Genomic DNA, 144,179 nt, shown 5'->3' with positions numbered 1-144,179 from the left:
GCCTAGGGTCCGTGCTCCGTAACAAGAGAAGCCACCTCAATGAGAAGCTGGCACCACAACAAAGAGTAGCCCATGCTCACCACAACGAGAGAAAGCCCGCGCGCAGCAATGAACACCCAACACAGACAAAAATAAATAAATTTATTTATGGGAAAAAAAAAGTCTACTTATAAATAGAGCAATGTATTTTTATTTTGAATTCAGAGACTTGTGGACAAAAAATATTGCCAGCTATTTCAGTAAACAAAGAATGTTGCCTGCCATTCCAGTAAACTACAAATGTTGCCCACAATCAAGCCATCAGCCACTGCAGGTGTCTCCAACGGTACACCCTGACGGGAATTCATGATGGAGAAAACAGGATGCCGGCCCTAGATAGTTAAGATGCATATCTAAGGAATGATTTCAGTGAGCTCAGACTTTTGCATCTTCCCATACTTAGAGAAGCACTAAAATCATTAACTTGAAATGTCTGTTTTTTTTAAGATTAGCAACAATCTTTTCATGTTTGACAGCTATTTTTTTTTTCAGCCAGAACTCCTATATATCCTGGTTCCTCCCTTAAGTTTTATGAGCTATTTGAGAGGCTGTCTCCTGGGCTATAGTCCGTAGTAAGATCCCCGAATAAAACATAACCCGCAAATTTTAGGTTGTTCATTTTTCTTCAGTCAACAGGCTTAAAGATGAATAGATTTTTGATATTATAACCTTAAGTGGAGTATTAAATTTTAAAATCAAACTAATCATTGCTAATCTTTTCTAGACACAAAAACTGCCACCAAAAAGCTCACACTGACACAACCCACTATAGTGCCTTGAAGACAAAGAGTATGATGCCATGAAAGAGAGTAATTGAAGGAGTTTAATTTAGATTAGGGGTTCAAGGAAGGCTTCTCTAAGAAAATGTGTTGTGAGCAGAAATCTCAGAAAAAGGGCTTACCAGGGAAAGAACAAGGAGAGGGGAGTTCCAGGTGGGATCCTGGAAAGAGTTTCGTGGAGTGGAGGAACTGAACAAGTCCAGTGTACCTGGAACAAAATGAATCAGAGGGAAAGAAACACAGATGGGGCTGGATGGAGAGGGAGTCTGGGCCTGGTCATACAGACCTTCGGAAGTCATGTTAAGTCATCTATTATACAAATACAAATACTATACAAATTCCTAAATGTAATGGAAAACCACTGAGGATTTTAAAGAGAGGCCATAGGTGCTGAGTATGGGCACTGTACCACTCCATGGGACACTGGTGAAAAAGTCCCTAGTGTGGCACATTGCCTCCCTGAAGGTGACACAGTAAAATTAGGGTTTTTAAAAGAACACTCTGGGTACTGTGTGGAAAAGAATTATAGGGCCAGAGTGGAAGCAGGGAGCTCATTTAAATGACTAATGCAGTCTTCAATCAAGTGGTCTAGCATAATATTTGTGATAAGGAAAATTGGACAGATCATATTTGCTGTTTCCATGGTAGGCAGTAGAAGCTCAGGTAGATTCCTAAATTTGAGAGCAACTTGTTTTAAATGTGCTTTAGAAAAATTAATCTTCCAGCCAGTGGCAGGCCAGAGCTGATCTGTAGCAGCACACACTGGCTCATTAAAGCTAATTGTGTACACTTCTCCTTAATTCCTCATTCAGTGACACCAAGTTAATAGTCTGAAATCTGTCTTGGTTGGGATATTTAAACCATGGAAATTGGCAAGTGCTACAAATGGAGCTTCTTTCTCCAGAGAATTGGTTGTGATACATTTACCAGCACACCACTCCTTCCAGCTCTTTTTGATATTTCAGCACTAGAATACTATTTATAGAATCAGTGCATAAGATATGGTTTGAAGTTATGGAACATTCACAAGGCTGCTATAGTTAAAATGAAAGAGATAATTATGAGAGACACTGGGAAGAAAAAATTCTGTAAGATTTGATGGTTTATAAATGGCAGCAATGGGAAGAGAGGAACAGATTGTGTTTTATCACCTGGAATAAGGAATCATTTCCATATCTGGTGAAGATAACAGAGAGAACATTACACAGTTTGGTTCCCTGTCATATGTATTTTAAATGTTCCTGCTTCAGCTGTCAAGGATTTTAAGTACCTTTTTAAAATTCCACATTATTGTAGCTCAGAGTTCTGAATTCTATCACCATTTACTGGTGGAATTAAATGAATGGAATAATAATTGAATCCCAAACTTTGAGTCACTGAGTGTAACTGTCTTGCCAAAACAAAAGCTCTGCAGAGATCTGGAGAAGAACATTCTTTAAAACTCAAAAACATCTTCCACTTTGTGATGTCGCAGAGTCAAGGCAGCCTGGGTGGAGACAAACCCTGGCTTTAAATAGATGTGTGGAAAGTTCACATAAGGGCTTCTAAAGGGCATCAGCCAAGGAAGTAGAAGGAGATAGTAAGGGATTGCTCCAAACATTTTTTTACATGAAAATAAGTATTCTGTAGAATTGAAAACTTATGTCCCAAGAATAATACTAAACACCCTTTATCATAAACTCGTACATCCAGCATTCCAGAGGTACTAAATGTGTTAACTCCTAATTAATATTAAAAATATAATTACATAAAAACATATAAATATATAAAATACATTAAAAAACAAATTCAAAATGGATTAAAGACTTTAAATGTAAAACCCGAAGCCATAAAACTAAAAGAAAACATAGGCAGTACATTCTTCAGTATCAGTCTTATCAATACTTTTTTGGGGTATGTCTTCTTAGAAAAGGGCAACAAAAGCAAAAATAAACATATGGGACTGCATCAAACTGAAAAGCTTTTACACAGTGAAGGAAGCTATCCACAGAATGAAAAAGCAGCCTACTGAATGGGAGAAGATATTTGCAAATGATATAACTCATAAGGGGGGGTTAATATCTAAAATATATAAAGAACTCATACAACACACCAAAAAAACCAAACAACCCAATTAAAAAATGGGCAAAGGACCTGAAGAGACATTTTTCCAAAGAAGACATACAGATGACCAACAGATGCTCAACATCATTCATCATCAAGGAAATGCAAATCAAAACCACAATGAATATCACCTTATACCTGTAAGAATGGCTATTATCAAAAAGACAACAAATGGGCTTCCCTGGTGGCACAGTGGTTGGGAGTCCGCCTGCCGGTGCAGGGGACGCGGGATCGTGCCCTGGTCCAGGGGGATCCCACGTGCCGCGGAGCGGCTGGGCCCATGAGCCATGGCCGCTGAGCCTGCATGTCTGGAGCCTGTGCTCCGCAACGGGAGAGGCCACAACAGTGAGAGACCCGCGTACCGCAAAAAAAAAAAAAAAAAGACAACAAATAAGTGTTGGTGAGGATGTGGAGAAAAGGAAATCCTCTTACACTGTTGGTAAGAATGTAAATTGGTGCAGCCAGTATGGAAAACATTTGGAGGTTCCTCAAAACATTAAAAATAGAACTACTATACAATCTAGCAATTCCAGTCCTGGGTATTTATCCAAAGAAAATAAAAACACTAATTCTAAAAGATATATGCACCCCTGTGTTCATTGCACAATTATTCACAATAGCCAAGATATGGAAGCAAGCTAACTGCCCATCAACAGATGCATGGTTAAATAAGATGTGATATTTTATACATATATATAATATATATACACATATAATATATACACAAAGGAATATTATTCAGCTATAAAAAAGAATGAAATCTTGTCATTTGGAAAAATAAGGATGGATCTAGGGGATATTATGCTAAGTAAAATAAGTCAGACGGAGAAAGCACATATCATATTATTTCACTTATATGTGGAGTCTACAAAACAAATGAACAGTCATTGATACAGAGAACAAAGAGGTAGTAGCCAGAGGAGAGGGGAATGAGGGGAACTAGGAAATAGGTGAGGGAAATTAAGAGATACAAACTTCCAGTTTCAAAAATGAGTCACAGGGATGAAATGTACAGCATGGGAAATATAGTCAATAATAATGTACTATCTTTGTATGGTGACAGATGGTAACAAGACTTATCACGGTGATCATTTTGTAATGTATAGAAATATCAAATCACTATGTTGTACATCAGGAACTAACAGTGCTGTGGATCAAGTATACTTCAAAAACAAAGAAACAAACTCAGAAAAAGAGATCAAGTTTGTGGTTACCAGAGGTGGGGGTGAGGGGAAATTGGATGAAGGTGGTCAAAAGGTACGAACTTCCAGTTATAAGAGAAATAAGTACTAGGGATATAATGTACAAGGTGATTAATATAATTAACACTGTTGTATGTTATATATGAAAGTTGTTAAGAGAGTAAATCCTGAGTTCCCATCACAAGGAAAAATGTTTTTTTCTTTTATTTTGTATCTATTTTAGTTGATGGATGTTCACTAAACTTATTGTGGTCATCTTTTCATGATGTACGTACGTCAAATCATCATGCTGTACACCTTAAACTTATACAGTACTGTATGTCAATTATATCTCAATAGAACTGGGAAAAAACCAAAATAAAGAAATAAAATAAAGTGATAATGATTTTGTTATTTCTTAATTCTTTCAGCAAAACTTTGTTGAAGGCTTCCATGTGACAAGTAGTTCCCTAGATCCTGGAGATAGGAAAATGAATAATTTGGGCATACTAATTGGGGAAGATAGAGTCATAAACAGACTAGAGTACAATGTGGACAATGAAGGAATTCAGTATTTAGAAGATACTACGGAAACCCAAGCAGTGCACACAACTCAGTGTTGGAAGAACAGAGGCGGCTTCTTGGGGAGATGATGTTAATCTGAATCTTAAACTTCATCTTAACCAGATAAAGTGTGTGTATGGAGTGAGGAAATTCCAGGCAGAGAGGAGAGCATGCCAAAAGACACAGAAGTGAGAAATGACAGAGTGATGCAGCTTTAGGTCCTTACCTGAAAGGCAGATGAAATAAGTGAGGAGGTTGGAGACTTTCAAATTTTCAATGGTATATCAAGGAGAGGGCAACTGGAGTGGTTTGCCCCAGGTGCAGGCAAAAAGGGGGTGCACTATCTGTGGGGTATTTGAAAGCAATAATGATTAAATTGCCAACAATTCTAAACAATAATAAAACACTCCTCTCTTTCAAGGTGGCCACCCCACTGAATGCACCACTGCGTGTTTTTCCTGAAGATCTGGGGCAAGGAAGTGGCATAATCAGCTTCCTGACCCATGCAGATACAGAGATCCTGGTGGCAGTAACATGTCAGTGAGAGAACCTTTTGTTTTATCCCTACTCGCCATCCCAGACAGATGAAGAGCACCTCCAGTGAACATCCTCAGAGCACTAAACACTTTTCCTTAGTAACTTTAGCAGTTTATAATCGTATCTACCAAATGAAGGAGAGAGAAAGAAAATGCAGGAGAAAGGTTTCCAGAAGATACATAGAGTTTGGGATTAGTTGAGTTGTTATTGGCTTGTGGGAGATCAAGAGGAGATATATAGCAACTGGACATAGATTTTGCGCTGGAACTGTAGATTCAGGAGTCATTAACCTAGAGGTGGTGGTTAAATCTTTGGGAGTGGAAGAGGTAACCTGGAAAAACTGAGAGAGACAGTGGGCCAAAGAAGGAACACTGAGAAGCTGAAAATTTCATGGGCAAAAGATGGAACGAAAGTCCAAGAAAGAGACAGTGAAGGGATGCTCAGAGACCTAAGAAGAATCTGGATAGCACAAAACTGTGGCAAGACTTCCCAGGACCAAGGGGAGAGAGAGAATCTAAGATAATTCCAGAGAGTTAAATATCAGTAAGTGTCCTTGAGGAAAGAGGTCAAACTCGCGGTATCTGTATTGGGAGGTGGCTAGAAGGTTGGGAATACAATGGCAAAAACCCTAGAAGCATTTGAGAATTACAGACTCTCATTATATGGCTTAAGTGGATCTATGGTTTCCCTACCCAAGTCCCATATTGAGCCCGGGAGGTGACAAGATCCCAGAGTTTACCCACAGGCCAGGGTGTAAGGGAATAAAGTGGACATGGCCCAGTATGGCTCAGGAGCCCGGTGAGTGTCTCCCTTGCCTTAAAAACAGCATGTGCCCACCAAAGAGACTCACCAGACCAGAAAAGTCAGGATCCTAGGTGGACGGATGACCAAAGACGAGGTGGAATGAGGCACATCTCAGAAGATGCCATTTTTCTAAGAGCTGAGGCCCAGATGTTCCCCACATGTGACTCAACATTACTTCAGCCTGTGCCCCCCACCCTGCCTCCACTTAAATATTATCTCAGAAAAACTCACATTATCTAAGGATAAGTTTTTGTCCCTGGGTGGAATAATAACAAAAAATAAAATTAAGGTCCAAATATAGAAAAATAAAGTCACATTTCTTACATACTTAAGTTTGTGCACTGGAATCCATATGTTTATTATTATAGGAAAAAAAACAGCGTAAACTTTGTAAATCTGAGACTCATTGGCTCTTTTCACTATATGACATTGTGTTCAAAGAAGTACAATCCAAACAGCTAAGAACAATGCAAATGAAATTCTGAGCTTTAGCTTGCACTGCTCAAAAATCTTCTAACCCCCCAGGAACATTCTTCCTCTGTGCTTTTCTCTCTTCCACATTCTCCTCATACCTACAGTTTGCACTGATATTTTGCTTTCTAAATTCCCTAATCTTTCTTTCTTAGTTTTTTAGTAGATCGATTTAACTTCCCTTTCCTTCTTCCCCTCCTCCTCCTCTTTCTCTTTTTCTTCCTTCCTCCCTCCCAAGGTAGAGAAGAATTGTGAATCTACTCGGGCAAAGAGAGCAGCACCTTTATAAGAGGATAGTGGAGAAAGAGAAAACTAGAAAAACTTAAAGGTTAATTTCTTAATCACATCTCTTAAGAAAATATGGATAAGCAAAAGAGGAAACTAAATTACTTGAAATTCTACTACTGTAAACACGTTGATATACTTTCAGACTTTTTCCTATTTATAACACACAAAATATAAATGACAAAAAATAGCTTCGTAATATATATACTTTTGTAGCCCCATTCAAGCAACTTAACTATATTATGAATTTCTTTCTGTCTTACGCTTTATATGCACATCATCAATTTTAAGAGCTACACGACATTCCATTGTTTGAATATGCCATAATTTATGAACTTTGTCTCCACTGTAAGACACTTAGGTTGTTTCCTCTGTTATACAATTATAAACACTGTTGTTGTGCAATTCAGTTGTGCAATTATTTTCATATGATTAATTACTAGGTGTGAATACTCTGGTCAAAGAGCACACATACTACATTAATTTTCTAGGGCTGATGAAACAAAGTATCACATCTGGGTGGTTTAAACAAGAGGAATTTATTGTCTCATAGTTCTGGAGGCCTGAAATCCAAGATGAACCTGTTGGCAGGGTTGATTTCTTCTGGGGACCGTAAGGAGAATCTGCTCCATGCCTCTCTCCTAGCTTCTGGTGGTTTGCTGGCAATCTTTGGCGTTCCTTGCCTTCTGCTGTATCACCCCGATCTCAGCCTTACTCTCCGCATGGCACTCTCCCTGTGTGCCTGTTCAGGTCCAAATTTCCCCTTTTTATAAGGTCACAAGTCATATTGGATTAGGGGGCCACCCTACTCCAGTATGACCTCATCTGTAATGACCCTGTTTCCAAAGAAGGTGACATCGAGGTACTAGATGTGAGAACTCCCACGTACAAATTGAGGGGACACAATTCAACTCATATCATATCTTTAATACTTTTTATATACGTTTAATAAAATTTTAGAGTGCATCTTTGAGAGATGTAAATGAGGTAGCACTGACAGGACTTGGGGTGACTTATTATAATTGGGAAAGGGATCAGAGGAAAGGAATGTATTGGGTGATTTCTGAATACTGTCCATGAGCAACTGAGTAAAATTCAGGAAAAATATACTGGGAGAGTGAATCTGGTTGGTGATGAGTTACGTTTTAGGTAAACTGAATCTGAGGCATTACAGAACCAACAAGTGGAAAGGTCTAATGAATAGCTATATTCAGAGTTTAGGAAAGACACCAGCACTGGTCTGGAGTTTAGGAAAGACACAAATTTGTGAATCATCACTACTTAAGGGGAAGTTGAAAGTCATGAAATCACCCACTAAAGTCACCCAGTAACATGAGATAGAAAGAGGACCAAGGACAGAATCCTAGAAAGAAAGAATGAGTGAACTTAATAAACAGAAAAAGTTGGAGAAGATGGGAGAATGGGCTGCTGTTATTGGAGAAAGGAACATGGATGGGATCTTGGAATTGGATATAATGAATGTTTCAGACAGTGGAGAGTTCATAGAATATTAACAAAATTTTTTATTGAGGTGAAATTCAAATAACATAAAATTCACCATATTAATCATTTTAAAGTTTACAGTTCAATGTCTTTTTTTTTTTTTTTTTTTTTGCGGTACGCAGGCCTCTCACTATTGCGGCCTCTCCCGTTGCGGAGCACAGGCTCCAGACGCGCAGGCTCCAGACGCGCAGGCTCAGCGGCCATGGCTCACGGGCCCAGCCGCTCCGCAGCATGTGGGATCCTCCCGGACCAGGGCATGAACCCGCGTCCCCTGCATCGACAGGCGGACTCCCAACCACTGCGCCACCAGGGAAGCCCAGTTCAATGTCTTTTACTACATTCACAGCATGGCCCAGCACATCCTTCACTTCAACAATAAACATCTCTAGACAAGTGCTGGATTTTGCTTTTTGTCCACACAACTTGAAAACAGAAGTGATGCAGCTTCTAATGAGCCTATTTCTGAAGATCAGAATCATAGGAAAAATGCATCTTTGCTTTCTCCTAAAGTAATTTGGATATTTTCTCTCTTGGCTTCATTCCTATTAAACGATCATTCCAAGCCTCAAATGGAAGATAGAATTATAATTCTTAAGATACTGTCTTACAACTGTAGACTATTTAAATGTGAATCTTAAAAGTAAATTGCTTCCATTTTATTATATTTGTAGGTAGAGTAATTACAGTATTTTTGTTGCTGACACATCCACTAAAATAATCCAGAAACACAGTAAGAATTTTGTCTTCTAAAATAATTTTGATTATATTCTCTTTTAGTTTCATTGCTATTAGTTAACTGATATAAAAGTGCTCAAATGGAAGCATGATAGAAATATTCTCAGGATGTTTTACACACATACATTATATGAATGGGAGTTTTATTAGTAAATTGCTTCCATTTTATTCAATATCTACATATACTATTTTTTGATGTTGCTATTTAACAAGTCTCTTCTATTGGTCGAGCAAAACACAATAATTTTTTTCTCTTAAAGTATTTCTCAGCGTTATCTTCTTTAGTTTTTCTGCTGTAGTTATGTGATTACACAATTGCTCAAATGGAAGATCAATGGAACTGTAATTTTAAAAATAGTGTTTATAAATTTATGTAAAAGTGAATGCCATCTTCTTCTATCTGTAGACAGTATGAAAACAGTATTTCAACTCTTGTTGTTTACTTTAAAGTCCTCAATAACATGAACTGTAGTTGTAGTAAGAGTTTTACATGAGCAATTATAACACATAGAGACATTTGAAATTCAAAGTCTAGTTCTTTATACCAGAGGCTGAATTTACTCTAATTAAAGACTAATGTCTTTATCAAAACAAATTTTAGCTAAAAAAAAAGCTGTGTTAAAATAATTCCCTCTTCTGTATGACTTATAAGAGGCAATCTAGGAAAAAGCTACATTCTCAATTTTCTTATGTCAATCATGCTATATGGATTCTTGGGGATCTGGGTTTTCTTTTACCATTACAACCTTATACCAATTAAAGACAAAATATATCTTTAAAATAAAGAAAAAAGTCTGCCTATAATGTACTTTAGAGACTTACAGAGACAGCAGAAGCAAGAAGAACTTCAATCCTGCATCCTGTGGAACAGAAACCACATTCACAGAAAGATAGACAAGATGAAAAGGCAGAGGGCTATGTACCAGATGAAGGAACAAGATAAAACTCCAGAAAAACAACTAAATGAAGTGGAGATAGGCACCTTCCAGAAAAAGAATTTAGAATAATGATAGTGAAGATGATCCAGGACCTCGGAAAAAGAATGGAGGCAGGGGCTTCCCTGGTGGCGCAGTGGTTGAGAATCCGCCTGCCAATGCAGGGGACACGGGTTCGAGCCCTGGTTTGGGAAGATCCCACATGCCGCGGAGCAGCTAGGCCCGAGAGCCACAACTACTGAGCCTGCGCGTCTGGAGCCTGTGCTTAGCAACGGGAGAGGCCGCTAGGGTGAGACGCCCGTGCACTGTGATGAAGAGTGGCCCCCGCTTGCCACAACTAGAGACAGCCCGTGCACAGAAACGAAGACCCAACACAGCCAAAAATAAATAAATAAATTAAACAAACAAACAAACAAAAAAAGAATGGAGGCAAAGATCGAGAAGATGCAAGAAATGTTTAACAAAGACCTAGAAGAATTAAAAACAAACAGAGATGAACAATACAATAACTGAAATGAAAAATACACTAAAAGGAATCAATAGCAGAATAACTGAGACAGAAGAACGGATAAGTGACCTGGAAGACAGAATGGTGGAATTCACTGCTGCAGAACAGAGTAAAGAAAAAAGAATGAAAAGTAATGGAGACAGCCTAAGATACCACTGGGACAACATTAAACACAACAACATTCACATTATAGGGGTCCCAGAAGGAGAAGAGAGAGAGAAAGGACCTGAGAAAATATTTGAAGAGAATATAGTTGAAAACTTCCCTAACATGGGAAAGGAAATAGCCACCCAAGTCAAGGAAGCTCAGCGAGTCCCAAACAGGAAAAACCCAAGGAGAAACATGCCGAGACACTTAGTAATGAAATTGGCAAAAATTAAAGACAAAGAAAAATTATTGAAAGCAACAAGGGAAAAATGACAACATACAAGCAAGGGAACTCCCATTAGGTTAACGGCTGATTTCTCAACAGAAACTCTACAAGCCAGAAGGGAGTGGCATGATATACTTAAAGTGATGAAAGGTAAGAACCTACAACCAAGATTACTCTACCTGGCAAGGATCTCATTCAGATTTGACAGAGAAATCAAAAGCTTTACAGACAAGCAAAAACTAAGAGAATTCAGCACCACCAAACCAGCTCTACAACAAATGATAAAGGAACTTCTCTAAGGGGGAATCACAAGAGAAGAAAAGGACTTATAAAAACAAACCCAAAACAATTAAGAAAATGGTATTAGGGGTCTTCCCTGGTGGCGCAGTGGTTGAGAGTCTGCCTGCCGATGCAGGGGACACGGTTTCGTGCCCCGGTCCGGGAAGAACTCACACACCGTGGAGCGGCTGGGCCCATGAGCAATGACCGCTGAGCCTGAGCGTCCAGAGCATGTGTTCCGCAACGGGAGAGGCCACAACAGTGAGAGGCCTGCGTACCGCTTAAAAAAAAAAAGAAAAAATAGAAAATGGTCACAGGAACATACATATCGATAATTAGCTTAAACGTGAAAGGATTAAATGCTCCAACCAAAAGACACAGGATTGCTGAATGGATACAAAAACAAGACCCATATATATGTTGTCTACAAGAGACCCACTTCAGACCTAGGGACACATACGGACTGAAAGTGAGGGGATGGAAAAAGATATTGCATGCAAATGGAAATCAAAAGAAAGCTGGAATAGCAATACTCATATCAGGTAAAATAGAATTTAAAATAAAGAATGTTACAAGAGACAAGGAAGGACACTACATAATGATCAAGGGATCAATCCAAGAAGAAGATATTACAATTATAAATATATATGCACCCAACATAAGAGCACCTCAATACATAAGGCAACTGCCAACAGCTATAAAAGAGGAAATCGACAGTAACACAATAATAGTGGGGGACTTTAACACCTCACTTACACCAATGTAAAGATCATCCAAAATTAAAACAAATAAGGAAACAGAAGCTTTAAATGACACAATAGACCAGATAGATTTAATTGATATTTATAGGACATTCCATCCAAAAACAGCAGATTACACTTTCTTCTCAAGTGTGCATGGAACATTCTCCAGGATAGATCACATCTAGGGTCACAAATCAAGCCACAGTAAATTTAAGAAAATTGAAATCATATCAAACATCTTTTCTGACCACAATATTATGAGATTAGAAATGAATTACAGGGAAAACAACGTAAACAACACAAACACATGGAGGCTAAACAATACGTTACTAAATAACCAAGAGATCACTGAAGAAATCAGAGGAAATTAAAGACTACCTAGAGACAAATTACAAAGAAAACACGACGATCCAAAAACCTATGGGATGCAGCAAAAGCAGTTCTAAGAGGGAAGTGTATAGCTATACAAGCCTACCTCAAGAAACAAGAAAAATCTCAAATAAACAATCTAACCTTACACCTAAAGGAACTAGAGAAAGAAGAACAAACAAAACCCAAAGTTAGCAGAAGGAAAGAAATCATAAAGACCAGAGCAAAAATAAAGGAAATAGCAACAAAGAAAACAATAGCAAAGATCAATAAAACTAAAATCTGGTTCTTTGAGAAGATAAACAAAATTGATAAACCATTAGCCAGACTCATCAAGGGAAAGAGGGAGAGGACTCAAATCAATAAAATTAGAAATGAAAAAGGAGAGGTTACAACAGACACCACAGAAATACAAAGCATCCTAAGAGATTACTACAAGCAACTCTATGCCAATAAAATGGACAACCTGGAAGAAATGGACACATTCTTAGATAGGTAGAACCTTCCAAGACTCAACCAGGAAGAAATAGAAAATGGGAACAGACCAATCACAAGTAATGAAATTGAAACTGTGATTAAAAAGCTTCCAACAGGGCTTCCCTGGTGGCTCAGTGGTTGAGAGTCCGCCTGCCGATGCAGGGGACACAGGTTCGTGCCCCAGTCTGGGAAGATCCTACATGCCGCAGAGCGGCTGGGCCCGTGAGCCATGGCCGTTCAGCCTGTGCATCTGGAGCCTGTGCTCCGCAACGGGAGAGGCCACAAGAGTGAGAGGCCCACATACCGCAAAAAAAAAAAAAAAAAAGAAGAAAAACTTCCAACAAACAAAAGTCCAGGACCAGTTGGCTTCACAGGTGAATTCTATCAAACATTTAGAGAAGAGCTAACACCCATCCTTCTCAAACTCTTCCAAAAAATTACAGAGGAAGGAACACTCCCAAACTCATTCTATGAGGCCCCCATCACCCTGATACCAAAACCAGACAAAGATACTACAAAAAAAGAAAATTACAGACCAATATCACTGATGAATATAGATGCAAAAATCTTCAAAATACTAGCAAACAGAATCCAACAACACATTAAAAGAATCACACACCATGATGAAGTGGGATTTATCCCAGGAATGCAAGGATTCTTCAGTATGTGCAAATCAATCAATGTGATACACCATATTAACATATTGAAGAATAAAAACCATATGATAGGGCTTCCCTGGTGGCACAGTGGTTGAGAGTCCGCCTGCTGATGCAGGGGACATGGGTTTGTGCCCCGGTCCGGGATGATCCCACATGCTGCGGAGCGGCTGGGCCCGTGAGCCATGGCCGCTGAACCTGCGTGTCCGGAGCCTGTGCTCCACGGCGGGAGAGACCACAGCAGTGAGAGGCCCGCATGCCGCAAAAACAAAACAAACATAAAAAAAAAAAAAACGCCAAGGGCTTCCCTGGTGGCGCAGTGGTTGAGAGTCCGCCTGCCGATGCGGGGGACACAGGTTCGTGCCCCGGTCCGGGAGGATCCCGCATGCCGCGGAGCGGCTGGGCCCGTGAGCCGTGGCCGCTGGGCCTGCGCGTCCGGAGCCTGTGCACTGCGGCGGGAGAGGCCGCGACAGTGAGAGGCCCGTGTACCGCAAAACAAAAACAAAAACAAAAACAAAAACAAAAAAAAAAAACGCCATATGATCATCTCAATAGATGTAGAAAAAGCTTTTGACAAAATTCAACACCCATTTATGACAAAAACTCTCCAAAAAGTAGGAATAGAGGAAACCTACCTCAACATAATAAAGGCCATATACGACAAACCCACAGCAAACATCATTCTCAATGGTGAAAAACTGAAAGCATTTCCTCTAAGATCAGGAATAAGAAGAATGTCCACTCTCACCACTATTATTCAACATAGTTTTGGAAGTCCTAGTCATGGCAATCAGAGAAGGAAAAGGAATAAAAGGAATACAAATTGGAAAAGAAGTAAAACTGTCACTGTTTACAGATGACATGATACTATACATAGAGAATCCTAAAGATGCCAGCAGAAAACTACTAGAGCTAATCGATGAATTTAGTAAAGTTGCAGGATACAAAATTAATGCACAGAAATCTCTTGCATTCCTATACACTAATGATGAAATATTTGAAAGAGAAATGAAGGAAACGTTCCCATTTACCATTGCAAAAAAAAGTATAAAATATCTAGGAATAAACCTACCTAGGGAGACAAAAGACCTGTATGCAGAAAACTATAAGACACTGGTGTAAGAAATTAAAGATGATACTAACAGGTGGGGAGATATACCATGTTCTTGGATTGGAAGAATCAATATTGGGAAAATGACTCTACTATCCAAAGCAATCTACAGATTCAATTGCAATCACCATCAAATTACCAATGGCATTTTTTTACAGAACTAGAACAAAAATCTTAATATTTGTATGGAGACACAAAAGATCCCGAATAGCCAAAGCAGTCTTGAGGGAAAAAAACCAAGCTGGAGGAATCAAACTCCCTGACTTCAGACTATACTACAAAGCTGCAGTAATCAAGACAATATGGTACTGGCACAAAAACAGAAACTTAGATCAATGGAACAAGATAGAAAGCCCAGAGATAAACCCATGCATCTATGGTTAACTAATCTATGACAAAGGAGGCAAGGATATAAAATGGAGAAAAACAGTCTCTTCAATAAGTGGTGCTGGGAAAACTGGACAGCTAAACGTAAAAGAATGAAATTAGAAGACACCCTAACACCATATACAAAAATAAATTCAAAATGGATTAGAGACCTGAATTTAAGACCAGATACTATAAAACGGTTAGAGGAAAACATAGGAAGAATACCCTTTGACATAAATCACAGCAAGATCTTTTTTGATCCACCTCCTAGAGTAATGGAAATAAAAACAAAAATAAACAAATGGGACCTAATGAAACTTCAAAGCTTTTGCACAACAAAGGAAACCATAAACAAGACGAAAAGACAACTCTCAGAATGGGGGAAAATATTTACAAATGAAGCAACTGACAAAGGATTAATCTCCAAAATATACAAGCAGCTCATGCAGCTCAATATCAAAAAAACAAACAACCCAATCCAAAAATGGGCAGAAGACCTAAATAGACATTTCTCCAAAGCAGATATACAGATTGCTAAGAAACACATGAAAGGGTGTTCAACATCACCTAACATTAGAGAAATACAAATCAAAACTACAGTGAGGGGCTTCCCTGGTGGCGCAGTGGTTGAGAGTCCGCCTGCCTATGCAGGGGACACGGGTTCACGCCCCGGTCTGGGAAGATCCCACGTGCCGCGGAGCGGCTGGGCCCGTGAGCCATGGCCACTGAGCCTGCGCATCTGGAGCCTGTGCTCCACAACGGGAGAGGCCACAACAGTGAGAGGCCCGCATACCGCAAAAAAAAAAAAAAAACTATAGTGAGGTATCACCTCACACTGGTCAGAATGGCCGTCATCAAAATTCTACAAACAATAAATGCTGGAAAGGGTGTGCAGAAAAGGGAACCCTCTTGCACTGTTGGTGGGAAAGTAAATTGATACAGCCACTATGGATAACAGTATGGAGGTCCCTTATAAAACTAAAAATAGAATTACCATATGATACAGCAATCCCACTACGGGGCATATACCCTGAGAAAACCATAATTCAAAAAGACACATGCACCCCAATGTTCATTGCAGCACTATTTACAATGGCCAGGTCATGGAAACAACCTAAATGCCCATCAACAGACGAATTGATAAAGAAGATGTGGTACATACATACAAAGGAATATTACTCAGCTATAAAAAGGAATGAAATTGGGTCATTTGTTGAGACATTTGTGGATCTAGAGATTGTCATACAGAGTGAAGTAAGTCAGAAAGATAAAAACAAATATCGTATATTAATGCATATATGTGGAACCTAGAAAAATGGTACAGATGAACCGGTTCACAGGGCAGAAATTGAGACACAGGTGTAGAGAACAAACGTATGGACACCAAGGCGGGAAAGCCACGGGGGGTTGGGGGTGGTGGTGTGATGAATTGGACAATTGGGATTGACATGTATACACTGATGTGTGTAAAGTTGATGACTAATAAGAACCTGCTGTATAAAAATAAAATAAAATAAAATTAGAAAAAATTTTTTTTTTTTTTTTTTTTTTGTGGTACGCGGGCCTCTCACCGCTGTGGCCTCTTCCGTTGCGGAGCACAGGCTCCGGACGCGCAGGCCCAGTGGCCACGGCTCACGGGCCCAGCCGCTCCGCGGCATGTGGGATCTTCCCGGACCGGGGCAAGAACCTGTGTCCCCTGCATCAGCAGGCGGGGTCTCAACCACTGTGCCACCAGGGAAGCCCTAGAAAATTTTTTAAAAAAGAAAGTATTTACAAAATGCCAAGATTGTCTTGGTAGTATAAGTAAATTCAGTATATAACACTATTGTTATATGAGAAATTAGATATAAAACATAAAAGGAAAAAAAAAAAGACTTACAGTGCACACTAACAATTAAGACTGCAATTTCCCTAGGGAGGAGACGGGAAAAGCAGGTAACAGATGTGTTTACACTCAGATCTCATCTCTCCCATATACTTGCCCTCCTTCAGGGCATTTTTTCTTCCTTCTGCCAGCTGGTAGTTTGTGATACTGCAGGTGCACAACAAATGTTGAGTGAGTTAAATTCCAGTTTGAACCCACAGATACTAATTATAGTTATTTTTTATGATGTTTTAAAGACTAAAGAATACCAACAACTTCATTTTCCCCCACAAATGAATTATGAATGCAATAATAGCACTCTAAGTATTTGGAAGGGGTGTTTAAATTTTTCCTTTTGAGTAGTGTGATTGTAAAAATTTCCATGCCCAAGTTATGGATTATTTCAATTCCAATACAATAAAATTTGGGGAAAGGCAAAGAAACTTTTACAAAATCATAACGAAGATATAATAGTACAGAGAAGTACTGGGAGAGGCAGAATAAAGGGTTAAAAAGGCATACTCTAAAGCTACGTTACCCAGTACAGTAGCCACCAGCCACTTGTGGTTACTGAGCACTTGAAATATGGCTAGTATGAACTGAGATGTGCTCTGAGTATAAAAGATACAATGGATTTCTTTTTTTTTTTCACATCTTTACTGGAGTATAAATGCTTTACAATGTTGTGTTAGTTTCTGCTATACAACAAAGTGAATCAACTATATGTATACATATATCCCCATAATCCCTCCCTCTTGAGCGTCCCTCCCACCCCTCTAGGTGGTCACAAAGCACTGAGCTGACCTCCCTGTGCTATGCAGCAGCTTCCCACTAGCCATCCATTTTACATTTGGTAGTATATATATGTCAATGCTACTCTCTCACTTCATCCCAGCTTCCCCTTCCCCCACCCAGTGCCCTCAAGGCTGTTCTCTACGTCTGCGTCTTTATTCCTGCCCTGCCTCTAGGTTCATCAGTACCATTTTTTTAAATTCCATATATATGCGTTAGTATATGGTGTTTGTTTTTCTCTTTCTGACTTACTTCATTCTGTATGACAGATTCTAGGTCCATCCACCTCACTACAAATAACTCAATTTCATTCCTTTATATGGCAGAGTAATATTCCATTATATATATGTGCCACATCTTCTTTATCCAATCATCTGTTGATGGACGTTTAGTTTGCTTCCATGTCCTGGCTATTGTAAACAATGTTGCGATGAATATTGCGGTACATGTATCTTTTTGAATTATGGCTTTCTCAGGGTATATGCCCAGTAGTGGGATTGCTGGGTCATATGGTAGTTCTATTTTTAGTTTTTTAAGGAACCTCCATACTGTTCTCCACAGTGGCTGTATCAATTTACATTCCCACCAACAGTGCAGGAGGGCTCCCTTTTCTCCACACCCTCTCCAGCATTTATCATTTGTAGACTTTTTGATGATGGCCATTCTTACCTGTGTGAGGTGATACCTCATTGTGGTTTTGATTTGCATTTCTCTAATGATTAGTGATGTTGAGTATCTTTTCATGCATTTGTTGGCCATCTGTATGTCTTCTTTGGAGAAATGAAAAGACACAATGGATTTCAAAGACTTAGTATGAAGAAAAGCAGATGAAATATCTCATTAATTTTTTATATTAATTACCTGTTGAAATTATAATATTTTGGATATATTGGGTTGAATAAAAATTGTATTAAAATGGATATTTCCTGTCTTTACTTGTTTTATGTGACTACTGGAAAATTAAAAATTATACATATGTGGTTCAAATTATGTTTCTATTGGATAATTTTGCTGTGCAGTCAAACTACCTGGGTGCAAATCTTCCACTAACTCCTTGGTATGACTTAAGCACTTCACTATGTCTCGGTTTCCTTATCTGCACAATGGGTGTAATGATAATACTTAACCTGTTAGAGGCATTTCTTAGACATGCTGATATGCGCAGGTGTCAGCGGTTAGTAACTTAATAATAAGGGAACCAGCAGAATGATCAAAGGGTGAGCAGTTCAGAAAACAAAATTTGAAGTGGGATATAACTCAGAAATGGAAGGATCACTGGAGCAGCTTATTGAAACAAACAAACAAAAACCGAAAGCAAACAGGCATCTAATTAAGTAATGTCTGAAGTTCCATTTCTCATGATCATAAAAGCACCATGTCCAAATCAGTTGATACAGAAGACATCTGGAGAGAATAGTACCAGATATCAGATGTGCTGACCATTGATTAGAAATAATAATCAATATGACTAAAAAGCAGTGCTAATGATATGTCTGTGAGTGTTTATTGGAGTCCTAAGTTTGCATTCTCCAGCCTTGTTGAGGGATCAGAAACTGAATTAAACCAAGGTTAAAAGTAGAACATCAAGTAACAAATTGTGCTTTTAAACAGACAGCTGCCCGTGATTTTCTCAAACAATGAGTAAAATGCAGAATATACAGTTTGCTCTTTAGTTTGTTATGAGAATTAAGTGAAGTAATACAACTAAGGTGCTTACATGAATAAACAATAGCTGTTATCATTGTCATTGTTAATTAGCAATATTATTATGGGAAAGTAATGAAGAAAGAAGTTATACTTAGATTCACTATACCAAAAAGGGAATAGTAACTGTGACTCATGTCAAAATCAGAGTTATTCAAATGTAATCAAATTCTGAGGGGGCAATTCTAAGAAGAAAATAATGGAGAGATTTGTGTTAATTTTTTAAAAATATTTAAGAACCATGAACTAATTTGGAACTATTTAATATTTCTTCATATGTTAGTAGCAATGATAGCATAAAATACACTTGCAGGTGGTAGAATTTAAAATTTGTGTAAATCCAGTTTGGCAGGTCCTCAAAAAGTTAAACAATAGAATTACCATATGACCCAGAAATTCCACTTCTAGGCACCTACCCAAATGAATTGAAAATGTATGTCCACACAACTTGTACACAAATGTCTATAGCAGCATTATCTATAATGGTCAAAAAGTGGAAACAACACAAATATCCATCAACTGATGAATGAATAAACAAAATGTGGCATAGTCACACAATAGAACCATAAAAAGGAACAAAATACTAATACAGATGAGAATATGGATGAACCTTTAAAACACTATGATGGGCTTCCCTGGTGGCTAACATGTCGCAGAGCAACTAAGCCCGTGCGCCACAACTACTGAGCCTGCGCTCTAGAGCCCGTGAGCCACAACTACTGAAGCTCGCACGCCTAGATCCCGTGCTCTGCAACAAGGGAAGCCACCGCAATGAGAAGCCCGTGCACGGCAACGAACGGTAGTCCCCGATTGCCGCAACTAGAAAAAGTCAATGCGCAGCAACGAAGACCCAACACAGCCAAAAATAAATAAATAAATAAAATTAAAAAAAACCCCACAACACTATGTTAAGTGAAAGAAGCCAGACGCAAATCCACACACTGTATGATTCCATTTATATTAAATGTCCATTGTAGGCAAACCGGTTGAGACAGAAAGCAAATTAGTGGTTGCCAAGGGCTAGAGGAAGAGGGAAATGGAACACCGAACAAATATTGGATCACTTTGCAGGGTAATGGAAATTTTCGAGGTTAGATAGTGATGACGGTTGTGAATATACTAAAATTCACTGAATTGTACAGTTTAAAATGGTGAATTTTATGGTGTTAAGAAAACGTAAAATAAATATTCGTTCAAACAAAATAAAATAAAATTAGTGTAAATCCAAAGAGCTGAGATATGGATGGAGAGGATGAAAATGAATGATTTGCTTACAGATAAAATGTGACTATTACTAAAGAATAGAGTGGATGAATAAATATTGAATTAACTAGAATGTTAAGAAGAGAAAAAGAATAATATTGAGACCTGTCAGGAAGAGAATTAACACCCTTAACTATCAGTATAGAAGATACTTCAGGAGTGGCTGTTTGACCTACAGGGAGGCCTTCTTCCCTGAGAACCCTCCCCAGTAGCCAAGGCAGGCTTAGGCAGAACCTGATGCCATTGAAGGAGTTGACTGGTGCAGAGACAGACATGTCACCTAAGTTACGCCACCACAAGATCTGATCCCAGGATTTGGGGATTTGAAGTTGAGTGATACAGAGACTGGGAGTCAGAGTCATATTAATAGCAGTACTCTAATGATAAGGTCTGTGGATTTATTGTGAAGGATCTTAAACTTGTCTTGGTACCTGGTTCAGCAACATTTAATTAATACCCTCTGTCAGGTACTGTGCTCTTGTAATACTTCCCTTCTTCCCCACCCCAGTCCCCACTTTTTAACACAAGCTAGCCTGATTAAGTTTCTGTTAGTTAACACCATAAATAATATTTCAAAACAAATCACTTGAGGTAATACTTATACAGCATCAAGAAAAAAATGTATCACTTTGATGTTATCAATGAAATTTTAAATACTAAATGTAAATTCTCTATGAAATTTATTTCACTACGAATAATGAAGCTCTGGAAATTCCAGGAAGGATAAACACAGACCTGAGAGAAGTAATAAAAGCTATCAATGAAAAAGAACATGATTTTTCCATTTGGCTTTATGAAAATGCACTACGTGATCTTTATATTTCTAATTTTGAAAGTGAAAGGTTGATGGAAACCATGACACAAATAGGTCCATAAGCTGTTGTTTGAGAACTATTGAATTAAAACCTAGAGTTTTTTTTTTTTTTTTGGTACGCGGGCCTCTCACTGTTGTGGCCTCTCCCGTTTCGGAACACAGGCTCCGGACGCGCAGGCTCAGCAGCCATGGCTCACGGGCCCAGCCGCTCCGCGGCATGTGGGATCCTCCTGGACCGGGGCACGAACCCGTGTCCCCTGCATCGGCAGGCAGACTCTCAACCACTGCGCCACCAGGGAAGCCCTTAATGATTTTTTTTGATGTGGACCAGTATTTTTTAAAGTCTTTATTGAATTTGTTACAATATTGCTTCTGTTTTCTGTTTTTTCGGCCTCGAGGGATGTGGGATCTTAGCTCCCCGACCAGGGATCAAACCTGCACCCCCTACATTGGAAGGCAAAGTCTTAACCACTGGACTGCCAGGGAAGTCCCCTAGATATATATTTTTAAAATAACTATACTTATTTATTTATATTTGGCTGCATTGGGTTTTCGCTGCTGCACGCGGGCTTTCTCTAGTTGGAGTGAGCGGGGGCTACTCTTCGCTGTGGTGCACAGGCTTCTCATTGCAGTGGCTTCTCTTGTTGCAGAGCATGGGCTCTAGGCACGCGGGCTTCAGTAGTTGTGGCACATGGGTTCAGTAGTTGTGGCTTGCGGGCTCTACATGCAGGCTCAGTAGTTGTGGTGCACAGGCTTAGTTGCTCCGTGGCATGAGGGATCTTCCTGGACCAGGGCTTGAACCCGTATCCCCTGCATTGGCAGGCAGCTTCTTAACCACTGTGCCACCAGGGAAGCCCTAGAGATTTAAAATATAGAATTTAAAAGCATCTTTTGGTTATTCGATTAGCTCATTTTTATAAACAGGTATTGAGGTCAGGGGAAATTGATTACCTCAAAGTCAGGATAATTTTAGGCAAGCCTGCCTCTAGAACCCCATCTAATGCTTTTTGGACATTAACACATTGCTAAAGAAATGTTTCCTGACAATTAGAAGTATAATGAATAAAACAATGGTAAACTATTCATTACAGATAGCTTATTGGTGATCAAAACTTGCTTTGTCACATTGTAAATGTTTAGATTCTAACAGTCTAGACATTTCATTAATATTTATTGAAGTTGGGAGACATTAATTTATCCACTTATGAGTCACTGTGGATATAAAAAACAAATAAATGAAATTGCCCTCATAATGTGCAATACTGCAACATAATAACAATTTGATGTTCTTGTTTACGATTTCAAATTGAATGTTGATTAGGTTGCAGTATATCATACTAAATTTTTCATCTCAGAAATAGTTCATTAGTCTAGAATGTGTGGGTAGGGACATTTGTAATTATTTCTCACATGATTAAGAAGATATTGTCTCCTATGCACATGACTTTGGATATAAACCAGAAGCACAGGTTTTACAGTTAACACTCTGCATGTGTAACTGCCTGCAGGGATAGTGTACTGTATATCTAGAATTTTTTTTAAGAGGATAGATCCCATGTTATGTTCTAAATCCAATTTAAAAAATTAAGCCTATTTTTAATATATATATATGTGTATATGTTTTGTTTATATATGTATGTGTGTAGAGATATATATATATATATATATACACACTCTGTTTTCAAAATGAAAAATTTAAAAATCCCTTTTTTCTTAATTTTAAAAGTAATACAGAGACTTCCTGTTCCGGGATGAGGCAGAGTAGTTGCATTTCTCCCCATTCCTTCTGCCAAGTACAGCTAAAAACCCTGGATGCTATAAAACAAATATAAGAAGACTGAAAGGTAGAGAGAAGGCAGATTGTCTAGTTACCTGGAAAAACAAGGGAGTGAGTTCTCTAGTTACCTGGAAAGACAAGGCAGTGAGTTCTCTGAGTTTTCTTTTTACTTCATAGTTGGGGTGCTAGAGATACTGACAACCTGGAAATGTCAGTGGGCTCAGACAAAAGCCTGTTCTCTCTAGACAAAGAACCAGGAAAGCCACAGCCTAGCAAGGGAGAAAACATTTAGTTAATAACCACTTGTGCAGAAAGGAGTCAACGTGGGAGGCCTGAGCCTGTTGTCGCCAGAAAGTCCTGTTTGCAAGGTTGGCCCTTGGCTGGCATCTGGGAACTTCACTGATATTTTTCTGCACTAATATTAAACCTTCCCTAAATGAGAAGAGTGTCTCACTGTGCCTAGATTGTTCATGGAAACCACGTGGTTTATGCTGCTCACCTGCTTTCCTTTTGGGAGTGTGAAATTGATATTAGCAAGTGAGTACCTACATGACCAGACCTCCAAAAACCTTGGGTAAAGAATCTCTAAAGAGCTTCCCAGGAGAAAACCCTTCATATGTGTTGTCACAATTCACTGATTGAAAAACTGAGCACACCATGGGCCATTCCACTTAGAGAGAACTCTTAGAATCTTGTGCTTTGTTTCCTCTAGGCTTCATTCCTTGAAACTTTTCCCTTTGCTGATTTTGCTTTGTAACCTTCTGCTGTAAATCTCAACTGTGAATACAACAATAAATTGAGTCCTGTGAATCCTCCTGGTGAATCATTGAACAAAGGAGTGTTCTTGGAGACCACTGACACATTGCCATACTCCAACCAAATATCACAAGAAAAAGTGGTGGTTCCACCACCTCTGTCAGCAGTAGCCCAGTGGGAAGTCTAGCCTTTCACCCTTGCCAGGCTATAATGAGGTACTCCAACTCCCTTCCAGGATGGTGTCAGAGAAGACTGAGTGGGAAGCCAGAACTTTTACTATCTTCCAGTGGAGGTCATGTGGGGTGTAGTGATGAAGCACCCCTCTACCTCCCAACTTGGGTGGTATCACTGGAGGCTCGTGGAGAACCTGAACCCTCACCCCTGTACAAGAGTAATGGGGTGCCCTTTCCTGTCCACATGGGGTGTCAAAGGAGGCCTAATGAGGAGCTTGGATTTCTACCACAACCACGAAAAGTATGTGAAGAAATAATGTCTAAAAATTCCCAAACTGGCAAAAGACATAAACATATAGAATAAAAATGTTGAGTGAATCTCAAATAGAATAAACCTAAATAAATCTCCACCAAGACACAGCATAGTCAAACTTCTGAAAGCTAAAGACAAAGACAAAAATTCTTGAAAGCAGCAAGAAAGAAACAATAGCTTATAAACAGCAGGAAAAACATTTTTTTTTTTTGGCGGTACGCGAGCCTCTCGCTGTTGTGGCCTCTCCCGTTGTGGAGCACAGGATCCGGACGCGCAGGCTCAGCGGCCATGGCTCACGAGCCTAGCCGCTCCGTGGCATGTGGTATCTTCCCAGACTGGGGCACGAACCCGTGTCCCCCGCATCAGCAGGTGGACTCTCAACCACTGCGCCACCAGGGAAGCCCAGGAAAAAGCAATTTTATTGACAGATTTCCCTTCTAAAACTATGGAGGCCAGAAAGAAGTCGCACAGTTTTCAAGTGCCAAAAGAAAAGAACTGTCAATCCAGATTCTATAAGCAGTGAGAATATGCTTTAGTAATAAAGGAGAAGTCAAGACATTCTCAAATGAAGCAAGCCTGAAAGAATTTGTTGCTAGCAAACCTATCCTAAGAGAATGACTAAAAGAAATTCTCTAAACAAAAAGGAATCTTGGGACATAAGGAAGAAAGAACAATGGAAAGAATAAAAATATAGGTAAATACAACACTTTCCCTCTTGAAATTTCTAGGTTGTATCTGATGATTGAAGCAAAAATTATAACGTTGTTCAATACGGTTCTCAATGTACGTAGAGGAAATATTTAAGACAATTATAAACTAGAGACAGGAAAGGAACTTAATTAGCGGTGAAGATGTTTATACGTCACTGGAACTAGTAAAATATTACCACCAGTAGACTGCTAAGTTATGTATATATAATAGAGCAATCACTAAAAATTTATACAAAGAGATACACTTTAAAACAATACAGACAAATCAAAATGGAATTCTTAACTCATCTTTGAGTAACCAACAGAAAGACAGGAAAAAGAAAATAGAAAAACCAAAACCAGAAAACAATAAAGTGGCCGACTGAAGCCTTAAAATATCAATAATTGCATTACATACAAATGGTCTATTTTATTTGTAAAAGCCAAAAAGTGGAAACAGGGCTTCCCTGGTGGCGCGGTGGTTGCGAGTCCACCTGCCAATGCAGGGGACATGGGTTCGTGCCCCGGTCCGGGAGGATCCCACATGCCACGGAGTGGCTGGGCCCGTGAGCCATGGCCGCTGAGCCTGCACGTCTGGAGCCTGTGCTCCGCAACGGGAGAGGCCGCGGCAGTGAGAGGCCCGCGTACCGCAAAAAAAAAAAAAAAAAAAAAAAAAGTGGAAACAACCACAATGTCCAAAAGGTGGTTAGACAAACTGTGATAAATCCATACCAGGGAATCCTTCTCAGCCATAAGAGGAAATGGACTACTGATACACACAATAGCTTGAATAAATCTCACAGGCCTTATTCTGAGTGAAAAAGGCCAATCTCAAAAGGCATATACCATATATTTCCGTTTACATAACATCTGGAAATGACGAAATCATAGAGATGGAAACCAGATTAGTGACAAAGGGTTAGGAATGGTGAGAGAAATGGGGGTGGGCTTGAGTATAAAGAGGGAGCACAAGGTGTATCTTTGTGGTGATGGAAGAAGTCTGTACCTTGATTGCAGTGGTAGCTATATGAATCTACATGTGATAAAATGGCATACAATTATATGCACACACATTGTACCAATGTCAATATCCTGGTTTTGATATTGTACTATAATGACATGAGATCATTAGAAAAAAGTGAGTGTACACATAATCTCTTTTTGCAACCTCCTGTGTATACATAATTATTTTAAAATATGTATAAACTGTATACACGTGTATATATCTAAAGCACAGAAAAGATTTTCAAGGATAGGCCTAAAAATTAATACTGGTAAGGATATGTTTATACTATTTTTGTTGTTGTTGTTTTTGGCCATGCCACAGAGCATGTGGGATTTTAGTTCCCCGATCACGGATTGAACCTGTGCCCTCTGCAATGGAAGCAAGGAGTCTTAACCACTGGATCACCAGGGAAGTCTTGTACTATTTTTTTTAAGTTATTATTATTTTTTGGCTGTGTTGGGTCTTTGTTGCTGTGCACGGGCTTTCTCTAGTTGCGGCGAGCGAGGGCTACCCTTTGTTGTGCTGCATGGGCTTCTCATTGTGGTGGCTTCTCTTGTTGCGGAGCACAGGCTCTAGGTGCGCGGGCTTCAGTAGTTGTGGCACGTGTGCTCAGTAGTTGTGGCTCACAGGCTCTAGAGTGCAGGCTCAGGAGTTGTGGCACATAGGCTTAGTTGCTCTGCGGCATGTGGGATCTTCCCGGACCAGGGCTCGAACCCGTGTCCCCTGCATTGGCAGGCGGATTCTTAACCACTGCACCACCAGGGAAGCCGCCTTGTACTATTTTTAAAAAAAGAGAAAAAGAATGCAAAATTATTGTAAAAAATTCAAATACAGAAAAATATAAACAAGGTGAAACTCACCTGCTCTATGATGCCATCGAGAGATAATTTCTTTCATCCATTTAACAAATACTTACTGAGTGCATCCTATGGTGCCATGAACTGTTAACATTTGCTGTGTATTTCAGAAATTTCCCGCACATCCAGAGTCAATTACAAATTGTAATCATTATAAATCACCGATGTTATTATATGTATAATATGTATTATTATATAATCTCTCTATTCTCTACATTCTATTCATCCATTATTCATCCATTTGCAAATATGTATTGAGTACCTGCTTTAGCCAACATCATGCTATGCTCTGAGGATACAGTGGTGAATAGAGCAGACATGGTCTGTTTCCTCACAAAGCTTACAGTATAGTAAAAGATTGTCACTAAACAAATTGTCTGAAATAGACAATTACCGATTATGTCAAGTTTAGACAAATGCAAACAATGCTTTGAAATGCCCAACTGTGAAAGAAAGGATAGTAGTTATGACGGCAAGATACTGTAGCATGTTTATCATTGATGGAAATGAGCCTGTAGAGAGAAAGAGGTTAAAAATACAAGAGCAAGAGAGAGGGATACTGCATTTATACAAAGTTTCCTGAGAGGGAAGGAGCCAGAGCACAAATATAAGGGTTGACTTTGGGTAGAAGGAAATTGCCGCATTGAAACAAGCAAAAGAAGTGAGGACAAGTGCAGATATAACTTAGTTTGTAGATTTGGAGGTCTGAAGTTCAGGCAATTCCTCTTTGAGACTTTCTATTTTCTTAACAAAATATGAGACAATGTCATCTGCCAAAAGCAAGGATGTAAACTGGAAGATCTGAGGTTGGAAGAGAGTTGACGTTTTAAGTAGTCGTTTGGGAAAGCAAGATGAATAGAGAAAAGCAGTAGTTCACTGGCCAGGGTGAGTTAAGGGCCTGCAGAGTCTGTTCTATGGGGTAGATTCTAAACATTTTTAGTTAATTGCAGTCAGGGAAAAAAACAAGGGTATAAACATTAAAAGAGAGAAACAAAGTGCTGTAGTGCACTAAATAAAAAAAAAAAGAAATTAGAAAGAGGATTGTTTTTCAACTGGAAGGACAGGAAGAAAACGGCCTGAGAAAGGGAATGAAGTAAAGAAGTCAGGGGAAGATGAAGATACATGCAGAGGGGTAGTAGCTTTCTGTCTGGGGTGCAGGAATGTCCTTTTGTCTTCCAATCCAAACATGGGCACAGTGGTATCAGCAGTTTACCATCTGATTTATTTATTTATTTATTTATTTTTGCGGTACGCGGGCCTCTTACTGTTGTGGTCTCTCCCGTTGCGGAGCACAGGCTCCGGACGCGCAGGCTCAGCGGCCATGGCTCACGGGCCCGGCCGCTCTGCGGCATGTGGGATCATCCCGGACCGGGGCACGAACCCGTGTCCCCCCCATCGGCAGGCGGACTCTCAACCACTGTGCCACCAGGGAAGCCCATGCCATCTGATTTTTTGAAATTGTTCCACATTTCTTTTAATCACTTAGACGTGACAACCTATCAAAACCCTATGCAGGAATTCCCAGGCACCTTTAGTTGCTGCAGAGAAGTATGAGTGAAGCACAAGTATATCATCCTCCACACATTAGAAAAAGGCTCTAGTGAGCAACAGGAGGCAGACGTTTAATTTTTCTCTTATTGGAAGTTGTGAGTGGCTGTGAGCCCCTTTTTAGGTCCACTTTATATACATTCCTAGTTACCACGAGTCCAGTTCTTTTATTTAATGTTATCTTTCAATCCACTCCAAGTGTTTTCTTAACATTATTTTTGATTTAATGAATGTTTAGTTAAATATAAATGGAGTTGGAGGAACTGAAATATAGGCATAAGATAACTTAAAATCATCTGGTAAATGGACCAAGTCTAGAAATGGACTTGGAGGAACTGAGATTTGGGCATAACTTAAAATCATCTGGTAAGTCTCTGCTACCATTATTCTCTGAGAAATACTACTGTTCAACACTTGGCTAGATAATTTGTAATTATTAAATTATTTACACTCTAGTAATACCAGACTTATCATCAGACTCTTTGTACAATGGCTATTCCATGATTAAAAGGAATCTCCTTATGTATCCTGTTGTTTAGAATTAGTGAAGCTTAAAAATGTTTTAGTTCACCGTTCTGTTAACAAAAACAAGTTTCTCTAACCACAACAGCAAGAATATAAAGTCGCCAAGAAGCTATTTGGCACGTGAACAAAGCAAAAAAGATTGGTTTGAAAGAAAATTCATTCTGGAGTCCAGTCCCTTGTCTTTTGGCCATCTCTTTGGCTAGACTGCTAATGTGTGACTTTTGTACAAATTCTTTTAACTTTGGGTTTTCCGTTTCCCATTTTTTGAAGGATAGCGGGAATACTTGTTACTGAAAATACGTTTCATTTTTAAAAATGAGCAGATACTCATACATTACTAGCGCAATAAAAATTACCAAAAGAGGGAAGGAAAACGTAAAATAGTTTGTGTGTCTTAACTAAAAAACTGTTAAGACACAAAACTTGGCTCTTTGCTTCCATTCCATGACAGCCAAAAGGGAAACATGGATCAGTAACACTGCTGTCAAGTAGAAGGAAAAATACAAGTAATTCAAGGACCTAGTGCATACTTGGGGCCAATATTATTTTCTCCCTTTCCCTTCCTTTTCAAAACCTAAGTTTTGTTTGCCGCCACATACAACAATCTAGTGGGCAATTATTAACTTCTTTTTCTTGCCTATCATAAAGTGATGCACGTTGGGAATTCGCTGTACCAGACAGCGGCTGCTCCGAATTTCCATTAAACCCTGGAATTCTTTTGTCAGGGTTTGTAATTGGCTTTCTTAGCATTCTGCAGGAAGATGGAATGGACCTGGGAACGGGCGGGTGGAGACTAATTCGATACAAGACTACAGTAATCTCGATGCAGCTCTCATGAGATTTGCTTCCTTGGTTCTCTGAGACTTGGGCTTGCCCCTTCCCTGACGATCCTGTTTCCTCTTCCATTGGGTAAAACGGGTAGAATTCTAAACTCCTGAATTGGTGGCCCCTGGTGCCAGGTAGAGTTCTCAAGTCTCAAGTCTCAAGACCTCAAATATCACCTTTCAGGCCTCATTCGGAACATGAAAAAGCCACACAAGTTTTAGGCCCGAGTCCCAGGAAGATCTCAGCACACCTAGCTCCGACTTTGGAGAAACAATACCAGAGACGTCACACCCCCGGCAGGGCCTACCCAACTCAAAAACCCGCCAGCGGACGCATGCGCAGAACGGGCGAGGGACGGAAGCCATCCAAGACTCGCAGGCATCCGTACAGCGGTCACATTCTCGGAAAGGCCTCGTTCCCTCGTCGCGGTGAGGAAGTCCCTGGCAACGTCTATGTAACATCGTTGCCCGGAGAGAAACAAGGGAAGCGACCTTCCGCTCTCTGGCGCGCTTCCGTTTCAAACCCTAACTTCCGGTTCGTTAGCCGGTTCCGGTCCCCGCCTCTCACTTCCGGTCGCCTTGGATTCCGCTGCGCTCGGTTCCTGCGTCCGCTCCTGCCGGTTCCGCCGCGCTCCAGGTGAGGGGACGCGGGGCACCCCGACGCGCCGTGGGGCTGGGGAACCACAGCTTTGCTGTCTCGAGACCCGGCCTCCACTGTGGCCGGGCGGGCGGGCTGGTGGCTGCTCGTGGGGGCCCCGCCCGCGGCTGCCCAGGTTCGCGGCCCAGGCCTCCGGCCCCGGCCGGCTCTTCACAGGGGCCGACGCCCTCCCATCCAGCCTCGTCGCCTAGGTGGAGGGCTTCCGGCGCCTCAGTGGATTTTGCGTCCCCAAACCTTTATTCCTCCCTCTTCTGGGGTTTGTCCGTCTCTCCCTCCTCCCTGTTGAACGGATTCCGGCCCTCTCGGGTTTTGGGGTCTCTGCCTGCCTTCTGTGCTGTCTCATACCAATCACTTCCCACAGCTCTTTCCTCTGCACTCCCTCGCAGTTGCTGCTGCCCTGCTCTCCCGAGGAGGAGTTGACAGTACTTCAACAGTTACCCTTTACTGGGCGTGTTTAAATTTAACTCCCTCCCCTCAATTCCCAAGGTGTTAACTTTTGCTGCTGTTACTTTCAAATTAACCGCCTTTGCTACTTTTTAGTTGTGTGGTCTCGGGCAATTTGTTTTTCCTCTTTTTCAATTTTCTGGTCTGTATAATGAAGACAGTAGTTGTCAGTTTAGGATTGTGAAGATTAAATGAGATTATTCAATTAAGTTGTTGAGCATGTTATTATTTTCCTATCTTCACCACCATTCGTATTGCTTTTTATAGTATACAAAGTGATGTCACGGCTGTTATCGCAGGGATTAACACTATTCTTGTCAAGTAAACATTCCTGCCCTGACTAGGCAAGTCACCACTGTATGTTAGGGAGAAGAATTTACCCAAACAGCCGTTCTTGACTGTAGTTTCACCATAAAGGTGTGCTCCTTGCTTACTTGTTCGGGTTTGATTGCCACATTTACCCCTAAAATCATTTTTCAGTTTATAAATCTGATAGGGTCCGCAGTGATACAAAACATTAAAATTGTGTAAGAAAGAAGGCTAAATGTGAAAACATAAAATGACTCATGCATTTGCATTGCATTGCTCCATTGTTGTTAATGATCTGAATATTGAAGGAATGAAGTTCAGTAACTGAAAAACAGTTTTAAGGACTTTATGCGGTAAAATTTTTTATGGTGTTTGTTTTGTTGTGCTTGGTCCTTTAGAGCAATTGTCAACTTGGAGATCCCACTTGTGGCATGGGTGATGATATTTGTATACTGCTTTACTAAGCATATAGAGCCCATGCCATCTGGCACATTTTTTTTTTAAGGCTGAGAAAATTGAAGAGCCTAGAGCGCTGGCTCTCAAACTTTAGGATGCCTCAGAGATGGGGGGAGGGGGAGACAGAGATTGTTAAAACCCAAATTGCTAGGTCTCTTCTCTCCAGACCCAGTTACATTCCCAACAAGTTACCAAGTGGGGTCAATGCTGTTGGATGGTCTGGGGACCACACTTTGAGAACACTGGTCTAGAGGTGCAGTGACTTGTCCATGCTTACCTAGAGTTCAGGTGATCTCACTTCACATGTTCTGCTCTGCCCAGCACAGTATGCTGTATTAGTGCTATTTGCATTCCTAGCTCTTGTAAATTTTCAGTTTTATTTCCACTTCTCTCAGAAAAATAATATTTAAATGATATTTCAGTTTGACTCAAAAGGGCCATTTGGCTTTTTATTGAGGATTATAAGGTTTGTTAGAGCAAGTTCTCTCCAAATAGAATACATTGCCCTAAAGTAACACACCTTCTTTAAAGTTTTAGTAGAGCAGGTTGTAAACATAGAATAAATGTAAGTGAATTTACGGTGCTCTTTTCTAATGGGCATGTTGAAGACATCTTAAATTTTCAAATTACGTTTGCATGTTAAGATTTATAATTTGCCTTCTTTCTTGCAGTTGGTTGTAATACTTGAAGAGTGAAGTCAAATGTTGTATTAAATATATGACAGCATTTGGAAATACCACTACTTTGAGATTAGAAAATCTAGTTCTCTGACCTGTTGGGGGAACCAACTTATGAAAACTGGTAGAAAGCTTTATGGGGGGAGGAGACCTACATGCTATTGTTGATGAGTGACAGCTGCTATATAACCTTTGTGTACTTATATCTGTGCCTGTAGGTTTTGTATTTACTGATATTTGGTGCCTTAACTCCTGTAGGTGCAATTCAAGAGAGACAGTTGTGTAAGGGAAGAAAATGAGATTTAGTCAGAAGACTTGTTCTGTTATCAGCTATGTGCCAATGAGCAGATTACATAACCTCTCTGACTATTTCCTTAATTGTAAAAGAGGGACAGTTCTTATCAAACAACCTTGTTAAAGGAGATTGAGTAAAAACTGTCCAGTGTATTAAATATGAAACAAATAATGGCCATTTACTATTTAGCGCAGTTCCTGGAACACTTCAGTTCTAGTTTTTAGAACAACTTATGTAACCAGTACTTACTTGTTTAGAGCTTACTATGTGCCAGGTAGTATGTGACTTACAAAAATTAATTTATTCCTCTTAAGAACCCTGAGAATTAGGCAGTATTAGCATCCCTGTTTTACAGATGAGGAAACCTAGGCACTAAGAGTCAGTTAGCTTTCCAAGGTTAAATAGCTAATAAGAGGGAGAGCTGACCTCTGAACCCAGGTAATCTGTCTCTAGAGTTTATGCTCTTAACAACTCATTGTCCTACCTTGCAAATGGTAAATGAACATGGACGGTCCATCATGGAGGAACTTGCCAGTAGCATAAACCTGATCAGAGAGGGAGGAATAGTTAGCTCATTTATTGCAGCTTTCCACTTGAACCATGAGAATCTGATAGAATATTAGGAAGTTGTAACTTTAAGCCAAAAATTGAGAGGGTGGGAGAATTTTAACTTTGACTCCCGATAACTTTTGGCATTCTGATAACATTTCTGTAAGTAGAAAATCCTGTTTCTCTATCATCAAGTTGTAAAATAGGACTCAAATGACAGTTTATAAAACTTAAAGTTGCAAGTTTACATACATCTTTGATATATCTGTTTTAACTTGTGTATGCCTTTCTTTCTAGGTATCTTTCTGAACAAAAGCTGCCTCATCGTATGTTTCAAGGATGGCTCTTCCTATCATTGTAAAGTGGGGTGGACAGGAATATTCAGTGACCACACTTTCAGAAGATGATACTGTGCTAGATCTCAAACAGTTTCTCAAGACCCTTACGGGAGTACTACCAGAACGCCAGAAGTTACTTGGACTCAAAGTTAAAGGTAATTTTCTCCCTTCTTCAAATTTATTGCATTGATATATTTATGAATCTTTATATTAGCTATTATCTGTTCACTTTAATAAGTCTTTCCCCTTGGAGATTTCTTTGATAGGGATATCCCTAAATTTTTTTTGATGGTACAAGTAAGAATATTTAAGGATACCTGAAAATACCACCACTATTAAGATTACTTTTGATTTCCTCTGACAGTTGATGTTTGCTTGTTAAACCTGTGACACGGAAGTCCCAGGTAAACAGTGTAATTTCTTTCTTTCTTTCTTTTTTTTAAGACTTATGTATTATTTATTTATTTAAATTTTTTTTGGCTGCGTCGGGGTCTGGTCTTAGTTGCGGCACTCGGGATCTTCGTTGAGGCATGCGGGATCTTTCTTTGTGGTGTGTGGGCTTCTTTCTAGCTTTGGTGTGCGGGTTTTCTTTAGTTGTGGCGCACAGACTCCAGAGTGCATGGGCTCTGTAGTTTGTAGCATGCGGGCTCTAGTTGAGGCGCACGAGCTCAGTCGTTGTGGCGCGCGGGCTTAGTTGCCCTGCGGCATGTGGGATCTTAGTTCCCTGACCAGGGATCGAACCCTCATCCCCTGCATTGTAAGGCGGATTCTTTACCACTGGACCACCAGGGAAGCCCCCAGTGTAATTTCTAGTATCTGTCTTCTAGCACAGCCTTTTCATTACAGTTTGGGCCTTTTATTCTCCCCAAATTATCTTTTCTGTTTCAAAAGTAATAATGATTTGTAAATTATAGGCAGTGTTCACATTCAGTTAAAAGGCATTTTCACGGTGTTTGTCTTATCATTGAATGTTGAGTTCTGAGTAGCAGTAAATGTACAGTTATCTCAGGCACTCAATTTTCAGGACTTTCTGGAAAACAGTCATCTTCATCTTGAACAACAGAATAAAACATGAATTTATTTTGTTTAGTTAGTTGAATTAAAGGTGTTCCTCTAAGAGTTGGGGAAAAATTCCAACCTTGTGTTAATTACTACTTCTTAGTGTGTTAGAAATTGCTAATTCAGCAGTAACAGTTTGTTAATTTAAGGAAAAAAACTTGCTGTGGAATCTGTACCAAACCTTTTAATGTTAGGGTTTTGTGTAATGGGATAGTGAAACCAGCACCTGAACTTTAGTGAGAAAACAGTCATTTGCTTGTATTGTAGGCAAACCTGCAGAAAATGATGTTAAGCTTGGAGCTCTCAAACTGAAACCAAATACTAAAATCATGATGATGGGAACTCGTGAGGAGAGCTTGGTAAATGTTTACTTTTGTTACCATTTGTCCCTTTGAAGATATTATGGTTTATATCACACTGTTGTATCATAGTTTTAATTGTGGTAAAATTGTCAGTTTAGCAGTCGGTGAAAAGTAAAAGCTGCACAATGAATGTGTTATTAACTCAGCAGAAACCAAATACTGGGAAATTTGTTAGTGTATAGCTAGATGTAAGTGTAGTAGTAGTGCTAATGGTCAAATTTAACATGGTAAATCTGCCCAGTGAACATATATAACGAAATATAAAATGTGGAAGTTTTCCCGTAGTGTGTGCTTGCAAGACTCTTGGACTCAAATCGTACCTCTTATTTGTTTTTTATGCTATGAATGTATTTGTTATGTTAATGATAATATGGCCAAACAAAACTATTTTTCATCTTAATAGGAAGATGTCTTAGGTCCACCTCCTGACAATGATGATGTTATTAACGACTTTGATATTGAAGATGAAGTAGTTGAAGTAGAAAATAGGTGAGTACTTTTCATCATCAAAGGAAATTGGTTGTAATTTGAGAAAAAGTGAATATTTCATCTGATCTTATTTTTCGTTAGGGAGGAAAACCTACTGAAAATTTCCCGCAGAGTAAAAGAGTACAAAGTGGAAGTTTTGAATCCTCCTAGGGAAGGGAAAAAACTTTTGGTACTAGATGTTGATTATACGTTATTTGGTAAGTCACCTAAAACTGTGCTCCATCTCTGTTATCCACAATGGCATTTTCCCCTTTTATTTGTTTGTTTTTCCCTTGCAATATGAAATATTTGAAAGCTTTTCTTTTTATTTTAAAAGTAAATCATTTTATTGTAAGGGAAAAAAGAAGTCATCCGTAATCCCAAGATCCAAAGATGACCACTCATATTTTTATGTGCATCTTCCAGGGTGTTTGTATGTATGTCCGTTTTATGTTTACTTAATGATATATTGAACATCACAGTCATTTAACATTCATTGTGAGTTAAATATATGTATTTTTTTGGTCAGGCGCTTTTCTAGTTTATGAATGTGTGATAATTTAATCAAGTGATTCCCTATTGATTAACACTTAACATTTTATGATTATTTAAAAATCATTTTTGATATTTTATTCCTGGTTTTCTATTTAATTATGTTCAAGGCAGATTCTTTTCTTTTTTTTTTTTGCGGTACGTGGGCCTCTCACTGTTGTGGCCTCTCCTGTTGTGGAGCACAGGCTCCGGACGCGCAGGCTCAGTGGCCATGGCTCGGGCCTAGCCGCTCCGCGGCATGTGGGATCTTCCCGGACCAGGGCACGAACCCGTGTCCCCTGCATCAGCAGGCGGACTCTCAACCGCTGCGCCACCAGGGAAGCCCCGAGGCAGATTCTTGAATTTAAAATTTCATGTCAACAAAAAAAGCAATTTGTTCTTTCATCCTCTAATATTGCCAGAAATGATTAGTTAACTCCTGATATTAGAATGGATTTATTTACCTCTAATCCTTAACTTTAAGTACATGTCATAAGTAAGCGTAAATTTTAAAAAAAATTTGATTATTAAGTTAATCAAACCTGTTATTTTGGTGAAATATGATTATATTTGGTAGGTAAATGGCTAAAAAGTGAGTATATGTGGCCCTAGTTTGTTTTTCATATCCTAAAATAACATCTACGTTTTAGAGATTAGATGAGAAAAAAATTTACTGTTTATTATATAAGCCTGAATTCTGGATATTGGTCTTTGCAAATTGAACAGAATTGATCAATTAAAATTGGATTGCAAGAATATTGAATTGTGTGTTTTTTTTGTTTTTTGTTTTTTTTTTTGAATTGTGTGTTTTGAAGACATCCCTTTGTCAGCTGATGTAAGTTAGTCTGAAGTAGTTTGCATTTGAGTGTTTATATTACATTTCAGAAGTTTAATTGATATTGGGTACTTGTCCATGATAATAAACTAATCATCATCTCTAACTGATTTTCTTTTAGACCATAGGTCTTGTGCAGAGACTGGGGTAGAATTAATGCGGCCATATCTTCATGAATTCCTAACATCTGCATATGAGGATTATGACATTGTTATTTGGTGTAAGCTATATTTCTTGTTTAGATTTCCATGAAAATAAGTTGTTCCTTATATTACTCTGCTGTATAAAATGTGACTTAAATTTTATATTTTGCAAATTTCTGATGAAGCATGTTTGACTTTCTTGCATCACAATATAAACTTATGTGCATTTGCCAAATACCGCTGAAATAATTAAATATAGGAAGAGAGTAGATTATGGTGTGAAAAAAAAATGGCCTTATTTTCACAAGACCCCACCTTGATTAGGATCTTTTCTTTCTGATCTTTGCTGTAGAATCTTTGATGCTTTAGTATATTGTTGCTTTCTCCTTTCTTCATCACTCTAGTCTCAAAACACTTGGAGAAAGATATGTATTTAAAAAAATTTTACCGTGATGTAGTTCAGAAATAAAGGCAATATGAATTTACTCAAGGAAAATTAATAAAATTTTTATTAAATTTTATTTATTTAATAAATAAAGCAGTGTTACTTTAGCAGGGCTAAAGCAGTGTTACTCAACTTGTGGTCTGCCATTCCAGGAACTTACAGGTCTGTGGTAACAGTGAGTTTGCTCCAAAAAGTAAATTTACTACATTACTGAACGCACTGTTTAGTTCAGGTGACAATCTTTTTGTGGTACGACCTTCTGAAAAGGGAAGGGGAGTGTATTGATTTACATCTCACCTTCCCACAGACATTTAAAGTTACGTCTTGGCAATGTCATAAGCAGAAAAGAGCTATCCTAATTGTGAATTAAATAAAATCCCTAAAGATGGTAATCGTACTAGGTTTTTGATGAGAGGCCACATAGTTGTTCTGCAGTTTGCAAATTTCCTTTGTATTTTCTTTTATTATCAGAGTATCTCAATAGTTTAGTGTTATTATGAGTACATAGCCATTATAATTCAATACATAGTTAAATACATAATTTTCTGGTTTTTAAGATACAGAGGAGAAAGCTTTCTGGGAAATAGGTTTTTGTTCAGCAACTCTGACATCTGAGATGACATTTGAGAAAAAAGTTTATCCTCTAAATGTTATTAGAGTAGACTTAGGGACTTTGAGGACATTTTACAATCATATGCTTAAAATAAATTTTTTTTTAAAATAAATTTCATGGTAGTACGTTGAGAAGGGCACCTCATTTTGGAGCTAAATAGACTAGGGTTTTAATCCTGGCTCTGACCTTACTTTGTGACACTAGGCAGGTCAGTTAATTGCTCTGAGACTTAGCTTCCTCATCTGAGAAATGAAGATAAATAAATCTACATTACAGGGTAGTTGTAAGAATAAAATATTGGTATAGCAACTAGTAACATGTCTGACATGTAATAGTTTCTTAATAATTAGAAACTCTTTTTATTAGCTGTAAATCTTTCTGTTTTTCATCTGGGGATTATAGTCCCAAAATATATATTGAATTAAAAAAATTGTTTTTCCCTGTCGCCTGATTGTTGTCATTGTAGATACATCACTCTCTAAAATTTTAGTTCAACTGACCAGTTTTGCATGTAAGGTGATTTTGGTTCTTGTATGTGTGCTAAAGATTTTTATTTTGAGGACTCAGCTCCCTCTTTGCCCTTAAAATAATATACACACACTCATATACACACTTTAAATAATTGAACTCCTTTTTCCATTTTTAAACATTTTACTTTGTAATACCTATATAGTTTAGTCCAATAACTTGAGATGAGTAGGGCACATAAAACTGAAGTTTGAATTTTTATCAGTGTTCTCAGAAGTGGTTGGTGTGTGACAGTGAGCAGGAACGTGACATAGATAGGGTTTGTGAATTTAGTTGCCTCAGACTTCTTGTTAAAAGCTGCTGGACTCAATGAGCACTAAGTTTGCTGAGCCTGGCAAAATGCTAATTTTCTTTAGCATTTTTCGACAGTCTTCAGCCTAGCAGTCTTCAACATAAACTTTTGACACATAACATTAATCTGCTTATATTGACATATATACCTGTGTGTTGCCTGGCAGTAGGAACGCAGAAGAAAATGGAGATCCAGGCACCCTAAATTCAAGCTTAGAACTGATAGAGAACAGTATTAGGGCTGTTTTTAAAAGGGTGGTTAGGTCTTGATTTATGAATTCCTAGGTTCAGAGTTCTTTTGAGCATTGGTTACCTTATCTTTTAGATAAAAGTTGTTTAAATGTTATTGTCTTGAAGACACACTAAAATAAGTTTATTTTTATAAACAGTTAAAAGGAATTTACCATAAATATGCTAGGGATTATTTGTGATGTATTTGAACTTATAGTCTTGCTTAGAAAACTTAACTAATTTATACAGAAGAAAGATTTTTTAAATGAAATTCAAGCTTTTCATACATATTGTGTTATCATTCCTCATGTTTTAGCTGCAACAAATATGAAGTGGATTGAAGCTAAAATGAAAGTAAGTGTTAGAAAACAGTCCATTTAAGAACGTTTTGAAACTGCATTTGTCTTTTTAGAAAGTTCCGAATTGAATTAATTTCATTGTCATTGGAGGGCATTTAGTAGCAAAACAAATGCCAGTATCAGGAGTTAGAGGTGTGTTTAAAGTCTGCTTAATGGTGGTTTGCATTGATTACCTATGTCTTTTTCAAGAAAAAGTACAGCAAAGCTTCCTCTCCTCTTTCTCCCATTTTACACTAATACTTTCTTTTCCTTCTTTTCTCTGGTGTGTGATACTTAAAGGAGTGATGCTCTTCTAAAATATTAAATTGGAAAGTAACCTGTTTCTGGTAGTACATTGAAAAGGGCCCCTCATTTTAGAGCTAAATAGACTAGGGTTCTTTGGACTATCATTTATCAATTTTGCTTCGTGAAACTAAAATGTTGCTAGTTGTTGAGCAAGGTGTGGTAGCCAGGGGGTAGAAAGTTGGCATTATGGGAAATTATAGCTGGACTTTTCATAAAGCCTGGGATTTTCCACATTATTATATTTTAACCACATGAATATTTGTATTTATAGGAGCTGGGAGTGAGTACAAATGCAAATTACAAGATTACCTTCATGTTGGACAGTGCTGCTATGATAACAGTGCATACTCCAAGGAGAGGATTAATAGATGTAAGAAGTCATTTTACTTTTTATTTAAAGACTTGCTTGTTTTCTGGTGTACTTTTATATTTATATTGATGGAATAAACTACACAGAGTTTAGAAATACATCTGAGTGGATAATAAAGTATCAGTTGAGTTTTGACATAAGATGTATTTCAGGTTAACAGATATGAATTTTAGTGACAAAGTTAAGGATCTTGAGGAAGGACTGTCAAGAAAGGTCATGGTTAATTGTCCCGTGATGATAACAGCACAGTGTTGCTAAAGACAGAGTAGGTGTGAAAAAATACTGAATGTTGTCAAGGAAGATACTAGAAACAGACCAGGACACACTTGCCCTGCCCTCTATGAAACTGATAAATAAAAGCAGGTATATCATGATGCATGTACTTTGGGGTTATGTACGTGAAGCCCTAGAGAAAGCAATAAGAACCATCAAGAAAGAGTTGGGCTAAAAAGATTAAGGTTCTTCACTTTGTTTACGTGTCAAGTAACTAGTCATATTATGAACTTCTGCGATCTGCAAGGCCCTGTAATGGGCACTGTTGGGAATAAAGAGATGAGGAGACATGGTCCGTACCTTTTGGAAACACAGACTAATAGGAATTGGGGAGAACTTAGCAAACTAGGAAAGCTTAGGGAAGACAGTATTAAAATTGTCAAAGTCATAAAAGTCATGAATAGAATTATGTGTGTGTAGAGTTTTCAATAAAGGAAATACTGCGTACATCAAGGAAAAGTATAATTTATTACCTACTAAAGTGGTACATGTACAAAGTCTAAACAGTAAAAAGAAGTTTGGGAAGTGTTAAACAGGAGTGTTTATAATAATGAAAAATTAAAGGAATAAAAAGAAATCCTCAATAACAAATCCCTACAACAGTAGGGAGTTGGTTGTACACATTTTTGTTCGTCCATTTAATGGAATGCAGCTAATTATTATTATTAATTAATTTATTTATTTTTAGCTGTGTTGGGTCTTTGTTTCTGTGCGAGGGCTTTCTCTAGTTGCGGCGAGCGGGGGCCACTCTTCATTGCGGTGCGCGGCCTCTCACTATCGCGGCCTCTCTTGTTGCGGAGCACAGGCTCCAGACGCGCAGGCTCAGTAGTTGTGGCTCACAGGCCCAGTTGCTCCGCAGCATGTGGAATCTTCCCAGACCAGGGCGCGAACCCGTGTCCCCTGCATTGGCAGGCAGATTCTCAACCACTGCACCACCAGGGAAGCCCCGCAGCTAATTATTTGATGCAGTATTTAGTGCTTCAGAAATTTTTCATGATACGTTATTAAAGTTAAAGAAGTATTTTAGCAGTATTTGCAAACTGTTAGAAAGTAGTTTTTAACCGTTGTTTGGTTCAGGGGTTCCCTTAGCTTTACAAAAGATCTGTGAACTCTTTGAGGTTGCGGCTGTTTATCAGAAAGACTGGAGAAATATATCAGAATATCTAGTTGCATTCTTTGGTACTAACTGGATTATAGGTAATTAAATATTTCCCTTTGTGCTTTTTTGTGTTTTCAGATTTTTTTCTACAGTCAGCAATATTACTTCTCTAATAGAAAACAAGGTAGCTCATGTTTTGGAGAACATATGGTGCTTGACCTAATTGCAAAATGACAGCACTATTTAAGAAGATGTAGGATTTCTAACCCTGGGTGTCATAAAGCTCTTATATTTTTTGAGGCTTTATGTTGGCTAAGAAAACCAAGAATCTGGTTTATTGTGTCAGTTTCTGTATATTTGGCTTCAAGTATTTGGGGGGTTTGTTTCAGTAGTAAACAAATAGTGCAAACAAATACAGCAAATAAAATTTTAGTGAAATTAAAATATTTGAATAACATTTTTTGCAGTAATGAGGACACTAAGAAAAAGGCTTTCTCCGTATTAAAAGAAATTATAGAGGAGAAAAAACATTTTAAAATTAATGACAACGCTTGTCACCATTTATTTCCTACCATTTAATCTCATATAATTATTATTATCATCATATAATCTCACATTACCGTCAACGAGACTACTGCCTTCAGCAAAATGTACTTTTTCTTCTAAAAGTTAATGTATTTAAAATATTTTTGTGAGTGTGTAAAATATATTCACATGATTCACAAATAAAGTGTATAGTGGAAAGTATTCCTCCCTCCTAGACCCTCCAGCCACTTAACTTCCTTTCCTTCAAGCAATCACTATTATTTCTTGTGTGATCTTGCAGAGAATTTATGCAAGTATCAATAGATATGAATAACTGAGAAATTACCTTTTTGGAGGCTCATTTTAAGAATTCAGAAATAAAAGCAAGAATTTACAAATTACGGTGTTTTGAAGTGAAATAATCAGATGCCCTAGAAATTGTGCACCTATACCACTGAACTAAGGAGAAAGTCCATTTTTCCTTTACAAAATATTTAAATATTGTAATAAAAGAACCAAGTACATTGTCATTAAGGTTTTCTAGTTTTGAAAACAGACCCCATGTGAAACCTCAAGCCCTGAGGGGACATGTGAATGCTCAGCAGACATCTAAACAAATACTAGATTTTTAAAAAATTAAATACTTTTTTTGATCCCGAATCTTCATATTAAAATTATAGGAAGTCTTATAATGGGCTTAGTTCCATTAGACACGAACAGACCTTTCAGAAGTTGACATTGAGAGATATGTTGTGCCTTACAGTGTGTTGCATCTTGATTCTGTTCTGTTCACAAAGCCAGCCATCACTGACTGCCTCATGGTAAAGGAACGCTCTGGCATAGTTGTGCAGGGCATCTTGCAGTATTTCTGCTTTTAAGAAAGGATGAACTATTAATGAAACTTGAGTTAAATCTAAACTTTTATTCTAAGGTAAAGCCTCTTGGTGTTATATGGGGAAAGTTTTCGGAGTTTTACAGCAAAAAAAACACCATCATGTTTGACGACATAGGAAGAAATTTTCTAATGAACCCACAGAATGGACTAAAGGTAAGACATAATTTTACTTGCTATTCTCACATATGCTGGATTATGTAGTAGAACATTAGTACTATTGAATTTCATAAATTTTTGGAAGTAGTGTATTATCCTGTCAAGAAAAGCTTAAGTGTTTAGAAAAATTCATATAAAATTGAGCATTCTCTCTTTTTGCTTGGTATCTCCTTAGTTAACCAACTCATCCAGATGATTTGTTTTTCTAATTTTTTTTTTACATAAATTTATTTTATTTATTTATTTTTGGCTGTGTTGGGCGTTTGTTGCTGCGTGTGGGCTTTCTCTAGTTGTGGCAAGCGGGGGCTTCTCGTTGTGGAGCACCAGCTCTAGGTGCACAGGCTTTAGTAGTTGTGGCATATGGGCTCCATAGTTGTGGCTCGTGGGCTCTAGAGCTCAGGCTTAGTAGTTGTGGCACATGGGCTTTGTTGCTCCGTGGCATGCAGGATCTTCCCGGACCAGGGCTCGAACCCGTGTACCTTGCATTGGCAGGCAGATTAACCACTGCACCACCAGGGAAGCCCCCATCCAGATGTTTTATTTTCAGTTAGCTCTGTGGAGCAACATGAGCTTACTGACATTGACTTTTAGCATCAAAAGTGAAAGCATCAGACATTCTATTAGGGATACAAATCTTGAATTTCTGATGTTCTAGTTAGCTGGAAAGCTGGCAATAAGGGTATTTTTCCTTTTTTTTTTTTTTTTTTTTGCCGTACGCGGGCCTCTCACTGTTGTGGCCTCTCCCGTTGCGGAGCACAGGCTCCGGACGCGCAGGCCCAGCGGCCATGGCTCACGGGCCCAGCTGCTCCGCGGCATGTGGGATCTTCCCGGACTGGGGCACGAACCCGCGTCCCCTGCATCGGCAGGCGGACTCTCAACCACTGCGCCACCAGGGAAGCCCTGATTTTCCTTTTTAAACTGAAACTAATAAAAGGTTTTTGAAAATTCATATAGTGTAAGTGGAGAGCTTAGAATTATGAAATGCTAGAGCTAGAAGGAACCTCAGTCATCTTTTATAGAAACAATCTGAGGATCAGAAAGTTCATGACTTGCCCAAGGTCATGATTGTACCTGGTTAATGATAGAATTTGAGTTAGAACCCAAGTAACTTGGTTTCTAGGCCAGTGTTGATCTTAGCATTAAGTCATATGCAATCTTATGTAGGCATCATAGTGATACTTAACCCTGGTAGCAGCGTAAAATTGGTAAGAGAGAAATTTGAAACTTAAAATTTCTGGTACCTGTGGTTGCCTATGTGTAAATACATTATGAAAATGGAAAAGATAGCTCTATATTATGGTACAATGCAAATGGAGTCTCCATTTGAAGTGTAAATCCTGATACTAAGATACTTTTAATTTCAGTCCTGAACTTTTCCACCAGCTGAATTCTTTTTTTTATGTTTTTTTTTAATTAATTAATTTATTTATTTTGGCTGCGTTGGGTCTTCGTTGCTGAGCGCGGGCTTTCTCTAGTTGCAGTGAGCGGGGGCTACTCTTTGTTGCGGTGCGTGGGCTTCTTATCGCGGTGGCTTCTCGTTGCAGAGCACGGGCTCTAGGTGCATGGGCGTCAGTAGTTGTGGCACGTGGGCTCAGTAGTTGTGGCTCGCAGGCCCAAGAGCACAGGCTCAGTAGTTGCGGCACACGGGCCTAGTTGCTCCACGGCACGTGGGATCTTCCCGGACCAGGGCTCGAACCTGTGTCACCTGCATTGGCAGGCAGATTCTTAACCACTCTGCCACCAGGGAAGTCACTACCAGCTGAATTCTTGATAACTTTAAAAGACGAGAGAAAAACTTGAAGAAGGTAGATTTTTGAAGCTCTCCATACAGACTGTTGATGTCGTCTTTAGTGTACAATGAGGATAGTTTAGGGACTGAATATTAATCTAGGTAGTGAATTGTCACAAATATAAGAGCTGTTGACTTGGAAGAAAAGTACTTGGGGTAGACTGGTGATTATTCTATCCTTTAAAAATGATTTCTGTTTGAGGCTTTAGGAGAAGTGCTTTTCCTGTGTGTAGTTTACGAGGTATAAGGTACAAAAGTATGTTCTTCAGTCTTGAGGAAAGATTCAATTGATCTAAGCCAAATTTTGTATGAAAGTAGTGGTGTCTGTACTGGAAAGGAGGTAAAGTCATGGTATTTAAGGAATGATTAATTTTTTTTTAACTGAGGTATAATATTAGTTTCAGGTATACAACATAATTTGTGATTTGATATTTGTTTATATTGTGAAATGATCACCACAGTAAGTCTAGTTAACTAACATCTGTCACCATACATAGTTACAGAATTTTTTCTTCGGATGAGCACGTTTAAGATCTGCTCTCTTAGCAACTTTCAAATATGCAATATGGTATTGTTAACTATAGTTGCTGTGCTATACCTTACATCCCCATGACTTACTTATTTTATAACTGGAGGTATGTACCTTTTGACTCCCTTTACCCATTTCTCCCACCCACCCATCTCTGGCAACCACCAGTATGTTCTTTCTGTTCTCTGTATGTATGAGCTTGGCTTTATGTATGTGTTTTGTTCTTGTTTTTGTTTTTAGATTCTACATATAAGTGAGACAGGGAATGATTTTTGAGAAGAGCTTTAACTTAAAAAAAAAATTATTACTTTCATGTGTGTTTTTAGAAGAAACATTATTTTCCCAGCCAACATTTGGGCCCTCCTCATCTCTGGATGCAGACAGATGATGATATAAACTTCTAGTTCTTCATGTTACTTTAGAGCAAGTTGTTTGTTTGTTTGTTTTTTAGCAGAGTACTCAGTAGAATCATTGAAGGAATTCCTAAAAATATGTACGTTTCTGCCTCCAAAAATTCTAATTCAGGAGAGGTATTTTTAAGCATTCTACAGGTAATCTCTCGCATGTCTCCTTTTGAAAGCCTCTTTTAAGAAGGTAGTAATTAATGATCTGCCCACATTGACATAGAAGTGGTTTTGAAATTGTGAAATATTCTAAATTCTGTTTTGTTATCACAGTTCCATAATGTTTCTGGTAGAAATCTCAGAGATTTCACAGAGATCTTAAAGACTGCTTATTTTTAAAGTAGTTAACTTCTAATATAAGCTTGCTAATCATAAGGTTTGAAATATATAACATAGGAGGCTTTGTCAATTATGAATATAGTACTGAACTAAAGGAACTTGAATTTTGGTCATGGATTAATCAGTAGTTACTCTGAACTTCACTTTTATTATCTATATAGGGAAATGGTGATTTAAGAGAATGCAGATAATCTAAACATTCTTAATTTCCTAAAAATGTTTTTTGATATGAGACAGAGATGGTAATATATGTTGCCTGCCCTTCTAGTGATCACTTAGATCATTCTTGAAGAATGGAACAGTGATTATACTGAAACAATTGAAGTCAGTTAGGTGAATTTTTCCCACTTAACTAGTTTAACTTTTAGATCCAGAATCTTTGGGGTATTTTAGTTTTGTTATTTAATAGTGCTTAAGACCAAATGTTTAGAAAGTAAAAGTAACTTAGCAGGGCCTTGGGTTGAAAATCTTATTTACCAGCCACTGACTCTGTACTTTCTCTTTCAGTCTAATCCCTTCTGCTTCTATACTTGGAATCACTTTGGTACATTGTATATTAATAGTTTAGAAGTCAATATGTTGCCTTTACAATCTTTTTAAATGAGGGAGTACTTTAAAACATTACAATATTGCCCAGGATTATGCTGAAACTCATTTCACTACATTCTGATATCATGCCTATTTACACCTAGCTGTAGGGCTTAAGCAGGTCCCTGCAGAGAGTTTTCTTGATCTCCTGCAGTCACTGCTGCTGCTGTGAAGCAGCACTGCCCGCACTGCCTGTTTGGAATTAGGATCTCCTACAAGAGTTTGCTTCTGTGCAGACTCTGACAGCTCTTATTGGTGCCCTTCAGCCAGAGCTCAACTGACTAACAGCTGTGGAGGTCCTTGGCCTTAAACTGTTCTGATGTGAATAGAACCTGGAACGTATGGGAAACTTTTCTTCTGTCCGTTTCAAGCTGGTGGTGTGTTTTTCCAATGACAGAGAAGTAAATAAAAAAATATTTAAAACCTCTGCTCTTGATAGATACGGTAACGACTCCTATGGGCTCATTGTTCTCAACAGGTGACAATGATTAAATGTCATCTGTTTTTAAATGTCACTATGTAAAAGTGACCAGTTTGCATTTTCTCCCAATCACAATAAGGATATATTAATGCTTTATTAAAATGATTTATTCAGTACTTACAGGCATATGTGTGATTTTTAAAAGATATATTTTTTTTATAATGGAAAAGTTCAAACATAAAAAGAACTACATTGAATTGTATAAACTAACCCCCATTGTATGCATTATCCTGTTTAAACAACTTGTTAATTCATGGATGTTTGCTCTATACCTTACCTACTTCCCTCTCTTTGATGTTTTGAAGCAAATCCCAGATACATTATTTCATCTAAAATTAGTTAAAAGTTTTTGAAATGCTGTCTTGAGTGCTATATAGATGAGCTGGTGTCTTTAAAAAAGTAGAACTCTTTATTGGAAGTGTAACATAAAGAAAAGTGCATAAAATGTGCAGTTTAACAAATTGTTTTACATAGAACATATGTAACTACCATTCAAGTCAAGATGTAAAAGCCCTTACTAATTACAGTCTTCAACCCTGTCCACCATCCTGACTTTCATGCTTTTGAAATGAATACTTTTTATCATAAAATACATTGAACTTAAAAATTTAGAAAATATGGCTGATTTTTATGGGAAAACTCATATAATTAAAAATATTTTAATGGAGACTTTACTGATAAAAATGCTTATGATAAAATGTGAGTGAAAGTAGGTTATACAAATGTGTAATATTATAGCTATATAAAAATTTCATAGAAAATACTGATGTAAAATCATCAGTGTTAAAATTTATCTCACTCCTCTGTAGATCCAGCATGTATTGGGTACCTTTTTATGAATGAAGTGATGTGAATGAGATTATTTAATTAGTAAGAAGCAACTGGATTGATAGAAGGGGGAAAAGTCTAAGCAGTTTTGCAAAGTAGAGAAGCCACATAAGGTTCAAGTGCTATAAGACAGCTGGTGTTGTGAGGTTCAGACTGAAAAGATAACAGAAGGTAAATTAAGTGGAAGAACTTCTACTGTAAACATACCATGACTGTCAGTGAGATAATGTAAAAGTAATTCTTAGTATTGACAGCCTTGGTGATATTTTAATCTCATTAACTGTAATTTAAGTGATAAAATAGTGTAGATTTGTACTAGTTTTCTTACTACAGTGTGAAGTGTTGGATAACGTTTGTTTTCTAATAGATAAGACCTTTTATGAAAGCACACCTAAATCGAGATAAAGACAAAGAACTTTTAAAATTAACCCAGTACCTCAAGGAAATAGCAAAATTAGATGACTTTTTGGACCTAAATCACAAATATTGGGAAAGGTAAGTGCTAATTGCTTATTCATTTCTTCTTTACATTAATGAATGAAAAATTGTCTGGCAGCTCTGGTATACACATAACTCTTATTTTTTGTTTAAAATGGGTGAATTCTAAAGCTATTTTCTAATCCAGTGACATCTACCCTGGAAGTATTTTTCCCTTTCTCTTAACCTCTAACTTGTTCATAAACCCACATCTCTTAAGATCTTTAATACTTCTCTACTAGAGAGGATTTAAGAGACTAGTACATGTTTGTGATACTACCTGTTAATTATTTTGTGACATTAAATGGGTCACTCTTTTATGAATCTGTTCTCATACTGTAAAATAATGTCAGGATAAAATAAAATATACTAAAAAGTTTTCTGTTAAAAATTACAAGTAACCTCTGTGTAGCAGAAAAAATAGAAAATTTATTCCTTTAGGGAAACAGTTACTTGTGATTATGAAAGATAACCACTGTTACCAGCTTGGTGTCTTGTCTTCTAGTCTTTTTTTCTGAGCACAAACATAAGTACAAATCTACATATGGACTGCATGTAAACGTCAAGATTTTGAGGCAGGAAAGACCTCTGGAGAAGTGAACAGGATTATTATGTACTGCAAGTACTTTTTTGGAAGTAAATCTTTGAAGAGCTGATTTCACCAATACAGCAACAAAAGAAACTTCATGTAATATAACACTTTGGCTTTTCAAATTACACTTTTGGCTTTTCAGATCACTCATATACTTATGTACTTATATACCTACATAATACTTATTTATATACTTCTTATTAGAGTCTCATAATCCTATTAGGAGGGTAAGGCTGGCATTTTTTTTTTTTTTTTTTTTTTTGCGGTACGCGGGCCTCTCACTGTTGTGGCCTCTCCCGTTGCAGAGCACAGGCTCCGGATGTGCAGGCTCAGTGGCCATGGTTCACGGGCCCAGCTGCTCCGTAGCACGTGGGATCTTCCTGGACTGGGGCACGAGCCTGTGTCCCCTGCATTGACAGGCGGACTCTCAATCACTGCACCACCAGGGAAGCCCAAGGCTGGCATTTTTATCCACATTTCCTGTAGATGGTGTAACTAAGTCATAGAGATAGTAAATGCCACAGTTTGAGCAAGTTTTACCATCAAAACTTGTCCAGGTCTCCTGATTTTAAGAACTCTTTCCCCACCCCCATAGCTCTGAGTGTATAGTAATTCATAAATGTGAGAAATAGAGATGTAAAAATTTTAATTTGTTGGTAGACTCCTATAAAATAATATGAAGAAAAATTTGCTTAGTGAATTAACATCTTTGCATCTTTACACTCTTGATCAGAGTTCTTTAGCAGCTTTGGCTCACTACCTTTATGCAAGAAGATCTTCAAATGGACTTTTAGTTTTGGGGGGAAATTATAATACTAGTTAATATATTGCTTTCACATTTGGAAGTAAGGCAGTGTGGAGTGATAGTGTGTAGCCTCCAGAGCCTTGTTTTCAATCTGAACTCTGCCACTTTCTTGCTGTATGAACTTGGGCAAACTGCTTAACCTCTCTGTGACTGTAAAATAGAAATAAGTTCTCACTGAACACTCAGAACTGTTGTGAGGACTAAATGAATTAATGCATGTACTTAGAACAGTGCTTGGCACATAAACAACACATGTTAGTGATTATTAACAGTTATTACTAACCTTGAAAAGTTTTGTTATTAAAATAAACAACTTTCTTTAGGGAGGAGAGTTAGATTGTTAAGTTAAATTTAGTGTGATACAGCTTAGACATCTTATTTTATTTCTTGCAGGTATCTCTCAAAGAAGCAAGGACAGTAGTTACAAGCTATACTGGCAGTTATTGAAGATACTTGAGATCCATGAACTTCTTTTTGCTTTTATGCTAAAGATCATTATGATAGTGCTGGACACTGCAGCAAATATCAGACTGCTTATACTTGGTCTTCCAGTTTTTTGTAAATTTAATTTTATATTTTTTGAAGATCATAGCAATACGCCAAAAAAAAAACAAAAAAACCCCACCTTTTTCCCCCGTAGGAATATACTGTAACTCTTGAAAAATATTTTCTCCAACATAGAGTACTGAGTTTTATTCCCACACACACACACAAAAGTGGACAAAAATGTATGCTTAACAATGTCATTTTGTGACTTTGGAAATAAGTATGTCTTGTGTGTTTGTCTCACTGTGTTGTTGTCTAAGCCCAAACCCACCTTGAAACTACTGTTTTTAAAACCAAAAAAAGAAAAGTTTTTAGTAAGGAACCTAGTTTAGTATGCTTAAAACCACTGAGAGTTTTTCTTATTCCTTTGTCATAAACACAATTTCTCTTATTACTCCACTACCTACATCTCTAAATTCTGAGCTGTCTCAGTTTGGTGTGTATGTGTGTTCTTTGAGTAAAACTGGAAAACGTCTGCTCTGATACAGATATGTCATAGTGTGACAAATAGAAAACATGAGACTGAGGAATGAAACTAAGGAACAAGAGTGTGTTTCTTTGTGGTGGCCAAGTAGAAGCACTCCTGCCTAAAACCGTTGTCCTAAAAGCAGTTAAAGGCAGTACATTTTAAAATGGGACGTATCACTGGTTCAGTCCTAAAAAGCATGAACAAAAAGTTTTTGTTCTGTTCCAGCTCTGTCTTCTCTAAGTGCAAACACTGTGTTGCAGTGAAAATATCTAGCCATAAGATTAACGAAATTTATTTGCAATGCTTTTGCCTGCAGATATGTATTGTGACCACTGTTTTGTGTTGACAGTATTGCTTTATACAGTTCTTCTATTTGAAAGGAATCTGGTTCTTTCAAATAAACATGGTATGTATTGTTCTTACGGGGGACTATTTCAGTGGTGTAAATAATAAATTCCTTTTCTTAAAACATCAGTTATCTGCTCTGTATTATCCCAAATATTTTGCCTCTTTGTTGAATCATGAAACAAACACTAGGTTCAGGTAGGCATCTCTTGAAAAAAATTAAATGTGTATGGTTTTAAAAGTTTGGGAACCCCTAATTAAGATGATTCAATGAAAACGTCTTAATTATGAGGCTCAATTTAAATATTTAAGGATCGAATAGAATTTTTTAAAGCATTTCATTGGCACATTTTCCCAGTGTGAAAAGTAGTTTATTATTCCAAGGTAAGGAAGGCTTTATCCTTTTTAAAAAACTGAACACTTAAAACTATTTATATAGGTTGATAAAGAGCAAACATTTTCTAAATCAGTATAAACTGGACTGCAAAAATTAGCAAGCCTCAGGAAGCAAAGCAAAGTAGGTTCTAAAAAAAATATATTTTCTGCCATTAGGTGGTGCCCAAACCAAAGTTTATTAGCAGGTATGCTAAATTAAGCAGTCCTAGGAGAACATTGTCAGCTTATTGAAATCACATGTCTTTGTGTGGTTAATACATTCATAGAGTGTGAGAATTTTAGTGTGTCTTATGTGTCTCATAATTTATTGAACAGATCTATCTCTGTATTTCTATGTATGTGGCGTACACAGCAGAATGAGGAGATGACTTAATTCAGATGCATGTTTTAGTGAAATAGCAAATTAATTTTATGATGTATATGTTCCAGACTTGCAAACAATTAGTGCCTAATAAAGTATATTTAATCTAAAAACTGCAGAACATCATTAAATCTTTGATTTAGAAGGCAGTTTGAGACCTGGTAGCCCCTCAGGTCCTTTATGAAAATCAAGTTACTGGATTAATGAAAGCTGTAGGATTTACTCAGTTTTAAAGGTAAAGAATAGATAAGCAGGTCATTACAGTAAGGAACTGCAACATGATCTTCATTCATAGAAAGGAAAATGGTTGTCTTTTGGGAGGAGGTGGAGCTGTGTGGGAATAGGGATTGGTAAGGAAGGGTATGCAAAACAACAACAACACATGGGAAAATGCAAATTATATAGGGTTTTTCTTGGTTTTTTAATGAGTTAGTTGCCAAGAATAGTAATAAAATATGTGAATAGTGAATAAACTGGCTGAGCATTTTTCTCATCCCAAGCAATCAACAGAACTCTCTCAAGGAACAGATTGTTAGTTTTCCCTAAAGTATTGATATATCAAAATTTATTAATCTGGGCTTACTTGGTGGCACAGTGGTTAAGAATCTGCCTGCCAACGCAGGGGACACGGGTTCAAGCCCTGGTCCGGGAAGATCCCACGGAGCAAATAAGCCACGGAGCAAATAAGCCGCAGAGCAAATAAGCCCGTGCACCACAGCTACTGAGCCCGTGTGCCACAACTACTGAAGCCCATGCACCTAGAGCCCGTGCTCTGCAACAAGAGAAGCCACCGCAGTTAGAAGCCCGTGCACCGCAACAAAGAGTAGCCCCCACTCACTGCAACTAGAGAAAGCCCGCGTGCAGCAACGAAGACCCAATGCAGCCCCAAATAAATAAAACTAAAAAAAAAATTATTAATCTTATTAGCTGGAATAGCAGCCCAAGTGGTGTCTCTAGAGATTAAGTGCTTAGATATTTATGTAAGGATATGCTGGGTTTAATTTTATTTTTGGCTGCGTTGGGTCTTCGTTGCTACGCTCAGGCTTTCTCTAGTTGCGGAGAGCGGGGGCTACTCTTCCTTGTGGTGCGCGGGCTTCTCATTGCAGTGGCTTCTCTTGTTGTGGAACATGGCCTCTAGGCGCACGGGCTTCAGTAGTTGCGGCACACGGGTTCAGTAGTTGTGGTGCACGGGCTTAGTTGCTCCGTGGCATCTTCCCGGACCAGGGCTCAAACCCGTGTCCCCTGCATTGGCAGGTGGATTTTTAACCATTGCGCCACCAGGGAAGCCCGATATACTGGTTTTTAGAATTGCCTTGGAAAAGCTGTGTGGGGCTGTGTGGGAATGCTAAGTATATAGAGCTTAAGGAGAAATCCTTGAAGATTAGTTGGATAGATTTATCAGAGACCTCTGAGAAACTAATGCATCTTAACAATTGAAACAGAAATCAGTATCAGGCATCCCGTAGATTTAGAAAAGGGTGTCAATCATTTAATGTCAGCGAGGTTCCACGTAGAACGTAAAATCTTAAAAACCTCCCATGCTAATGATTTTTTAAAACTCTGGATGTAAGCAAGCACTTCTTAAATGCTAGTATAAGGATATTTCCTGATACACAGTGTTACTTATTAAAACACTGATTTCCTTCTGAAAAGCTTTAAAAGTTGAACCTGTAGTTTGTATTGATAAAAACTATGGGAAACCAGTCTTTAAAAATACCAAAAACAAAGATATTTCCATAAGTCAATATTGCCACAACAAACACAGATTAGATTGTGTATAATTTGTGATGCTAAAGGCCAAATTGATGACTTTTCAGGAATATATAGATTATCAAAATGAAGTTATTTTTGATTGAATGCCAATCACTTAATTCTATTTACAGTTCTTTTTTATGTTTCACTCATTATAATGCCTTTGAGATTTTTTTATTTGAAGTAGAGTTGCTGTACAATATTTTATGAGTTACAGGTATACAATATAGTGATTCACAATTTTTAAAGGTTATACCCCATTTATAGTTATGAAATGTTGGCTATCTTCCCTGTGTTGTATAATATATCGTTATAGCTTATTTTATACCTAATTGTTTGTAACTCTTACTCCCCTACCCTTATATTGCCCTCCCCCCTTCCCTCTCCCTACTGGTAACCACTAGTTTGTTCTCTGTATCTCTGAGTCTGCTTTTTTTGTTGTTATATTTACTAGTTTGTTGTATTTCTTAGATTACACATATAAGTGATATCATAAACTATTTGTCTTTTTCTGTCTGACTTGTTTCACTTAGCATAATGCCCTCCAAGCCCATCCATGTCGTTGCAAATGGCAAAATTTCCTTCTTTTTAATGACTGAGTAGTATTGCATTGTATATCCATTCATCATTCATTGTATATTCCATCTTTATCCATTCATCTGTCGATGGACACTTTGGTTGCTTCGAAAAGATATGTGCACCCCTGTGTTCATAGTTGCATTATTTACTATTCCCAGTTCTTAATTCCCTGGAGTACTTTAGATTGCTATCACTTCTTGTTGTATAATTTGTAAGGAGAACAGTGATGATTTCCGAGATGAGGCCTTAAGAGGAAGGGGCAAGCGATTTGTCAGAAAAACACTTGGGGAGAATCCCTCCTTATGAGTGGTGGTACCTTGGGCAAGTGTCTCTAACTCTTTGAACTTTTCCTTCTTCACAAAAGTGCTAATGCTATAACCCATAGGCTGTTGCAAAGGTCAAATGAGACAATGTTTAAGCACTTTGAAGCAGCAAAGTCTTGTGTGAATTAGATGTTATTAAAAGTAGTTTAGAGCATGTGGCTATGATTGAACTATATCATTGAAATTATAATTAACAGGAGTGTAGTATTAAAAGGAAAACTTTGCTTAAGTATATTTTTTACAAATATTACCTTGGCTTTCTAAGAGTTCTAAACAATCAAGGAAAGTAGAATGAGGAAACTCTTATGATCTAGATGTTTTTGTAAATATCCAAATGCTTTTAAGTCTGCAAATGCCACTTAATAATGGTCTGGATGGAAGATCTGCTGCCACCCCCCTGCCCCATAGGGGTGTATATGTTTGAAAATTTCACAGTGTTGTAATACGTCTTGTATAGTGGAATATTAACATTATTTTAATCTGTTCACTGAAATTAGAAGCTTGCTAATTTTGCCATGCTATGTAAAAAATAACAAATCGTTCCAAAGCAATGCATTTTTTAAAACATCTTTTTTTCTTAGAAAGATACACTAAGGTAAATACTAGTTTTTTCCCCGACAGCCTTGGCAGAATAAACTGTCTATGCAGGAACCAGGCAATCAACATTTAACTTGTATTTGTTAGTACCTACTGTGTGTTTCAGTCATGTTCTTCAGAGGTAAGCAACAAGATTCTCTACTCTCAAAGAGTGTATATTCCAATAAGGAAAACAATTAAAAAAATTTTTTTCAAAGAGTGAGAAGTGCTATAAATAGTAATATGATAGAAAGTGTGAGGGGTGGTGGAGTTGTAGAGTGGTGATTGACAATAGCGTGTGCTAACATGGGACAACCTGAACGGTAAGAGGCATCGCTCACAATATGATGAAGAAGAGTATCGGACAAAGCTAAGAGCAAGTGCGAGACCTTAAGGCAGGAACAAGATGGGCAGATTCAGGGACTAGTGGGAGGCAAGCGGTGATGAGAGCTGAGAATGGAGAGGGTGGCAGAGCCCATGGGATAGGTAGGATTCTGTAGGTCATTGTAAGTAACCTGGTGAATTCTGAGTGACTAAGTGAAATGGGAACAAGTGAAAGGTTTTAAGGAAATGACAATTTTTAAACAATCTAATTGAGATATAATTTACGTACTCTTAAGATTCATCCATTTGAATTCAATGTGCAGTTCAGTGGTTTCTAACATTTACGGAGTTGTGCAACAATCACCATGATCTAATTTTAGAACCTGATTTGGTGTTTAAAAGATCATCCTGGCTCTTGTGTGGAGAATGGATTATAGAGGAGTGAAAGTATAAAGGACAAGATCAGGAGGCTACTGATGTTAACCCAGGTGAGAGATTTTCAAAGTGACCGAAGGAAAGTTGGCATTTTTTCACTCCTTCATTGCCTCATTTCCCAACTACCTGTTGAGCCCCTGTTTTGTGCTGAGCCCTATGGCAGGAACCAGGTCTCCAGTGATGAAGATGATGTTAGCCGTGATCCCCCCCGCCCTGTGGAGTATGCAGCAGTGCATGGACTGTGTCTCCTCGCAGGTTTGATGAGGCTGCTTATCTCACCACACTTGCAGGGAGAGTCTCTGAGTGCAGCCTGCTAAAACAGACTTGTCTTATGTGACATGTAATCACGGCAGTGACACCCCACCACGTTTGCCGTGTTCTGTCAGAGTCAAGTGACAGGTCCCTCCCACACTCAGGGGAGGAGATTACACAAATGTGTGAACACCAGGAGGCAGAATCATTGAGTTATTTTATGGTCTCTCTGCCACAGTCCCTGAGCCTAATCTGTAAAGTTGGTATAAAAATAACCTATTTCACAGGGTGGTTATGTGGATTCAGAATGAGGTGTATAGCAAACTCAGCCCTTTGGGCTTCACCACTTGCTAAGAGATTTCATTTGAAGAATAGAGAACTCACATATCAAAGTCAACATATAAAGAGCCTTTCTCACTTCACCCGCCACCCACAGTGAAAAAGCCCTCTGTGCTGTGCAGAAGTGGACCCAGGATGGAGTGTCCAGCATGAGTGTGAGTGGCCTGTGACAGTGTCGGGAGAGTGCTCAGGAAGATAGATCAGTGGCCCCGCCCCTTCTGTTTCTCTGGGGAGTCGCAGTGAGAACATCCCCTTCTAGCCATTTAATACACAGGCAGCCAAGAAAATCATTTACAGAGTATTTTGCTTTCGTGCTCAATATACTGCCACGTCTTCCCAGTATCTAATGGGGTTACAGTGTGTGCCCTAAATCTGTGGCTGACTTCTGCCAGATATTTCCTTAACTCCCAATCCCTTGAACCCCTTCCTCCGGCCTTCTGGGGGCTCATATCCTGCAAACTGATTCAAAGGTGCTGTGTTACAATCAGATCTTTCAGAACATGCACTTCTATAAAGTTTTTGACATTTTAGTCAAAGCAAAAACAAAAAATAAGCCTGAACTTATTCCCCTCTACTGGGGGGATTAATGAAGGAACACTATTGTATGTATCACTCAACTTTAAAAGACATTTTTTTTGGTCTACTTTATTGGTTTTTTTGTTTTTTTTCCCCTTGGCAGTGAGAGTGCGAAGTCCTAACCACTGGACCTCCAGGGAATTCCCAAGACATCTTTTTTTAAAAAAAGAATATGAGACTGTTAATATTCTTTCTTTTCCCCTAAATGGTTCTTTGCTCAGAGAGGAATGGATATGCATCATTGTTTTGGAGGATTTGTTTAGTTAACGTTAGACCGAGTGGTTAATTTTTTTTTTTTTTTTTTTTTGGCCTTGAGGCTTGTCGGATCTTAGTTCCCAGACCAGGGATTGAACCACGTCAGTGAAAGCGCTGAGTCCTAACCACTGGACCACCAGGGAATTCCCTAGACCTAGTGGTTTAAAAGATCTTTAATAGCTATGCATGATTATTTTTATTTTTAAGGGCTATTTTATTTAGGAAATAAATGTAATTTTTAAAGATTATATAAAATCTCACCACCTAAAGATAGCCACGATTAACATTGTGATGTACTTCTAAGCTTTTCTCTATGTTCATGTGTGCTGGTGAAATACATGTAAAAGAATGGCAAGATATTGCCTCTGTGGCTCTCTGTGCTTGAATTAGCCCATGTGGTTATTTTCAGATCCATATAGTTAGAAAGCCTCTGGAAGCAGAGACCATATTTCTTTTTCTTTTGAATTCTTTCCAGGTACATAGTAGGCCTCTGTTCTTGGTGGATATATGACAAATGTGAGTTAAACTGGTGAATGTGTAAACAAGCTATAAACTATGCACTTACATAATGTCATTATTTTAAACATTTGCTTCTTTAAATGCTTCCAACTGTAACAAGACTCATGACAATACAAGATATGTATTATTTCCCTTTTCTTTTTGCATCCCTGCATATTGATTTTTTCCATCTACCTTTATAGGAGGATATATTGAAATAAGGAAAATATTTTCATGAAAGCTTAGTGTAAAGAAGAAATTTGTAAATTCTAGTTACTGATGTGATGTTGGATGGTTGAACTGCTATAGTTTTATGGCTCATGATATACGAGAGAGAGTTTCATTTGTTTCTTAGGTACATTGTTTAGTGTAGTAGTAACCTGATTCATGTAGTTTACAAATGCTTTCACCAGGCAATAATAGAAGTGCACACAGTACCATATCTAAATGCCATAATCCTTTCTCATAAATTGATAGGGAATTCTGGGAGCTCAAGACTAGGTGATTGTTCTGATTAGGAGTACACTGATAGGTATCATACTAATGCCACTGAGCAGCAAATCATCAAAAGCAAAGTGCCACAGTATGCCTGCTGCCGTCCAGTTCACTGAGTAACTAACTAAGCATCCCCACATCCAGCCCCACTGTGGGACCAAGGGAATGTGCATGGGAGCCCATGTCTCTAGGAAGTCCTTCCAGGGCCACTAATCACTGACACTTATCAAACAGGGCCCAAGATGGGCCCGTATTATCATTGCTCCATCACGCAGCTGTAGCCTGCATGAGAAGGTAGTGAGGTCTGCTAGGTGATCCAAGACAGGGAAGGTCCTTTGGTCTGAGTGATTAGAGGAACTCAGCTGAGTCATGTGTTGGAGTGCAAGCTTGGATCTGAAACAATCTTTTTTTTTTCCCCGTGTTGGTTATCTATTTTATTTTAAATATTACATTTTTATTTTCTCATGGAATACAAAGGTGACCTTTATTCAAATGGTGAAGAAGAATGACTTCTAGATGATGTCCAAAGGTGATACAATTTTTTTTTAACATCTTTATTGGAGTATAATTGCTTTACAATGTTGTGTTAGTTTCTGCTGTATAACAAAGTGAATCAGCTATACGTATACGTATATCTCCATATCCCCTCCCTCTGGCATCTCCCTCCCACCTTCCCTATCCCACCCCTCTAAGTGGTCAGAAAGCACTGAGCTGATCTCCCTGTGCTATGTGGCTGCTTCCCACTAGCTATCTGTTTTACATTTAGTAGTGTATATATGTCCATGCCACTTTCTCACTTCATCCCAGCTTACCCTTCCCCCTCCCCGTGTTCTCAAGTCCATTCTCTTCGTCTGCATCTTTATTCCTGTCCTGCCCCTAGGTTCTTCAGAACCTTTTTTTTTTTTTAATTCCATATATATGTGTTGGCATATGGTATTTATTTTTCTCACTTACTTCACTCTGTATGACAGACTCTAGGTCCATCCACCTTACTACAAATAACTCAATTTCGTTTCTTTTTATGGCTGAGTAATATTCAATTGTATATATGTGCCACATCTTCTTTATCCATTCATCTGTCGCTGGACACTTAGGTTGCTTCCATGTCCGGGCTATTGTAAATAGAGCTGCAATGAACATTATGGTACATGACTCTTTTTAAGTTATGGTTTTCTCAGGGTATATGCCCAGTTGTGGGGTTGCTGGGTCGTATGTATGGTAGTTCTATTTGTAGTTTTTTAAGGAACCTCCATACTGTTCTCCATAGTAGCTGTATCAATTTACATTCCCACCAACAGTGTAAGAGGGTTCCCTTTTCTCCACACCCTCTCTAGCATTTGTTGTTTGTAGATTTTCTGATGATCCCCATTCTTGGATCTGAAACAATCTTGAAAGCACCACGTAGATGGAGCAGGGCAGGGCTTGGCCCTGACGAACATGGGAGTCGACAGACCCAAGTAGGATATCCAGTCCCACAACTTATGTGGGGTCTAAGGTAAGAAACTTAACCTCTCTGTATTTATTTCCTATTGCTGCATAACAAATTACCGCAAACTTAGTGGCTTAAAACCACACACGTTTAGTCCCTCATGATGTTAGGAGTCTGAGCGTGGCTTAGTTGGATCCTCTCTGTTCAGGGTCTCACGAAGCTGCCACAAGGTATCTGCCAGGCTGGATTTTATTTGGAAGCTTACTGGGGAAGAATCTGCTTCCAAATTCATTCAGGTTGTTGTCAGAATTCATTTCCTTGAGGCTGTATGACTGAATATATGACTGAAGTCCCCCACTTTTTGGTGCTTGTCAACTGCCCTCAGGTTCTAGAGGCTTTCCGAAATTCTTTGCCACATGAGCTTCTCCCATATGGCTGCTTACCTCATCAAACCTGCAGGGAGAGTCTCTGAGTGCAGCCTGCTAAAACAGACTTGTCTTATGTGACATGAGGTAATCACGGCAGTGACACCCCACCACATTTGCCATGTTCTGTTAGAGCCAAGTGACAGGTCCCTCCCACACTCAGGGGAGGAGATTACACAAATGTGTGAACACCAGGAGGTAGAATCATTGAATTATTTTATGGTCTCTCTGCCACAGTCCCTGAGCCTAATCTGTAAAGTGGTATAAAAATAAGGGTGGTTATGTGGATTCAAAATGAGATAACATATAGCAGGTGTTTGCATGGGTGCCTGACACATAGTAAGCATTCAGTAAATGTCAGTGATGATGATGCTGACAATCATTGGTGATAACCAATGGCTATCGTGATAAATGCTTACAGTCTTCCTAAATCATGGGGACACTTGTAAGAACTCATGAGACTATACAGAATTTCAAGTTTTGAACTTGTGTTTTTCAAAGGAGAGCGTCAAGTCAGTTGTCTATGTGATATGGGGAGGATGGTGATGGCATTGATTATCTAAGGCAGTACAAAATTCAGGAATAATATCTAACTTGACTTTGAAATAAATTGTAAGTTTTTTTTTTTCTTTCTGATTATTTTTGCTTAGGCAAATTATTCCATATTACAGAGGAACTCTAATTACTCTAATTTACTTCATTCCTTCCCTATTGATGGACATTTAGTTTGAATCTATATTGTTACCAACAGTGCTGCAGTCAACAGCCTTCTATGTATATTCTGTACATTTGTGTGTTCCTGTAGGAAAAAGTTATTCAACCATTAATTGACAGCTTGTTATGTATCATATCAGACATTGTGCTAAGTGCTGAGTAAATAAGACAGATATGCTACCTTCCCTCATGGTCCTTATAGTCAATTAAAGATTACAGGCATTAAACAGGCATTAAATAATTCCAAGTATGGGGTGTGTGTTATAGGAGGACCTAATATAGTAGGGAGGAGGGTGAGTATGTTGCAGGACAAGGGGAGCAAGAGAACGGTCATGTCCCTGGTCTTGGGTGAGTCCCTAGAATGGGTGCCATGTGAGGGTCCTTGGCTTTGCCCAGGAAAGAATTCAAGAGCAAGCCAAAGCAAAGTGGAAGCAAGTTTATTTAGAGAGATACACATTCCATAGGCAGAATGTGGTCTGTCTCAGAAGGCGAGAGCAGCCCTGGGATATGGGGTTGTTAGTTTTTATGAGCTGGGTAATTTCATATGCTAACGAGAGGGAGGAATATCCTAATTATTTGAGGGAAGGGGTGGGGATTTCCACCCCTTCCCTCAAATAATTGGGCCACTGCCCACTTTTTTGCCTTTTATGGTCAGCCTCAGAACTGTCATGACTCTGGTGGGTGTGTCATTTAGCATGCTAATGTATTACAATGAGCATATAATGAGACTCAAAAGCTACTGGAAGTCACATCTTCTGCTGTCTTGGGCCTAGTTAGTTCTAACCAGTTTTTGCTGTATCCTGTTTTTCTCAATAGCTCTGTCATTCTTTTAATGGTTGCACCCTTCTCCCTCCCTTTTCCTCTCAAGGTGAGGTCAGATGCAAGGACATGAAGGTAGCAAAATTTGGAGCGGCCAGAGAAAACAGATAGGCCATCTCCAGAAAAGGGATAAAATCTTGTGATCCAGGGAATGAGGATTTTGACAACATTCCTGGGACATGGGATTAAGATGGGGAGGGGTCTGGTCTTTGGTTGTCACTTAGCCACACTGGTATCTGCTAAAGTCTCTGAAATCTACTCTGGACCTTGGTCACTGGTCCACATGGGTCATTGCCACCTCAACCCTTGTTCCAAGTCAGGTCCAGGGATGTTCACTGTTATGCTCCGTATTTCTGCTGAATGCACAGAATTTCTGCGTTTCCTCAGCCTTGAATCACTCTGTGAAGCTAAAAGCCTGTGCTATCCCAGAGCCACTCTCAGCAGACTTCATAATTTCAGCCTTCTCCCTTCACAGAAGAGGAAGCTGAGCCTCTGGGAGGCTGTCTAGATTCTCTCTGCCTAGGCACACCACATGGACATTTCTTCTCTGAGATCATGGTACCTCTAGTGGGCACTACCTAAGAAGTGAGGCATGCCTTCACTTTGCTCTCTGATCTCATGAACCTTCATGGATAATTCTCCATGTTCCCCTCCTGGGCTCATTTTTCCTCATACACTCCCTCGTCCTCAGTTCCAAAGAACCTAATCTTCTTGGGAGGAAGCTTTGATCTAATTCATCACCTATGTTCCCAAATTTGTTGCATGGCTTTTGAGATTCAAAAGCCCAAAGCCAATTACTTTGTTCTCTCCTCTTCTCTGAGGTATCCATTCCCCAAGGCAATGAATGCCTGAATGAGGGAGAAGAGCAAGAAGTGCAAAGAAATACAGGGAAAAAAATGTTTAATATTTCAAATTTATCAATCCATCATAAACGGTATGTTGCATCCGGTAGCCATGCAATAAATATGTGTGTTTGAATCTGTTAAAGGATCAAACAGTTTTCGGAGGGACTTTCTTGATGCCTTTAAATCAGGCTGTTAGGGAATATTTTCCTTGGGAAAAGATGATTTATGAGTGGCAATCACTGATAAAGCAAATATTGTTTAATACTCACTTTCCTTGGATGCGTCTAAGCCCTAAAGCAAGAATTACTTAAGTTTAAAATGAGGTACATGAATATTCATAGCAGCATTACTCATAAATAGCCAAAAAGTGGAAACAACCCAAATGTCCATCAGCTGATGAATAGATAAATATAATGTGGCATATCAATGCAATGCAATAAAAAGAATCCATACTGATACATGCTATAACACGTTTGAACCTTGAAGACATTATGCTAAGGAAAAGAAGGAAGTCACAAAAACTGCTTATCATATAATTCCATTTATATGAAATGGAATAAGCAAACCCACAGAGGCAAAAAGTAGATTAGTAGTAGCCTAGGGCTGCCAGGGGAGGAGAGAAATGTTGGGATTGGGGATGATGGCTAAGCGGTGCTGGGTTTCTTTTTGGAGTATTGGAAATATTCTAAAATTGATTATGGTGATGGATGCATAACTCTGTGAATATACTAAAAGCCATTGAATTGTATGCTTTAAGTGGTCAGTTACATAGTGTGTAAATTGTACTCATTATAGCTGTTAAAAAAACGATATTTAAATTGTAGTAGCTTCAGTTTAGAGTTAGAAAAGTGAAGCCTAATATGAGAGTTTGTTTCTATGTATTTGAATAACTTTTTCATTATTTAAAAGTGAAATGTTTTCCTTTTTGTAGATCTAGGGCTGAATGTAAACTCACAATTTCCTTATTGGTATATATTAGCCTTTTGGGGGTCAGTACTCAGTATTTCTCTTACCCAATGAAGTTTTATTACCGAACACTAGTTTGTGTGCCTGACACGCAGTGAGGCCAAACAAACTGAAATGCCACAGTTTGGGGCAGAGAAAGTGTTACTGAGTCCAAGTTCACTCTGGTCACCACACGACAGACCAATAAATTGGGAGATGAGGTGTTGAGGCAAGGAATAGCGACTTTATTCAGAAAGCCAGCAGACCGAGAAGATGGTGGACTAGTGTACCCAAAAAACCATCTTACTGGGGTCTGGATGCCCATTTCTTTTATAGAACAGAGAGGGGGAGGAGGTGAGGAAGTAAAGTAAAAAGGCCATTTATCTTGCAAAATATCTCCTCACTTGGCCCTCATTGGGGAGGGGATGTATTAATTTCTTCTTTTCTGCAGCCATTCGCAGGTGGGCAGGGTCAGAATGTCTCTCTGTGAGCTGAACAAAGGCCTTTTAGTTTAACAGTCAGGCAGAGGGACAGGGTTCCCTGTGGCAGGCCATTATGTATGCTTATGGCTATAGACAGTGATTATAATAACAAAAGCAACGAAAAGCAAAGGTTAAAGTAAAAGAAACAGAACCAACACGGAGTCAGAATTTGCTCTTCCCTGTTACAAAAGGTTTATTGCATGGCCAAGCAAGGAGAACCAGTGGCTCACACTCAAAAAATCCGAACTCCCCAGTGGTTTTCAGGGAGAAGATTTTATAGGCAAAATTTGGGGTGAGGGCTGGAGGGTGTGTAACTGTTTTCTGATTGGTTGGTGGTGAGGTAATAGGGGGTGTTACAGGATTGTCAATCATCAGCTTTCTGGTTTCAACCAGTCTGGAGTCTCAGCATGTATAGTTACCATCCTGCACCTGGTTGGAGGCCTTAGTTACTGCAGAAGAATTCAAAGATACTGTTATGTATATCCCTTGAGGAGGAACCAGGACCCTGCTTTAATAGCTGCACTACTGTTTCTTGATTGCTCCTCCTTTGTTTCTGCATTCCCTCACTTTCCCCGTTTAGCAACTGTTTGAATCTGCTCTTTGGAACTAAGGGAAAGTCTAGGAGGCTGAATGAAGCCTATTTCCTACAAACGAGAAATGGAGGACACACAAAGGATTTGTACCTGAGAGGGTCCCACAGGGTCCTGCTCGGTTTCAGTTTCAAAATTTACAAAATTGGGGCTTCCCTGGTAGCTCAGTGGTTAAGAATTCGCCTGCCAATGCAGGGAACACGGGTTCGAGCCCTGGTCCGGGAAGATCCCACAGGCCACGGAGCAACTAAGCCCATGCACCACAACTACTGAGGCTGCACTTTAGAGCTCGCGAGCCACAACTACTGAAGCCCGTGCACCTAGAGCCCATGCTCTGCAACCGGAGAAGCCACTGCAATGAGAAGCCCGCGCACCGCAACTAGAGAAAGCCCGCGTGCAGCAACGAAGACCCAACACAGCCAAAAGTAATAAACAAATAAAACAAATAAATTTATTTTTAAAAATTTACAAAATTGAAATTATTCAGATTTAATTTTCAGAATTTATTTATGTACAGAAAATATACAAACCAAAAGCATTTGAAGGCAATAGTGAATTTTTCTGACAAGTGATACAACATTTGTAGTTTTCATGTCATGATCCAGTTAAATCCATTTTGTTTTATTACTGAACCAGATTTAGGTCTGCTTGCCTGCTCAGTAAAGCCAATCTACTGACACCAGGTTGTGAAGGAAAGTGCTGTGTTTATTGCAGGGTGCCAAGCAAGGAGTCCAGGGCAGCTAGTGATCTAAACTCCATGGGTTTCAGCAAAGCATTTTTAAAGGCAGGGTGAAGGAGGGGTGTCCCAGGGTATGTGATCAGCTTGTACACAATTCTCTGACTAGCTGATGGTGAGGTAACAGGATGGTGTCACAGGGGTTAACATTATCAATCCTTAGGCTCCAGTAGGTCTGGGGGCTACATGGTCATCAAGTAGTTAATTTCTTTCATTTGGTGGGGTTTTAACATCTATAAAACAACTCAGTGAATATGATAGGGACAGAGTAAAGGGACAAAGTAGGTGATTAAATAGTTAGTCCCACTAAGGGATTGTAATTAAAGAAAAAAGTATGGGAGACCCCTGTAAATTAATGATTACTGAAGAAAGCTTAACCACAAAACCAAGCAGTCTTGCTTAGCAACAAAACCATGCAACAGAAGTATGAGACATGCCCCAAAAGAATAAAACAATGGTGGCATGAGACCCACATCCTGCCCAGTGAGCTAGTAAGTTAACGATTCCTAGAACATGCTCCTCTGCGCACACCAAAAATAAATATAAGGAAAAGGTGACAATATACTAAAACCTGAGATGACTTGCCATTTTTAACGTATGTTGTTGCCTTTTTGCTTATTTCAATTGTGCCATGACAGTCCCAGCTTGACCATGTAAGGACAAGAAAACTCCCCTGCCTGATGTGGAGGAGGAGCTGATGATGGAAGCGTGACATCTACCCAAGAATGAGGAAGAAGGTGGCCTTCTCCCTACGTTTCCTTTGATTATAAAACTGTAGCCCACTAAGTTCTCAGGGCATGGCACCCTCTCACCCTCCCACTTGTAAAAGGTGTCCTATTCTATTTATTTATTTTTTTGGCTGAGTTGGGTTTTCATTGCTGCGCGTGGGCTTTCTCTAGTTGTGGCAAGTGGGGGCTACTCTTCGTTGCGGTGTGCAGGCTTCTCATTGCAGTGGCTTCTCTTGTTGCAGAGCATGGGCTCTAGGTGTGCGGGTTTAAGTAGTTGTGGCACACGGGCTTAGTTGTTCCACGGCATGTGGGATCTCCCCGGACCAGGGCTCGAACCCGTGTCCCCTGCATTGGCAGGCGGATTCTTAACCACTGCATCACCAGGGGAGCCCCAAAGCATCCTATTCTAATAAATCACTTCTTACCTATCACTTTGCCTCTCACTGAATTCTTTCTGCACTGAGACATAAAGGACCAGAGTTTCTTTGAGCCCCCTAAATGCCACCTAGCGATTTCAAATGTGCATCAGATACTGTTATCTAAGTACTTCAGAGAGGAGCTAAAGCAGAGGATATGGGGGAAGGCCCCATAGGGTCCTGCTTGGTTACACTTTTTTCCCCTGCTCCATCTTCTCTTATTATCCATTGTTCCGGTAGAAAGAGCAGGCTGTCTAAGTACAAGTGGCTGGGGTGAGAGTTGGTAGCAATATAATTCAGTTGCTGGGCCAGGCAAGCATGTTTTGAAGTCTGACCTCTTCAATACAATAACATTTTTGCATGATTAAGTCTGCACTGTTTGTTCCAAAACATTACCTTGCAAAGCAGGATGGTCTGTGCCTAGACAGCATCTCAAGCTTGGTCCTTGTGGTTTGTGAACAAGGATCTGAATACTGAAGGCTTGTATGGAGTTGACCATGGACTGGATCAAGCACAAATGGCCACACCAGGGATGCGCACAGGGAAGTGGGACAGCCATGCCTCACATTTCCTATGATATTAGCGCTAGCAGGTTCTGCCTCTAAGGACCCAGGGCTTATAGGCCAGGGCACATCAATGCATTTGCAGACTCTAGAATCACCATTAGAAAGTCATGTCCTCCAAGGCTTATGGAGAGGCTGCCTGTCCCTCACAGAGCTTGTGTGGACAGAGGATGGACTTCAGTTTTAGATTATGGCTAATTGGAAAATTTTTTACTTTCTGGACTTTTTGAGCAGGGTAATCACTCCTCCTCCAAGCCCCTAAGCGGCCCCCTTTAACTCCACTGATAACAACTGCATGAAAGTGTCTTTTAATTTTTAAATACATGTTCGAAAAATACAGAGAAGTCGAAAGAAGGGTATTTTTTAAAAAAACATACTAAGATATACCCACTGTTTTCACTTTAGTATATATTAGTGCTGTCCAACAAAAAGAGAAGATGAACTAGAAATATGAGCTGTGCTTGTAATTTTAAAATTTCTAGTACCACATTAAAAAAGGTTAAAAGAAACAGGTGAAATGAATTTAAATAGTACTTTAACTTAATATATACAAAATATCACATCAACAGATGATCAACATTAAAATTAATGGGATATTTTACATTCTTTCATACCATATTTGAAGCCTAGTGTGTATTTTGCATGTATAGTATATCTCACCACATTCCAAGTGCTCAGTAGCCACGTGTGGTCAGTGCCTGTAACATTGAACAGTTCAAGGCTGTGCGTGTGTGTGTGTGTGTGTGTGTGTGTGCGTGCACACACACGTGCGCACTGTGAACCTTCACTCAAATTTGGTTCCAATGTTGTACCAAAGGAGGGAGCACTCAGCCTCTCTTACCAGCGTGCCCAGGTGTGCGTGTGGGGCAGAGATAAGAGGGAGAGGCGACGCTTAAAAGCTGTCGGTTGTCAATCAACAAAAAAAGGACCTCTCTCTATGTGTGTGTGTGTGTATATATATATTAATATCTGTCTATCTATCTATCTAGTTATATAAAGTATTCTTCCAGATGAGGAAAGATATTCAAAACTACATGTTAAAAAAATTAAGTGGGGGGTAAATTGGAAGGCACAAAAAGCTTAAGACTTAGCAGAAGAAGACTGTTTTATATATAGCAAAAATGGACCAGTTTGGGGATGGACACACAACAACCACTCCCACTAGCAAATGCGGCCCAATCATGGCTCCTAAGACAGAACTGAAACCTGGGGCACTTACTTGCTGCTCCTTTTCCTGGAACGTTCTCCATCCCCCTACCCCGGGCTTCTCCCTCACTTCTTTCCGTCTCTGTCAAGTCTTACCTCCTCTACCTCATCTGAGAGGTCATCCTGTTCGTTGACACCATCTGAATAGAGGTTCCCTTCCCCCTGTTATTCTCTCTTCCCTCTTGGCTTCATGTTTCTTTGAAGCAGCCACCACTTACAGGATTTGTTATTTTGTTTGTAGTTGATCTCCCCCATGAAACTGGAAGCTCTGTAGGGCAGGGGTTCAGGTTTTTTATTCACCACTTTGGTCCCAGCACTTAGAGAAGAGGCTGGCACACGGTAGGTTCTCAGCGTGTGGTTGTTGAATGAATGCCTGATTGATTAGGAGAAGGAAAGTTTGTGGGTACTTGGAAAGAGGAGCCAGCAGGCCCCACCATTGGTGCTAATGTTTTCATAAAAGACAAAGTCATGATTTTTCTTTTTTTAAGAAAAGCAATTTTGTTTTCAAGTACCTAGAATGATATTAGGCTAACTAAGGATTTCTGGAATGCTTTGGGATTTCTTTTAATGAATAGATGAAAATTATATCTAATTAGCATTAATTTTTATGTGTAAATGGGTACATCCAAATTGTATGAAAGCAGTTCTCTTGAATAATTTAAACATCCTCTTCACCCTACAAAGCATTTAGCACACTCTTCCCTCAAAGATTTTATTAATGGGAACTGAAATCATGAGGTCGAAATGCAAAATAAAAGATTTTTTTTCTTTATGCAGGCACGCAACTGAATACCTCAGAAGTGGGTAGACCCAAGAATCAGATTATAGGGATCCTGGGAAGTTAACTCAATGGCCTCTGATAACCTCAAATTTATTTAAAAAAATATAGGAAGAAGGGAAAGCCTTCTTTGTTGTAGAATTCAAATTAATATATAAAGAATGATGGAAATAGAAAATCACCATTAGGCAAAACTATTGCTGCAGGCAGATGTCATCACTGTATGCTAAAATTAGTGGGTGAAAGTATGATGAGAAAGAGGATATTAACACAGCCTCAGAGTATCTCTCCACAAGATAGCTATATTAATTCTCAAGGGAAAAACAGAACCTTCACAGTGGAGAATCATGGGAGACACCACCTACACCAGGTGATCGAAGTTAACATCACCAGTCCTGAGGATCTGTGCATTAACTCTGAGGACCACCTGATGTGATTCACTGAGAAGGCACAATATCACTGCGTGGGATCCTTGGCAAAAATGCAGAATCCACATTTTTTTTTTTTGACCATGCCCCACAACATGTGGGAGCTTAGTTCCCCAAGCAGGGATTGAACTCATGCCCCCTGCATTGGAAGCGTGGAGTCTTAACCACTGGACCGCCAGGGAAGTCCAAGAATCCACATTTAATCATGAGGAAATATCAGGCAAACCCAAACTGAGGGACATTTTACAAAATAACTGGTAGCTGCTCTTCAAAAATGTACTGATAACGAATGATTAAGGAAGATCAAGGAATTTGGATTTGAGGTGATGATGGGGACATGAAATTATATGCCATGTTGGATCCTGGTTTAGATCCTGGGCCAGAAAAAGGACATCGGTGGGACAATTAGCAAAATTTGCATAACATCTATGGATTAGTTAATAGTCTTGTATCAACGTTAATTTCCTGGTTTAAATACTTGTACTAAGATTATGGATGATGCTAACATTAGGAGAAGGTGGGTCATAGTTATAAGGCAACTCTTATACTATTTTTGCAATTTTTTTCTATGTCTGAAATGAATTCAAAATAAAAACTCAAAAAAAGATAGGTGTATTTACTTGGTAATCTGAACTAAGCATAGTAATAATGTTAACAGTAGTAATACTAGCTGTTATGGGTTGCATTTTGTCCCTCATTCCAGTTCACAGGTTGAAGTTCTAATACTCTCAGGAATGTCACCTTATTTAGAAATAGGGTCACTGCAGATGTAATTAAGTTAAGGTGAGGTCATACTGGAGTCGGGTGTCCCCCTAATCCAATATGTCCTTACAAAAGGGAGAAATTTGGACACAGGCAGGAACACAGGGAGAACACCATGTGGAGATTAAGGCAGAGATTGGGGTGAGGTAGCAGAAGTCAAGGAACGCCAAAGATTGCCAGCAAACAACCAAAAGCTAGGAGAGAGGCATGGAACAGAGTCTCCCTTGCAGCCCCTAGAAGAAATCAATCTTGCCGACAGCTTCATCTTGGACTTTGAGCCTCTAGAACTGTGAGGCAGTAAATTTCTGCTGTTTAAGCCACCTGGTTTGTGGTACTTTGTTACATCAGCCCTAACAAACTAGTACACTAGTTAGCATTTATTGAGAACTTCGAACGTTGAGCTCTTCACATGCATTATCTCATTTTATCTTCACCCCATCCCTTTGCAGAAGGCGTTATTATTGCTTCCAATTTATAGCTGAGAGGATTGATGCATAGAGTGGGTAAGTAACTTGCCCTGGCTCACACAGCTAGCAAATGGCGGGGTGAGTTAAAACCTCTATAGTCTGACACCAGCATATTCCTATCCACTGCACACACTTCTGGATTCCAATGACAAAGATTTCTTATGGGATGTGAAATGGTTACCTTTGATTAATTTCTCTCTGTACATCATATATAAATTCCAGAGATGAAAAATAGTCAAGTGCACACGTGGGTACCCTATCCTTTTCCTTACCACCCATTCCTCCACAACCACCCCAGCCTGGTGGAATCAAATGTCTGCCTCCTTGGAAACACTGAACTTCCTATGTCTTAGTTCTCCCAAGAAAGGAGTGTTAGTCATTAAGGAGAGATTCCATTTTGAATGTGAGCAACTAATTTAAGCGAATATTTGGGATTAAACTCAGTCATTCAGATACATGGGAGACTGCACTCTGGGGCAGTGGAGCTACTTAAAAAAAAGTGGAGAGCAAACATTTCCTCTATTTTAAAGCAAAGAATCTGAGAGAGAATTGCCCACTGGGTTTCATTTGTTTGCCTTCTTGAGTCATTCCTTCATTCAATTAACGTTTATTGAGCACCCCTGGGCTTCTTGGCGCCAGGCTCAGCCAGCATAAACTGACAAAGAAGACAGTCCTAGCTTTCAGTTAGTCTCTCATTCAGGGTTGGTCCCAAGGCAAAAAAGCTGGAGGTGAAAGCTTTTGAAAACAAATCCCCGTTTCTCAATTCGTAACCCATCTCCTCATAGGCATTGTTTTCTGAACGACTGAAGCTAATTTTCTTCTATTACATGCTGGTGATTCCCAGCTCCCTATCTCCAGCCAAATTTCACTTACAGGCTCCAGATCCATATATCCAAAGTTTATTGGATGCTCCAATTGGTTGTCCCATATATATGTCCACAGATGGAACGTGGAAGTCATCATCTTTATTCCCTAATCTTTGTACCTTCCCCATCCTCCTCCTCCCCTCTCAGTGAATGGTACCAACAGTGACCAAATTGATCAAGTCAGAAACCTCTCAGTTCCGTGTAAGTAAGGACTGTTTGTTTATGCTGAGGCAACATTCTGTGTCTAGCTCAGTCTTGGACCGTGTACTGTGGAAGATACTAATAACGACGTGATGAGCGAATGAATGAATGGGCTTCATTCTTGCATCCTTGATTCTTCTCTCTTAGCACTCATGTCCAACCCATAGGCCCTGTCAGTTCTCTCCATCATTTCTTTCAAAGTAGTCCTCTCATCTCCATCCCTTACCAGCATTTTCCCAGTCCAAACTGTCACAATCTCTCACCTGGACCACTACTGTGACCTTTACCTGGTCCTCTTGGCTTCTCTCTTGCCACCACCCAATCTGTTCTCCATGTAGCAACTTGAGTGAACTGGTAGAAACAGAAATCTGACCCCATCACTTCTCTGCCTAAAACCCTTCAATGACTTTCTGTTGTCATCGTGATGAAGCCCAAGCTTGATATTTGAGGACCCACTTAATTTAGTTCCTACTTATCTCCCTATCCTTATTTTTCATCTTTCTCCTTTCCTTCTCCTCCTCCCCTACTTTGCTTCAGCTAAAATGAATTTTCTGCTGGTTTCCAAACATATCTTTCCCTCTTCCAGACTTGTGCTCATGTTAGTTGCTTCACCTGGCAATTCCTCTTAATTCTTAAAGCCACAGCCTGGGTACTTTGGGATCTTGTTTTAGTTTGCTGCAACAAATGGCCTATATTTAGCTGCTTGCAGTAATACCCATTTATTATCTTGCAGATCTGAAGGTCACAGGTCTAGGTAGCTTTGGCTGGGTTCTCTGCTTAGTGTCTCACAAGGGCAGGGCTGCATTCCTTTGTGGAAGCTCTGGGGAACAATCTGCTTACAAACTCTTTCAGGTTTTTGGCAGAATTTAGTTCCTTGTGGTTGTAGCAGTGAGGTTCCCATTTCCTGGAAATGTGACCCCTCCATATTTAAGCCAGCAATGGCAGGTCAAACCCTTCTCATTCTTCAAAAGTCTGTGACTTCTCCCTCTAGTGCCATCTTTTTGACTTTTAAGGGCTCATGTGATTACACTTGTTCCACCTGGATAATTTGGGATAATCTCATCGTAGCCACAGGTGCTAAGGACTAGGGCATGGACATCTTGGGGGAGGCATTATTTTGCCTATCACAGATGCCCACCTTCAAATCTAGGTTCTGTGTCCCTCCCTTTTGCTCCAGTGGCAGGCACTGCTGGTTGCCTCATGAATAACTATTTCCCACTCTCAGCTACTTTCCTGCTATCAGAGCCTGCCTCTCACTTTAGAGGGTGAAAATGCCAGGTTTTTGCTTTCCCAGACTCTCTTTTAGGTAGGGCATGTGCACATCTGCCAGAGGACTCTGGGAAAGATGTCTTCTCTGATTAAAAAAAAAAACTTAGAGGAGAATGGCCTTTCTGATCTTCAGCCGTGGTACTATGAGGACATGATGTTGGGGGCTGCAGAAGCCATCTCGAGGGGCACACGTGAGGACAAAAGCCAGCACACTGGAGCTAGTGGAGAAGAGAGTTGAGAAGAGTCCGAGTTCTTGATGACATCATTGAATTACTGAGTTACATCCCACCACAACTTACCTCCAGGCTTTTTCTTAGGTTGCCCTAATTGTTCGTTATTGCTCAAGCCACTTTTTAGTGGCTCAAGCCACTTTTTAGTTGACCTGCCCACCTTGCTCATGTACTCTCTCCTGCACCTATGTACCTGGCACAGTAAACACCTAGCAATTATTGGCTGAATGAATGAATGAGTGAAAGCTCTCCCTCTCCTTCAATTTCCTCTACTCCAGGTACTCTCACTATGACAAGGGCTGCCATGTATGGTTGGGCAGGCTGTGTCCTGCACAAGGGTCCCTGGTCTAGGGGGCAAATAAGGACTGAAATCTAGCCTGTTCTCCACTTGGTAAGCCAGCAACCTGGCATGGGGCCATGCCTGTCCAGGGGAAAGGACACTTTTTTCTTATTAGCAGTAAAGTACTCTAGGCTAGTAGCAGTACTGTGGCAGCCTAAATTCTGACTTTTCTTTTCTGATAGGGTGCATGCCCTTGCCATTTGTTTTCCACTCTCCCAAGGAGTGAAGCAGAGGTTCCTCTTTGGGTCCTGAACACCATGTTCCAATGAGCGCAGTGACTATTTTGAGAAACTGATTAGTACTAAAGTGCTTGTGGAGCTCCTAGGTTTTAATGTGCAGCCCTTCTCTGGCAATAGGCTGGTCATTTTAACACCAGTCTTCTGGAAATTATAACTTAATATAACAGGAACTGCCAAAATGGGAGTCAGGAGACCCAAATTCAAGCGTCAGCTCTGGCATTAATCAGGCTCTGAGTGCTTGGGTAAGGCAGCAACATTCTCTGGCTTTCAGTTTCCTTACCTATAAAACTAGAGGTTCTGGGCTTCCCTGGTGGCGCAGTGGTTGAGAGTCCGCCTGCCGATGTAGGGGACATGGGTTCGTGCCCTGGTCCGGGAAGATCCCACATGCCGTGGAGCAGCTAGGCCCGTGAGCCATGGCCGCTGAGCCTGCGCGTCCGGAGCCTGTGTTCCGCAATGGAAGAGGCCACAACAGTGAGAGGCCCGCGTACCACACACACACACACACACACACACACACACACACACACACACACACACACACACACAAACCTAGAGGTTCTCAAACTGTGTCCTGCAGAGTTTAGGGATGTTGAGGTGCCACCCCAGGGCTCTCAATGGTGAATAGGGAGGTGGGACTGAGTGGGTGGGAAGCTTCAGTCAGAGCAGTTCTGCTTTTGTTTGCTTTACATGTAGGACTTTATAAAAAATTAATTTTTAATTATGCAGGAAATCTACTAATATATCCTTCCGGTAAGGAATTAGAACATTGTAGACACAATTAAAGCCCCTTTGGTACCCATCCTCCCCAGTCCCCTTATATGTTGGAAATTCATCTAAGATTTCCATTTGAACAAAGGGATCCTGGCTCAAACAAGTTAGAGAACCACTGGTCTGGTTAGCCTCTAAGGACCCCAAAAGTGCAAAAAAGGGGGATTTCAGAGAAAAGGGCAAGCCACTGCTGGAGAATGTTCCACAAGGTTGAGTGGAAACCCATGCAATGGTTTGCTGAAATGCAGTGTTGCTCTGGGTGCTGTAATTTGGGGGCAATGTCACTGCTGTGTACTGGCAGTGTACCCAGGAGAGGGCTGGGGGGTGGGAGGACATAGATTTATGAGTTAGAATGGAAAGGCTTGTGTACATGTCCCAAACCTGCCCTCATTTCCATGGGGAGGGAAGATGAGGTGGCATTAGGACTGCTTCTTTTGGGCCTGACTTCAGAAAAACAGCAAAAGCAACTAACGTTTGTTGTATACTTGCTGGGTGCTGGGTGCTCCGAGCCTGGTCTCAGGTAGCCCTCACAGCATCCCTGGGAGGTGATGGCACTGCCAGCATACTTGTTTTAGAGGTGAGGACACTGAGGCAGAAAGAGGTTAAGGAATTGCCTAGGGGCACATCACTGGTTAGTAGGGTGTGGGGACTTGAGCCCAGGGCCAGATGCACCCCACCCCCACCACTCTGCGCTACTACGTCCAGGCACTGCCTGCTGCCATCTTACCTCCATCCCACCTGTTTGAGTGCTGGGTGTGGGAAGGGCAGAGCTGACTGGACACTGTGGTTTGTCTAAGATTTATCCCCCTGACTTTCCCTCTCCCTCAAACTCCAGGGCCATGGGCAGAATGCTCAGTTCCCTGGAGCTCCCCTCGCTCAGGTTAGCAAGCAGCCAGGGAAGACGCCAGGTGGGCTCGAGTGAGGGGCAGTGGAGAGCTGGTTTGTGCTCCTTATGAAAGGAGATGGGAGATTAGCAAGAAGCTGCAGAGCCCTGCGGCCCATCCTGCACGGGCACCCACCAGGTGAGAGGATGAGCACGACTGCAGGCCCCGGGATCCAGGCCTGCGTGGAGGAAAGTGCAAATCAATTCTGCTTCCTGCAGAAGGAGGCTTTTCAGTATGCGTACCTGGTCTCCTCCCCCTTTGGCCTGAATGCTGATTTTATTTTTGCATTTTATGAGCTTGAGAGAGGGAATTCATTTCCTTGGTATAATATGAGCCTCTGGAGTAATCTTGTCCAAATACATTTTGCTCACAGATTCTGTCCTGGAAGAGGGGTTATACTGAAATGAAATGGAAAGAGATGATTAAGACCTGATTTATAGGTAAGGTGAATTGGAAGGTTTACGCCAAATTATTGCATCCAGGAAGGTGAAAGGGAATGACAGCCTCTTCCTAGGAGCTGGAAACCTTTATAAAAAGAAATCTTTAGGGTGCACGTACTCTTATGCCAGCCAGGCTATATTTTAATATATTCCACCATGTTTGTCCCCTTTTTCTCTCTCTCTAGACTGTACAATCCCCGAAGGCAAGAACTGGGTTCATTGCATCTTGGGCAATTTTATTTATAAGAAAGGGATTCTACACTGCAGAGGCTTTTTAATCTCAAGGGACTGAGCTGTCTCTTTCTTCCCCCTTGGCTGATTAATACTTCCTCCATCCCAACCTAGTTCTTAGAGGCATTGGGGCCTCCTAACAATGATTCCTCCATCTCCCCACCCTCCAAAAGCACAGGGTCTAGAGTTATGCTTTTTTCAGGTGATAAGCAGTATGGTAAGAATATTAACACCAAGCTTTTATTGAGTACTTCCATGGGTCAGGTATTTTTAAAAAACTAATTTATTTATTTGTTTTTATCTTTGGCTCTGTAGGGTCTTCGTTGCTGTGCTCAGGCTCTTTCTAGTTGCGGCGAGCAGGGGCTACTCTTCCTTGCGGTGTGCATGCTTCTCATTTTCGTGGCTTCTCTTGTTGCAGAGCACGGGCTCTAGGCGCACGGGCTTCAGTAGCTGTGGCTCGCGGGCTCTAGAGCGCAGGCTCAGTAGTTGTGGCGCACGGGCTTAGTTGCTCCACGGCATGTGGGATCTTCCAGGACCAGGGCTGGAACCTGTGTCCCCTGCACTGGCAGGTGGATTCTTAACCACTGCGCCACCAGGGAAGCCCTGGATCAGGTATTTTTCTAAGCATTTTCTAAGTGTTATTTCATTTAATCCTCACAACTACCCTGTTAGATAGGGACTGTTATTATCCCATTTTACACATGAGGAAACTGGGGGCTTGGGTTGCTCAAAATCACAGAGCTAGTCAGTGGAAATAACTACCATTTTCTGGGTACTTACTATGGACCAGGAATTGTGCCAATCACATTAAACCGGTGATCTCATTTCATAGTGCTCTTAACCCTCAGGAAGTGGCCTCCAGTGCTTAGAATTTAAAGCTTAAGCCTTTGGAAACCACGTGGGGGCAAGGTCTTTTTCACTCCTGTATCCAGAAAGTGGAGGATGGTGCCAGGGGCAGAGTGATGAACAATGTTTGTGGAGTGAATGAAGGAACAGCAAAGGTGTCTGTCCTATGGGAGCTACTTGCCCAGACCACCCCTCAACACACACACACCAACACATGTGAATCCTCCTGACACTCAGGTTGCCCTTGCAGCAGGCTTCCTGACCATGGCTACCTCTCTGCAGGCAGGTAGGGTATCACCAGGACCCAACCTGGCATCGTTGGAAATCAAGTACTCCAGGCCTTCCCCAAGGTCGCACCAGCTGTAAGGGGCAGAACCAGATTTTCTGATGTCAGTCCCTTCCTGTGCTGGCCTGGCTCCTTTTTCTGACTTGGCCAACAGCCTCTCATAGATGAGGATCTGAATGTTTAAGAGGATGTCTTTATTCAATTTTCAGTTTATTCATTTTCTATTTTAAAAACAGAGAGTTGTTTAATGGGTACAGAGTCTGGGAAGAAGAGTAAGTTCTGGAGATGGATGGTGGTGGTGGTTGTACAACAATGTGGCTGTACTTAATATCACTGAGCTCTACACCTAAAAATGGTTAAAATGGTAAATTTTATGTTGTGTGTATTTTACCACAATTAAAAAACCACAAATATGGGTCTGCTTTTCTAACACAACAAGACGGCTGGGGTAGGTACTCACAGGGGTTGGTTCAGTTCCTTGATGATATCACTAGGGTCCCAGAGTCTTTTTATCTTTCCTCTCTTAGCATGATGGCTTCTATCCTGGGTGCAAGGCATCCTCTGAGACTTCTTAAATTTCATCTGCTGAAGAGAGGAAGAAGGAGGGGAAGGGTGATGTAAGCCATAGCTCTGTCTTTTAACAGAAAAACCCCCAGAAGAATTTTCTTACATCTCATGAGCCAGAACTGGGTCTCATGACCTCGCTGGGCAGCAAGAGCAACTGGAAAAGTGATTACTTAGCTTCCCAACCTTTGAGCTGAGGAGGGACATCAGGGAAGAAGGCAGTTGGGAGTGAGAACTGATTGTGTCCAGTGACCTGCCGAAGGTTGCATGGTCACATAGCAGGGCTGGGTAGGCCCAGGGCCCAGGCTCCCGGTGCCCCGTCCTGAGCTCTTTTGCTAGGACATTTGATGCATTTGTAGTGGCTAGTTTCCCAGTAGAAAGGACTGTCCTGGAGAATATTTTTCAAAGAGAAAAACCTCCATTGCTTACATGTAACTGAAATTAATCAACTGCTAAGAGGCTGTGTTAGGAAAGCACTGGGCATTGGTGGAGCCAGGGCACCTGAGCGGTGCCCCAGGCTTGCCAGAAGTTTTGGGAAATGTCCCCAGGTCTCTGTGCTTATGAAATGCGATTATGTTTTTCTTGTTTACTGTTGTTCATTAAGTGCCCAGTAAGCATTTTGGTATCTCTAGATGAAAGGCCCTTAGAAGAATGCATAGTTGTTACTAACCACCCATGTGCTATCAAGTGTGGGTTTACTAACACAAGATGATATGTTTCAAATGTTGGATTCGAATGATAGAAATTTTACACTATCCCTCCAGGCCAGGAGTAGAGTGCAATAAGGGGTCCAGGTGACACTTAAAATAAGGAATGTAAACAAACATCCCTATTATAATTACCTTGCCATTGCAAGGAAGCCAGATGTGTGCACTTGGCTTTTGAAGATAGCAGAGAATGGACACCATTCTCTCTGATCCCACCACTTGTTCTTTTCGTGGCCAGGGCCTGCCAGTTCCGAGGAACTGGCAGACCCTGGCCATCCTTTGAGCCCAAAGTGGGCACCTCCCCTTCTCTGTCGAGTCTTCCTGGGTGACTCCAGGTTATACTGATCCTTCTTCATTTTTACCCCAGGGCACCATATACACCATGTACACTGAATATTTTCACATTTCGTGGTATTGAAGTTAACTTTTCATCCCAGTCTTATAGGCTTTGCCAGGAGTGGGCACTGTTTCAGGGTGGCAAACCCAAAGTGTTTTGGAACTCCTCAACCCCAGGGCCTAGCCATTGGCCAGACAGATGGCAAACCCTCCATAAACACTGGAGTTGGACCTATGGGATGGGCTGCCCATGGCTCTATCAGGTGGGAAATTTGTTTCATGATGCTTTGGAAACCAGTAGAGTTGACTCCAGGTTAGAAGGTGACAGAAGCAAGAGTATCCAACCCCTGAAGGGGCATAATGCAGTTTAGTGCCCTTGCAGAGTCCCCCGTGGTCAGATCACAGGGACATTTCCTGAGCTTGGCAAGACACTGACTTTCCTATAAAGGGAAAGGGCCCATTGTGCAAAACCAGAAATGAAATTGCTTCATGGTGGGGCAGTCCTTCAATGGTAAGGGAAAAATAACACAGCCCTGGTAAGCGTGGGAACAGGATACCCAGTAAACTGAGAAAGCCCAAAATATTATTGCAAAGAAGAGTTATATTTTTATTCACCATCAGAATATAAAAATAAATAAGTAAACAGAAAATAAATGGAATCATTTTACAAAAAGCACATTCATTACTTAAAAGTAGCATTTTAATGGCTCGGAACTTTCTAGTCATATCCGCTTGTCGTGTTCCCTCATGCTAACAAGTAAGAGATTCATGGCTGTTTTCTCCGCATCTGTCTGCTTCTTTGTGTGCCTATTAAGGAACAACTGGCAATTCTGACAATTTTGTCCTTAGCCATAACTACACTTGTCTTCTCTCTTGAATCATAAGATCTTTTTACTTTCCAGACACTTACGATATCTCCACGTCATTCTCCTTCGTCTTACAGATAGAAGGGGGCAGGGGCTGCCAGGAAGGGTGAAGCTGAATTTCAATTCCAATCATCATTTTTAGCTCTTTCTAATTTCAGGCATCCAAAGACTAAACTTGTTTAGAGGTGCAAACAGCTCTGAATTATCACCACTACTTCAAGGAAGTCTTCGTGGACACGGGAACTAATATCTGCTCTCCAGGACCTCCTCAAAGAGTTTGTATCTCCATGTCTATTTAACTATCTCTTGTGTTCTAATCCATTACAAATATATTATGGCGCTGGCATCAGAACACTGTGTTCTTACTGGTTGCCATAAAACTGATGCACTTGCAGCCTCGATTGAAAAGTTGTCAGTATAAATAACACATAAATTCACATTTTGCATAATAGGGCCCATTCCTTATAAATCAGGTCATGAGTATATGAAACATATATCTTGGCACACAAATGTTAAATAACAGTAATAAATTAATAAATACATAAATTACTTAAATAGGTAAATAACATAAAAGTCAGCTGTGACCTGCTAGCTGTAAACTGTATAAATAAATTAGCTGATTGTTTCGGTGGGCATTTAGCATTTAAATATAAAAATACAGCAAAGATATCTTTATAATCGTAAAAAAAAAAAAAGCAAATTGGTAGAAAATATCTTTAGGGGGAGGGTCCTGTTCCATTGCACCTTTTAAAAATTTAGCATAATGTCTTCCACTTTTCTTCCAAAGTTTCATCCTGAGGTTAAAACCTGAAAAAGAATGGCGAGTGTCTATGAGGATTTGAAATTCAGTAGCAAACCCTTCTTATTTCACACAACACATTATCTGGGGCAGTTGGATTTTGGGGGTTCCTCGTCAGAAGGGTCCAGCCCGTTCTTATGTGGCCTAGGATTTTGCTGATACCATGCTTACCAGAGGCTATCTTGAGAGTTTTCTTTTCTTTCTTTTTTTTTTTTTTGGCCGTGCATTGAGGCATGTGGGATCGTAGTTCCCCAACCAGGGATCGAACCCGTACCCCCTGCATTGGGAGCACGGAGTCTCAACCGTTGGACCACCAGGGAAGTCTCGAGAGTTTTCTTATTTATTTATTTATTTTTTTGTGGTACGCGGGCCTCTCTCTGCTGCGGCCTCTCCCGTCGCGGAGCACAGGCTCCGGACGCGCAGGCTCAGCGGCCATGGCTCACGAGCCCAGCCGCTCCGCGGCATGTGGGATCTTCCCTGACTGGGGCACGAACCCGTGTCCCCTGCATCGGCAGGCGGACTCTCAACCACTGCGCCACCAGGGAAGCCCTCGAGAGTTTTCTTAAAAGAATATCTGATCATGTCATTTCCTTGCTTAAAGCCCTTCAGTGGCCCCCAGTGGTCTCCAGATAAGATTCTAATTCCTGGAAACAGCTTGCAGGACACCTATGCTCTGACTCTTGGCTACTTCTCTCTCCCACAGCCTTCCCTTCCGGAAGGGCAGGACCTGTGCCTGCTTTCTTTACTGCAGTGTCCCCGTGCCCAGCATACTGCTTGGAATACTATGGGCATCAATAAGTATCTGTTAATGAACAAATGTATGTTTCTGCCTCTGGTGACTGCGTGTTGGGCATCCCATCCCCTCTTTCCTGTCCCACACAGACCCCACCATTGTCCTGCACCTGGGTACAACTGAGTGTGCAGGGCTGGGCTGGGCTTCGCAGGCTTGCTCACCTAACTGCAGGATACAGATGCCCATTCGCTCCAGTATGAGCTGTAGTAGCGGTCCCGGGCTTGCACGCGGACGTTGGCATATTTGTGGCACATGACCTTGGCTGAGGTTTTGTCCGTGAAGAGTTTATCTTTCTGCAAAGAAGAGGGAAATTTTTGGCAACGCAATCACAAGGTGGGCTGGGCATATTTTGGCAAAGTACAATCTCCCAAAACAGCCACACCTTGGTCTCAGGGCACCACACTCGCAGTTCATAGGGGTGTGTGTAGAACTTGTGCCACCTACTGACAGCAGCTCTCAACACAGATGCGGCTTTTCTACTTTATAAGTCCAAAGCCCTGAGGGAGAAATTGTTTGGTCCAGTTTTCATCTTTCTAGCACAGTTGCCTTGCATGAAGGCCCCATGTGCACTCACCGCAGTACTAGGTCAGTGGTGGGACTGAGACAGATTTGCTGTCCCCTGGATATTCTGAAATTCCATATCCTGATCCTTTTATCAGAATAAAATCTGTGTTCAAGCCCAGGCATTGCTATTTATTAGCTATGTGGACACAGGAGAATATCTTAGACTCTCTGTTTCTCAAGTCCTCATTTGTAAGAGAGGGATAATAATACTTACTCCCTCATAGAGTTGTAAAAGTTCAAGTAGCAAGGTATTTAACCATGCAGAAAGTGCTCTATAAATACTACCTATTAATAATATAGATCTTATATTGGGAAGTACATATCAAGATTTTAAATAATTTTTAGGTAAAATCTACTCCAGAATAGCCCTTCCCTTCCACAAAAAAAATTCTCAGGGAGTACCTGAATCACTGAATTTCTACCACGTGCTAAACACTGTGCCGAATAAGGCCTTTGTTTAGTGATTTCTAAAACTGGCATCCAAGGAGTCTCAGGCTCTATAAGAGGGCCTCTAGAACCTTGGGATTATGATGCTCAGGCAAGAAAGTTTGAAAGCCATTGTCTTAGCCAACATTCTGTTCAATAAGATAATTCCACAATATATGGAACAGCCGGGAATTATCTATTTTGGATGAGACACAGCATGAATGTTCTATCACCCATTATATTTGTCAATTTGAAACATTTTTAGGCTCCTAGAGCCCAGATTTCCTATATCAGGACCAATTCTGAGAGCAAGATAATGTTCAACCATACTGGTGGCAGTAGGGTGTTAGGTGCATGGCCTTTGTGTCCTGGTTGTGCCACTTTCTAGCTGGGTGACCTTGGGCAAGTCACTTAACTTCTCTGAGCTTCAAAATCTTCACTAGTGAAGTGGTACGAGTAACACTGCCTGCCTTTCTAGGGTTACTGTGAGAATTAAGTGAGATACGCAGGGAAAACCCTTAGCACTGTTTCAGGCACATAGAAAGTGCCAAATAAACATTCGCTGCTATTATCATCATTAATCTCCTTGATGTGGGCCTACATAAACCTGACTACAGAATAGACAGCACCTGAATCACATCTTACCCTTTCTCTCTTGTTCTTGCCCTGGACCTGAACACAAAATGTCAGGGAGAAGTAGGAATGTGGGGTGCTCCAGGTGTCAGGGTACTCCCAGCTGACCTCCACATGCTGGGAATTCTTTAATGGCTTCAGCTGCAGGTTCTTGGGTGGGTCTGGTTTGACTGTGGAAGAGAAAGAAACACCCTTTATTTTGCTAATGGGGCTTTGGGGTAACGTAGTTCTGGCTTCTGGTCCCACTTTCGCCTTTGACCAGCTCTGAGTCCATATCATAGTTACTTAACTTCTCTGAGCACCTGGTTGGCAGACGTGAGACACCCCTGCGGCTGGCGCTCACGCTGGTGCCTGTACAAGGCAGCCGTCACCAACTGCTGCCTCCTCTATCGCTGAACCTGAGAGAGGCTCAGAATCCTTCTCATCCCTGCGCAGTCACAGGGGCCCTGGTGGTGGAACCACCTCTGCGTGGTGCTCAGAGGAAAGTTCTTAGAGACAAGACACTCACGTCTGGGCTTGCAGTGAAGGACCACCCTCTCTGTAATCAATCCCCCTCTGCACCAAACTCGGAATTGGGCTGAGCCTCTTGCTGGGGACCAGATGAGAGATTTTCCACTTAGTGCTCTTTCTTTAGCCCTTTCGTGGAATCTGACACCGACTTGTCCTGTGGCAGTTACAGCCAAATTGTCTCTATGCTCGGTCACTCATTCATTCAATAAAAAGCCCCCATTATGTGACAGCCACTGGACTGTGCATGGAAAGCACAACAGTGAGTGTCAGAAAAACTCTGTCCTCGAGTAGTGTACATTTTTCTAGGAGGGGAGGGGGAGGGGAGAGAGTCCATGGAATGGGCTTGGGCTCTCTGGATCTAGCTCTCCAGAGCTAGATCTCCACACAAAGACCAAGACTCCTAGCAGATGCTCCACAAATATTCTTTCCTCTTCTCAACACACTGGCATTTTCTTTCCTTTAGGACTCAGCTAAATGCCACCTCCTCATAGAGACCTTCCTTGGTACCCTATGTGAACAAGACCCCACCCTCTCCTTTCCACCAAAGGCAATCTCCCCACAAATGCTAGAGCAGGTTCTGTGATTCTATCACTTTTTATTTCATGATGCATGTTCACTGGATAAATGGTAAAGGAAATGACAAATGGCAAAAATCTCCATCTTCCAACGGAAAAAAACAGACATCCATTTTGGAGGGGTTTATATTCCAATAAAGAAATCTCTTTTTCAAATTCTACAGAAAGATTGGTTGGGAATAATTGCAGTTAGTAGGGGAAGCTCTGGTTCTGCATATGAATGTTATGCTTGAGGGGCTGCTCTTGAATTCATCATGGAAGGTGCCTGAGCAGCAGAATAGAAGTGTAGCCAAGAGCCTGCTTTTTCTAGCGGGGCAGATCCAGGTCTGAATTGCTATATGTGAGTTCTGGGGCAAGTTGTTTAACCTAGCTAGGACTCAATTTCCTCTTCCTTAAAATGCAGACAATTGTATCTACATTATAATTATTTTTCGGGGCGGGATGCAGAATAAAAGAGAGAATGCGTATAAACCCCTAACCCCAGTGCACGGAGCATTGTTAACATGTGATGAACCAGCATCTATCTTTATTAAGCACATATAATCAAGCAAACTCACTGATGTCCCTGATGAAGAAGCTGCTGGTGTAGTTTTCATACTTGAGCTTATGAACAGCTTCCACCACGACCTCAATGGGCAGGCTCTCCTCGGCGGCTGGGCAGGCGCTGCCCTCCTGACACCCCACTGTGTACTTCTTATACTCCCTGTGGTCCACTCTGACCCTCTCTGCTGAGAGCGTCGCTGCTCCACACGTCACCCCTCGGGGGTCAGAGGAGCTGAAATCAAAGACAGATATTATCCTGTGGCACATGATTGCAGGCACGTCCCTAGCTGTTGTAACCAGACAGCTGTCTGAGGACAAAATTTCTCCAACTGGTTTGATTTCTCTCAAGGGGGTAAGAAGCTGCCCTCCCCATGAGAACAAGCGTTGCTTTGAGAGGTAATAATTGGGTTGGCCAAAAAGTTCGTTCAGGTTTTTCCATAAGATCTTATAGAAAAACCCTAATGAACTTTTTGGCCAACCCAATACAAATGTTTGCCTCTGGCTTAAATGAAGCTGAAAACTTTTAGATCCAAAGCTCCTGGTTAAATCTCCTTATTAAAATTTTTAACTCATTTTCTGGATTTTAATGACAAAATCAATACATACCAATTTTAAAAAATTAAAAAGATAAAGATGGTGTGTAAATGAAATGTGTATGTCTCTTTTAACCCTAATCCCCTTTTTAACCCTAATGTCACTCCTTAGATATAAATACTATTCCTGGCTTGTTGTATCCCTCCAGACATTATTCTGTGAATATTCAAAGCAATCATATATCCACATGTATCAATATATATGCATACACACATATTTATCTATATATACACACATAGATTTTATTTTTATGAAATAATATCAAATTTTATATATATATATATATATACACATATATATATATATATATATATAATTTGGTGTACATAATTCTGCAACCATCTTTCCCCCTTCTGAACATATTATGGGGAGTGCTCCATGACAGACCACATGGATTGTGTTATTCATTTTGAGGACCGCACATTAAGCTGGGGTATAATGTACCACACTTTACTTAACATTTGCCCTGCTGATCACCAAGAACACCACAATGAACTCTTGCATCTATGTCTCTGTGCACTTGTATAAGCATTTCTTTAGTAAGCATTTTCATGTTAAAGATGGAATAGTAAGACCCCAAAGGTTAATTTACTCAGTTAAATAGTGGCCAGGTCAGGATGATCACCTAGGGTTTACTCTGTTATCCTACACTGTTTGGGAACTTTGATGAGAGGGAAGGAAGTCACACAGCGGGTTAATGTAGGTTCTGTACTAAGGGAATTGGTTTCTCGGGGTAAACCCAGCTACATAGGACAAACAGTGAACTTCAGATTGGTGGAGTCAGTAGAAGAAAAAGGAATTGAAGTGGCCCTGGGAAAATTTCTAGAGGCCTCACAGAGTTTTGGAGTCAGCCTCAGGGCTTGCAAGATCTATGCCTAGAGCTCTTGTTTCTATTTTCGACTGGAGGTGCAATTTCGGCAAGTCCTTCACAGCTTCAATTTCCCCTTTTATCACCGCCATCCCCACCCCTGCCGTGGTGCTATGAGCCTTAATGAGGCATTGCCAGGCAATTTGGATGAGTGGGTTCAAACACAGCAGAGGCTCTTCCCAGGCCCCAATAATATCCTGTTCTAATGCATACATTTGTTCAGGCAATTAGCTTAAATCTCCATGTTCTTTCCCTAATTTAGGCAAGGGTGTGTGTGTGTGGATGGGGGGTTAAAAATATAGGATTGGCTTTATTTTCTCCCTTATCATTAACTGATGGGCCATTGCTAGGTTGCCCTTATTTTCTTATTGAGAAAGTTCTAGCAAAATGCTGAGAAACCCGAGTGGTTTCACTTACCCTGTGCTGCTTTGGACACTGAATTTCAAATCAGTACTGATTGCTGTCAGCCACCAGCAGGTGAAATGTCCGGAATAATTCTTTGCCTCACATTTTATAAAGCTCTTATTTTTGGGCTCTGGATTTGAAAAGAACAAGAATTCAATATTTAGGGGTTTTCTTTCTTTTAAATTGCAAAGATTTTTATTGCGATGAATCACAGGCCACCAAATGGTACAAGAGTGAAGATCTTCCATTTATTTCCTTGGAAAATCTGCTGTTCCCCAGGCAGACAGTCAGCGAGGACTGGGAATGTCCCAATAGGATGCTGATTCTGTATGCCACACACCCAACATATCGGAGGGGGGTATTAATATTTTTCAAGGCTATCAGCCCAGTGCTGAGTTACACACTATGCACATTAACTAACTCCCATTAGCCATCCAATAATATCACTGTTATTTAAAAAGAACCTCAGGAAAAGCATCTAGACTTCCCATGAAACTCTCTCAACAGGAGATTTTGATGGTTGATAACCCAAAGTGTACAGCAAAGGAAAATGTAGGTTTCGGGTGGTTTCAGTAAGACACTTGGTATCACTTCATTAACTATACTAACCATGTCTTGCCTTTTAAATTTTTAATTTTTTTATCTCTTATGGAGCAAAAGAGAAAATTGATGCTACCCAAGGGAATGGAATTACCTTTCTGGTCCTTTAAGATATCAGTGGACCAGATTCCGTCTTCCTTTTTGTGAAGCAGCAGGAGCGAATGGCTCAGAACCTCGCCTCCTTTGTGACAGGTGTACTGCCCAGCATCTCCAAACTCTTTGATTTGGATGGTCAAGGTTTTGCCAGAACCCAAGACCTCATCGCTCTGGTCTGAGGTCCAGGTGATGCCATCTTCTTCAGGGGTATCGCAGGTGAGAACCACCATTTCTCCAGGGGCGTCAGGATACCAATCCAATTCTACAACATAAACTGGAGAGCACAGGGATTGGAGAACCAGACTGTGATTTTTGGATTACTCGGTATCTGGATGGCTAAAGCAGCACAACCTTGCTCATAACAGCAAATGCTTGGTAAGATGATCTCAGGTTTTTGGGCACCACTTGAGTTCAAGGTTGTGGAAGAGAGAAGCAAAGAGTTTAATAGCTGCCATAAGCTCATTAACTGCCAGGCTGCCGTGAATAATTAACCTCTGATTAGCTGGCAGATGAGGAAAACCTTGATATACTGAAAAATGCAAACAGCACAATATTCTTTCCCGAAGGCCTGGTGGATGTAAGAAACTTCCAGCACAGTTCACATTCAGAGAGAATAAGTGTTGAGAAAGACTGACCAGGACTGAGATCCTGTCCCCAATAGCTGGCTGGGGAATTTGGAGAAAGGTACTTAATTACCATGAGCCTCAGTTTCTTGGTCTGTAAAATGACAATAATAATAGTATCTGCCTTGTAGGTTTGGCTGTGAGGATTAAATGAAAAAAGCGTGTAAAACACTTAGCACAGAACCTATCACTCAGCATTGGTTGTTATTGTTATTCACACACCAAAGGTCAGACAACTGCATGAGAAAATGCCTTCCAATTTTCCACGGGGATTGAAGGATTTATTTCCAACTGCGTGAAACTCACCAATGGAGATTTTCATTCTCTCTGTGTTTTTAAAAGCTATTTTACCTTCTTAGAGGCAGTTCAGTAGATCTTAATCTTTCCATTTTATAGAGAAGGGTACTGAGACCAAGAGGTTAAGCAAGGTTACATCAAGTGAGAAGCACAAGAGTTATATCTCAGAACTTCTGTCTCTGCAGCTTTGCATTGGATCTTTTTTTTTGGCTGCACCGTGCAGCATGCAGGATCTTAGTTCCCTGACCAGGGATCGAACCCCGGCCCTTGCTAGTGAGAGTGCAGAGTCCTAACCACTGGACCACCAGGGAATTCCCTGCATTGAACCTTTAATACCAGTATCTAAACTGGCACTTGAGGAATGGCCTAATATAGTATTTCAAAGAGTATTTCACATCAAATCTTCATTCATTCATTCATGCATCAATTATTAATTAAATAGAATTGTTTAATGCAGTACTTCTCAAAGCATGATCATCCAACTACTACCAGCAGCACGTGAGACTCTGTTAGCATTGCAAATTCTCAGTCGCTGAATCGAGAACTTTGAGACGGGCCCAGTGACCTGTTTTTAACCTCTCCAGAAGATTCTGAAACCCACTCTAGTTTGAGAGCCACAGCGGTGAAAAGCCTGGATGTTGGAACCACACAGGTCTGAGTTAGGATTCAGCTCTGTCTCTTACACTGGCCTGTGGCCTTGGGCAAGGCATTCAATTACTCTAAGCTTCAGGGTCATTATCTTTAAAATAAGCAACATATTAGTACTTGATCCAGAAGGTGGAGATGTGGATCACATAAGCTAATTTATATAAGAGCTTGACACTGCCCTTAAATGAGCTGTAACTGCTGGCTCTTGTGATTGGCGTCCAAATGTAAAGCTGTTGTGTAATATAAACTTCCCACTTGACATCAAAGGGCTTTAAAACTACTGAATGGGTAACAGAGACAAGAGGTAAAAAGCATCTGGGCCCCAACTCTTGGAAAATGGTCAGCTGTGCTGACATAAAACCATGTGGCACCTTTGGCTTTCTCTGGTTTCTCTGTGTACCACTGGTGACTGACCAGCAAGGCTATTTTCCTGTCACAACTAAGATTCAGAAGCCGAAGACCCTTGCCCAAGGGCAGGGGAAACAGCTGCAGGCGGCAGCCTGATGAGGCACATCTAGAACCTAATGCTTAGCTGCATCTCATCTTGTCTCCAAAGCTGCACGCCCTCTCAGTGTTTCTCACATTGACTTTCTGGAATTTCTGTGGTTTACTAAATCAGAAGTAACTAAGGGTGTACTATGAAAGGGCCAAAGGTCCTGAGCTCACTAAAAATCCCAGGGTTGGAAGGAATCTGGCATAATCATCTGGCTCAGGGCTTTGTCCTTATTCAAGGGAGGGTCTAAAACACTCAGAACCTCCTGGGGCAGAGCAGGGATGGCTGGACTGTCATCTTCCAGAAATTCTTAAGAATGGAGGAAGAGCCCCAAATTTCTTTCAGGGACCCAGTTTAGTGTTGTATTCTCCTCACTATTGAAAGATCATTTCTCATCATCAGCTGCAATGTCTTCATTTTAAATGTATGCCTATTTCCTCCTGCTCAGCTGTCCAAGGACAGAGGAAACAATTGCTCATGTCATTCTGGTAAAACCTTCTTCAAATACTTAAGTTCATAAGCGTTGAAGTGAGACAGAATTGGGATCAAGTTCCTGTTCTACCCTTACCAGGTATGTGAAATTGGGTAAGTTAGTTAGTCTCTGTGGCCTCTATTTTTAATATCTGTAAAATGGGGTACACACAGTCCCTATCTCTTATGGTTGTGGTGAGAATTAAATGAGATGCTGGCCTCAATAAATATCAACTATTATTATTATTTTATTATTAAAGACAGTAATTGCCAACATTATTATGTTGGCTTCAATGAGAAATATCTGAGCGTCTTCCAGGAACAACTAACAATCAGTTAATGCATACTTACCGTGTGTGAGATACTCGAAGGATAGAGGGAGCACCTTATTCTAATAATACCTATCTATTATTCTACTAATAATTTTTATTGATCACTGGGAAAGTCAACAGGTTCTCCTGAATCACCAGAGACATTATTTTAAATAACCAAAACAATAATACTAATTAACATTTACTATCACTTCATTATCTGTTGTCTTCTGCATTCACTAGTACATTGAATAATCTATGTAGTAGATATCACTTCGTAATCCTCAGTTTACAGTCGAGGGAACTCAGGCTCAGAGGTGACCCAGCTCAAGGTCATATAACCAATAAGTGGCAGAATCAGCCTTGAACCCAAGTCAGTGTGGGTCTAAATCCCATGCTTTCCCCAAAGTGCTTGGTCAGAGGTAAGTCATCTCGGTGCCAACTGAGGGGGTAATATTGCGTGGTGGAGTGGAAGATGTTAGAACATAGTTCTTATACTTTTCTAATCTTTCACTTTGGAATCTTAATCATATGATACAGCTGGTTTTTAGTAATACTGGCAAAATCCATATCTCTTTTCCCACCATAGTCCGTAAAAATCTTCTCTGGCATCTAACATGAAAGCCAAACAGTATAGATACCCTCAAGCCATACAATAATAGATACCCTCAAAGGTAGAACAAGGACATAGGGCCCGTGTTATCCCAGAGTGATGGCTTTCACTAGGAAGACCCAAGGCCTGCCCATTTCAGTCTGATTTCCCAGCAGGGGCTGCCTGACAGTCCTGTCTTAGATCCTGGGGCCTTCACAGAGAATCAGGAAAGGCTGGTTACCATTTTTCTCCAGTTCCCATATAGCCATGATGGGAGATGCCAGCAAAACCAGGGAAAACCAGGAGACAACCAACTGCTGAGGGTACATCTGCAGGAGGGGGAGAAACAGAGGAGGAGACAGAGGAAAAGAGAAAGAAGAGGAGGGATAAGAGAAGAGAGAATGTCAGTAGTTATGCAATCACCTTTGGAAACCATATTCACATTCTATGTACATTGTCTTTAATCTTTATCTTCCTCTTTCTTCTCTACACTGTCAGGTTAATACTCAGTGAATTCCAGGAGCCCTCTGCCAGTCTCTGGGTAAGAACATCTCCAAATAGAGAACCACAGACGATCTGCAGCTGAAAGACCTTATGGCCAGCTATCTGATATGATGCTCTTATTTTTAAGATGAGAAACCTAAGGCTCAGAGAAGGAATGTGACTTGTCTAGATCAACATTCAGTCATTATTTACTTGGTACTTTCTGTGTAAAGGGCACTGAGCTAGAGCAGCTGAGAGTGAAAAATGATTTTTACCTGGACCCCGACTTCTAGGAGCAAATACTTTCATTCAACAAATATTTCTTAAGTCAGTGTGTTAAATGCCTACCCTCCAGTAGGGGAGATGAGCTACATACCCGTATTACAGCAGCACAAGGCAGTATGTGCGGTGACACCCAGGACTAAAGGACTTGGGTTGGGGGGCATAGGGAGTAATACTGAAGTGATCTTTCAAGTTCTGGCAGTGAGTCCAGCCCTTGTTGGTGAGGTTTCCTTTCTCTCCCTGCTTAGGACTGTAACTGTTCCAAACACAAAGATTATTTCCTCCTACATAAGGTAACCAGTAGTTCTCAAACTTGAGCATATGTCAGAATAACCTGGAAGCCTTGCTAAAGCACAGATTGCTGGCCCCCATTCCCACCCTGACCCTAGAATGTCTGATTCAGCAGGTCTGGTGGGGCCTGAGAGTCTGCATTCCTGTACGTTTCCAGGGGAAGCTGATATTGCTGGTCTGAGGACTACTCTTTCAGATCCATTGGTTTAATCCATGTTCAAGGTTCAGAGCCCCTGCAAATCAGGATGTTCTTTGGAAGAACACCATAGAATATTGATATATTCAACATGAAAATGAAATGCATACTTTTGTGCTAAATCAGTTTCACTTATAATGAAACTCAGTCTAGATTAGTATCCAGTGTTTATGAAAATCTTCAGACTGACAATTACACCCCACCTGTGAATTAGGTGGAGATGATTATTATTTATTTTCAGTCTGATTCACCTCCTTCCATCTTGGAGAACATCGACGTTCTGTAGGAACATGGTTTCAGAAACCACTGGGCTATATGAAGAACAAGAATCTTTTCACAGTTTTCTGTGAAATACCTTAAAAATAAGCACCCCTTGGTTGGGGTAACAGAATATTGACAAATCATGGCTTTGTCAGAACTGCTGCTAATCCTAGGGGAACTTTGCCACGTATTTTATTCCCTTATATCATAAAGGTTGTGAGTGGCAGAGTCAGGAGCAGAAGTCAGGCCTTCCCGTACACTCTTGTCAGCACTCTTGTCACTGCAGCACGCAACTTTCAAGGGCACATCTATCAGTTTAGTCCAAGTTATGACTGTAGCAAAGTTCTAGTTGCCATGGAGCACCAGTTAGTACATTTGTAGGCTTGGAGTCCAGCAGCATGGACCTGAATTCTGGTTGCACCACTCATTAGTTGTGTGAGATCAGCCAAATTACTCTCTGAGCCTCAGTCTCCTCATCTACAAAATGGGTATAATACCCATCTCAAAGGGTTGTTGGGAGAATGCAATGAGATGACATATTATAGAAGCCAACCAAATGTGTTAGCTTGTACCCAGCAGAAGAGATAAAGGAAAAATTTGATTTCTCTCTGTGTTGTCTGTGATGGATAAACAAAAAAATCATGCCTGGCTGTAGTGAAATGCCCACAGAGGTACTGCAATTGCACAGGCCTATACAACTCAGATGTCAGCACTCTGGGAATGGAAATGGTAGAGATTCCTGGTACCTCCTGGTGAATCCTTTATGCTCTCTTAACACTGGGATTTTCCCTTTGGCTAAGTGCCCAGCACTTCCCCTCTGGGCCTCAGATGCATCTGAGAATTTCAGGTGAACAACACTTTAGGGTCAAGGGAGCCCTGGTGATGGTTCTAAGAAACAGCTCCCATTTTTGTATCACCTACATTTTAAACCACAGGACACTGGCAGAAGGTAGAGATGGTGGTGGGTCACTTTCTTAATCAAACCCAGGGGAAACCAAAAAGGGGCAGCATGCAGTTACCCTGCTGTTTTCTAGATCATCTGATACCAAGGGCTTGGATTCCGGTTTGACCACTCACTAATCATATGATAATGGCCAAATTACTTTCTAAGCCTCAGTCTCCTCAGCTGTAAAATGGACATAATACCCATCTCAAAGGGTTGTTCGGTTGTATCCCACAGATCACATTTTCTTGGCCTGCTAAATTTGAGAGTTTTAAGGATTAAACGTTTTAAAATGTAATTTCATAGGTTTTCTAAACTCTTGAAACCCTTGTATGAGGGACGCAGGGACCCCAGGTCCTGTGGTATGTTAAGGCTCCCTAACTCTGGTGCCAACATGGGCATGCCAGTGACACTTGACTAGGCATCTCTTTTTTAAGTTTTATTTTGTTCATTTCTTTTTAATTAGAAAAGAGAATTATTATTTTAAAATAAAAAGACATAGTCACAGAAGGCTTGTGTAGCATATGCAAAGGGTCCCATTTCTAGAGACAGGCAGCGCTGTGTTGGCATCCCAGCTCTGCCACTTGTTAGGTGTGTGACTCTGGACAAGTCACTTGATGTCTTTGAGCCTCATACTCTTAATCTGTAAAATGGGAACCCTGCTGTGATGAAGAGGTAATGAAAGAATTCACATAAAGTATCCAGCATGGTGCCCTGATGAAGTCAGGACTCCTGGCTGTTTCCTCTCAAAGCCCCATTCCTCCTTTGACAGCGCTTACATAACACAATTGCAATCATATAGTTACTTCTTTCATGTTTGTCTTCCCCACCACACTGAGCTCTCTGATGGCAGTGATTATGTCTGTCTTATTCCACACTATGTCCCTGGAGTCTAGCAGGGAGAGTCTAGCTCAGAGGGATTTCATTAATTATTAGAAGAATGAATGGACAGAAATAGTAAAATTTCAGACTCCAGTAAAATGAACTCTAAGAGGCTGCCCAAATTCTTTCTAATAACTTGAAATTCCTTATTTGAAAAAAGTGGGCCATCAGCTCAGGTTTAGTAATCTCTTTGTTAAAGTGATATTTTAAACTGATCATTATATTTATTTATTTTTTTTATTTTTTTTTGATCATTATTTTTTTAACCTGAAAATTATTGCACACGATTTACCTAGGCAACTATAAGACACAGTAAAGATTATCTTTTTTTTTTCCTTCTCACAGATTTTAAACTTCAGAAAGTAGTTTTAAACATTGGTGTTGCTTTCCATTTTTTAAGTGATTAGTTAATCCAAAAGATCTGGATAACTTAACTGTCAATCCAGTTGACTGTCACAAGCCCACGACAAATATGGGACCAACTATGCTTATAACATTCAATTATGAGGTATAAGAATGAATTCATTTACTTATTGGATTCATTATTACTTACTGAATAAAAGGCTTTTAAAAAGTTTACAATAATAAGGGAAGCACCACTCACTTTATACAATCCTTTAACTTATGAGCATTAACATTGAGGAACACACTTTTATATACATACCACTTTAAAACAAGACAAACCTTTCTATAAAATGTGCATTTGTTCACAGACCTTAATATACAATTATTACTAGTTGACTTTTAAAATGAATACTTTGTATGTTAATCCCCAAAGCACCGACTTTTCACTAGTGTCCCAGCAGGTAAGTCACCAGGAATGCTTCTAGGAATTCACCCACTCCACAATGCCTGGTACAGGGGTAGCGCATGAATGGTGTCTACCCTTGGACAGCCTGTGGGCCTGTGGAAGGGGTGGCAGGCCTTGGGCAAGTGCTTACCTTGCTTCTGGTCAGGCTGCAGTGTTCCCTGGGTCTGAAACCGTTTGTTTCTTCTGCTGCTGCTGCTACTATTGGAGCTTATATACGCTACTCCTACCAAGCTTTCTGATGGAAACTTAAACTAGAAACTGACTTGTTCCAAGTTGCAACACTGAAAACAACTCTCACAACCTTCTGGGGAATTTCAAGAAGTTCCTTTTTTTTTTTCTCTGTGTGTATCAATAAGGCAGAGGGAACACAGGCATCAAAATCCTGGGTAATGAACTAAGAGGAAATGACTTTTGGGTGGGGAAAAAGGAAGGAGATGGGATGGTCACTTCTTTGGGTTGACATCATGGCCAAGGTGGTTAGAGACAGTAACAGGCAGCCTCCCTGGGCTCCACAGACTAGAGGAGAAAGAAGGCCAAGGAGAGGTCACACAGGAGGATGAGTTCAGGACAGGATCCAGCAGCTGTATGCTAGAGGGTCCAAAAGCAAAATCTGTGGTTCTCCTGAGGTTAAAGAGGATGAGATGAAGTGCAAAAGATTTAGTATGTCCGGAGCATCCTCCCCCCACATTACTCCTGTAACATCTGGATTTCAGAAACACACTTTTACCACCCCTTGTGCTTCATGCGCCACACACACACATGCACATTCATACAGACACAGCCTTCGGAAGATGATAAATGTGTGTATTACTAATAACACTCAAATCTGTAGGAATACTGCCTATGCTCATAGGTACTCACTCACAGATGGATGGGAGCAGAAAGTGAAATATCCACAGGCATATATACAACTGATGCCACACTCAAGGCACACCACTTTGGGCACCCAGACTATATCTTCACACTCATTTTCACACAAATCTATGTCCCTAGGAGCTCTACACAGATGCACAGAGTTAGCAGAACTATCTAGAAATTTCCAGCTGAATTTGACATTGCTAAGAGGAGTGCAAAGGCGTACACCGGCGTTAGACACCCCGACGCCCATCTGCACACGAACAGGAACATTAACACGAACACCTACACCAAGTACTACAGGCAGAAAGATGCGGGCCGTACTCAAATACGTACGCTGCCGACAGAGGGCGCTTCAGCGAGGCGGTCCCCGCGTGGCGACCCGGGTCCGGGAGCGCGCCCTCTGGTGACTTCTCCATCCCGGCCTTTGGTCCCAGCGGCGGGGGAAGTTCCTGGGACCGGCCGGGTTTAAGGTGGGTGCAGATTTCCGCACTAACTTTCCTCGCAGTCTCAGTCGGGGAAAACGGGGAACCCGGGCGAGAGCGGCGGAGCTTCCCAGCTGCACACTTCCTCCCTCCCGCCATTTGTCCGGGCCGTGGGAGGGCGGGGGCCCGCTTAGCTGGCAGTCCCACTGGTTATCCGGCCTTGAGCTCTGGCTTGGGCGGAGACGTTACCTCCAGCTCAGAGGGCCTTCTCCTGTCTCCTCTGCCCTCTAGGCTTGAAGGGGGAACGGAAGTTCTTCTCAAGTTAAACAACAAAGCAAATGTCATATATCTAAGATATATGGTTATGTGAACAAAGTAGGTTGCATTGCATGTTGGTGGTATGATCCTGTGTGTGTGTGTGTGTGTGTGTGTGTGTGTGTGTGTGTGTGTGAGAGAGAGAGAGAGAGAGAGAGAGAGCGCGCGCGCGTGAGCGAGCAAGCGCATGCGCTTTTTACAGTGGACGTCCCTGAGGAGTATAGCTAGGAGGTGATGGGACCTTTTCACAGTTTGACTTTTTGTTGTTGCTGTTGTTGTTATATGATACACAGACTATTAAATATGTATTAAAATATGTACCAAGTTGGGGGGGTTCTTTCTGTAAAAATGCTTTCATTTCCCCCTGCAAATCATCAACGGTTACTGAACAGAAAATTTTAAATGAATTTGACATGAAATAGTTCCACTAATTCATTTACAATGGTAGCACCACTCCAGATGAGCCCTTTTGTGACCCTCCGTAAATATATACATATGTAAAATAAGACAAAACATTTAAAAAATGTGCTCATAAAAGCATCTTCAAAATTTTAAAAAATTGATCTGAAACATAAAATCTAAGTGAAAATAGCATGCTAGTTATGCAAAAAAAACTTCAAGGTTAGCCTTGGCCCCCGCTTTTCCACTGAGATTGCAGCCCCAGGGTGAGTCTTATATGAAAAGTGTGGGACCACCATTGTTCACCAATGCCAAGTAGGCAAGTAGTAGGTGTTTAAGAACATATGCTTTGGAATTAGAGACCTGGATTCCAGCACCTGCTCTAAAAATTACCTAACTTCTCTATGCCTCAGTTCCAACATCTGTAAAGTGTGATTAATAATAGTACCTGGTCTTAGGTTTGTTGTGAAGATTAAATGAGGTACGATGCAATGCACTTAGCACAGCATCTGGCTGAGTGATTAATAAAGCACTGCTCTTACTCATTTATTCATTTACCCTGCTTGTCCCAGGTAACTCACTAGGGGACATCGAAGATGGCAAGAGGAACGAAAGAAGTCAGGGAATTCACGTGAGGAACGAGGATTAGGGCTCCTAATCGTCCTCATGCCGTGAAACCACATGACTACAGTTGGGCCATTACTTTGGCTCTGAGCATCCAGGTAGCCAGGATGAGGAAGAAGAACCTGTACTTGCGCCACCTCTGCCCCAGAGGACTGACTACCTATTCTGATGAGGCCACTTCACCCTCTGAGGAAAGTAGTTCTCATACTTTATCTACAGATAAGAAAAAAATTCAGCTTTGGGGGACCCACCCTCAGAGATGGTGACTCAGTAGATCTGGAGTGGGGTGCAGGAATTTGCATTTTAACAAGTTTGCAGGTGATTCTGACATGGGGACTGTGGTCCACACTTTGAGACATGTTACACAACCCTCGTGCTGTAGTGCCTGGAGATACATCCCATGCATTACTCATCTCTGGATACCCTACAAGGCCAGCCAGCACTCTGGTGATGTTAGCCAAATGCCCGTGTCCTGATTTCATAGAAGAGGTTTATCGCCCTGTCCCACTTCACCATTCAGACACTGACCCCAGGCAAACTGAACCAAAGCTCATGATCTCCCTGTGGCTTTTCCTGTGGGAAAGGAAGCTCTGCTGACAAACAGCAGGAGTGCTGAGCTGTAAGATAGAGAGGATCCCCCTAGAAACTGAAAATAACTTGAAGAATTTTTTGACCACAAACCTTTTTTTTCCTAGAAGAATGCTCTGAACTTCTAAAGTTTCAAATAAAGGGGAAGCCACATATACTCTTTAAAATTGAAATATTTTTAGAAAATTACACAAGCAATACATGTATGCATGTTATTGTAAAAACTTCAAACCATACAAATAAAGGTAGAATAAAAAGTTGAGGCCCTGATTCATGTGGCTCCCAGAGGTCACCAGTGCCAACACTTTGGTGTATATTACTCCAGAGTCTACTCTTGGTTCTTTTCTATGCCTTTCTTTCCTCTTCCTCCCTCCCTCCCTCCCGCCCTTCCTTCCTTATCTAAATGGGATCATACTGTACATATTCTTCAGCAAATTGCTCTTTCCTTGTGACAGTCTGTTTTGTGTCCGGCGGCCTCCTATGTCTTCCTACAGGTCATCTAGAATATTCTATCGCTTCAGGCTTTGTTCCCCAGCCGGCTTCTCTCAGGCTCCTAAAATGGCTCTTCAATTCCAGGCATTAATCCACACAGGACAGCATCTGGGATAATAAAAGACTGTCTTTTCTGGTGTGTCTCTCTTAGGAGCAAAGAATTTGTCCCAGAAGCTCCCATGGCCTTCTCCTTGTCTGCTTGGTCCCCTTGAGTCAATCATTGAGAAAGAGGATGGGCGTACAATGGGCGTACAATGGGCGTACAATGAAAGTGTTAGCCAAGTCAGGTTTGCCCCTGAGCTGTTAAAGGATCCAGATCCCACAGGAGTGGATACTCCAGTGAGGTGGAAATGGCAGTGCAGCAAGAGTCAAATGTGTCTCATAGGTGAGCCCGACTGGTTAGTGCTGCCAATGAAGTGAAGAAATATGGCCATTTTGTGGCTCATGAGGACCAAGTCTTCTTCCCCCAAATGGTCAGCTGCTTTTGAAGGGACACTTGGAGTTTAAAGGCATTGTCAGTAATTCCCACCTGCCATCTCAGAAATGTGTGCTCTTGCAGAAAAAAGACTGGAAGATTTTATAGACAAAAATTTAACCGTATATTTATATATCTGAGTGGTAACAACTGTATGTGATTTTTGTCTTCTTCTTTGTGATTTCCTAAATATGCCAATATGTCCACAATGAACTTGTATTACTTTTCTAGTTGGAAAAATGTCATTGAAAAAAGAGATGAATGAAATATACAAAAAAGGCAGAATGTTTAGTGGTTAGGAATTTGCCTTCTACAGCCAGACAGACCTGGGTTAGAACATGATCCGTATGTCAAATATAATTGAATGTGCTCCTGGATTATAACCTTCTCCTGGGATGAAATTTGCCAAGTCACTGTGAAGTGCTATGCTTTATGGGTAGTGATGGAGAGGCATCTGTCCTAGGTATGATGCTTCCTAGAGGCAGAAGACTGCCTGAAGTAATCTCATTCAATTATTTCAAGTGTCCTTCAAATGCCTATTTTTTGTTTTAGTGCTTTGTAAAAGATCCCTAAAGTCAGCTTCCTTTTTACAGAGACTAAGATGTCTTCACCAGCCACCTCCCCTTCAGCAATGACTCTGATCACATTTCTATAGTGTCATCCTTCTCTCCCTGGCCTGTGCTTTGAAGGCAGCAGGTGTCAGATGTAGTTACTTCTGAAGTTCATCATCCAAGTGGGCATCTTTGACCTGCTCTACTGGACTGACTGCAAAGTAAGTCAAATATTCCACTCTGAAATTGATTTTTCAATTTGAATATGGAAATCTTTTTCTCTTCCTCTCTAAGTGCAATCTTATGTTAATCCCAGTGAAAGGAATGGGTGTGTGGACAACTGGAAGGAAGTAGGTGTGTCCTGGGCTGTAGAATTGCTGAGGTGTTTAAATGCTTATGCTAGAAAGGTGTGGGGACAGTTGGTCTGCTCTTGCAGTTATCAGAGACAGGTAGAACAAGGCAAAATGGGACAAAGGTGGAGAGGGCAGGCATCTGGGGCAAAGCCCTACCATCTACTGTCTGATGGTTCCTTTCTACATCAACTCAAACCAAAAGACAATTATTGCATATCAGCTGGCCACCCCTGCATTTGTAGGATGAATTGTTAAACCACCATTTAATAAAGCATATTCCTGTTGCTACTCATCCTGGTGCACACAGAATCCTCTAACCAAGAAGTAACATGACTAAAAATCGGGGCCTGTGATTTGGTGCATCTTCCATTGTGACTGTTGATTTGAAATTCCCATTTGAGGCTACATTCATTTCTCTATTCATAGGAATTTGTATTCTTCTAGGCTGTTATTATATCTTGCTCTGGAAGTCTGCTCAGGAAGATAACTATTGACCCTAGTCTCTTGCCCTGTCATTTTCTCGCCAATGTTTGGGTTTAAAAATTCTATTTATCTATCTTTATTTTTGATGGTGCTTTAAAAAAATAACTCATGCTTCTGGTTTAAAAAAATCAAATAGTACAAAGGTTATTAAATGTGTTTACTTTCTTGAGGTGCCTCCTGGACTCCCCAGTGTGAAATTGTTTATACCACAGCCAAGTGAGGCTGTGCTAAACTTACCCTTCACATTTGGGGATAGTCTCTTAGTCATTGTACTTGAATATGTAACAAACAAATAGACAGAAACTTAATTTTATTTATGTTTTTTTTACCAGGTGAAACATGTTCTGTTAGGCCTTGGGAGATAGAATTGTAAGACTTGGGCACTGCCACCAACAAGTTATGCTCATGTTGGGTAGACTTCATAAGGCATGAAAGTTATATGATGCCAAGACAAAAATGTGGCAAGGCACTGAGTGGGTGATTAGTAAGCAAATGAATTTATGCATAAGGCATTATCATGTTTGTGGTGTAAGCACCAGTGGTGATGAAACACCACTCCCTAGGCATTGAGAGGCCAGAGAAATTTAGCAAAAAGGAAAAACAGCATCCTCAAGTATAGCAAGAAGCAGCACAGCAAACAGACCCTGGAGTTGAACAGTCTTGTGTTTTGGCCTCAGCTCTGTTCTACTAGCTGGATGATCTTGGGCAAATTCCTTCAACTCTCTAAGCCTCTGTGTCCTCATCTGAGGAAGATGGCAATGCTCATAGTACCTACCTCAGAGGAGCTATCAGGATGGAATTATGTTTTGCGTACAAGGTGGATCAATAGATGGTAACTCTTTTTTTAACATCTTTATTGGGGTATAATTGCTTTACAATGGTGTGTTAGTTTCTGCTTTATAACAAAGTGAATCAGTTATACATATACATATGTTCCCATATCTCTTCCCGATTGCGTCTCCCTCCCTCCCACCCTCCCTATCCCACCCCTCCAGGAGGTCACAAAGCACCAAGCTGATATCCCTGTACTATGCGGCTGCTTCCCACTAGCTATCTATTTTACATTTGGTAGTGTATATATGTCCATGCCTCTCTCTTGCTTTGTCACACCTCACCCTTCCCCCTCCCCATATCCTCAAGTCCGTTCTCCAGTAGGTCTGTGTCTTTATTCCTGTCTTACCCCTAGGTTCTTCATGACATTTTTTTCCCTTAAATTCCATATATATGTGTTAGCATACGGTATTTGTCTTTCTCTTTCTGACTTACTTCACTCTGTATGACAGACTCTAGGTCTGTCCACCTCATTACAAATAGCTCAATTTCGTTTCTTTTTATGGCTGAGTAATATTCCATTGTATATATGTGCCACATCTTCTTTATCCATTCATCTGTCAATGGACATTAGGTTTCTTCCATGTCCTGGCTATTGTAAATAGAGCTGCAGTGAACACTGTGGTACATGACTCTTTTTGAATTATGCTTTTCTCAGGGTATATGCCCAGTAGTGGGATTGCTGGGTCATATGGTAGTTCTATCTTTAGCTTTTTAAGGAACCTCTATACTGTTCTCCATAGTGGCTGTACCAATTCACATTCCCACCAGCAGTGCAGGAGTGTTCCCTTTTCTTCACACCCTCTCCAGCATTTATTGTTTCTAGATTTTTTGATGATGGCCATTCTGACTGGTATGAGATGATATCTCATTGTAGTTTTGATTTGCATTTCTCTAATGATTAATGATGCTGAACATTCTTTCATGTGTTTGTTGGCACTCTGTATATCTTCTTTGGCGAAATGTCTATTTAGGTCTTCTGCCCATTTATGGATTGGGTTGTTTGTACTTTTGATATTGAGCTGCATGAGCTGCTTGTAAATTTTGGAGATTAATCCTTTGTCAGTTGCTTCAGTTGCAAATATTTTCTCCCATTCTGAAGGTTGTCTTTTGGTTTTGTTTATCGTTTCCTTTGCTGTGCAAAAGCTTTTAAGTTTCATTAGATCCCATTTGTTTATTTTTGTTTTTATTTCCATTTCTCTAGGAGGTGGGTCAAAAATGATCTTGCTGTGATTTATGTCATAGAGTGTTCTGCCTATGTTTTCCTCTAAGAGTTTGATAGTTTCTGGCCTTACATTTAGGTGTTTAATCCATTTTGAGCTTATTTTTGTGTATGGTGTTAGGGAGTGTTCTAATCTCATACTTTTACATGTACCTGTCCAGTTTTCCCAGCACCACTTATTGAAGAGGCTGTCCTTTCTCCACTGTACATTCCTGCCTCCTTTATCGAAGATAAGGTGACCATATGTGCGTGGGTTTATCTCTGGGCTTTCTATCCTGTTCCATTGATCTTTCTGTTTTTGTGCCAGTACCATACTGTCTTGATTACTGTAGCTTTGTAGTGTAGTCTGAAGTCAGGGAGCCTGATTCCTCCAGCTCTGTTTTTCGTTCTCAAGATTGCTTTGGCTATTCGGGGTCTTTTGTGTTTCCATACAAATTGTGAAATTTTTTGTTCTAGTTCTGTGAAAAATGCCAGTGGTAGTTTGATAGGGAGTGCACTGAATCTGTAGATTGCTTTGGGTAGTAGAGTCATTTTCACAATGTTGATTCTTCCAATCCAAGAACATGGTATATCTCTCCATCTATTTGTATCATCTTTAATTTCTTTCATCAGTGTCTTATAATTTTCTGCATACAGGTCTTTTGTCTCCTTAGGTAGGTTTATTCCTAGATATTTTATTCTTTTTGTTGCAATGGTAAATGGGAGTGTTTTCTTGATTTCACTTTCAAATTTTTCATCATTAGTGTATAGGAATGCCAGAGATTTCTGTGCATTAATTTTGTATCCTGCTACTTTACCAGATTCATTGATTAGCTCTAGTAGTTTTTCTGGTAGCATCTTTAGGATTCTCTATGTATAGTATCATGTCATCTGCAAACAGTGACAGCTTTACTTCTTCTTTTCCTATTTGGATTCCTTTTATTTCCTTTTCTTCTCTGATTGCCATGGCTAAAACTTCCAAAACTATGTTGAATAAGAGTGGTGAGAGTGGGCAACCTTGTCTTGTTCCTGATCTTAGTGGAAATGCTTTCAGTTTTTCACCATTGAGGACGATATTGGCTGTGGGTTTGTCATATATGGCCTTTATTATGTTGAGGAAAGTTCCCTCTATGCCACTTTCTGCAGGGTTTTTATCATAAATGGGTGTTGAATTTTGTCGAAAGCTTTCTCTGCATCTATTGGGATGATCGTATGGTTTTTCTCCTTCAATTTGTTAATATGGTGTATTACATCGATTGATTTGCATATATTGAAGAATCCTTGCATTCCTGGAATAAACCCTGCCTGATCATGGTGTATGATCCTCTTAATGTGCTGTTGCATTCTGTTTGCTAGTTTTTGTTGAGAATTTTTCATCTATGTTCATCAGTGATATTGGCCTGTAGTTTTCTTTCTTTGTGACATCCTGGTATGGTTTTGGTATCAGGGTGATGGTGGCCTCATAGAATGAGTTTGGGAGTGTTCCTCCCTCTGCTATATTTTGGAAGAGTTTGAGAAGGATAGGTGTTAGCTCTTCTCTAAATGTTTGATAGAATTTGCCTGTGAAGCCATCTGGTCCTGGGCTTTTGTTTGTTGGAATATATATATATATATTTTTTTCTGTACGCGGGCCTCTCACTGCTGTGGCCTCTCCCGCTGTGGAGCACAGGCTCCGGACGCGCAGGCCCAGCGGCCATGGCCCACGAGCCCAGCCGCTCCGCGGCATGCGGGATCCTCCCGGACCGGGGCACGAACCCGCGTCCCCTGCATCGGCAGGCGGACTCTCAACCACTGCGCCACCAGGGAAGCCCTGTTGGAATATTTTTAATCACAGTTTCAATTTCAGTGCTTGTGATGGGTCTGTTCATATTTTCTATTTCTTCCTAATTCAGTCTTGGCAGGTTGTGCATTTCTAAGAATATGTCCATTTCTTCCAGGTTGTCCATTTTATTGGCATAGAGTTGCTTGTAGTAATCTCTCATGATCCTTTGTATTTCTGCAGTGTCAGTTGTTACTTCTCCTTTTTCATTTCTAATTCTATTGATTTGAGTCTTCTCCCTTTTTTTCTTGATGAGTCTGGCTAATGGTTTATGAATTTTGTTTATCTTCTCAAAGAACCAGCTTTTAGTTTTATTGATTTTTGCTATGTTTTCCTTCATTTCTTTTTCATTTATTTCTGATCTGACCTTTATGATTTCTTTCCTTCTGCTAACTTTGGAGCTTTTTTGTTCTTCTTTCTCTAATTGCTTTAGGTGCAAGGTTAGGTTGTTTATTCGAGATGTTTCCTGTTTCTTAAGGTAGGATTGTATTGCTATAAACTTCCCTCTTAGAACTGCTTTTGCTGCATCCCATAGGTTTTGGGTCATCGTGTCTCCATTGTCATTTGTTTCTAGGTATTTTTTGACTTCCCCTTTGATTTCTTCAGTGATCCCTTCGTTATTAAGTAGTGTATTGTTTAGCCTCCATGTGTTTGTATTTTTTACAGATCGTTTCCTGTAATTGATATCTAGTCTCATAGCATTGTGGTCGGAAAAGATACTTGATACAATTTCAATTTTCTTAAATTTACCCAGGCTTGATTTGTGACCCAAGATATGATCTGTGCTGGAAAATGTTCCATGAGCACTTGAGAAAAATGTGTATTCTGTTGTTTTTGGATGGAATGTCCTATAAATATCAATTAAGTCCCTCTTGTTTAATGTATCATTTAAAGCTTGTGTTTCCTTATTTGTTTTCATTTTGGATGATCTGTTCATTGGTGAAAGTGGGGTGTTAAAGTCCCCTACTATGAATGTGTTACTGTCCATTTCCCCTTTTATGGCTGTTAGCATTTGCCTTATGTATTGAGGTGCTCCTATGTTGGGTGCATAAATATTTACAATTGTTATATCTTCTTCTTGGATCAATCCCTTGATCATTATGTAGTGTCCTTCTTTGTCTCTTCTAATAGTCTTTATTTTAAAGTCTGTTTTGTCTGATATGAGAATTGCTACTCCAGCTTTCTTTTGGTTTCCATTTGCATGGAGTATCTTTTTCCATCCCTTAACTTTCAGTCTGTATGTGTCTCTAGGTCTGAAGTGGGTCTCTTGTAGACAGCATATATATGGGTCTTGTTTTTGTATCCATTCAGCCAGTCTGTGTCTTTTGGTGGGAGCATTTAATCCATTTACATTTAAGGTAATTATCGGTATGTATGTTCCTATTCCCATTTTCTTAATTGTTTTGGGTTTGTTATTGTAGGTCTTTTCCTTCTCCTGTGTTTCTTGCCTAGAGAAGGTCCTTTAGCATTTGTTGTAAAGCTGGTTTGGTGGTGCTGAACTCTCTCAGCTTTTGCTTGTCTGTAAAGGTTTTAATTTCTCCATCAAATCTGAATGAGATCCTTGCTGGGTTGAGTAATCTTTTTTTTTTTTTTTGCGGTACGCGGGCCTCTCACTGTTGTGGCCTCTCCCGCTGCGGAGCACAGGCTCTGGATGTGCAGGCTCAGCGGCCATGGCTCATGGGCCCAGCCGCTCCACGGCATGTGGGATCTTCCCGGACCAGGGCACGAACCCGCGTCCCCTGCATCGGCAGGCGGACTCTCAACCACTGCGCCACCAGGGAAGCCCGGGTTGAGTAATCTTGGTTGTAGATTTTTCTCCTTCATCACTTTAAATATGTCCTGCCACTCCCTTCTGGCTTGCAGAGTTTCTGCTGAAAGATCAGCTGTTAACCTTATGGGGATTCCCTTGTGTGTTATTTGTTGTTTTTCCCTTGCTGCTTTTAATATGTTTTCTTTGTATTTAATTTTTGACAGTTTGATTAATATGTGTCTTGGCGTGTTTCTCCTTGGATTTACCCTGTATGGGACTCTCTGTGCTTCCTGGACTTGATTAACTATTTCCTTTCCCATATTAGGGAAGTTTTCAACTATAATCTCTTCAAATATTTTCTCAGTCCCTTTCTTTTTCTCTTCTTCTTCTGGAACCCCTATAATTCGAATGTTGGTGTGTTTAATGTTGTCCCAGAGGTCTCTGAGACTGTCCTCAGTTCTTTTCATTCTTTTTTCTTTATTCTGCTCTGCAGTAGTTATTTCCACTATTTTATCTTCCAGGTCACTTATCCGTTCTTCTGCCTCAGTTATTCTGCTATTGATCCCTTTTAGAGTATGTTTAATTTCATTTATTGTGTTGTTCATCATTGCTTGTTTCATCTTTAGTTCTTCTAGGTCCTTGTTAAATGTTTCTTGCATTTTGTCTATTCTGTTTCCAAGATTTTGGATTGTCTTTACTATCATTATTCTGAATTATTTTTCAGGTAGACTGCCTATTTCCTCTTCATTTGTGAGGTCTGGTGGGTTTTTATCTTGCTGCTTCATCTGCTGTGTGTTTTTCTGTCTTCTCATTTTGCTTATCTTACTATGTTTGGGGTCTCCTTTTTGCAGGCTGCATGTTCGTAGTTCCCATTGTTTTTGGTGTCTGTCCCCAGTGGCTAAAGTTGGTTCAGTGGGTTGTGTAGGCTTCCTGGTGGAGGGGACTAGTGCCTGTGTTCTGGTGGATGAGGCTGGATCTTGTCTTTCTGGTGGGCATGTCCATGTTTGGTGGTGTGTTTTGGGGTGTCTGTGGACTTACTATGATTTTAGGCAGCCTCTCCGCTAATGGGTGGGGTTGTGTTCCTGTTTTGCTAGTTGTTTGGCATAGGTTTTCCAGCACTGTGGCTTGCTGGTCGTTGAGTGAAGCTGGGTGCTGGTGTTAAGATGGAGGTCTCTGGGAGATTTTCACCGTTTGATACTATGTGGAGCTGGGAGGTCTCTTGTGGACCAGTGTCCTGAAGTTGGCTCTCCCACCTCAGAGGCACAGCACTGACTCCTGGCTGCAGCACCAAGAGCCTTTCATACACACGGCTCAGAATAAAAGGGAGAAAAAGTAGAAATATAGAAAGAGGATAAAATAAAATAAAGTAACATAAAGTAAAGTAATTAAAATAAAAAATAATTATTAATAAAAAAATTTTTTTAAAAAGTAAAAAAAAAAAAAAAAAAGGACGGATAGAACCCTTGGATAAACGGTGAAAGCAAAGCTATACAGACAAAATCTCACACAGAAGCATACACATACACACTCACAAAAAGAGGAAAAGGGGAAAAAATAATAAATCTTGCTCTCAAAGTCCACCTCCTCAATTTGGAATGATTGTTGTCTATTCAAGTATTCCACAGATGCAGGGTACCTCAAGTTGATTGTGGAGATTTAATCCGCTGCTTCTGAGGCTGCTGGGAGAGATTTCCCCTTCTCTTCTTTGTTTGCATAGCTCCCGGGGCTCAGTTTTGGATTTGGCCCTGCCTCTGCGTGTAGGTCGCCGGAGGGCGTCTGTTCTTCAGACAGGACGGGGTTAAAGGAGCCGCTGCTTGAGGGGCTCTGGCTCACTGAGGCTGAGGGGAGGGAGGGGCACGGAGTGCGGGGCGAGCCTGCGGCGGCAGAGGCCGGCGTGACGTGACGTTGCATCAGCCTGAGGCGCGCTGTGCGTTCTCCCGGGGAAATTGTCCCTGGATTACGGGACCCTGGCAGTGGCGGGCTGCACAGGCTCCCCGGAAGGGAGGTGTGGAGAGTGACCTGTGCTCGCACACAGGCTTCTTGGTGGCGGCAGCAGCAGCCTTAGCGTCTCATGCCCGTCTCTGGGGTCCGCGTTGTTAGCCGCTGCTCGCGCCCGTCTCTGGAGCTCCTTTAAGCAGCGCTCTTAATACCCTCTCCTCGCGCACCAGGAAACAAAGAGGGAAGAAAAAGTCTCTTGGTTCTTCAGCAGGTCCAGACTTTTCCCCGGACTCCCTCCCGGCTAGCCGTGGTGCACAAACCCCCTGCAGGCTGTGTTCACGCCGCCAACCCCAGTCCTCTCCCTGCGCTCCGACCGAAGCCCGAGCCTCAGCTCGCAGCCCCGCCCGCCCCGGCGGGTGAGCAGACAAGCCTCTCGGACCGGTGAGTGCCGGTCGGCACCGATCCTCTGTGCGGGAATCTCCCCGCTTTGCCCTCCGCACCCGTTGCTGTGCTCTCCTCCGCAGCTTCGAAGCTCCCCCCTCCGCTTCCCGCAGACTCCGCCCGCGAAGGGGCTTCTAGTGTGTGGAAAGCTTTCCTCCTTCACAGCTCCCTCCCACTGGTGCAGGTGCCGTCCCTATTCTTTTGTCTCTGTTTTTTCTTTTGCCCTACCCAGGTACGTGGGCAGTTTCTTTCCTTTTGGGAGGTCTGAGGTCTTCTGCCAGCATTCAGTAGGTGTTCTGTAGGAATTGTTCCACGTGTAGATGTATTTCTGATGTATCTGTGGGGAGGAAGGTGAACTCCGCCTCTTACTTTTCCGCCATTTTCCCCGCCGTCCCCACTACACCTTTTTATGTCCACAGCGATTTCTTGAATGACAGTTACGTGCTAAGTCACTGTGCTAAGTTCAGTGGACACAGCTGTGAGCAGACACACTGTGTCCCCACAGAGGTAAACATGTATATGTAGAGGATAAAATCATATGAGGGAAATGAACTGTGGGTGAGACAGGATAACAGGGAGACCTCATTGTAATAGGTCAGGGGAGGCTTGTGGTCCAGTGTTTAAGACTCCGTGCTTCAAATCTTGGGGGCACGGGTTCAATCCCGTATTAGGGAACTAGGATCCCACATGCCGCACAGTGTGGCCAAAAAAAAAAAAAAAAAAAAAAAAGGTCAGGGGAGGCCTTTCTGATGAGGTGGAATTTAAGATGGGACCTGAGAGTAAACCAGGATAAGAGGCAGCAAGACGTGCCAGCAAGACGTCTCCATCATGGGAACGGGCTTGCTGTGTGTGAGGAACTGAAAGGAGGTCAATGTGAGCAGAGCATGGAGGACAGAGAGGAGGGACGCCCAGCAAGGCTGAGACAACCCCGGGCTAGATGCTATATCACAAAGACCTTGTGTACTGGCACCTTGAGCAACAAAAGGTAGAAAAGCCACTGAACTGAAGCAGCCCCAGCGTCCAAACCAAGATCAGGTACAAATGAGGTCCCTGAGAGCTGCAAAGCATTATTGACTGGACCAGAGGTTTCCAAACCGTCTCAGTTTATGGAGCCCTTAGTACCCCAGTGATTTTTTTCATGGTGCCCTTAGGCCAAAAGAAATACATAATGGTTCCATTTATTAAGTAGTTAGTTCCAAACAATGTAATGTCTTTATGTCCTAGCAACTTTTTAGCAGTCATTTGAAAAAATGATACTCATAAATTGAAAGAAAATAATCCTATTTTTATTGCATTGTTAAATCACCTGGTTACTAATGGGATGCACATGCCTGTTGGGCACTGGACAACAACTCAAACTTTGGAATTAGATTGGACGCTGCCACCTTCATTTCCTGTTCCACAGACTTCCTTATGGGACTTGTTTTTTTTTTTTTTTATCACAGTTACTGCAGAAAACATGATTTTGCAAAGCTATGCCATCATTGAAAGGAATGCAGCATGATGTAATGTTGACATTGAACAACCCTAAATTGGTGCAGTGTTCAACAGATGCTGAGTATTTCACGTTTCCCTTAGGGAATTTCAGGTAGCTCCTAGCACTTCCGTGAATTTATATGGTGCCTTGGGGTGACTTGGTATACAGTTGGGGGACCACAGAAATAGACATATTACTTTCAGACTATGGAACTAAGATATTCCTTTGCCACTAAATCCTTTCTCAAATCCATATTTGAGCACATAGTAACATTATGTGTGAGAATTCCAGGAAGGAAAATCACCACCTTTCTGGAAATTGTGTCCTATTTGCGCATAAATCAATAGGGGTGGCCCCAGAGTGCTAAGCCAGCCTGGCTGCTTTGGATAGAGGAGAGGAGGGGAAAGGTGAGAAATGAGTACAGATCTTCAGCAACAGCATGAAAGCATGTGCTGTTGAACAGAGGAAATGAGTATGCAATGTGCAATAGAGATTTGGGAGCCCCTGATGAAGCAATGAATGCCAGGATTCTGAAGGGTTGGTTGTTGTCAGAACCCGCAGTTAAACTGGCTAAGCCTTGGGGCGTTGCCCCTCGTAATCAGGAACATCCGGCCAGAAGATGATTATAGAACATGCAGAAAAGGAATTCAACACCTAGCTCTACCAACACATTCCTTTGGTTGCTCTCATCTGTTTCTTTTTTTTTTTTTTTCCGGTACGCGGGCCTCCCACTGCTGCGGCCTCTCCAGTTGCGGAGCACAGGCTCCGGATGCGCAGGCTCAGCGGCCATGGCTCACGGGCCTAGCCGCTCCGCGGCATGTGGGATCCTCCCACCGGGGCACGAGCCCGCGCCCCCTGCATCGGCAGGCGGACTCTCAACCACTGCGCCACCAGAGAAACCCTCATCTGTTTCTTTAGATGGATGCCATTCTTGGTGACTGAAAGTGTGAGGATTAGTGAGCAGATGAGCAGACCTGTATTTGGCATGCTCCAGAACCTTGATGCAGTATAAGCACCGTGTTGTTTCAATGAATGAACAGTAGCCAGTAGAACCAGTTGACTTTAAGGCAGTTTAACTTTCTCTTTCTGCATGACATCATTTATGCAAATTTTCCAGGCTGGTTGAGACACTGATGAAACCAGTTTGCATGGAGATAACCTTATATCATCCTTGTGATGGCTGGACCCAGGAAATCAGCTGGAGAATCCACAGTATCACTCAGAGGTGAAATGTGTCCTCATTGGTCAACACTTTAGGCATGAGAAAATCCACTCTGAATGAAGAAGCGCTCTTAGGTTGGCTTAGGCCATCTCCTTCTATCTGGTAGATGATCAGAGAGAGAGAGAGAGAGATACTTCCCTGGGGGAAATCCCTAGCCTTGGAAATTTTGCACTTGTTGGCATATTGAAGGGTCCAAGTTCTCTTTGCAAGGCGTAGTCATCTGGGTTCCCTCCTGGATCCACTGACTTATTACGGTTTGCCACATGGAGAGTGGTTCCAGTGGTCAATTAACAAAATTAAAAAAGCATGGCTTTATTTGAGGCTGGGAGTGGGGATGGAAAATAGCAATACATCCCTTCGAACATGGATGACCTGGACTGGAGGCACCTTTCCTCACTACATATTACATTTAAAGTAAGCTCGTGCTACCTTTTGAGGTGGAATATAGGGCATAGTTAAACGTAATGGTCTCTAAGAGCCCAGAAGCTTAAACACCGACTACCATTTATTGTTTATGGTGTTGGGAAGGGTACTCGATCTTTCTGTGCTGTACTTTCCTCATGTTACAATGGGGATGGTTTTTCTAGTACCTACCACAAAGGGCTGTTGTGAAGATTGGAGGAGATACTGAACAAAGAGGATTCATATGCTCTATGAACAGGACCTGGCTTACAACAGACATTCAGTACTTGTTTTTTTTTGAGACTCTTGTCATCCAGGACTAGATAAATAGATTATAAGGTTCTTTGAGTCAAGAAGCCTATTTTCTCTTTCTCTTGTAAGTCCTTCAATCTTTAGAACAATGTTGAGCACAGAATTGGTGCTGTTGATTAATAACTTATAAAAATATTTCCCAGTGAATACTCAGGCACTTCTGAAAGTTGCAAGAGCTCTCAGGGTACTTGGTCATAAAACTAACAAACACACCATGATAGTCCTTGATTACAGTTCCAGATGCTCATATCTCATTTTCTTCAATATCCACTTGAATATTGTATTTATTTATTTTAAAATATTTATTTATTTTTTGTCTGAGTCGGGTCTTAGTTGCCCCACGCAAGATCATTCGTTGCGGTGCGTGGGCTCTTCATTGTGGTGTGTGGGCTTCTCTCTAGTTGTGGCACATGGGCTCCAGAGTGCGCAGGCTCAGTAGTTTGAGTGCGCAGGCTTAGTTGCTCCGCGGCATGTGGGATCTTATTTCCCAGACCAGGGATCGAACCGGCATCCCCTGCATTGCAGGACCGATTCTTAACCATTGGACCACCAGGGAAGTCCTGAATATTGTATTCTGTCTTTGTTGAGATGATCTCATTGTTCTATTGGAAATTTTTGGAGTTAAGGCTTGAAGTAAAGACCCCTTATTAGCCTAAACTTGCAGGATGACAAAATCTAGGGCTTTTAGGAGCCAGGTAGAAAAGGTAAACAGGGCTTCCCTGGTGGTGCAGTGGTTGAGAGTCCGCCTGCCGATGCAGGGGACATGGGTTCGTGCCCCGGTCCGGGAAGATCCCACATGCCACGGAACAGCTGGACCTGTGAGCCATGGCCGCTGAGCCTGCGTGTCCGGAGCCTGTGCTCCGCAACGGGAGAGGCCACAACAGTGAGAGGCCCGCGTACCGCAAAAAAAAAAAAAAAAAAAACAAACCGGTAAACAAGTGAAGGATGCCGTGTATATGGTTCTGGATGGTCCTGGAGACATCAGAATACTAGGACAGTCATGTCCCATCTAAATGCATTCAAATTCAATTTTTCAAAATTTAGACTTCATTTTTAATATCAGTTTAAGGTTTACAGCAAAATTGAGGGGAAGGTACAGAGATTTCACATAAACCCCCTGCCCCCCACACATGCACAGCTTCCCCCATTATCAGCATCCCCATCAGAGTGGTACCTTTGTTAAAACTGATGAACCTGCGTTGACATGTCATTATCATTCAGAGCCCATAATTTACATTAGAGTTCACTCTTGGCGTTGTACGTTCTGTCGGTTTAGACAAATCTGTAATAACATGTATCCATCATTGTGGTATCATGTGGAGTGTTTTCACTGTCCTAAAAATCCTCTGCACTCTACCTATTCATCCCTCCCCTCCTCAACTCCTGGCAGCCACTGATCTTTTTACTGTCTTCATAATTTTGCTTTTACCAGAATGTTATGTAGTTGAAATCACACAGTATGTAGCCTTTTCAGGCTGGCTTCTTTCACTTTGTAAATATGCATTTAAAGTTCCTTTGTGTCTTTTCATGATTTGATAGTTCATTGCTTTTTAGTGCTGAATAATATTCCATTGTCTGGATATACCATAGTTTATCTATTAATCTACTGAAAGACATCTTTGGCAACTATGAATAAAGCTGCTATAAACTTTATAAAAACCATGTGCAGGTTTTTGTGTGGATAAGTTTTCAACTCCTTTGGGTAGATACCAAGGAGCATGATTGCTGGCTTGTATAGTAAGAGTATGTTTATTTATATTCTATTTTTGGCTGTGTTGGGTCTTCGCCGCTGCGTGCAGGCTTCCTCTAGTTGTGGAGAGCAGGAGCTACTCTTTTTTTTTTTAATTAATTAATTAATTTATATTTTATTTTTGGCTGCGTTGGGTCTTTGTTTCTGTGCGAGGGCTTTCTCCAGTTGTGGCGAGCGGGGGCCACTCTTCATCACGGTGCGCGGGCCTCTCACTATCGTGGCCTCTCTTGTTGCGGAGCACAGGCTCCAGACGCGCAGGCTCAGTACTTGTGGCTCACGGGCCTAGTTGCTCCGCGGCATGTGGGATCTTCCCAGACCAGGGCTCGAACCCGCGTCCCCTGCATTGGCAGGCAGATTCTCAACCACTGCGCCACCAGGGAAGCCCAAGAGTATGTTTAGTTTTATGAGAAACTGTCAAACTGTCTTCCAAAGTGGCTATACCTCAATTCAGTTTTAAAAACAATATTGTAATCAGTACAACAAACATGTGTACGGGTGGAATTTGACTGTACTGACTGATTGTAACCTCTGGAAAGGGTGCATAAAACTTGCCGAGGTATAATACAGCTCAGAATTCTACACTAGGAATCATAGTGAATACAACTTCTCTTGATATCTCCTTGGTCCACATGAAACATACGATGAATGAACAATTATCTCCTCTTCAAAATGCTCAGGACAAAAGTGTTTTCTATGCAATGCAGGTACCAAACACATCCAGGAAGCTAGGGATCCTCTCCAAGGAAACACGAAAACAAGTGCATTTATTTATTTATTTATTTATTCAGCCATTCCTTCATCCATCAAACTTTTATTGAATTCCTAGTGTATTGTTTGGTTGAAAGTAAATCCCTTTTCTTTTTCTTTTTAAAAAAATATTTATTTATTTATTTATTTGGTTGTGCTGGGTCTTAGTTGCGGCAGGTGAGCTCCTTAGTTGCGGCTAACTGGCTCCTTAGTTGTGGCATGTGAACTCTTAGTTGTGGCATGCACGTGAGATCTAGTTCCGTGACCAGGGATCAAACCCTGGCCAGCCTCCTGCATTGGGATCACGGAGTCTTAACCACTGCACCACCAGGGAAGTCCCTAATCCCTTTTCATAAGGAGTTTACAGTTTAGTGGTGGAAATAAGCCAAGGGCTCAGATGTCTATTAAACAGGACAGGATGAGAGAAGGATCACAGTCCAAATGAACTGCTAGGGGAACAAAAAAGGGTGGAGAGAACACGCCCACTTGGGAGGTTGAAGGCAAGATTACATGAAGGAGGAGGAGTCACAGTAGATTTGAAGGAGAGGCTGTACTGTTACAGGAGAAGAGGGTCAGTCGGGGAGGGCTAGGAAAATGCAGGGGCCCAGTGTCCAGGAGACACCCATTTGTTCTACCCTGGAGTTTAGTGTCCACAGGAGGAAAAGTGAAACAATGAAGCTGGAAAGATGACGGCAGACAGGTATGCAAATAATTGACAAGAACAGTTGAGCACTATGAGCAAAGCCCAATTTAGGACCAGACAGAGAAGTAAAATTCTTGCTCTTCACTGAACGTGGGCTGTTTACCCTAAACTCTCTGTGCCTTGGTTTCCTCACCTGTAAAATGCGGATAATACTAACACATTATTATTTACTTCTTGTAATGTTCTTACAAGAACTAATGCTACTTACTGAGTAAAAACCATGTGTCATGCTTTATGTGCATTAATTTATTTTATTGTTACAACAACCTTATGAGGAAGATACATTATAATCCCCACTGATGTCTGAGGAAAATGAGGCATAGAGAGAAAAAGTAACTTGACAGATGTCACAGAGATAGAAAATGGCAGGGCAGGGATAATGAGATACTGTCTAGTGTATGATTTGGTCAAGATCAAACATGTGGGTGGGAGGGAGGGAGACGCAAGCGGGAAGAGATATGGGAACATACGTATATATATAACTGATTCATTTTGTTGTGAAGCTGAAACTAACATACCATTGTAAAGCAATTATACTCCAATAAAGATGTTAAAAAAAAAAAAAAGAGGAGAAAGTAAAAAAAAAAAAAAAAAAGATCAAACATGTGAGCTCTTAGCTTAGTGCCTGCCAATAGCAAGGGCTTGATAAACGCTAGCTATTAATATTATTATTATTAATTCTATTATTATTATTATTTGGCCGGAGAAGTCATCTCAGGCTTCATGGAGGAGGTGACATTTGCAATCAGCCTTGAGGGTGGGTGGGCTTTGGCCAGGTGGGGATGGAGCAGAAGGACATTTTAGACTTACGGACATAGCAGGAGCTTTGCAGCTTTGGGATAGAGAATCAGGGAGGAGACCTGGAGGCTGGATCATAGGCTCTAAGGGAAACAGGAGAGAAGGTTTCAGCTGGTGGTAGTGTGTCAGCATTTGAGTTTTAAATTTAGGCGGTGAGGAGATCAGAGGTTTGTTCAATTTTCTGTCTGTGAACGAAGCTGCCTGCTCTTGAGGCCATGCTGTCCTCTGGGGGCAGCTCTGCAAACCTGAGTCTGTGCAGCCAGGTACCCAGTTCTAGGGGTGCTGCCCAGGCCAGAAGAGGAAACGTCTTGGAGATCAGGAGTCTCCACTCAAAAGTCCAGCTTTCATTCTAGACTCATCCCTTGATCAGGACAGGCTGTCATTGAGTGCTTGTGTGTGCTCAGAGATGAAGGGAGAAAAAGAAACTGAATAGCAGAAGCCCCTCTGCAAGTCTTGTGACTTTCTGCACCATCTCTCCTGCTGATACTTCCGTTTAAGATCCAAAAGGGCACAGCTGACTTAAGCCATCTCCAGGGCCAGATATTCCTGGGTGAAAATGAGGGGCTTCTTGGGAGGAAATGAAAGAAGACAGAGATGTGGTTTTGCCTTAAGATTTTCTAATGTGAACTGCTGGACGGATTCATTTTGAAATAGAAAGATGGGCCTGAAAGTGTGATGTAAGTGCAGTCATTTGGAGTCCCTCCTGGAGAACACACAGAGGTGAGTAGGGGTTCTCCAGAATTACCTTGATGGAGTCTTTGGCTGGGAAGTGGGAGTGGAATGTGCACAGAAATAGAAACCAGACCACCAGTCCCGTGTTTTCCAAAGGGCAAGTGCTATGTGAGGTAATTTTAGACTGTAAGGGAACAACCCATTAAACAGTTACAAATCACAAATGAGAACGTTTTTCCATTTCATAGTTTTTCTGAAGGCATCGAGGAGGAGGTCTCAGTTTGGGGCTGGATGTGTCTTTAATGCCTCTCCACCACTTGTTGATCTCTTTAACAGAGAGTGGGCCTCAGGTGCAGAGGTTTTAGAAGGCAGAAGTATCAATTCTAGAGGGTCTCATCCTTGGCTCACACTGCTATTTCTTGAAAAGAGCTTTAAAAATTACTTTTGGGGGCTTCCCTGGTGGCGCAGTGGTTGAGAGTACGCCTGCCAATGCAGGGAACATGGGTTCGTGTCCCGGTCCGGGAAGATCCCACATGCCGCGGAGCGGCTGGGCCCGTGAGCCACGGCCGCTGAGCCTGAGTGTCCGGAGGCTGTGCTCCGCAATGGGAGAGGCCACAACAGTGAGAGGCCCGCGTACTGCCAAAAAAAAAAAAAAAAAATTACTTTTGCCTGGTCTTCTCCTCCTCCCTCCGCCGGAATTCTGTTTTAGTAGGTCCGGGGGTACGGCCTGGGCATTGGGACTTTTAAAAACTCTCCAGGCAACGGTTTCTGATTAGAATTTTACATTGTATTTATTAATCTATTTTTGGCAAGTGATGGTTTTCTATTTCAGGTAATGAAGTAAAATTTCTTCTCAGTATCAATTGACTTAAGAAAATTAGTAAGTGCCCATTTAAAAAAAAAAACCCACAAAATGGAATAGTGCAGGTGGCATTTGGATATGGTAAAAACAAAATATGCATGGAGTGAACTTTGGGAAATCTTTGGGTCCTTGCTTCATGCTACAATTTCTGACCTCTTGTCGGTCCAGTCTCCTCAAAAATAAAATGGAAATAATTATTCCAGGTCACCTTTTTCTCAGTGGGTTTACTCTGGGAATCAAATGATTGAGCTTTGTTAAGTTTTGTTGATTTGCTAAACAAATGTGAGGAGGAAGGAAATAATGGTGCAGGGAGGGCTAGTTGGCAGATTTACTGAGGGCTGGATTTGGGGCATCTTAGACCAGGCTATTTGGAAGTATTGATTTCCAGGTACCATCTTCTCTCTCTTCCCACCAGAATGACCCACTGGTTTCCAGTAAAGTTATCATAGCCTACAGTAATGATTGATTTGCTCCAGTGGTAAACTAAAGTACAACTCACAGTCCCACCAGGGCCTCCAATGGTTGCATGTTCTAACAACAGCTGGACATCTTGTTTTCCTGCCCCCTCAGTCAGGATCTTCCACACGTTGGTGTGTATGGAGGAGGTGCTGGCCTGGCTCTCTGCAGACTGAATTATAGTCCTGGTTCTGCACCTACCCGCTGAGTGTCCTCCTCCATGGGCTGCCGTTTCTTCAGCAGATAAGTGAGGGGCTTGGACCAGTTGAAGACGAAGTCCAAACTCAGATGCCTTCAGCACCAAAGACGTGACCCAAATGTAAGGCTCTGCCGAGGGAATTGGGAGTGGTTGGGCCTGTGGCCAAGTGGAGAGCACAGTCTCACAATAAAGATATTCAGATCCAATTTCTAAAAACCATGGTGTGGTCTAAACAATAAATCTGCAAGATGACAATTGGCAATTCTTGGATGCGGTAGTTTCTAAGATCCCTTTTAGTTCTAAAAATAAGTTTACGATAGTAAAATAAATTCAAAGTTTCTGCTAGAGGTTTTTGATATGATGGGTGTATGCGGTAATACCCAGGGGCTTCCTTGATAAAAAGACCCAGCATTTAAAATAAGAGCTAAGGTTCACATGCTAAATTCTCTAAAACCATTATCTCATTTAATCCCTGCCACAGCCCTGTGAGGTCAGTACTATTATAACTGCTTCATAAAGAATGAGGAAATTGAGGCTCAGAGAGTTTGTCTTTTAAGTAAGATCTCTAAAACAGCACCATCCAATAGAAATATAATGTGGGTCACATATGTCATTTTGAATTTTCAAGTAGTCATGTTTAAAAAAAGTGAAAAGAAACAAGTGAAATGAATTTTAATAATATATTTTATCAACTTGGAACATTATCGTCTCAAAATATAATCAATGTTAAAACTAATTAATGAGGGACTTTCTTGGTGGCACAGTGGTTAAGAATCCACTTGCCAAGCAGGGGACACGGGGTCGAGCCCTGGTCTGGGAAGATCCCACGTGCCGCAGAGTAACTAGGCCCGTGCGCCACAACTACTGAGCCTGCGCTCTAGAGCCCGTGAGCCACGACTACTGAGCCTGTGTTCTACAACTACTGAAACCCACACGCCTAGAGCCCGTGCTCTACAAGAGGAACCACCACAATGAGAAGCCCGTGCACTGCAACGAAGAGTAGCCCCCTCTTGCCGCAACTAGAGAAAGCCTGTGCACAGCAACGAAGACCCGACGCAGCCAAAAAAAAAATTAATGAGATACCTTACATTCCTTTTTGTACTCAGTCCTTGAAATCTAACGTTTTCTCCTTTTATAAGACATAGCTCTGTTGAACTGTAATTCGCATACCATACAATTCTCCCATTTAAAGTGTACAATTAAATGATTTTTAGTACATTCACATATGTGCAACCATTTCCATAGTCAAGTTTAGAACCTTTTCATCAACTTGAGATGAACCCCATATTCTTTAGCTGTTATGCTCCTAATAACCTGGTTGCTTCCCTATGCAACCACTCATCTACTTTCTGTTTCTATAGGTTTCAATTCTGGACATTTCATACAAATGGAAACATAATATGTGGTGTTTTGTGACTAGCTTCTTTTCTTCTTTTGTTTACAAGCTTCATCCATATATAGCATATGTCAGTGCTTCATTCCTTCTTATGCACAAATAGTATTCCATTGTATGATTGCATCACATTTGGTTTATCCATTTGTCTGTTGATGGATATTTGGGTTGTTTCCACCTTTTTGCTGCTTTGAATAATTCTGCTATGACATTTGTATGCAAGTTTCTGTGTAGACATATGTTTTAATATCTCTCGGGGTTGTTACCTAGGGTTGCAATTGCTGGGTCATATGGTAACTCGATGCTTGATCATTTGAGGAACTGCCAGACTGTTTTCCAAGTGGCTATACCCTTTTACATCCCCGTCAGCCGTGTATGAGGGTTCCAATTTCTCTACAGTCTTACCAACACTTGTTGTTCACCCGACTTTTTTTTTTTTGTGGTACGCGGCCTCTCACTGTTGTGGCCTCTCCCATTGCGGAGCACAGGCTCCGGACGCTCAGGCTCAGCGGCCGTGGCTCACGGGCCCAGCCGCTCCGCGGCATGTGGGATCTTCCCAGACTGGGGCACGAACCCACATCTCCTGCATCGGCAGACGGACTCTCAACCACTGCTCCACCAGGGAAGCCCCTACCCAACTTTTTGATTCTGGCCATCTTTAGTGGGTGTGATGTGTTATCTCATTGTGGTTTTGATTTGGATTTCCCCATGACTAATGATATGGAGTGTCTTTTCATGTGTTTATTGGCCATTTAATACCTTTCTTGTAGAAATGTCTATTCAGATCCTTTGCCCATTTGTTAATTGGGTTATTTGTCTTTCTATTATGTAGATATATGTGTTCTTTATGTATTCTAGGTACTAATTCCTTATCAGGTATGTGATCTGTGAATATTTTTCTCATTCTGTGGGTTGTCTTTTTACTTTCTTATTTATTTATATTTTATTTTTGGCTGCTTTGGGTCTTTGTTGCTACACACAGGCTTTCTCTAGTTGTGGCGAGTGGGGGCTTCTCTTGTTGCAGAGCATGGGCTCTAGGCGCGCAGACTTCAGTAGTTGTGGCTCGCGGGCTCTAGAGCACAAGCTCAGTAGTTGTGGCGCACGGGCTTAGTTGCTCCGCGGCATGTGGGATCTTCCCGGACCAGGGCTCGAACCCGCGTCCCCTGCATTGGCAGGCGGGTTCTTAACCACTGCGCCACCAGGGAATGTCTTTTTACTTTCTTGATGGTGTCCTTCAAGGCACAAAAGTTTTAAATTTTGATAAAGTTCAATTTATCTATTTCTTCTTTTGTTGCTTTTGCTAAAGCTCTAAGAGGGAGGTATATAGTGATAGACACCTACATTAAGTAAAAAGAAAGATCTCAAAGAAATAATCTTACTTTACACCTTAAGAAACTAGAAAAAGAAGAGCAAACTAAGCCCAAAGTTTGCAGAAGGAATGAAATAACAAAGATCTGAGTGGAAATAAGTGAGAGACTAAAAAGACAATAGAAAAGATAAATGAAACTAAGAGCTGTGTTTTTGAAAAGATAAAATAGATAAAACTGTTAGCTAGATTTACCAAGAAAAACAATGAGGACTCAAATAAATAAAATTAGAAATGAAATAGGGGACATTACCCATATGAAAAATATGATGAACATTTTTCTCCTCTTCAAAGTACTCAACATTTTTCCCTTCTTTCTTGAGATAATCATGATTTTTCTGGTTACTCTTTTAATATGGTAAATTACATGTATAGGTTTACAAATGTCAACTCAACTTTACATTCCTGGAATAAACTCTACTTGATTGTGATACATTGTTCTTTACATATTGCTGGCTTTGATGTATCAGTGTTCATGGGTAAGATTAGTCTGTAATTTTCCTTCCTCAGAATACCCTCCTCAGTTTTTAGTGTCAAGGCTATGGTGGCCTCAAAACCAGTTGATGAGGGTTCCATTTTATTTATTGTAAAGTCTGACATGATTTCTTCTTTATATGTTTGGTGAAACTCATCAGTAATGCTATCTGGGCCTACAGTTTTCTTTTGGGAAGGTTTTAAATTATGTAATTAATTTATTTTATGGTTATAGTATTATTTTAATTTTCTCTTTCTTCTTGTGTCAGTTCTGATAATTTATATTTTTTTAGGAATTTGATTATTCAAAAATTTGGAATTTAGAAATACGTTTCAATATATTGTCCCTTATGATCTTTTTAATGTCTAAAATATCTAGAGTGATGCCCTTTTCATTTCTGATATTGATTATTTTTGTCTTCTCTTTGATCTCAATTTGTCTCACTAGGGATAAGTTTTTTTATTCAATTACTTTCTACTCTTACCATTTTTTTTCCTCCCACACTTTCTTTGGGTTTAATTTGTTATTTCACATCTAACTTCTTGAGATGGAAGCATAGATCATTGACTTTTTCCAGTCTTTTTTTTTAAACATCTTTATTGGGGTATAATTGCTTTACAATGGTGTGTTAGTTTCTGCTTTATAACAAAGTGAATCAGTTATACATATACATATGTTCCCATATCTCTTCCCTCTTGCGTCTCCCTCCCTCCCACCCTTCCTATCCCACCCCTCCAAGCGGTCACAAAGCACTGAGCCGATATCCCTGTGCCATGCGGCTGCTTCCCACTAGCTATCTACCTTATGTTTATTAGTGTATATATGTCCATGCCTCTCTCTCGCCCTGTCACAGCTCACCCTTCCCCCTCCCCATATCCTCAAGTCCATTCTCTAGTAGGTCTGTGTCTTTATTCCTGTCTTACCCCTAGGTACTTCATGACATTTTTTTTTTCTTAAATTCCATATATATGTGTTAGCATACGGTATTTGTCTTTTTCTTTCTGACTTACTTCACTCTGTATGACAGACCTTTCTTCTTTCTTAAGATTGTAAGTTTCCCTATAAGCTTGATCTTAATTGGTGCCCCCAAATTAATTAATTATTATTGGTTATCTATTGTTACATCACCAGTTCCTATCAGAGTGCCCAGTCTCCCATATGTTCAAAGTATTCCAAAGGCTTCTTATTTCATTCAGGAGAAAACCAGAATCCTTGTATTGGCCCACTTGTCCCTCCGTGATCTGCCTTCTACTTCCTCATTGGTTTCAGCTCCTATTGTTTACTCACTCCTGTATTCATCCCAGATTGGCCCTCCTGCTGTTCCTTGGAAACATCAGATACACTCTTGTCTCAGGGCCTTTGCACTTGCTGCCACCCATATCTGGAAAGCCTATACTACAAATAGATGCCTGGCTTGCTGCTTTCCTTCATTCGGGTCTCTGTTGAAATGTACCTTTTCATAAAGGCCTTCTGTGACTACCTATATAAGATAGCACCCTTTAGCATACTCTGTCCTCTTTACCATTGTTTATTTTTCTTCATTATGCCTTTTGCCAACTGACACCAAACTATGTGTTTTTTTGTTTTGTTTTGTTTGGCTCTCCTCATCTCCCCTCTCTAGAATGTAAGCTCTCTGAGATGGGAGATTTTTTTTTTTCTGTTTTATTTACTGCTGTATCTCCAAAGCCTAGAACAGTGTCTGGAATATAGTAGATAATATACAATTATTCATTGATTGAATGGACTCTGTGCTTGGAGTAGATCTGGATTAAATATTTCTGAATCTATCATTTATCAGCCATGTGAACTTGAGCAATCAAATGAAACTTTCTTAGCACCAGTTCCTTTATTTGTATAATGGGGATAATAATGTTGCCCTGAGATACTGAATATACAAGTTCCTTATGAAGTATAAAATTATAATGAGACATTTTTAATATGATAGTCAGAAATGTCTTAACATGTTTAAATTTCTTTCTCGTTGGACTTCCATGCTATTAAAAATTCACTCCTTTGGGATAAGACATTTTGTTGCATTTGGCTCTAGTTGAATTATAAGTATGTTTCTTGGAAAGGATAACATTTTTATGCTTCTGTAGCTTTAACAAGTCAGCAGGAATTCACATAGAATTCATTGTCCCTGAAGGCATGGGATATAGGAGAGGTGTTTTTCAATGGAGACAGCAGCAAGTAAAGATCTGAAGCATGGGGAGAGGAAGTTCTGGAAGGGCAGTTTTAAGTGCACACTGGGGAAAAAATTAAGAAGTCTTTCATTAGTCAGGTAAGGATAGGTTATGCTACAATAAAAAAAACCACCTCAGAATTTCAGTAGCGTGACCAAGAAAAGGTTAGTTTCTTGTCCATATAAAGTATGCTGTGAGTCCATGCTACCCTCCAGGAGATGGGGGCAGGAATAGTTGTGTTATTATATATGTCTGTGTGTGGGACTTAGTAGGAAGTCTGAATTAAACAACTGTAATAAATTTAATAAAGTTTTATAAGATAATTTCAGTCCTATGTCCTGGCAGAAGATTTTAGAGTTTATGTAGGAATATACTTGAATATACTATTGTGATTCTGTAGCCCCTTCCACGTAGAGTTTAGATGCAATTATTGCATTCTCCAACTAAAAGTTGTGTCATATATCTTTTGTGTGTGTGTGTATGTGTGTGTGTGGTGTATCTTGATGAATATATATGTTTATGCGGGAATGGGACACATTATTTGAATTAGAACTTTAACTAAATGCTACCATTTATTGAGCACTTTCTATGTACCAGGTACACTCCCAGGTACCAGGGGATTTAGACATCTTATCTCATTTATTATAATTCTGAAAACAGCTCCTTGAGGTAGGTACTATTGTTGTACGCACTTTATAGTGAGGAACTGATGTTCAGCAGTGTGAAGTAATTTGACTTTAGTCACACAACTAAGTGGCAGAACTTAGACCAAATTCAGGTCTGCTTGGCTCCAGAGGCCATGATCTTAACCATAATGCAGTGCTGCCCACCCCTCCCCATTTCCAGATAGTACGTCCTGGATGTATAAGTGCTGTTAAGTTTATCAACAAACCAAAATTGATGATGACAACATGATGATGATAAATGTAGTAATATGGTGGTGGTTATATTTGATTTGACAGCATTTGGGCCTAAGTTAGACTGCCAAAGATGTCCTGTTGTATGTGTAACATTCCCAACATTATAATTACTCCTTTGGGTTCAGACTTTGCATGTGGCAGACCCCAGTTAAAATGCAAATGTATTTCCTGGGAGCAATAATAAGTTAACACCAATCATTATGACTGCATCAGCAAGAAACAGCCAATTTCTATCACCAGGGAATAATCAAGCAGAGAAGACAAAATTTAAAATAGTCAATGTGCTAGAAGGTAATTTAATGTAGTATATACTCAAATGAGAAATTAAATATAATTAGTGGAAGTTGTATTTCACATAAACATAATGGGTAGGCCAGTGAGGGAAGGGTCTCATAATTGGCAGTAATTATCAGGAGAGGTTTCTTGGAGTAGGTGGCACTTGATATGAATCTTGAATTCCTGGGTGACTTGAAAACCATATATTTGTCTCATAATCCTGATTTCCTAAACACTCTGTAGTAATTCTCTCTTATTTTTTTTTCTGCCCGTAACAGTCTATCTTTCTCCATATTCTCTTCTCTTCTTTCTCTACACTAATTTAAAAAATGTGACTTGAGTGGGAGCTTCATCTTTTTAAAGATCTTTGTCCTAGATAGTGTTTAATGGCTCACAGATAGGCACTTAATCTGATATGAGCCAGTCCTAATACCCAAACTTACAGCCATAGTTGATGAGTTCAGTGGTGGGTAGCTGACCCAAGATTAGCCAGTTAGATCCGTTTGTAGGATTTTTGAGTTTGGGACTAGAGAAAGTAAGTCTCAGTTCCTCTGTGGGTTTGTGCATTGTGAGATTTGAGATACGGAAGCTATGAATATAGTTCAAGAAAGAATAAAGTTGACCTACAGAATGAAACACATGAGACACACAGAGAGGGTCTTGGTGGAATTTAAGTTTCTGTTTCCAGAGGTCTCTGAGATCCACCATTAAGCACTGATGTGGTTATTCAATCTTCATATGAATAATTTCTAAATAATCTCCTCCCCCACTCCACCCCCCGACCCCCCATCTATCTTTTGCCCTTAGCTAGTCTCAGTTGAATTTTTGTCACATGCAACTAAGAGGGTCCCGGCGAATATTGTATTTTGTTTTATTGAAACTTCATGTTGAAATAGGTAGAATAGAGATTATCTTTATTTCATAGAGAAGAAGATGAGGCTCAGAAAATACAATGTAGTGAAGACACTGAAAAATATGAGAAGTTGATCCAAAATTTCTCACACTGGAGAAAACACTGGTAGGTACAGGGAGATGCAGGCAGGAAAAGTCTGCTAGTTTAGGAAACTCAGCGTATAAACTATGAATAAAGTAGCTTTCCATTGCTGTGGGTATTATGAGTGCTCTGACGCCGAATTTGGTATCATTTTAGCTTGCGTTTTTCGTTTTTTGTTTTTTTGTCAGCAAAACCTTGGCTTTTGAGGGAAAAGGAGGAAACCCAATTCCACCACAGCACCTATTTCCCATTTTACTTAAGGTCCATGGGGTTACCCAGGTGTGAAGTCAGTCATAACTCTCTGTACCTCAGGGATGTAATACTGACAAGGATGGCTTTTGACAAGGGCTGATTTCAAAATGAAACTGAATGCTGATTGTCTCACTCTTATCAAAGCACGCTTGAATCTATATTAACCTAGGGACACCAAGAGATTCAGAAAGAACAATCCCTGGAGTTTAAGGACAAACTTTGCTTATGCCATCTTTAAGTAAAGAAAAGAAAAAGAACTTAGGACATTTAACAATTTATCTCCTCTTTTATTTCAAATAAGATTTAAGGTGGTTTAAAGGATATGAAAATATAGGAAGACAATAAGTTAAACGTAGAAGAGAACTGAAAAAATAAATGACCATAAGAGTTAGGAGTGAGGCTCATAAACAATAAATATGATACAATCCTATATGTTATGTGATAACTGGTCCCAAATTTAGGCTTTAACCTTTCTTGTCAGTGCAAACAGGGAAACCTAATTGATTACACAGTTTGCAATATTCATGAGATAAACCAAAGCAAATCCTTGGGAGAAGTACAACTGCATCTGATCCTGTGACCAAAAACAATGTGTCCCTGGTTTCTTACAAAGAGAGTACTGTGTTATATAATGTAAAAGGCCTCGAGTGCTCCTTCCAGGAGACCCAAGGATGAGATTCACAGCCCTGGCAGTATTATTTCTCAAATTTTAATCATCTTTATAATTTCTGCTATATCTACATTTAAAAAATTATTAACCTAATATATTTCTAACATACGTTTCACTTGGATTCCATTTTTATTTTATTTTTATAAATTTATTTATTTATTTATTTTTGCCTGCGTTGGGTCCTCGTGGCTGTGCGTGGGCTTTCTCTAGTTGCGGTGAGTGGGGGCTACTCTTCATTGAGGTGCGTGGGCTTCTCATTGCGGTGGCTTCTCTTGTTGTGGAGCATGGGCTTTAGGTGCACGGGCTTCAGTAGTTGTGGCACGTGGGCTCAGTAGTTGTGGCTTGCGGGCTGTAGAGCGCAGGTTCAGTGGTTGTGGCGCACGGGCTTAGTTGCTCCACAGCATGTGGGACCTTCCCGGGCCAGGGCCGGAACTCGTGTCCCCTGCATTGGCAGGCGGATTCTTAACCACTGTGCCACCAGGGAAGTCCCTTGGATTCCATTTTAAACTTAATTTCATCTTAGCAAGGTAGATGGGCTAGTCCTAGTTTTCTAATACCCTTTAAATTAAGTTTATAAGTATTAAAATGAAAAAGTCTATTATAACCCCAAATTTTCTGATGTACCCCCTTGGTGCTACACCTTGGGAAACACTGGCTTAGGGAAAAAGAGAAATCCAACATTTGAATAACCATGACCTCATTACATCTTAATATCTCTCTTATGAAGTATTATGACCATCAGTGTTGAGAATTCTGAGGTTAAAGAATTTTCACAAGGTCCCACAATAACCAAGCCAGGATGAACCTCAAGTCCTCTGATGAAAGTCAAGTTCCAGCTTCTAGAGGAATGCATGGAGGGCCTTGTCCCCAAACCAAAGTTCAGACCCTCCTTGACCGTTTGCCCCTTTGCTTCCTCCCAGAATGCCTCATCCCCTGCTTGGTCCATAGTGATGCCAGCCTGTGGTTATTGGAACCTGGTCTGCCAGACCAAATGGAGGAAGTCTGCCAGGCAGATGTGGAACCCAAAAGAGGAACTTCACCAACTGCTGTGGACAGCTCTAGCACTTCATGCCCCCGTGGACTTTTGGGGAAGTATTTTTGTGGCTCACCAGTCTCTCATTAGGCAAAGGTCACTTGTCCTGTCTTGGCCTTCTCTACTGGTGGAAAGTACGGCTGGGAGATTTGGAATGGTTGCTGTTTGACTTTGATTCTTGGCACGACTGTCACCATGAGCTTTTTTGGTAAGATCACAAGCTGAAGTTTGTTGTTGAGGATTGCAGGATTCCTTCTAATCTTCGGGAACGTTTTGAATCATAACTGGCAGTGGCTTTCTGATGGCAACTTGAGCAAGCTCAGGGGGAGAAGCCATCACCCTCTCTCACACGAATATGACTTTGGGTAAATTACCTTGAACTCTTTACCTAGGGGTGTAATCTACATTCTTTCTGAGCCCTGATTTATAGTGTAAACATTTTTCTTCTTATTTTAATGAATAGAAGTAACGTTTTCTGCTCCATCCTTCTCTTAAAGAGATTTTAAAGTCTCTTATAATTTAAAAATTTTTATTATTTAAAAAATTTTTATTTTGATATAGTTGTAGATTCACATGCATCCGTACAAAATGCTACAGAAAAATCCTGTGTACTTTTTTACCCAGTCTCCCCTAATGGTAACATTCTTAAAGAGATTTAAAATTTGCTGAGGTATACTTTAGATATGATAAAAATCACTCTTTTAAAGTGTACAGTTTGATGAGCTTTGACAAATATATACAGCTGAGTAACTGCTATCACAGTCAAAAGATAGAACATTTCTATCATCCCAAGAAGTTTCTTCATGCCTCTTTGTAGTTACCCCCCTCTCCCCATTCCCAGCCCCTAGAAACCACTTATCTGTTTTCTGTGCCTATACTTTTGCCTTTTCTAGACTGTCTTTTAAATGGAATCATACAGTATGTAGTCTTTTCTGTCTTTTTATTCACTTAGAATATTGCTTTTGAGATTCATCCATGTTTCTGAATGAATCACTGGTTTGTTCCTTTTTATTGCTGAGTACTATTCCACTATATGCCACAATTTGTTTATCCACTCACCAACTGATGGACGTTTGTGTTTTTTCCAGTTTGGGGCTATTAGGAATAAAGATACAATAAACATTCCTGTATAAATCTTTGGGAGGACGTATGTTTTCATTTCCCTTGGGTAAATTCCTCAGAATAGAATTGCTGGGTTGTGTGGTTAATGTCAGGGTAATGCCAACCTGGTTAAACAAGTTGGAAAGTGTTTTTTCCTCTTTTATTTTTTGAAAGAGTTCATGTAGAATTGATACTGTATCTTCTTTAAATGTTAGGTAGAATTCCCTAGTAAAACTGGAGTTTTTCTTTGTGGGAAGGACTTTAACTACGAATACAATCTCTTTAATAGATATAAGGCCACCCAAGTTTTCCCTTTCTTCTTGAATGAGTCTTAGTAAGGAATTTGTTTATTTCATCTATGTTATCAAATTTATTGTCAGGAAGTTGTTCATAAAATAACATTATCCTTCCTAACATCTGATAGATCTGCTGTGACAGTCCTTCTTTTATTCATAACATTGGTAATTTGGGTCTCTGTCCTTTTTTCTTGATCTGTATATATAGAGGTTTACCAATTTTATTGATCTTTCCAAAGCACCAGCTTTTGGTTTCATTGTTTTGCTTACTAATTTCTGTTTTCTATTTCAATGTTTTCTGCTCTTATCTTTATTATCTCCTTCCTTTTATTTACTTTGGGTTTAATTTGCTCTTAATTTTTTAGTTTCATAAGGTGGAAACTTAGATAATTGATTTTAGACCTTTCTTCTTTTCTAGTATGAGCATTTAATACCATCAATTCCTCTTTAAACACTGCTTTAGCTGGATCCTACAAATTTTTAAGATTTCTTATCATTTTAATTTAAACATATGTTTAATTTCCCTTGTTATTTCCTCTTTGACCTGTAGATTATTTAGAAGTGTTCTGTTTATTACCCACATATTTAAGAATTTTCTTGGTGTCATTCTGTTGCTGATTTATAGTTGACCACCATTGTCATCAGAAAATATACCTTTCTGTATTTTTAATCCTTTTAAATTTATTGAGATTAGTTTTATGCCCCAGAATATGGTCTACTTTTGAATATTTCATGAACATTTGAAAAGAAAGTAAATTCTCTGAGATGAAGTATTCTATACATTAGGTCAAGTTGCTTGATAGTATTGTTCAAGTTATCTATATATTTAATAATTTTTGTCTAATTTTTCTATCAATTATTGACAAGAAAAAAGTTGAAATCTCCAACTATAATTGTTGATTTGTCTGTTTCTCTTATTGACCATGATCTGTTCACATACTTCATCTGCCCCATTCTCTCTCTTCTTCTGGCACTCAGTTTCATTTATGTTGGGCAATTTGGTATGGTCTCACAGCTCCTGGGTGTTTTCCCACTGATTGTTCTTCTCTTTTCATATTTGTAAAAATAACCTCTATCTTCAAATTCACTTATCCTTTCTTCTGCTGTGTCCCATTTGTTGACAAGACTGCCTGGGCAGTTCTTCATCTCTGATGTTGTGTTTTCATGTTTAGCATTTCCATCTGACACTTTTTTAATAGCTTCCATCTCTTTGCTGAAATTCCCCATGATCCATACATTTCGTCCACCTTTTTATTTATTTTATTTATTTATTTTTTGTGGTACGCGGGCCTCTCACTGTTGTGGCCTCTCCCGTTGCAGATCACAGGCTCCGGACACGCAGGCTCAGCTGCCATGGCTCACGGGCCCAGCCGCTTCGCGGCACGTGGGATCTTCCTGGACCGGGGCACGAACCCATGTCCCCTGCATCGGCAGGCGGACTCTCAACCACTCTGCCACCAGAGAAGCCCTCGTCCACCTTTTTAATGCTAAGTCCTTTAACATATTCATTAGAGTAGTTATAATGTCCCTGTCTGATTCTTCTAACATCTAGGTTATTTCTGGGTCTGGTTCTGTTGCATATTTTATCTCTTGACAGGAGGGTATTTTTTTTCTTGCTTCTTTGTGTCTCTTATTATTTTCAATAAAGTGCTGAACATTCTGGGTAAAAGAACAATAGAGACAGAGATAAATAATATATGATGCGGGCTTCCCTGGTGGCACAGTGGTTGAGAGTTTGCCTGCCGATGCAGGGGACATGGGTTCGTGCCCTGGTCCAGGAAGATCCCACATGCCGCGGAGCGCCTGGGTCTGTGAGCCATGGCCGCAGAGCCTGTGCTCCGCAACGGGAGAGGCCACAACAGTGAGAGGCCCGTGTACTGCAAAAAAAAAAAAAAAAAAAAAAATGATGCCCAGAATGGCATATGTGCCGTGGAATTTGTTAGTATTTAAAACGCTTTTTGGCCATCCAAGGTGGGTGTTATTATTCTCCCATTTTAAAGGTGAGGAAAGTGTGGGGAGGGGAGGACAGCAACACAGTGCCAGGGATGAACTTGGTTTTGAATTATGGCTATGTGGCTGATCCCTTTCCTAACTGTTATGTGGGATCTGGTGGCACTGGGAAGCATGTCTGTGGAGCGGTAAAGACTGGAAGCTGGGAGGCCAGTCACAGCTGTCCCAGCAGTGCAGGGTGTGGTGTTAAATGCCCACCAGGGATCATTAATTCAAACGCTTAGAGTACACGGCTCATTTAAGTGAATACACGTAGGCAGAAATATACGGCTCAGTATTAAAGACAAACTAGGGAGTGATGGGGACCGTGGTGAACTGGATGCACATGCTCCTTTCCAGAAGGACAGCTGTGACTCAGTTCTGGCTGACCGTGCCAGGTGCAAAACCAAGATTAGTGTTACCAGTTCTTGTGATGTTTTGATGGAAGCCAGAAATCTGAACTTAAATGTGAAGTATCCTGATTTTAAAGGTTGGCCACAGGTATAATTTTTAAAAATGTTTATTTAGGCCATACCATGAGGATTAAGCAAAACATGTCTGTAGGCTGTCAGCCTATAGGCCACACAAGCCTAGGTGGTGGCAGAGAGACTGCCCAGGTACTGCTACAACTGTGGACATGCAGTTTTACCAGGCATGTTTTTGGTCAAAGGGCTAAATGGCAGACTCCAGAGCATTTTCTATCAACATGAGACCATTCATTAGGTTTACTCATGGCTTTAGACTTTGCCAGCCTGGAGGTACATCTGTGTTTACTTTGATATCAATACCTGCCTTACTCCATATTTCATTTTTCTTTCTTTTTCATTGCAAATTCTTTTTTTTGAATTGAAGTATAGTTGATTTAGAATGTTGTGTTAGTTTCTGGTGTACAGCAAGTGATTCAGTTATATATATATATATATACACACACACACACACACACACACACACACACACACACACACACACACACACATATATATGTGTACATTCTTTTTCAGATTCTCTTCCATTATAGATTATTACAAGATATTCAATATAGTTCCCTGTGCTATATGGTAGGATCTTATTGTTTATCTATTTTTAATATAATGGTGTGTATCTGTTAATCCCAAGCTCCTAATTTATTCCTCCCCTGCTTTTCCCCTTTGGTAACCATAAGTTTGTTTTCTATGTCCGTGAGTCTGTTTCTGTTTTATAAATAAGTTCATTTGTATCATTTTTTTTAGATTCCGCACATAAGTGATAGCATATGATATTTGGCTTTCTCTGTCTGACTTACTTCCCTTAGTATGATAATCTCTAGGTGCATCCATGTTGCTGCAAATGGCATTATTTCATTCTTTTAAATGGCTAAGTAGTATTCCATTGTGTATACATACCACATCTTCTTTATCCATTCATCTGTTGATGGACACATAGGTTGTTTCCATATCTTGGCTATTTGTAAATAATGCTGCTATGAACATTGGGGTGCATGTATCTTTTAGAATTATAGGTTTCATCTTTTCTGGATATATGCCCAGGAAGGGGAATCTCCATACTGTTTTCCATAGTGGCTGCACCAATTTACATTCCCAACAGTGTAGGAAGGTTCCCTTTTCTCCACACCCTCTACAGCATAATCAAATTTGTAGACATATTGGTGATGGCTATTCTGACCAGTGTGAAGTGATACCTCACTGTGGTTTTGATTTGCATTTCTCTAATGATTAGTGATGTTATGACTTGCTCCATATTTCTACTTGTCTCCTACAGTCTCTCCCCAAGGGTGGCTGTTAGCCCATGTATGCTCTGAGTAAGACAGTTTGAGAAAAGCATTGTAGCATAGTGGTTCATAGTTTGGTTTGCTTCTTTGATCTTCCATTTTCCACCTTTGTCAGAGGATATGTTTTTTACTCTCTTTGTACCAGTTACTTATCTATAAAATAGGAATAATTTGACCTACCTCCAAGGATGGTTGTGAGAATTATAAAAGATAAATATTGAGGGCTTGGAAAAATATCTGACATATAGTAAGTGCTCTACAAATGTTAGCTATTATCATTTAAATTTCTTCCTTCTTGGCCCTTCTATTGGAGGCATCTATCTTCTGTTTCTGAATTATTGGCCCCCTGGGAGAATTCACTTGGTGTTGCCCAGAACCCTCAGGATGCCAAGGCTGCATTTATTAATTCATTCAAAATATCCATCAAGACCTGCAGGTGCAATTCTGTTCCAGGCATTGGAGAGTTATCAGTGGTGCACACAATAGAAGGAGCTTGCATTTTAGAGCACAAGACTGACAATAATTGTGAAAACAAAGAAATGAGTGAAATTATTTCCAAGTGCTTATTGTTACGAAGAAAAAGAAAATGGTGATGTGATAGAGAATGAACAGGTGGCTACTTTATTTTTTATTTTTAAAATTTAAAAAATATTTATTTATTTATTTTTTTCTGCATTGGGTCTTTGTTGCTGCATGCAGGCTTTCTCTAGCTGTGGTGAGCGGGGGCTATTCTTTGTTGTGGAGCACGGGCTCTAGGCGAGCGGGCTTCAGTAGTTGTGGCACACGGGCTCAGTAGTTGTGGCTTGTGGGCTCTAGAGCGCAGGCTCAGTAGTTGTGGCACATGGGCTTAGTTGCTCTGCAGCACATGGGATCTTCCTGGACCAGGGATCAAACCCATGTCCCCTGAATTGGCAGGCAGATTCTTAACCACTGCGCCACCAGGGAAGCCCCAACAGGTGGCTACTTTAGATTAAGTGCTCAAGAAAGGCCACTCTGAGGAGTATCATTTGACATGAGGTTTGAATGACAAGAAAATACCTTTTCATTTAAAAATCTAGAGGAAGAGTGTTTCAGGCTAGTGAAATAGCAAGTACAAAGGCCCTGAGGCAGGATTGAGCTTGGTTTGTCCAGGCAACAGGCAATAGGTCAGAGTGGCTCAGAGATTAAGGGGATAGGAGGAAAGGAGATGAGGTCACTGAGCTAGCCAGGAACCATACCACACAGGCTTGGTAGACCAAGGCAAAGATTTTGGTTATATTTTAAGTCCTAGGTGGAGGGTTTGAAGCACAGGAGTGACAAGACTTTATTTATATTTCAGATGACTCACTCTTGCTGCAGCATGGAAAGACGGATTGGAGGGGAAGCAGAGAGGCCATCAGCCTCACTGTGAACTACTGTGGAATAGGCAAGGGAGGTAAGGGAGAATGGCTCTTTCCTAAGCTGTTTTTTCTTATTCATTCATTCATTCATCATTCAGTGGCTCTTTCTTGAGTGTCTGTTATGTGTCAGCAGTGTGTTAGGCCCTGGGACTACACTGATATATGATATTGTCATGAACTTTGCTACCATTGAACTTTCAATCAAATGTGCCTCTTGGTTTCCTGGGTCCTCACACAGTGCTGTCTGTACACATGATCTTTAGTGAACATTAATCCTAGAGTGGTTCATCTCAACCACATGCATCTTCATGTGGGCTCACCACTGGGGCGAGTAACCACGTAGGATTCTTTCCTCTGTAGGCACCCGCAACATCCTACCTCTCTTGGCAAAACGCAAGGGATGCAAATGGGGGCATGCAAAACGGATAAGGTGGGAGAAGGAGACCTCTGAGCTTATGTGCCAGAAGCCTAGAACCTCCTGGAAGCCTGAATGCATTTGTGAGCATCAGGTTACCCGGGCCTCTACCTCCAGGGGAACATGGAGGGAATTACAGATCATAAAGGTGACTTTTCTTTCTGGGCTGTTCTCAGTAAGGTCATGTTTTTTTTTTTTTTTTTAGAGAATTTTTTTAAGGTAGTGAAACAACATTGCCTAGTATGGAGAGCGCTTTTTCAGATTTAATTCACAACCACAGGCTCTCGTGTGAAATTCAGGGTGTAACCACATTTCTCAAATGGTAAAGAAAATGGGCAATCAGCTTTTTTCAAATGAAACCAAGCACCTAATAACTGTCTTTCACTATGAGATAGGCCTGTGAAACAAACTCCCAAGAAAGTCTGCTGGGTGGGCTAAACTCCTCGATATCTTCTTTACAGAATAGAAATGTCAGTTACAATTTTTCATGGACAGAGGGAGGTTCAAGTTCAAGGAAGCAACGGGGAGTGGAACAATGATTTAGGAGGTTCTAAGTGTCTTTGGAATGAACACAAAGAGGAAAATACTAGGAAAAGGACAGGTGGAAAATCAGTTTAAGCCAGTTCCAGAATTTTTCTCACGGCAATGGAATCCTTTTTTCAGAATATTCTTCAGAGACCCAACATGAAAAAGAGAAAAAATAGGATCTGTTTTGAAAGTGGGAGAGTAAGTAGGGCTCAACCTGTTGCCATCCACCACACACCTCTCCATCCCTGGCAAGTGTTAGAGCCTCAGACCTTCAAGGAACCCAGCTGGAACCTTATTGACTTAAACCACAATACAGAACAAAGACTGTGTTAATTTAAATTTTATTTAGAGTATACCATATGCTAGGCAAGTTGCTAACAAAACAGTTTACATAACACAGTGTTACCCTTGACCCCATGAAATGAGTATTGTAACACCTGTTGTCAAGATGAGGAAACTGAGGTTCAGGGTGGCTAGATCATATGGCCAAACTTACACAGTTGCTAAGTGGCAAATCTTGGCTTCAAACTCAAAGCTGATACCAAAGAGTCTGCTTTTTTTTTTTTTGCCACGCAGCATGGCATGTGGGATCCCAGTTCTCTGAACAGGGATCTAACCCATGTCCTCTGTGGTGGGACCATGGAGTCTTAACCACTGGACTGCCAGGAAAGTCCCCAGAGCTTCTGCTTTTAACTAGTAAATTCTCCTAGCTCTCTCTCTTCGACAGATTTCTTCAGTTCTCATCAGGAGCACAAGCATTTCCAGGAATGTTTACAGAAAGGAGACAGGGAGGAGGAGAAGGAGGAAGAAAGAGGAATGTGGAGGGAGGCAGAGGCAGAGGGAGAGTAGGACTTAGACAAAGAGGAAGTTAGTGTAAGATGATAAAACCCAGGGAGCCAGCTGCTAAGCAATGAAACTCCATGGAAAATCCAAAGAAAGATAATACCACGAGGAGAGAGAGAAAGAGGAGGTGGGGTTCAGCTGTAAGGTCACTGCTTACTAGTGACCAAAATGCCAAGATTTCAGCCAGGGCTGGACCCCCCTGGTTTCTATTGTGATCTGGTTGACTTAATCATTGAAAGTCAAGTTAATGGTGTCATTGAAAGTCGGGTTAATAGTCACGAACAAACAGGTTAGGAGACTGGCCCAGGGCACAGGAGTCTCACCAGTGGACCAGCTAATTGGAGCTGGGCAGTCCTTTTGGGCACCCAGCTCATGAGGCCAGACAGTGCCCAGCCCCTTGGTGGTGGCTTTCCATGATGTCAGAGAATCATTTTGCCCCTGTTGACTGAAGTTTTAGCTAGGTTGCTGAGATGACTGGCTGGGTTGGGCTCCATGGGCTGACAGTGAGCTGACCCAGGGGACAACCCAAAAGACAAGAATCTGACTGGGGGAGGCATTGTTCTTCAAAAGAATAAAGCAGGGAAAAGAAACTAGTGAGAAACCTCTTAGCTTGTTTGTTGTTACTGGTCTCTGCCATTGGCTGGTTCACTTGTGTGGAATCAGTGGCCAAAAGCAGTAGTATTGACACCATGCAGCACCCAGGTCATGGGTAGCATTGGCGGCATACCTCCTACCGCTATTAGGAGTTGGCTGGGTAACTGGGTGACAGTTGTAGTGGAAGTGCCTGCCTTGAGTGATGAGGGGCAGATCACTTCCTGATTCTCTGCCTCCGTTCACCCTTCTGAAGCACCATAATCACATGCGCTCCTTACCTACTTCTTTAGGTAAGGGATGTAGAGTCACAAGGCAAGAGTGTTGGAAAGCATCTTGAGTCTTCTGGGAAGAAAAGGAAAGAAACATTCAATGAGGACATACTGTATCCCAGGCAATTCACATGCCTTCTCTGATCAGATTTTTTTAAGGATAGGCAGTATTAACTCCATTTTATAAGAGATTTCTAAGAGGTTTCTAAGATTTGGAGAGATTGTATTGTCTGTCCAATTCTTCCTCTCCTTTTTCCATCCCCTTCTCCTTTAGGTGCCTGTATACTTATAGATGCTTAGCCCTAACCAAAGGGCACCAGGATAGGTACCAAAAGGCTGGACACAAGCCCTGGCAGGGCCACTCCGTGGGCCAAGCAGATAACATGGCTATGGGTGGCAGTCAGGAAAAGGATAACAGGGAGAGGAGAGTGATAATGAAAAGTGCATATAAAGGCATTCAGGTGTGAGAAAAACACACCATTACAGCGGTGAACAGGATAAATAAAGCCAGAGTTTTTCAGTTTACAGCATCCTGACTAGATCATCTCTTAGGTCATTTTGAGTTCCAATGTTTAATTTTTTTTGCCTCCCATCAAAACTAGCATATCCTTTTTCTATTCTCTTCAGGCTCTGCTTTCTGTTGGTAGAAGTGGGTGGTGGTAATGAGCTAATCCGATTAGCTAATCACTACTGTGGGCAAATTAGCTAATGGGCAACTCTTCCCATGACTTAATGCCATAATTGGATTAAAGCACCTCCCTTCTGATCTTGACCTGGGGGACTGACAAATGGTGGGAATTCACACTTCTATACCCAGAATCCCTGCAACTACACCCTGGGAACAGCACCCAGCACAGGGCTGGACAGGAACTGACATGTGACCCAGCTTTGTTTCCCTGCAATTATGGCATCAATAAAATGGCCAGAGCCTAATGATTGGACAAAAAACTCTGGTTTCCGTATTATGTGGTGGCCTCATAGTGGGTGGGAGGTGGCAGGGGTGGGGGAACCATGACAATGTTAAAGTCATTTTTCCCCAGTTTTCTTGAGAAACAGTTGGCATACAGCACTGTGTAAGTTTAAGGTGCACAGCATGATAGTTCGATTTACATAGATTGTGAAATGATTACCACAATAGGTTCAGCTAACATCTATCTTCTCATACAGATACAATAAAAAGAAAAGAAGAAAAGAGTAAAGGAAAAAAAGTTCTCCTTGTGATGAGAACTCTTAGGATTTACTCACTCAACAACTTTTTCATGCTGTATACACTTGAGTGTAGAAAACGTTGTAATAAATATAGAATGAGGGGGCTTCCCTGGTGGCGCAGTGGTTGAGAATCCGCCTGCCAATGCAGGGGACACGGGTTCGAGCCCTGGTCTGGGAAGATCCCACATGCTGCGGAGCAACTGGGCCCGTGAGCCACAATTACTGAGCCTGCGCGTCTGGAGCCTGTGCTCCGCAACGAGAGGCCACGACAGTGAGAGGCCCATGCACCGCGATGAAGAGTGGCCACTGCTTGCCACAACTAGAGAAAGCCCTCGCACAGAAACGAAGACCCAACACAGCCATAAATAAATAAATAAAAAGAAAATTATTAAAAAATATATATAGAATGAGGGATCTGGAAGGAATTTTCCATAATTGTGGAAGCTGAGGCCCCAGAAAAATGAATACGTGCACTATCTTGGGTTTGTATAATGTTTTACTGTTTACAAAAGGGCTTTCCTGTTCATCATGATATTTGATCCTCTTACCAACTCCCCATATGGAAACAGAGGTAGGCAGTATTATTTCCACTGTACAGATGAGGAAACTGAGGTTCCCAGAGGTTGACTTTCCCAACAGCCAGTGCACTCATTGTCTTAGGGGCATTGGCATGGCAAGCCTTATACCTCATTGGCATCAACAGTCTTGTGGTTGGATTTCAGGTGTGGTGAGGAGAGGGTGGAGATGTAAGATAATTCCTCAAATTGCAGTACTTGGAGAGGCTGGCTATTTTGCACAAGCTGACAGCCAGCTCTGGTTCAGGTACTCTCCTGACTTCACTTACCAGGTTTAAATTGGCTCCTGGCCCTGGGTTTCCCAGGCATGGAAATGGCACCATCACTGCTTGAAGCAGAGGAGCAAGTGGAGCGCCTGGCACTCAGATGGCATTGCTCTCCCACACGTGAGCAGGTTGGAGGCTGGGTCGGTTCTCCCCAGTGTCTGCGCTTCACATGCTGGAGCCAACTTCTCTTCACGCTTTCCTTCTCCCTTCCCTTCATTCTGTGCCATGGAATCAGAAATGTCTGTTTCCTAACTTCATCTCTTTTGCCTCCATGGCAAGAAAGTCAGAGTTGGTCGAGGTCAATACAGTGACCCAGGTGCTGTGCTCCTGACATCGGTACAGAGGCAAGCGGTACTTTGAGTTCGCTCTTGAGGACCACACAGCTCAGTGGGATGGTTGGTCAGCCACACAGCAAAGTAAGTGAGTTAGGAATTGCATTTGGCTTCAAGTCACAGAGACTCAAAGCAGCAGGGTTTAAACAAGTCTTTTGTTTCTTCCACATTCCGTGAAATTTGGAGCTGGATGGCCCAAGGCTGGTCTGGTTGCTCTGTCAACGTGGTGTCACCATGATCCCAGGTTCCTTCTTTTCTTCTGATCCTTTTTTTTTTTTTCCGTAGGATTGCTTCATGGTCAAAAGGTGGCTGTTGGAGATCCAGTCTTCGTGTCTCAAACAGGAAGAAGGAGAAAGGGCCAAATGCAAATGGTACATAATAGCAGAGTATACCCTCTTTGAATGATTTCCTGGAAGCCCCACACCAAGGTATTGACTTACGTTTCCTAAGCTACCCTATCTGCAGAGGGGTCTGGGAGAGGTTTCGTTTATCTTATTTTTTTTCTTAAATTGGATTGTTATCTCTGACAATACAGTCTTTGATATTACAAAAGAGGAGGAGAAGGGGTGTTGGGTAGATCCTAGCAGCCTCAGCTAATCTGGGCAGTTTCAGGGCGTGGTGGTGTATTCCATGCATTCTGCTCAATGTGTGGTTTAGCTAAATAATGAAAACACTCTAGGCCTCAGTTTTCTCACCTTTAAAATGGACATAATAACACCTACCTTGTAGTGACTAAATTTTATAGGACTCATGAAAGTTCAATGAGAAGGTGTACGCCAATGTCTTAGAGCTATGAAGGTATACTGTAAGTGCCCAATAGGTGTTAGTTGTGATGGTGAACACAGGAGATGGTGATGATGCAGATCCTGAATGCAGTCTGTCTGGGTTGTATCCCACCTGCAGCACTTTCTGCTCAGCCGTGGGTGCGTTACTATGATTCAGTTTCTTCAGTGGTAAAATAGTAGGATGAGAGAATCTGCCTCTTTAAAATGCTCTCATATTGGGATGATCCGTGTAACGAGCTTAACAGAGTGTGTGGTGTATGACAGGTACTCAAAGAATGCTGTTCATTAAGATTGGAAGCACGGAGAACGGGAGTGTAAGGCTCAGCGAGGTGCAGTATCTGGGTTGTATTCAGGCCAAGGGGGGAGCCGGTAAAGAAGGTGGGGAGGGTGTCACAAGCAGAGCGAGTGGCACGCAGGTGTGAAAGCACGTGGTGTGTGCTCAGAGTTCATGGTGAGAAACGTCTGGTGCGTCTGGGCCCCAAGGTCAAGGTAGGAAGCAGGACAGGCTGAGGTGGAGAGGAAGGCAGTGTTTGGGACTTGGACAGCCTGTGTGACATGATGAGAAACCCACAGCCCTGCTGCCCCATCTCCTGGGGATGGTTTCTGAGGGTGGATGCGATCACATTCACAGACAAGGAATTAGCTGATCTGAACAATGCTTGGATTATTGGCATCTGTCAGCTGCTACCTGTTAACCAAAGGCCCAAGGCTCAAACTCTGCCAGGCTCCTCTGGGAACAGGCCATGAATCATATAATGATGGCCACTTTGGCAGAAAGGGAATGCTAATAGCTGGAGGCTGATCTTATGACTGGAAGAAAGGAAGGCTGTCGTAGGTTTTCATAGGGATAGAAAAACAAGTTCACTCTAGGTTTCTACAGGGCTTTATTCCCCATTAGCAGATAAGAACAGATGTGTTTATCCGATTCCCCTAGAAATTAAGGTGTTAAGGCAGCCGAAGAGGTAAATTCTGAGGTGAGAGGAGGAGGAGGTGCTGGGGAGACAGGGGTACATTATAGTTAGCGACGATAGGGGCAGCGAAGGGCCAGCTGGGGCCTCAGCAGGGAGGTTGAGTAGAAAGAGCACTTGACACAAGTTCAAAGTCTTGGGACCACCTCTGACCCCAAGTTCCCAGAAACGATGTACAGTGTTCTGTAAAACACGGATGATAACACTTGCTCGACTGGCCTGACCAGGCTGTTTGATCAAATGAGAAAATATACGTCTGCAAAGACACTTTGTGGGGGGCATCTAGAATAAAATCCACCCTCTGCCTCAATCTCCCAGGCCTTCTGACGGATTATAGAACACACCAGCCTCTTCCCCACCTTTGTCCACATGTTCCTTTTTCTGCCTAGAACATTCTTCTGCCAGTTCTTCCTACAGTTCATCTCAGCTTATATGCCACTTCCTCAGAAAGGCCTTCCCTGCCCTATTGAAAGCACGCACTCCCCTTTGACCCTCTCCTGCCCAAGATAGCTTGTGGTTAAGGACTCAGGCTCTGAAGCAAGTCTCTGGGGTTCAAGTTCAGCTCTGACACATACCAGCTGTGTGACCTTGGGCAGTCACCCAAACTCCTTGTGCTTCTGTTTCCACATGTATAAGATGAAGATCATAATAATATTTATCTCACAAAGTGGTAGAGACAAAGATGACTTCAGTAGGTGTCAGCTATTATTACTGTTCATCAGAGTGCTCTATTTCCTTTCTAGAACTAACCATGTCTGTAATTAATTTGTCTGTATATGTTTATTATCCAACACTCACCCTTTTCCATAATGGGCTCCCCATGAGGGCAGCGATCATGTCTTGCTGATCCATTCTTTTTTTTTTTTTTCATTTAGTGTTTGTGTTGTTGGGGTTGGGTACATGTGTCGGTATCTATCTCTGAGCACAACTTATAGGAGACAATCTTTTTTATTTATTTATTTTTATTTATTTATTTATTTTATTTTTGGCTGTGTTGGGTTTTTGTTGCTGTGTGTGGGCTTTCTCTAGTTGTGGTGAGCGTGGGCTACGCTTCATTGCGGTGCACAGGCTTCTCACTGTGGTGGCTTCTCTTGTTGCGGAGCACGGGCTCTAGGCGCACGGGCTTCAGTAGTTGTGGCGCATGGGCTTCAGTAGTTGTGGCTCGCGGGCTCTAGAGCGCAGGCTCGGTAGTTGTGGTGCACGGGCTTAGTTGCTCCGGGGCATGTGGGATCTTCCTGGACCAGGGCTCGAACCCGTGTCCCCTGCCTTGGCAGGCAGATTCTTAACCGCTGTGCTACCAGGAAGCGCTGATCCATTCTTATATACCATGTGTATAGCACAGTATAGCCTGGAACCTAGAAGATGCTCAAGAAATAGTTGTTGGATGAGGAATGTACTGAATGAGCATTTCCCAGAACCAAGCCCTGGGGTGACCCAGGCAGTCCCGGGACCAGCCAAGGAAGTGGTCAGGTGGCCCTGCTTTGCATTTCATTCTCCCCTTGGTAAGGCTTTCACTTATGTAATGGAACAGCAGTGAAATCCCACGATACCTAAGTGCTTCCCCTCCAGCCAGCCCAGTATACGACCACAAAAAGGAGGAAGAAAAAGTAAGAGAAAGAGAAGAGCTCCAAACCGCATGCTTCTTGGGACAGAAAAATGAGCTGTTTTCTCCCAGAGTCATGTGAGGGCACAGTGGCAGACGGGGGGCATGTTTTGCTGAGCTTCAGAGCAACCAAGCAGTGAAGAATCAAGGGCCCCAGCCTGAGTGTCAGCAGTTGAGGCTTTTTCCACCTCTGCACCTAACTTGCTGTGCAACCTTCATCAAGTCACCTTCCCTCTCTGGGTCTCCTAAGTGTCCTCATCTGCAAATTGAGGGGATTGGAATAAATGATTAAGGTAGAGCCGTCATGCAGTCCTGGTTTTGCCTATAGATCTGGCATAATTATTAACAATAACCTCTTTCATTCTCTAAGTGACCTGTACTAGGTGATAAATTATAAAATCAGTTTGATTCAAATCACACTGTTTCCATTTTTTGGATATGATAAACAATACTGCAGTGAAGTTCCTTATACATTCCTTTATTCAACAAATATTGGATAAGCATCTGTTATGTACCAGGTATGGTTCTATGCTCTGGGGATACTGGAGGAATAAGATAGATAAGATCTCTGTGTGGAAAATACATTCTTGTGAGGGAGATAGATAATAAATGAGAAAACAACAACAACAAAATAAATTTTAGATAGTTATGAAGAAAATAAAGGAGAACAGTGTGCTAGATAGTGATAGGAGGTGCTACTTTATAAAGTGTGGCGGGGGAAGGTCTCTTTGAAGAGGTCACGTTTGAGCTGAGACCTGAATGATAAGAAGGAGCCAGTTATGCAAAGTACCAGGGAGAATGTACAGCAAATGCAAAGACCCTGAGGTAGGAACAGCTCTTTGTGTTTGAAGAGTAGAAACAGAGACAGTATGACTAAAGTATAGCAAGTGGTTGGAAATGAGGTTAGACATATAGGCAGGGGCCAGATTATATAGGGTCAAGGAGTTTGAGTTTTGTTCTTAGTGCAGAATATCTGGTTGTATTTTAATCACTGGAAAATCAAAGAATAAAACTAGCTCTATGTAGAATGGACTGTGAGCAAAAAATTTCGTGTATCTGGTTAGCTACAGCACAGAAAGCCATAACTTCACCCTAGGGTGTGTGGCACCCTGGGAGAGAATGAACAGCAGAGTCAGAGAGATCTATGTTCAAATTCCAGCTCCATTGGTATATATCCAAAAGAAGTGAAAGTGGGGTCTCGAAGAGATATTTGTATGTCCATGTTCATAGCAACATTATTCACAATAACCACGAAATGGAAGCAACCCATTCATGGATGAGTGGATAAACAAAATGTTGTATACAAATACAATGGAATATTGTTCAGACTTGAAAAAGGAAGGAAATTCTGACACATGTTAAGGAAGGAAATTCTGACACATGATACAATATGGATGACCCTTGTGGGTATTATGCTAAGTGCAATAAGCCAGATACAAAAAAACAAATACTTTAAAGTTCCACTTACATGAGGTACCTAAAATAGTCAGATTCAGAGAGACAGAAAGTAGAACGGTGGTTGCCAAGGGCTAGGAAGAGGTGGGAATGGGGAGTTGTTTAATGGGCATGGAGTTTCAGTTTTGCAAGATGAAAAGAATTCTGGAGATTGGCTGCACAGTAATGTGCATGTACTTAATACTACTGAACTGTATACTTAAAAATGGTAAAAGATAGTAAATTTTATGTTATTTGTGTTTTACTATAATTAAAAAAAATTTTTAAATTCCAGCTCCATCAGGTACGGGCAGTGTGATTTGGCCGTTAATCTCTCTGAGCCTCAGTTTTTGCATATGTAAAAGGGTGGCAGTAATACCTCCTAGCTCTTGTGTAGACAGGCTCAGAGGCTGTCTATTCCAATATTCCACTGCACAATTTGGAATCTCAGGCT

At 40.9% G+C, this 144,179-nt stretch overlaps 2 protein-coding genes across 3 annotated transcripts; one reads left to right on the top strand and one right to left on the bottom strand.

Moving 5' to 3' along the window:
• The first annotated feature begins 30,060 nt into the window (after positions 1-30,060).
• UBLCP1 (ubiquitin like domain containing CTD phosphatase 1) lies at positions 30,061-66,000 on the top strand. 2 transcript variants are annotated; one of them, XM_082836588.1, is made up of 11 exons: positions 30,061-30,363; positions 33,412-33,607; positions 34,779-34,870; positions 35,277-35,362; positions 35,444-35,559; positions 36,829-36,927; positions 39,275-39,312; positions 39,874-39,972; positions 42,801-42,917; positions 48,246-48,373; positions 50,146-52,270. In XM_082836588.1, exons 2-11 carry the CDS (start codon positions 33,454-33,456, stop codon positions 50,171-50,173), a joined length of 957 nt encoding a protein of 318 aa, XP_082692714.1. In that variant the 5' UTR covers positions 30,061-30,363; positions 33,412-33,453; the 3' UTR covers positions 50,174-52,270. The 2 variants fall into 2 exon arrangements, with proteins under 2 accessions (XP_082692714.1, XP_082692715.1); XM_082836589.1 differs by lacking the exons at positions 48,246-48,373; positions 50,146-52,270 and adding an exon at positions 65,897-66,000.
• A 15,432-nt stretch (positions 66,001-81,432) lies between these two features.
• Positions 81,433-90,849, bottom strand: IL12B (interleukin 12B; the record flags this gene model as incomplete). The annotated part of the gene is made up of 6 exons (XM_082836958.1): positions 81,433-81,564; positions 82,907-83,064; positions 84,537-84,754; positions 86,402-86,519; positions 87,084-87,359; positions 90,762-90,849. 6 exons carry the CDS (start codon positions 90,847-90,849, stop codon positions 81,433-81,435), a joined length of 990 nt encoding a protein of 329 aa, XP_082693084.1.
• Positions 90,850-144,179: the final 53,330 nt, after the last annotated feature.

Source organism: Leucopleurus acutus, assembly GCF_964270905.1.
Source record: "Leucopleurus acutus genome assembly, chromosome: 3".
Taxonomy (NCBI): domain Eukaryota; kingdom Metazoa; phylum Chordata; class Mammalia; order Artiodactyla; family Delphinidae; genus Leucopleurus; species Leucopleurus acutus.
Note: the sequence above shows the minus strand (reverse complement) of the source record. Positions and strands in the feature narration are given on the sequence as shown.

Coding starts and splice junctions, on each gene's coding strand:
- UBLCP1 (XM_082836588.1), top strand. CDS start 33,454: ATGGCTCTTCCTATCATTGTAAAGTGGGGTGGACAGGAATATTCAGTG. Junction 33,608..34,778: donor ACTTGGACTCAAAGTTAAAG/GTAATTTTCTCC, acceptor CTTGTATTGTAG/GCAAACCTGCAGAAAATGAT. Junction 39,973..42,800: donor CAAGGAGAGGATTAATAGAT/GTAAGAAGTCAT, acceptor TTTTATTCTAAG/GTAAAGCCTCTTGGTGTTAT.